Source organism: Thamnophis sirtalis, unplaced genomic scaffold, assembly GCF_051295495.1.
Source record: "Thamnophis sirtalis isolate CommonGarterSnake01/CBP01778 unplaced genomic scaffold, rThaSir2_p1.2 scaffold_22, whole genome shotgun sequence".
Lineage (NCBI taxonomy): Eukaryota > Metazoa > Chordata > Lepidosauria > Squamata > Natricidae > Thamnophis > Thamnophis sirtalis.
Genome location: NW_028261402.1, coordinates 90838 through 235016, shown reverse-complemented (window position 1 = coordinate 235016; position 144179 = coordinate 90838). Strand labels below are relative to the sequence as shown.

Genomic DNA, 144179 nt, shown 5'->3' with positions numbered 1-144179 from the left:
CATGAACTGGTTCCATGTTGCCCCACTTTTCCTCAGCTTCCATTCCCCCTCCCAAATTCCCACATTACATGCATAAAGTTTGCCCATTTGTCCTCTCATCCCTCCCCCACAGTCCTTTGATGGCAGGTGCCATGGTTTCAGTATAGATCAGTATGTCATCTAGGTAAACCAACACCATCTTGTATGTGCTCATGCAGCAGCTCATTTATCAGCTGCATGAATACAGCAGGGTCCACTTGCAGTCCAAAACTCTGAACAGGATTGGAGCAGCCACTCTGGGTCAGGCTGACTGGATGAACCCCCATTTTAACTTTTTGTCTATAAATGGCTGTAACTCCTGCAGTTCCCTAGGAGTCATTGAATATAGCTTGGGATTAGGCAGTTTGGCTCCCAGCAGGATTTCTATAGAGCAGTCAGTTGGCTGGTGGGGTGGGAGCTCATCTGAGCTCTTATCACTAAACACATTCTGCAAGTCCTGGTACTTCTATGGAATCTAAGGCCAGTCTTCTTTCACTCCTGCATTGCAGCCTCCATTGCCTGCCTTGGCTTCGGGTCCCATAAGTCCATTCCTAGTTTTCCTTTTGCCTCAGCTCACTGGATTTTAAGCAGCCCCCCTCCTCTACATAGGGTTCCATTTCCATAGCCATGCAAATCCCAGCACCAGGGATCTTTCTATGCTCGGTGCGATGATAAAAAAAAAGTCTCTGTGTGTACTCCCATCTGCATTTACATTGGTTTGGTGACAAACGCCGCCCTGATACCCCTATATAAAGGCTATACAGAGCCTTTCAGCTGAGAAAATGCCACTGGCACCTTCAGCAGTCTCATACCTAGCTTTTCAACCAGGGCAAGGTTGACCATGCATTTGGTGCACCCTTGAGTCCTGAGCCAGTAGGTTGGCTTTTTGTCCTGATGATTTGACTACCAGTTCAATTGGGACTGTCACCAGAGTAAGTGTCTGGGCCACTTACCAGGGCATTATCACCGGAGTCGGTATCCCTCTCCCCCAAGTCCTTGTACTGGGCTAGTTGAAGTTCTCTTGCCATCTTTGGGGGATGAGTGAACTCTACAACTTCCACTCCTTCCAGATCTGTCCCACAAGTTTGCAATGGCAGCTTAGCAGGCTTATCCTCCCCCTCCCCCTTTTCGGCAGGGCAATTGGATTTGCATTTGGTAATACAAATCCTTCCTGCACTTGAAACAGGCAGTGGAGCATCTCTGAGGGTTTGGGACGTTCAGCTGCACATTTGCTGCTTCTTTCTTCTCTGGGAACGATTTTTGCCACCTATTCCCTGGGTGATACTTTTTCAGCCTAGGTTGATCACCACCTCCTCTGCCAGAATATACCAGCCATGAAAGCTAGGGGAGGCACCCCTGGAGATGCAGATTAGACCTTGTTGCACAGCCCATCTATTTACTATAATTTGGCTCCTTACAATTTGACACTTTTATTGCTTGGCTGTGTTAGTCTAAGATCAGATAAGATTGCACAGCCCCCAGCTTGTTTTTACTTGCAAATACCTTAAAGCCTCTAAAGGGAAAAATATTAGCTGCGTCATAAACATAGCGTCTATGCAAGTTTCAAACGATTCACTTCAAATGATTTTCTCCACATTACAAAAGTTGTCTGACACGTATGATAGATTTGAAAAAAGCTGGACTATTTGTTGTTTTTAACATCAAAATATGAAGAAAAAAGTGAGAACATTGAATGTTTGAATGTTCCTGAAATACAAATGAATAATGTCAGAAATGAAGTTTCTCAATTTGCTGATACTCCAGGCATCTGGTTTAAAGATTCTCAACTTGCTGACACTCCGGGCATCTGGTTTACTTCGGAGGGAGAAAGAGATGCAACATTTGAAGGAGGGGCAGCCATACAGAAGATTTATTTCAGGCTTCCTGGGGGCGGAGCCTGTCGCCGAAGGAGCTCAACGGAGCCCCTCTCAGAGTTCTGGTCTGTATATCTAATTAAGATCAATAGATATCACCCCTTTCTGGCAGAAAGGGGCAGGCAGAAGCTCAGGTGCTAGGATTTATTCGTAGTTCACAGCCCTTTTTCTTTTTTTTGGGGCTGCGAACGGAGAAGAGATCCAGCGTAACTGAGCTCTTATCTCCAGCCAGTTCCTCGCAGCTGCCTTTTTGCGGCCCTAGACAGGCGATTCCCCCCCCCCTCAGGACAATGATAAATTGCTTAAAGCAACTTAAGGCTAACACGAGCGGGTCTTACTCCTGTGATGTTTTTTTTTAATAACTATCTAAACACCAGCCTTGTTTTTCCTTTGAAACTTCTTTGTTCAACCGGGTTACAAAATGGCGTTTTTACTGTGTTGGTGATTGATGACGTAATTAACCGGCTTTATCTCCCCGGAGACTGCTACTCATTAACAAGCAAAATCTACAAATAATTTATTGAGAACTGACCAAGTGAAGACACTGTTTATCTGTTTATTCTCAGCTTTTATCTATAATGCCTCCCAGGGCTAAGCAGGCAAAAAAATCCCCCCTGCATGTGCTTAAAGAACTTGTTAGTAAATCGCTGCCTTTGCCTCCTACACCCCCTACTGGAGATTCCTTGACACAGGAGCTTTTTTTTCAAATACTCAATGACTTTAAACAAGAAATCAAAGAATTTGTGCTGGATTTATGCGACAAAATACAGACTAAAATTGCCCAAATAAAGGTGGATATGTTTGAAGTTATGTCTACTTTGACAGATTATATCGAAGAAATGGAGACTAAACTGGAAACTTTGGAGGAGGCTAATTCTAATTTGACTTCCAACATCCAAGCATTACAACAAGAGATTAGAGATACTCAAACACAACTTATAATGATAAATTATAACAGAAAGGCGTCTGCAATAAGAGTCAGAGGACTGCCCGAAAAGAAAGGAGAGAACTTGAAACAGACGTTTGTAGAAGCTTTCAGCCAAGCGGTGGGAGGTCCGGGATTCAATTTTGATTGGAATATTCGAAAAATCTATTGCCAGAATTCGTGTGTAGCAGAACAACGACAGCTTCCAAGAGACATAATTATATACTTTTTCACAAGAGAATCCAGAAATGCGATCATCCAAAAGTTTCACAACAACAGGCTCCGAATCGATGGCCATGATTTGTTTGTCTTTAAAGAAATCACGCTCCAGATGCTGCAAGCAAGGAGAGGCTATACTTTTTTAACCCAAGAACTTAGAAATCGTCAAATACAGTATAAATGGGAAGCTCCAGTTGGAATCACAGTTACACTCGAAAATCAAAGATTTCGTATTAATTCTGTTTCGGAAGCTCGGGACTTTTATTATAAAACTCTGAAGGCGGGGCTTCTTGACTCACTCGGAAATGCGGAAGGACAAGGTGAAGGAAAGATAAGCAGCAATTCACTTGGTTACAAGAAGGAGGGAGTTGTTCTCCCCCTACTGGAGAGGCAGAAGAGCGGAAACTGAGGATTTAGTCATATTTTCAAAGCAGCGGGACACGTGGTCATAAGGCAGAGGGTTGCCTTCTCTTTCCGGAAGGGCAGAAGAGTAAAGAATATAGATCCAGCAATGTCTTTAAAATACTTTCTAAGCTTTTGGACTGATTAAAATTTTAGGATTTCTGTCTGGTATGAAATGGTAAAGCTGTGTACCGATGGGGAATGGAAAGAAGCATTGCTTATTTTGGACAGATATTATACGGGACTTTTATAAGACTTATTTGAATTTCAATCCAAACTGCGCATGAATTGTTTTCTGTGAGGAAAGCGGGGACTAAGATTTATTTGAATTGCGGTTTGGGATGAATGGAGTCGGGAGGAGTGGGGCAGAAGGGAAGGTGGAGCGGGATATTGATGAAGGGTTCTTGGGATTGAATGAAGTGGTATGGATTTTGGGCACACATTTTATGGATTTACATGCTTGAAGTATAACATAAAAAGCTCAGGATCTTAAAGTGAAGAGTGAGATCCTAATCTTATGGAATTTGGGCTTGGGAGGAATGGAGATGAGAAACGAAGGGTAGGAAGATGAGTAGCGAAAGTATGACTAGACTGCTCTGTATTTGAAGATAAATTGATTTTTGTATAAACTAATATTTGAATATAAGGTTAAGAAAGGCTATCTGGAGAGTCTACAGGAAGAAGGGGGTAAATATCAAAGAAGTAAGGGACGAGGACAAAATATAAATGGAATGATTTATACTGTTTAAATTTTTAAGAATGATGGGAGGCTGAGCATAATGCAAAAGATTTTTAATTTTTTTTTATTTATTTTTTCGTTTTTTTTTCTTTTTCGGAGTGTTCTTTTTATTTTATTTTCATTATTATTGTTAATAAGATATTTTAGAAGGTGAATGGTACTGAACTGTGCCGGGTGTGGGACCTGGGAAGTCGGAGGGGATTAGGGAGGGGGGTTCATTGGGGGTGGGTGGGTGGGTGGAGATATAGTTTCAATATATAGAATAAGAAGAATACACTTGTATACTGTTGATCCTTATCTTTTCTTCTTATTTTTCTCTTTTTTTTTCTTTTTTTTTTTTTTTAGGAATAGAGAAATGCACCAAAGTGAGAAGTAGAGGAAAGGAAGAGGGAGAAGTAAGGAGGGAGGAAGAGGGGAATGTAAGGAGGATGAGAGGGGAAGGAGGGTGAGGAAGGCGAGAAAGGAAGATAGGAGGGGAAAGGGAAGTAAGAGGGGTGATCGTTGGAGGGAGAAAGGAAAGTTGGAGGGGGAGAAGAAGGGGTGTATGAAAGTGATAGGTTGGGTTTATGATGAGTTGTGTTTAGGTTGGGGTTTTTCTTTTCTTATTATTATATTATTATTATTGCAAATATTCAGTATATAAGTGAATGTACAAAATTGAAAATGAAAATGAATAAAACATTTAAATACAAAAAAAGAAGAAGATTTATTTCAAAAGACAGAGTGCAGGAGGAATGAGAAGCATTAAAGAATTTATACTTTATGAAACATCATTTGCAGAATTTCCGATACCACCACTGAAAATTAAAGACAAGCTGAAAAGTGCAACAAGTGTAGGACAACACCTAGGACATTATATGAGAGGCATCCTAAGCAAAAAGGTGCAAAGATATTCCTGTTTGGACTTGCTTATAAAGACGTTTGTAGAATTTGATCCACGAATGGTAATAGGATTAAGGAGGTTTTGTTATTGGAGAGACACAGGCTGATAGATGGAGGAATACAATTCAAAATTAGCTAAACCTAATTATTCTTATTTGTAATAGACATAGCTGAATAATAATTGATATTGATAGTAATATATATAATGTGGAGTTGATATGATAAATAATAATTGGATATGAAAAGGGAACGTTGGAAATATTTTTGGACCATATACAAAGGTTATTAATCACAATAATTATCACTATTAAAAAATAAAATAAAACTATATACAGTTAAATGTTAACTAATATGGGGGAAATGTTACATATACGATATAATTACATAAAGAAGGGAGAATGATAATAAACTATATGCATGGAAGATGGAATTTTTGGTATTAAATATTATGGATGTTCAGCTAAAACAGGATATGAGGATTTGATGTTAATAGAGGATTTTACAAACAAGTAAATGAAATGCTAGCATGTGGTTATGGATTAAATCTTTGGCATAGTTAAGGATGAAGGATGTTTAAATAACTGTAGTCAACTAAAAGTGGAGGTATAATGATGTCAATATGGTAAACATTTGAGTTAAGATATTTGAATTAATATGAATTAATGGAAGAGATGCACCAAAACATGTTGTAACCAGCTGATATACTTTTTTATAATATATACCTGTGTTTTTTTTTCTTTTTTCTTCTTTTGTTTTTCCTTTTTTTTCCCTGCCTTGTTTTTTGTTCTTTTTGTCTTCTCTGTGTTTTGATTTTTTTCTTTTCCCACTGATGTGGGCATGTGTTGTTTAAGTAACAAAATTAAAAAATAATTGTTAAAAAAAGAAAGAAAGTTGCATATAAAAATTGCAGTGTTAGGCTATGACCACATATGTGTGGTGGGTGATTACAACGCTGTGGCAGATAGGACAATGGACTATAACCCAGGAAACATCCCAAAGGGGGGGAAATTAAGAGAAAGGAGGAGAGCTCTCCCCAAAACTTTTGAAGACATGAGGGAGGAATATGAATTAAAGGATGTATGGCGTGAACTCCACCCACAGAAACAACAATTTACTTTCTTTTCACATAGACATCAATCCTGTTCTAGGATCGACATGGCCTGGTTGACACCAGAAATTGGGGGTTTGATTAAGGAAGCAGCAATCGAGGTTAATACCTGGGCCGATCATAATCCACTCTTATTGGTGTGGAAAGGAGTAAGGCAGGGGAGGAAGAGAAAGTGGATGATGAATACAGAGATAGTGAAAGAACAAGAATTTCAACAAATGTTTAAAAGGGAAATGAGGTGTTTTTTTTTGAATAAAATAGGAAGGGAGTAACTCCACAAATACTTTGGGATACGGCCAAGGCTTATATGAGAGGCCTGGCTATTAAATATACAATAGGCACACAGAGGAAAAATTAGAAGAGAGGGCAAAATGGGTAGCCAAATTGGAGGTGGTAGAAAAAGCCTTGCAACAGGACCCACTAGATGATAGGAAAAAAGAAGAAATGGCTAGAATTAAGCACGGGATATCTCTTCTAGACCAGGAGGATGTTGCTCGGAAACTTAGGGGGATTAAGCAAAACTTTTTTGAGCATGCTAACAAACCGGGTCGTTGGCTCTCTTATAGACTTCGGAAAGAAAGAGAGAGCAGACGTATAGCTCAACTGCAGAATAATAAAGGGGATTTAGTAGAAACCAAGGGGGAGAAACAGGAAATTATTCAAGGTTTTTTTCAGCAACTATATAGTAGAGAAGAAATTTCTGAGGACCAAATTAAGGAATTTTTAGATAATGCAAATCTACCCAAGATCTCAAATGAAGCGAAAGGGGTACTAAACCAAAAGATAACAATAGATGAATTAGAAAAGGCAGTCAAAAAAATGGAAAACAACAAAACTCCTGGCATGGATGGTTTGCCAGTTGAAATCTATAAAACTTTTTGGAAATCTTAGGACAAGAGATGATAGTAATATTTAATGCTGTCTTGACGGATTCTATCACACCAAAATCGTGGGCTGAGGCGTATATAACCCTTTTGCCTAAAGCTGGAGCTGACCGTACCCAAATTAAAAACTATAGGCCCATTTCACTTTTGAATGTGGATTATAAAATCTTTGCAGCTATACTGGCAGATAGACTTAAATTCTTCCTTAGTAAATTTATGCACCCTGATCAGAATGGCTTCCTGCCGTCAAGGCATTTGAAAGATAATGTTAGAATTATTTTGGATGCCTTAGAATATTATGAAGCCCGGCTGGATAAACAAGTGGCCTTTATGTTTCTTGACGCACAAAAGGCTTTTGATCGGGTAAATTGGAAGTTTATGTTGTCACAATTAGAAAATATGAAGTTTGGAGAAAACTTCTTAAATGCAGTTCGGGCAATTTATGTATGACAAACTGCGACATTATTGGTAAATGGAGAAGAGGCGGGTGATATTGAGATTGGTAAAGGCACAAGACAAGGATGCCTGTTATCCCCCCTACTGTTTATCCTTACATTAGAACCCCTTCTTAGAATAGTGAGGAGTGATACACAAATTAAAGGGTTACGAGCTAAAGCTCAGGAATTTAAGGTCCAGGCTTTTGCCGACGACCTTGTTTGTATTCTGGAGGATCCTATGGCTTCTGGGATACAACTTTTACGTAAAATAGAGGAGTACGGTAGGATAGCGGGGCTACGTATAAATAAAGAGAAGACAAAACTGTTAATTAAGAATATGACTTTGAACCAGAAAAGGGAAGTACAAAGCCTGTTAGGGATTGCCCATAAAATACAATACTTGGGAATTTGGCTCACAGAGAGATGTTCCTCTATCAAGGTAGATAATTATATGAAATTGCTACAACAGGTATCTAAGGATATGACTAATTGGAGTGGTAAACAACTGTCTTTGATGGGCAGGATTGCGACAGTTAAGACACATGTATTACCGAAATTTTTGTTTCTGTTTCAAACGGCACCAACTAAATTGGACAAATTTTTTTTTAAATCTTTGGAGAAAATAGTGGCTCAATTTATATGGCAAGGCAAGAAAGCATGAATTAAAGCCCAAATGTTGGAAAAACGTAAAGAACTGGGAGGCTTTGGAGTACCCAACTGGGAAGCATATTATAATGCAGCAATTACGACATGGGTGAAGGATTGGGTGACGTTGAGTAGAAGGCGCCTATTGGCTATAGAGGGACACGACCTCCCCCAGGGATGGCATGCCTCCCTCTGGTAAGAAAGAGACACCCCCCATAGGTACTTCATGGGACATTATATTTGGAAGATTTTGATGGGGGTCTGGGAAAAGATGAGGAAAAAATACTATCTTAGGGTTCCATGCTGGTTGGCACCGTTAGAGGCCTTAGCACATCCCAGTGTATTTAATTGGACAAGAAACATAACATATAAAGACATTATGACAGAAGATGGCAACATGAAAACAAAGATAGAATTAGAGCAGCAGGGCAGGAATCTGGAATGGTGGGAATATTTACAGGTTAGAAACAGGTTTAAAAGCGATAAGGTACGGTTTGGGATCTACCCAAACCCTCAGGGGTTAGATAAGATTTTGTTTGGTGGAGATAAGAAAATGTTATCGAAAATTTATCAATTTTTGACCTGTCAAGATGCTAATGAAGAGATGGATAAAAGCCTTCTAATAGCATGGGAGAGAAACTTTGGCTATGAGATTGAAATGGGCAAATGGTGGGATCTATGGAGTAAAACTATTAAACTTACAATATCTACAGCATTTAAAGAAAACATATACAAGATGGTTTATAGATGGCACTTCTCCCCAGCGAGGTTAGCCAAAATGTTTCCTGGGTTATCTCCACTGTGTTGGAAATGCGGAAGAAGGGATGGCACATTCTACCATATTTGGTTGTCCTGTACTGAGGCCACGAAATACTGGAGAAGGATTCAAAAATGGTTACTGGGGCAAGCATGGAACGGAAACCCGAGAATTTTTTACTAAGCATAAAACCAGAAAACATGAGTAAATCAATATGGCATTTGAGCCTACATATAATTGTGGCCGCAAGAATAACTTATGCACAATTTTGGAAATCTACTACCATACCGTCGGAAGATGCCATTATTAAAAAGATCTATGAATGTGCAGAAATGGACAGAATGACAGGTTGGCTGAGGGACAAAGGAGAAACAGAACATTATCTTAGCTGGAACTTATGGTATATGTGGGTGACAAGGAGAACAGCAGGGACTTAAAACGGGGAAAGTTAAATAGCAGTTGTTAACAATGGGAACTAAAAGTGAACATGGGTATTGTAATAGATCCCTGAATTTTGTAACGAGAAGATGCGGCTTAGAGACCAAACAATGAGGAAGGGAAAAAAAAGTTGGGCTGTGAATGACTGTCACCGCGCGGGGGGGGGAGGGGGGTTGTATGTTTAAAATTGTATTTGTATGTTTTACTCTTTAAAAAAACATATAACCAATAAAGATTACTTTATTAAAAAAAAGGCTCTCCTCATTTACGACCTCATACAAGAGGGTAGAGCGGACCTGGTGTGCATTACGGAGACCTGGTTGGACCATGATAGGGGTGTTCCCCTTAGTAAATTATGCCCACCAGGCTTCCGGGCGTTTCACCAGCCGAGAGCCCGGGGGGGGGGTTATTAGGGACAGTCTCAGACCTCAGGAGGTCACTGTGCCTCAGATAGGCAGGTGTGAGTCCCTTTTCGTGAAATGGGGCCTTGGAGTTCAGATGGGCCTTTTTGTTATGTACCTGTCTCCCTGCTACATTTCATCGGCCCTGCTGGAGCTACTGGATGTCTTAGCTGGATTGGCGGTTGATTTCCCCAGGCTTATGATCCTGGGGGATTTCAATCTGCCTTCCATTGGCGAGACATCCGAGTCAGCTTGGGAGTTCATGGCTTCCATGATGGCTATGGACCTAACTCAGTTAATTCAAGACCCCACCCATAATGGGGGACACACGCTCGACCTGATTTTTGTCTCTGGGAAGTGGATGAATGATCTAGATTTAGGGGATATTTCTATCCAACTCTTGTCATGGTCAGTTCATTTCCTCATCAGACTTGACTTCCATACTGCTACCCCTCACCACAGGGAGACGGAACCGACTAGATGGTTCTGCCCCAGGCACCTGATGGACCCTGAAAGGTTCCTGATGGAGCTTGGGACTTTTCCTCAATCCCTTGCTCACAACTTGACCAAAGCCCTAGTGGAAGCCTGGGATAGGGCAGCCACTGGGGCCTTGGATCATGTTGTGCCTTTGCGGCCTCTGACCCTATGTGGATCCCAGGTAGCTCCCTGGTTTACCAAGGAGCTCCGGGAGATGAAATGCCGGAAAAGACGCCTAGAGAGTGGTTGGAGGGCCAGCCGGTCCGAATCTGATCGAACACTAGTAAGAATTCATATTAAATCCTACTTAGTGACGATAAAAGCGGCAAAACGGCAACATTTTTCCGCTCTTATCGCATCCGCAGATAACTGCCCAGCTGCCCTGTTTAGGGTGACCCCCTCCTTACTTAACCAAAGAACTGGGAAAGACCACTTGCAGGGTAGGGCTGAAGAATTTGTTCAGTATCTGGAGGATAAAATCGCTCAGATCCGGACAGGCTTGGACTCTGACTGCGTAGATTCGGGCGAGTCAACGGGGATGAATTTTGTGGAGACTATCTGGGATGAGTTTCACCCTGTGACCCCGAGGTCATGGACAGGATTATGGGGAGACTAAGTGCTGCCACTTGTGTGCTGGACCCGTGTCCCTCTTGTTTAGTCTTGGCTTCCCGGGAGGTGACACGAGGCTGGCTCCAGGCGATTACCAACGCTTCATTGAGAGAGGGGTTCTTTCCCATCGCCTTGAAAGAGACAGTGGTGAGGCCCCTCCTTAAGAAGCCTTCCCTGGACCCAGCTTCTTTAGCCAACTATCGTCCGGTCTCCAATTTTCGCTTTGTAGCAAAGGTTGTCGAGAGTGTGGTAGCATGTCAGCTTCCCCAGTACCTGGATGAAGCTGTCTACATGGATCCATTTCAGTTGGGTTTCAGGCCCGGATACAGCACGGAGACGGCATTGGTCGCATTGGTCGATGATCTCTGGCAGGCCCAGGACAGGGGGTGCTCCTCTGTCCTGGTCCTATTAGACCTCTTGGTGGCTTTCGATACCATTGACCATGGTATCCTACTGCGACAACTCGGGGGGTTAGGAGTGGGGGAACCTTTTTACGGTGGTTCTCCTCCTACCTGTTGGATTGGTCGCAGTTTGTGTTGATTGGAGGGCAGGGATTGACCCCGAGGTGCATCACTTGTGGGGTGCCCCATGAGTTGGTTCTCACACCCCTCCTGTTCAACATATATATGAAACCGCTGGGTGAGATCATCCGTGGGTTTGGGGTACAGTATCATCAATATGCTGATGATACCCAACTTTTCATCTCTACCCCAAACCACCCAAACGATGCCCTTGACATGATGTCCCGATGCCTGGAAGCTGTGCGGATCTGGATGGGGAGGAACAGGCTCAAGCTCAATCCCTCCAAGACTGAGTGGCTGTGGTTTCCGTCATCCCGATTTGTGCATCTTGTTCCATCTTTGATGATAGGGGGAGAAATTTTAGCCCCCTCAGAGAGGGCCCACAATCTGGGAGTCCTCCTGGATATGCGGCTTAGTTTAGAAGAACACTTGACGGCTGTGACCAGGGGAGCCTTTTACCAGGTTCGCCTGGTACATCAGTTGCGCCCATTCCTGGATCGGGATGCTCTGTGCACAGTCACTCATGTCCTCATCCTTTCTCGCCTGGACTACTGTAACGCTCTCTACATGGGGCTGCCTTGAAGAGCACCCGGAGGCTTCAACTGGTCCAGAATGCAGCTGCACGGGTTATCATGGGGGTATCTAGGTGCTCCCATGTTGCGCCCCTTTTAGGCGGCCTGCACTGGTTGCCAGTTGTCTTCTGGGTGTGATTCAAGGTACTAATTATGACCTTTAAAGCGCTCCATGGCTTAAGCCCAGGATACCTACGAGACCACCTACTGCCACTGGTAGCCTCCCACCCTCCAGTGAGATCCCACAGAGTTGGCCTCCTCAGGGTGCCGTCGGCCAGTGTCGGCTAGCGACCCCCAGGGGGAGAGCCTTCTCTGTGGGAGCACCTTCCCTCTGGAATGAGCTGCCCCCAGAGCTTCATATAATCTCCGACCTCTGGTCCTTCCGACGCGCCCTAAAAAGTTGGCTTTTCTAGCAAGCCGGCCTGGCCTGAACAAAATAAAATAAATGATTGATTATTGTTAATTTTAATCGAATTTTTAAAATGTTATTGTTAATCTTAATTGGGTTTGTTTTTTGGATACTCTTAACTATTTTTTTTAACTTTTGTAATATGTTTTTTTTTAAATGTTGTATGCTGCCCTGAGTCCTTTGGGAGAAGGGCAGCATATAAATCCAATAAACAAACAAACAAACACCTAATGTCAGACCTGCCCCAGTCTGATCCCTTAGGGAAGAAAAACCCTCAACTCCATTTGGTTGAAGTGAAAGTTACTTTTATTAAGAGATGCTGGCTGTAGTAAATTTAGGCGGAACCTGAGTTTCCCATGCAATACAAAACTATTTCCTTCATTCCTGTCCATCCACCATGTTCAGTCCAAATCCAGCAAATATGATGCCACTGAGATGTTTTGGGAACGCTGAGGTGTTTGACTGGTAAATTTCCATATTCAGGGCAAACAGTCATGAATATGCCTGTCATGAACTGGTGTCACATTGCTCTGCTTTTCCTCAGCTGTAATTTCCCCTCCTGAATTCACATACAACATGCATATAGGTTGCCCATTGGTCCTCCCCTCCCCTCTAGTCCTTTGATGGCGGGACACCACTGAGTCTCCGAGGCAAAGATGATGCAGCTGACAGATGTAGAAATTTTTTAAAGAGTTTGCTTTACATTGATGAGAAACATCTTTATTATTTTTTCATCTTTGTTGACAACATGCATTTAACATTTAGATCAGTAGAGAAGGAACTGAAATAATTCATGTTCTGGAGCAGCTTCCCTCTGACATACAGTGACCACAGCATGACAAACAGCATTAACAAACAGTGACCACAGAATGATTGACTTTTGTCTCAATTTGTGTCCTTACAAAGAGAATCATGTTGGGAGCGCATGAGCATGCCTAACGTCCCTGTCCTACTGTCCCCATCTATTTGAATTCATTTCTTTCATTTATATCCATGTTTATATTTATACCTGCTATCTTGTACATGTTTGACAAACTAATAAATACAAAAACAGTAAATGTGTAGGAACCCTAGGTTAAAATAAACATTTTAGTGAATCCCCAAGTAAAAAGAAGCTGGCACAACCTTTCCATTTTATGGTAAACACAACTTTCTCCAAATCAGAAGGTATATCTGAAGGTATACTTGCTATAAGTACTCCAAATGTGAAGTCTCCTTGCCTGTATTGTAAGTTTGAGGTTTTGTCACAGATTCCAATAGTTTTCAAGTCTAGTATTCTCCACTAGTCTTAATAGTACACTAAAAGAGGAAATTAGCATGTTTTCAACGTTTTATTAGCTTGATGATAAATCAATTAACACAACTGATATTACTGAGAATGGTGAACTGTAAATTAGGTAGACAAAGTCTGTAACTTGTGGCTGTTGATTGAAAATAATAACAAAGAGCCAGGCTGTTCAGCTTCAGTCCATTAGTCCAGAATTGTTGAAGCCATGTCAGCATTCTAAGTAATCCCCCCATAGAAATCTCGGCTATATCACTTCAGGGTTGACACCTACAGTATTCAGTTGAAGGTCCAAAAAGATCTGCTTGCAGAACAAATGAGAAAAAGGAAGCCAAAGGAACATAAATCAAAAAATAGCCCATCATTTTCAACAAGAGGAAAGGTCCAAGAAATACTCTTGTACAGCAGAAATTACCTACTTAGATATCAGTTAACTTCTTCTATTGATAAAGGTAAAGGTTCCCTCGGACATATGTGCTTGTCATTCCCAACTCTAGGGGGTGGTGCTCATCTCTGTTTCAAAGCTGAAGAGCCAGCACTGTCTGAAGACTTCTCCGTGGTCACGTGGACAGCATGATTAAACATCGAAGGCACACAAAACGCTGTTACCTTTCCACCAAAAGTGGTTCCTATTTTTTCTACTTGCATTTTTACATGCTTTGGCAGAGGCTGGGACAAGTAACAAGAGATCACTCTGTTACGTGTTGCTAGGGATTCGAACTGCTGACCTTTCTGATCGACAAGCTCAGCATCTTAGCCACTGAGCCACCACATCCCTCTTCTTCTATTGAAGACACATACTAATCTTCACTCTCAACTTTCTTTATCTGATGCCACATTGTAGGTCTGGGACCATTCTCCAAATTAGAATATGACTTCTTGTTATTTGAATTGTTTGTACTGAATTATTATACAATTGTATCACAGCGGCCAGTTGTTTTGCCGGATTTGGCATTGGTTACTAGTTGGGCCCCACCCAGGGGCCTAGGACATCATAACATATTTTCGTAATATGCGTGCAGATCCAAGCAGTGCGGCTTTTTATATTTGACTGATGGTGATTTTGTCAGTTTTTAACTGTTTTAGATGTAATTCCAGTGCTTTTGGAATAGCACCCAGTGTGCCAATTACCACTGGAATTACCACTGCTGGTTTGTGCCATAGTCGTTGAATTTCGATTTTTAAGTCCTGGTATTTTGCGATTTTTTCATGTTCCTTCTCGGCGACCCTGCTATCACCTGGTATTGTGATGTCTATGATTGTGACCTTATTTTTCTCAACCAGTGTGATGTCTGGTGTATTATGCGCCAGTATTTTGTCCGTTTGTATACGGAAATCCCACAAGATCTTGACCATCTGATTTTCGGTGACTTTTTCAGGCTGATGTTCCCACCAGTTTATTGCTGTTTTAATATAATTTTTGCACAAATTCCAATGGATCATTTGTGCTACTGAATTGTGCCACAATTTATAATCAGTCTGCATGATTTTTTTACAGCAGCTGAGTATGTGATCAACAGTTTCATCAGCTTCTTTGCAAAGTCTGCATTTGGCATCATCAGAGGATTTTTCAATTTTGGCCTTAATGGCATTTGTGCGGATAGCTTGTTCTTGCGCAGCCAGGATTAGTGACTCTGTTTCTTTCTTTAATGTACCTGTGGTTAACCATAACCAAGTTTGTTCACTGTCCACTTTATCTTTTATTTTTTCCAGAAATTGGCCATGCAGTGCTTTGTTCTGCCAACTCTCCATTCTTGATTTTATCACATCTTTTCTGTATTCTTGTTTCGTCTGTTGGGCCTTCAGTAGATTTTTGTTCTTTACTTCGATTAATAGATGTTCTTGACTGTCTTTTAAATAATCAGCCAGTGCATGTTTTTCTTCTTCAACTGTTTGCTTCACTTGTAATAATCCTCTGCCACCTGATTTTCGGGGCAGATATAATCTATCAGTATCACCATGTGGATGTAAACTGTAGTGCATTGTCATTAGTTTCCTGGTTTTTCGATCCAAAATGTCCAAATCACCTTGTGTCCAGTTAACTATACCAGCTGTGTATCTTATAACTGGTATTGCCCAGGTATTTATGGCCTTGATTGTTTTTCCACCATTCAATTTAGATTTCAAAATTTTCCTAACTCTGTTGGTGTACTCGCACCTGACAATAGTTTTCACTTCTCCATGCTTGATGTTATCCAACTGCAGAATGCCTAAGTATTTGTAGGCTTCATTTTCGTTGCATTTAATTAGTTGGCCATTGGGCATTTCAATTCCCTCACATGCAGTGATTTTGCCCCTTTTTATGGATACAGTGGCACATTTTTCCATGCCGAACTGCATTGAAATATCGGTGCTGAATACTCGGACTGTGTTTGTCAATGATTGGATTTCTATTTCTGACTTTCCATAGAGTTTCAAATCATCCATATATAGTAAATGCGAAATTTTTTCAGCTTCTTTGGCTGTTTGGTAGCCTAATTTCATTTTTTTAAAGATTACTGATAGTGGGATCATTGCGATGATAAAGAGAAGAGGTGAAAGTGAATCACCCTGGAAAATTCCTCGCTTGATATTAACCATTCCATAGATCTCATTCCCTACTGCCAACTCAGTTCTCCATTGTTTCATCGCCTTTTCAGTAAAGGATGTAATATTTTTGCTAATGCCAGTTGTTTCTAAGCATTTTATGATCCAACTATGTGGCAGTGAGTCAAATGCCTTTTTGTAATCAATCCAGACCATATTCAAGTTCGTTTTTCTCTTCTTACAATTTTCTAATATCATTTTATCAGTTAGAAGCTGATCTTTTGTGTCCCTGCTCCTTCTTTTGTTGCCTTTTTGCTCTACTGGCAAGATGTTGTTTGTTTCCAAATAATCCATCATGTTATCTGCAATAATGCCTGTGAGTAATTTGAAGGTTGTTGGCAAGCATGTTATTGGTCTGTAGTTTTCAGGTGTTGTTCCTTTAGTTTCATCTTTCTGAATCAAATATGTTTTTCCAGTTGTCAACCATTCATCAATTTGGCCCTTTTGTAAAATTTCATTCAGTTGCCTGGCCAATATTGCATGTAAACTGGTCAGATATTTGAGCCAGAAACCATTATAATTATTATTATTATTATTATTTAAAGATGTACCTCAGTCAACTGAACATTTAAAGATATATCACAAATATTATTGACTGGCAATGATGGTTGATACAAGTTGCTGCCAGCATCCTTGGTATTAACCAAGTACCTTCTTAAGATGTACAATGTTCCAAGTAACAAGTTTTTTGCAGGAAGCTGCAATTATTATTATTTCTTTTATTCATTAAACATGAAACTCAGTCAACTGAACATTTAAAGATGTCACAAATACCATTGACTGTCACTAATGGTTGATACGGGTTGCTGCCAGCATCCTAGATATCATCCAAGTATCTTCTTAAAATATATGATGTTCTGAGCAAGCAGTGCAGTTTTTTTGCAGTTCCGTTGGTCTTATTGCAGGAAGCTGCAATTTCTTGATGTGTTTTGTAAAATTCTTGGACATGGTACCAGGTGCCCGATGAAATGGGTATCACTGTTATATGTTTCATCCACAACCATGTAGTTTCAATGGCCAGGTTGCAATATTTCGTGATTTTTTCCAGTTCTTTTTCTTCGACAATAGCCTCTCCTGGTAAAGCAATATTAATAAACTGTACTCTTCGACCCTCAACAACTGTGATATCTGGCGTGTTGTGTTCCAAATGACAATCTGTCTGTATTCAAAAATCCCACAAGATCTTCACCGTCTCATTTTCAGTAACTTTTTCCACTGTATGTTCCCATGACTTTTTGGATACAGGTAGGGCATATTTTTTACACAATGACTAGTGGACTAATTTAGCAACTCAATCATGTCTAACTTTGTAATTAATTTGCAAGTTCTTGAGCAACAAGTATTAAACCTTCCATTCCTTTCTTGATGGTTCCTTTCTTAAGCCATGCCCATGTCAAGTTGTCATCACATTTTCCTTCAATGTTTTTCAAGAGCTGTCCATGCAAAGCTTTGGTTTTCCGTCCATTTAATCTATCACCCAGCTATTTTTCCTTATATTCTGCCTTTTGTTCCTGTTGTTTTTATAATGTTCTCCCTTTTCACAGCCTGCAGCAATCTTTCTGTACTTTGGTTCACATAATCTTTGTTTTTCTTCTTCTACAGTTCAATGGATTTGCAATAGCCCTCTGCCCCCTATTTTTCTTGGCAAGTACAACCAGTTGGTGTCACTTTGTGGATGTAAAGCATGGTATATATTCAAAAGTTTATGCAAAGTTTATGCAGTCCAGTTGATGATTCCAGCTGGGTAGTGTATCACTGGAACTGCCCATGTATTAATGGTTTTAATTATGTTTCCAGCATTCAGTTTTGATTTTAATATTTTGCGGACCTCCTGATGTATTCCTTTTGTGTTGACTCTGTGACTTTTCTATCCCATCATCATCATTATTATCTCTTTTATTCATTAAACATGAAACTCAGTCAATTGAAACACACATTTAAAAATGTGTTACAAATACCATTGACTGATACTAATTGTTGATACGGGTTGCTGCCAGCATTCTAGGTATCAATCAACTCTCTTCTTAAAATATATGTTCGGAGCAGTGCAGTTTTTTGCAGTTCAGCTGGTGTTATTGCAGGAAGCTGTAATTTCTTGATGTGTTTTGTAAAATTCTTGGACATGGTACCAAATGCCCTGATGACAATGGGTATCACTGTTACATGTTTCATCCATAATCACATTGTTTCAATGGCCAGGCCATGTTATTTCATGATTTTTTCCAGTTCCAGTATTAGTATTAGTAGTATTCATCGCACAGTTAGCCAGATGTTCAGACTGGGTTTGGCATTTTGTCTACCTATTGAGTCTTTACCAAGGATCTGGGATAGGCAGATCTGGATATTTGTTATACATGTTTGGTGTCACAGATGTCATCACAGAATGGAAGCTGTTCCAAGTAAAGCTGCTTTCTGCAATTGACGAATGTCAATGCCTATGGTGTTCAAGTAGTGCTCCAGTTGTTTTGGGATTGCGTCAAAGGTGCCTATTATTATTGGTACTATCCAGGGGTGTGATCATACCAGTTTGGCAACTGGTTCACTGAGCACATGCTGAGCACCTATGCACAGTTCACAGGAAAACAGCTGAGGCACAGCTATCCACTATCAGCTGGATTAAAAAAACAAGGAAATATAGATGAGTATAGCTTGGAGGCGGGCGGGCTCATCTAAAGGTCAGAGTGAACCAGTTCGCTCTCAGCTGATCTGCAGAGTTACCAGTACACCCAAACTGGGCCGAACCGGTAGAATCCCACCTCTGGTACTATCCTTGTTTGCCTTTGCCACAGTTCTTCTATTTCTATTTGTAGATCTTTGTATTTTGTTATCTTCTCCAGTTGTTTCTCTTCTATTCTGCCATCTCCAGGCACTGTCACTATAGAGACATTTTTGTCTTTCTTATCAACAATTGTTAAGTCTGGGATGTTATGTTGCAGGTGCCTATCTGTTAGAATTCTAAAGTCCCAGAGCAATTTAACTTCTTCATTTTCTATGACTTTCTCTATTTTATGGTCCCACCAGTTCTTGCTTGTGGGATCTCTCTTGCAGATCTTCCAGTGCACCCTTGCTACAACTTTGTCATGCTGCTGCTTGTAATTGGTCTGTGCATTCTTCTTGCAGAAGTTTACTGGGTGGCACTGTTTCCTCAGCTTCTTTGCATAGGCAGCACTTATTGTCTGTTGCTGTCTTCTTAATTCTGGCTTTGCATACCTTTGTCGTTAAAGCTTGGTCTTGTGCAGCCAGAATTAGTTCTTCAGTCTCTTTCTTTCCTTCTCTTAGCCATTGCCAAGTCTTGTTATTATCTACTTTCCCTGCTATTTTTTTTCATGTATTGGCCATGTAGTGCTTTGTCTTCCCATACTTCCATTCTGTTGTTCATTTGGTCTTTTTGTGTAGGTCTCTCTAGTAGTCAATATGTCTTCCTGGCATACTAACTTCAGTGCATCTTCATTGTCCTTCAAATATTTTTCCAAAGCCATTTTTTCTTCTTCAATCATGTGATGTACTTGCAACATTCATGTCCACCTATTTGCCTTGGGAGGTAGAGTCTGTCAATGTCGCTGTGAAGATGAAGGGCATGAGTCATTGTCATTATTTTTCTGGTCTCCCTGTCCATTGCTTTTAGTTCTGCTTGAGTCCAGTCCACTATTCCTGCTGTGTATCTTTTTAAAAAGTTTTTTTTTAACAAACATATCATATCATATTCCTGCTGTGTATCTAATGACCAGAATTTCCTAGATGCTGATTGCCTTGATGGTATTTCCTCCATTGAGTTTGGACTCAAGATCTTCTTCATTCTCTTGATTTATTCACCTCTAATCTTTTTCTTGACTTCAGTACCCCCATTGCCATACAAGAAGGGAATATAAAAAATATATAACATTAAAGAAAAAATGTTTTGCCATTTCAATCTGGTCAGAATTTGTGTTGGCTGCCAGCAATCATAACTCTGTATCAGGTGTCCTGAAGGAACGGAGATTTGCGTTTGACATATCAATGTTTGCTGAGGACTGGGAGACTTATTATTAGTGTTTGCTTCCACAGAGCCTGTAGAGACACTGCCCTAAGACAGACAGACAGACAGACACACACACACACACACACATACACACACACACTGGCCATCAGTCTCGGAAAAGGAGATACAATCCATCGTTAAAAGCTTAAAAAGCAATAAACCCCCAGGTGAGGATATTTTTTTTTTGGTTCAAAAGTTTTATTTCTTTTAAGACAAACATTTCATCATTCCTCAATCAGTAAGACATCGAAGTACAATTTTTTGTATGTCAAAATAATTCTAGTTTACCACCAAATTCTTGTCTAGCCTAATATATACTCCTCCCTCCCTCCACCCTCCCCCCCAACCCCCCTCCTCCTCCACCCCCCCGACTTCCCAGAACCCGTACACGGTATGGATTTCTAACAAACACAGTCTAAAATCTATTGAAAAAAAAAGAAATAAAGAAATTAATAACATTCTACATTGACCTTAGCTTCTTCTTGCTGAACTAACTTTAAACAATTTAAATCATTTTTGATCTTAAGCATAGGCTAACAGGAATTTCTTGGTCCCGTATTTATCTTGTATATAGTCAATCCATTTTTTCCAGTCTCGTTTATATCTCTCATTTGAGTGATCTTTAAGATATGCCGATATTTTAGCCATGTCGGCTAAGTTTGTAACTTTCAATGTCCATTCTTGAGTTGTAGGCAAGTCTTCCTTCTTCCAGTATTGCGCCACCAACAGTCTTGTTGCCGTTATTAGATGCAGAATCAAGTTAGTCTCTACCACTGTAAAGTCAGTACATATACCTAGTAAGAATAACTGAGGAGTAAACTTTATCCTTCTTTTAAAGATATTTTGCATAATCCACCATATTTTTATCCAAAATGCCTTAACCTTTTGGCAGGTCCACCATGTATGAAAATATGTAGCATCGAGAGAGCCACATCTCCAACATTTAGGCTGTAAGTTCGGATACATAGAAGCCAGCTTTTTAGGATCTAAATGCCATCTATAGAACATCTTATAAAAATTTTCTCTCAGGTTTTGAGCTTGTGTAAATTTCACATTTCTTACCCAGATTCTTTCCCATGTATCCAGCATTATTGGTTCTTCAATGTTTTGAGCCCACTTTATCATACAATCTTTAACTAATTCTGTTTCCAAATCCATCTGTATTAATACATTATATATCCTCTTTATATGCATTAAGCTTTGATCTCTTATTTGTTTAAACAGATTATCCTCAACTTGAATAAAACCAATTTTTTGATCTATTTTCCACCTAGCCTGTAATTGCCCATACTGGAACCATGTTTGAACTACCTTCTCCTCTTTTAATACCTCTAAAGATTTTAATTGTAGTACCCCCCTTTCCGAGATAAGAAGCTGTCTGTAGGTTATTCTATCCTGTTTTTGTGCTATATTCATATTTTCAATTGCGTGTCTAGGAATTGCCCACATGGGTATCTTGTCATTTAATTTATATTGGTATTTTTAAGCATTTCTTAAAATATGACTTTTAAAATTCTTGTCCAATTTTTTGTTGAATAACAGGTAAGCATGCCAACCATATACCAGATCGTGTCCCTCAATATTCAATATTCTATCATTAGTTAAATGAGTCCAATCACTAATTACAGATAGCGCCACTGCATCATAATATAGTTTTAGGTAGTTTCAAGCCTCCTCTCTCACGTACATCTTGCATTATTTTCATCTTTACCCTCGGCTTCTTTCCTGCCCATACAAATTTGTTGATACCCTTCTGCCATTCTAAAAGATTCGCATCTTTTTTAAGTATAGGTAACATTTGGAAAAGAAATAAAAATTTTGCTAAGATGTTCATTTTCACTGCCGCTATCCTACCCAACAAAGATAAGTGCAATTTCTCTCATTTTTTCATCTCTGTCTGTATACTATGCCAAAGTGGTTCATAATTATGCTTATATAGTTTCCCATTTGAAGTTAAAATGTTAACTCCAAGATATTTAACTTTTTTAACTACCTCACATCTTAGCATCACTCCTAGTTCTTCCTTTTGTTTAGTATTCATATTTATAGCTAATATTTTTGTTTTTCCTAAATTTATTTTAAAACCAGACACTTGACCATATTGATTAATCGTATTCATTAAGACCATACTGGATTCCTGCAGTTGTTCCAATATTATGACCAAATCATCCGCAAAAGCGCGCACTCTGTATTCTTGCTGCCTAATCTTGATCCTTTTTAGACCGTCCAAGCCCCGTATTTTATTCAACAATACTTCCAAAATTATAATAAACAATAATGGGGACAAAGGACAGCCCTGTCTTGTACCTTTTCCAATTTGAAAAGAGTCTGTTAAACTTCCATTGACTATGATTTGTGCTGTTTGCTGTTGGTATATTGCTTTAATTGACTGTAAAAAATTATCTCCTATCTGCATTTTTTTCAATATCTTCAACAGAAATTGCCAATTAACTCAATCAAAGGCCTTCTCAGCATCCAAGAATATAAACGCAGCAGGGATCTGGTTGTTCTTTCCCAAATATTCTAATGCATTAATAATTAATCTGACATTACTTTTCATCTGTCTCCCCTGTATAAAACCTGTTTGGTCAGTGTGTATCAATTGTTGAATAACCAGCATTAACCTATTTGCTAGTATTTTAGTAAAGATTTTATAATCTACATTAAGTAATGAAATAGGTCTATAATTTTTGGGTTGGGTAGTATCTTGATCTTCTTTGGGTATCAAAGATATAAACGCTGTCTTCCAAGATGGAGGCACTTTACCTTCCGTTTGAATTTTATTAAATAGTTCTCTAAGAGGTTCTACCATTTCTAACTGTAAATTTTTGTAGTAAACCGCTGTCAAACCGTCTGTACCTGGTGCTTTTCCTAACTTTAATTGGTTAATTACCTGCAAGATTTCCCCCGAGGTTATTGGTTGATTCAATTTTTGCCTGTGCTCTTCTCTAACTGAAGGTATTTTCTCTTTATCTAAATATTTGTCTATATCTAGACCATTAATTTTATCCCCTTTATACAGTTCAGTAAAAAATTCCCGAAATGCCTTTTGAATCTCTTCCTGTTGAAACACCTCCTTCCCTCTGTAAATCAGTTTAGATATATTTCGAGTTTTCCTTTTTTTCCTAATCTGATAAGCTAACCATCTGCCAGGTTTGTTTGCATTACAAAAAGTATTGTGTTTTGCATATGATAAATTAGTGGCTACCTGGTCAGAGATCAACATGTCAAATTGAGATTTTAATATGGTAATAGCTTCCTTAAACTTTGTATCGCCTGGGTTCATTGTTAACTCCAACTCTTTTCTCTTAATTTCCTCTTCTAATTCTGTTCGTTTTAACCCTTGTTTATATCTATGTGTTTTATTTATATTCATCAGCACTCCTCTCATATACGCTTTGCTTGCATCCCATACGAATTCCATAGATGTACCCTTATTCATATTCAAAACGAAATATTCAGATAACAATTTTTTACAATCATTAATATACTTTTCATATCTAAATAAGTTTTCATTCAATCTCCAAGACCTTCTTGCCTGCACTACCCTTCCCAACTCCATCCAAACTGGGTTATGGTCCGAAAGGGCCCTAGCCGCAATCTTTGTCTTCTTGACCCTAGAAAGTAAATAATTAGTGGTTAGTATAAAATCAATCCTTGAAAGGGATTGATGCCTATCAGAGAAGAAAGTGAAATCATGTCCCTCTGCATTTCTTTCTCGCCAAATATCTCTCAATTCAAAGTCCTCCATGATGTCAAAAAAAGGTTTGGGTAACTTTGCTCGCATCTTAGTATTTGGGCGAGAAGTCTTCTTATCTCTCTTAGTGTCTATCACACCATTCCAATCACCCAATAGTATACAGGAACTATAGTCCCACTGTACTAATTTAGCATGAAGATTTCTATAGAATCCATCTTGCTGTTGATTAGGGGCATAAATTCCCAAAAGTAATATCTTTTTCCCTTCTAGGATTAGGTCTAAAGCGATATATCTTCCGAAGGGATCTGCTTCAATTAATTCAGCTTTCATGTCTTTTCTTAAGTATACAACTATACCATTCTTCTTTTCCATAGCAGAAGCTACAAAATGTTGACCAAGTTTCGAGTTAATCAAATATTTTTGATCAGTTGATTTAATATGAGTTTCTTGCAAACAAATTATGTCATTCTTAAACTGTTTGAGATAGTGAAATATTTTCTTTCTCTTCTGTGGGGAATTCAATCCATTGACATTCCATGTTAAAATCTTAGTTTGTCATCTTTGGTTGGCTGAAGCATTTTTAGAGCTTCCTGCATGGCCTGTTTAATCCCCAGGTGAGGATTTTTTACCCACAGAATTATTCAAGAAATTTCCCAATTGGTGGGGTCCGGTATTGGCAGGTCTTTTTACACACATAAATAACACCTGTCATATACCAGATGGGTGGAAGATGGCAATAGTTGTTCCCATACATAAAAAAGCGAATAGAAAGGTTCCTAGTAATTATAGGCCCATTAGCCCGATTGACATTGCAGCGACATATATGGTAGGTACCTTTTGAACAGAATTGAAATCTGGGTAGAGGAAAACAATATCCTCACAGAAGAACAAGCAGGTTTTAGATAAAGCCAAACTACTATTGATAACTGCCTTGTCTTGATCCATCTAATTGCCAAATATGCATAAGAGGAGACCTGTTTGCTGCTTTCATAGACCTTACAGCAGCATTTGATATGGTAAACAGAGAAGTACTATGGAGTAAATGTACATCTCTTAAAATAGAACCTAGACTTCTGCCTTTGATTTTTTCCCCAAGGTTTTTATTTTTTTTATTGCAAATATTTACATATTTTATGAACAGTGTTGTTCGGATCTTTTCATTTACATCCTCTCATATACTTCATCCATTTTACATCATATCTGTTTCCAATTTCAGCCATATTATTCTCTTTCTATATTTTTTTATCTTAAACTTATTTTCTTCTTAGTACATAAACAATATCACTAATTACCCTTAATTTCTAATGTCTTACAATAACATCAACTCCATCACTAAATATGTTTCGCAAATTCCCTATCCCACTCTTTAACATTTCATCTTTGCCTCTTAATTTAAACTTCAAAATTAAACCAAATTGCCATTTCACATTTCATCTGTTGGTCTGTTTTGCTGTAAGCAACATACACCATCAAAATTAATTTTTAAAACATTTAACTTAATTAATTATCCACAATTAATTATTTTGGTATAATTCCCTTACATTGTAATTAACTATCCACCATTAATAATATTAACACATTTCCCTTTAATCTAGGAATATGTACCTTATTTCCCTTCCTCCTCTTTTACCATTTTCTCTTGGTCTCTCAAAGATTCCACTCCTAATTAACTCCTGGCTTTGATTAAAGCCCTTTACACAAGTACCTATTTGAGGGTGTGGTATGGGGTTAATGGGGCTCTGACTAACAGGATTTACACAAATAAAGGGGTAAGGCAAGGGTGTATCCTGGCCCCATTATTATTTAGTTTATATATCAACGACTTGCCAGGGTTAATGAAAGCTCCATGGTACACATGCCGATGACCCTAAATACTGCAACAGCTTGCTTTATGCTGATGATATGATTTTACTATCATATACACTAGAAGAGTTAAGTAACCTATTGAGAAGATTCATCTCTTACTGCCAGGATAACTCCCTAATCATCAGTAAATTGAAATAAAAAATAATGGTGTTTGGAAAACTCCATCAGAGACATAGATGGCAATTAGATGGTGAACCAATTGAACAGGTCAACACCTTTGTATATTTAGGGGTAACTTTTTCCAAGATTGAATTTTGGGCTTGCCATCATCAACGAAGTACATTTAGAGCAAAAGGCCATTTGAATTTGCTGCTTAAACTAAAGAAACATAGTTACCCAGGCTCCCTAACACCATTAATTAAGGTTTATAAAGCTAAGGTTACCCCTATGCTTATATGGAGAAGACGTTTGGAGTCTATACTCAACCATAGTCCTAGAACAAACACAGTCCCAGCACTTGAGATGTATTTTGTGTGTAGATCCAAGAACATTTGCTGCAGCAGTTAGAGCTGAATTGGGAATTCATACAATTCATGCACTATCCAAAATTAGAGCATATAACTACTGGTGCAAAATCAATGAAGTTGAGACTGATAGACTCTCTAATTATGTCTACCAGAGCAAATAAAATTACAATCAAAATCTTCTGGATCACCAAACTAAGCATTTTTGTAAGAAGCTGTGGCCTTCCTATCTCTTGCATAACAGGAGAACAACTCAAAAAAAGAGCTGCCCAAAGAATTAAGGCTATAGAAGCACAAAATGATAGAGCTTATCCTTAGTAAGATGGGTAACTTGAAATGGCTGAATAAATACAAACATACTTTTCAAGTAGGCAGCTATTTGAAGTTACAACTGCCGATACTTACACAAGTGAGATTCTAACAGCTTGACACAATGGTCAGATATGGGGGATTCCATTCTATACCCTACAATAAGCATCTCTGCATTTGAGGAGCGACAGATAGACACCTGGCTCACATCCTATTTGATTGTTGCTTGTATAAGGGAGTAACAGAGAGGTACCACTGTAGGGAGGGGGAATCGATTAGGTGTTCCGCCCCAGGTGCCTGATGGACCCTATGGGATTTCAGACGGCGCTTGGTGAGATACCTGACTCCCTGGCCCACAGTCCGGCAGAGTCCTTGGTCGCTGCTTGGAATACAGCGGCGGCTGAGGCTCTAAACCGGATTGCGCCTTTACGGCCTCTCTGCAGCAGTGGATCCAGGAGGGCTCCTTGTTTTACCTAGGAACTCCGGGAGATGAAGCGCCAAGAGACACCTGGAGCGACGCTGGAGGGCTAGTAACTCCGAATCCGACTGAACACAATTAAGAGCCTTTATTAGGACTTAGCTAGTGGCGATACGGGTGGCAAAATGTGCTCATTTTTCCGCTCTTATTGCATCCACAGAATCTCGCCCAGCCGCTCTGTTTAGGATAACCAACTCCCTCTTGAAAGGGAGGGATGCGGGTGAGCCCTTACAGGGTAGAGCGGAGGAATTTGTTCAGTTTCTGTCGGATAAAATCACTCGGATTCGGACGGACCTAGACTCCACTTGGACAGTACCAGCCAAGATGCCGGGGGAGGGTCTTGATCTGATTTCGTGGAGCGAGTTTCAACTTATCACTCCTGAGGAAGTGGACAAGGCCATGGGAGCAGTGAGTGCCTCCACCTGTTTACTGGATCAGTGTCCCTCCTGGCTGGTCTCGACCAGCAGGGTGGTGACACGTGGCTGGCTCCAGAGGATTGTTAACACCTCTCTCTGGGAGGGATCCTTCCCGCACCCTCTAAAGGATGCGGTTGCGAGACATCTCCTTAAGAAACCTTCCCTGGATCCAGCCATCTTAAACAACTATCGCCCAGTCTCCAACCTCCCGTTCGTAGGGAAGGTTGTTGAGAAAGTGGTGGCCTTTCAACTTCGACGGACCTTGGATGAAGCAGATTATCTGGATCCCTTTCAGTTGGGTTTCAGGCCTGGTTACGGCACCGAAACTGCTTTGGTCGCGCTGATCAATGATCTCTGGCGGGCCAGGGATAGAGGACATTCCTCTATCCTAGTGCTTCTTGACCTCTCAGCGGCCTTCGATACCATCGACCATGGTATCTTTCTGTGACGGTTACGGGAGGTGGGAGTGGGAGGCACTGTCTTATGGTGGTTCTCCTCCTACCTCTCGGACAGGTCGCAGTCAGTGTTGGTTGGAGGACAGAGATCGACCCCTAGGCCGCTCAAATATGGGGTGCCGCAGGGTTCAGTCCTGTCCCCCCTCCTATCTAATATCTACATGAAGCCGCTGGGTGAGATCATATGCTGGCACAGGATCAAATATCATCAATATGCGGACGATACTCAACTGTATCTGTCTGCCCCGTGCCAACTCAGCGAAGCAGTGGAAATGATGTCCCAGTGTCTGGAGGCTGTCAGGGTCTGGATGGGAGCGAACAAGCTTGCACTCAATCCAGACAAGACTGAGTGGCTATTGATGTTACCTCCAAGGATAGTCCAGACATCCCACCTCTTAGCCTGGGGGGTGAAATCATACACCCCTCAGAGAGGGCCCGCAATTTGGGTGTCCTCCTGGACCCGCAGTTGACATTAGAACACCATCTGTCAGCTGTGACCAGGGGGGCTTTTGCCCAGGTTCGCCTGGTGCACCAGTTGCGGCCCTACCTGAACTGGGAGGCTCTTCGAATGGTCACTCATGCCCTCGTCACCTCAAGGCTGGATTACTGTAATGTGCTCTACATGGGGCTGCCCCTGAAGAGTGTTTGAAGACTGCAGTTGGTCCAGAATGCAACCGCACGAGCGATACTGGGTGTACCTAGATTACACCCATGTTACACCCATCCTTCGCGAGCTGCACTGGCTCCCTATTGGTCTCCGAACGTGCTTCAAAGTGCTAGTCATTACTTTTAAAGCCCTACATGGTTTAGGACCTGGCTACCTGAGAGACTGCCTCCTGCCACATATCTCCCAACGACCAACAAGATCTCACAGGTTGGGCCTCTTCTGGGTGCTGTCGACCGGACAATGCCGGCTGGCGGCCCCCCGGGGAGGGCCTTCTCTGTAGCTGCGCCGGCCCTGTGGAACGATCTACCATAGAGATCCCTTACCACTCTCCCGGCCTTCCGAAAAGCCACCAAGATTTGTTCCGGCAGGCCTGGGGCTGTTGATCAATGTCCAGCCCCACTTAGACAGAATGGATGGTGTGCAATTTTAACAACTGTATTTTTACGTCTAATTTGCTTTTTATCTTGTCTGTAAGCCGCCCAGAGTCCCAAGGGAGTGGGCGGCATACAAATTTTATTAAATTTCAAAAACTTTAAATTTACCTTGGTCTATATATCAAAAGAATGACCCATTGGAATCCCCATATAAAAACAACTTACCTTTAACATTTAACACAGCACAGTACTTAAACAAAATGGTTCGGTCGAGATCTGCATATGTGGGACTGATTGGGGTAAATTACAGGGATCACACAGAAATATAATTATATCACATTTTATCTATATCTTAAATTATTGCATTCTATTCCAATTTTATTTTGGACTGTATTTTATTCCAATTCCATTTTAAATTGTATTTTATCAAATTCCATTTTATATTGCTTTTATCAAATTTTAGTAATAATTTGTTTCTGGAACTTTGCACTTTGATATGGCCCAAGAGCTACTCAATGAAGACTCAGTGTCTTGACTTCAGTGTGCTTGAGGTTGTCAGCTTGAAGGTACCCAGGTATTTGTAGTAGTCATTTATATCCAGATTCTTAATGTTATTTTCATGGGGCATCTTGATGTCTTCACTTTTTAATTATTTTTCCTTGTTTGATAGTGTAGTACATTTATCCAATCCAAACTCCATTGCAATATCTTGGCTACATATATGGACAATGTTGAACAACAGTTCTATTTCAGATGGAGTTTTTCCATATGGCCTCAGATAGTCCATATAAAGGAGGTGGGATTGTCTGGCAGATGTCTTTTTATGTTTGATAGCCATGGCCTCAGTTATTATGTATTGCTGACACAGAAAAAGGTTGAATGATGGGGGGCGTGGCCAGCATAGCGGCGGGACAACACTTTCCTTAGGGGCTCCTGAGGGATCGTTGATATCACAGCTGTCAGGGGGTTTCTTTTGACCGGAACCATTCTGTAGGGATGGTGAAGGAGTGAGGCACAGAATGGTGAGCTCGGGAAATTGCAAAATCCCTGGTGTAACTGGAAGAAGTCTCCCAACTCGACAACTGGGAGAATGGCCATTGTGAGCCATTAAGAAGCTGGGGCGCCCACAATGGAAGAGCTGAAACAAAGAAAGTGTGAATCATCTGGGTGAGAGCTTTGCATTATTTTAAAACGGAAAAAAATACATTTCTTTTCTAATCTCCTTGGATTAAATTAAAGAGGAGAAAACTGCATAAAGAGAGGAGGTGGGAGTGGGTGGGTGTATGCCACCCCACCTCCGGTAGTACAGTGGCAAAAAAAGCGGGTGGGCCCTGCAGAAGAAGAAAAAAGTTAAAAGAAAATTTGATTTGGAAATAAAAGGACAAGACTGGAAGCCTGATTATTATTTTTAAATTACTATTTCTGCAAAATTAAATTAAATGCAATTAAGAAGATAAGGTGATTAAATGAACTATTTTTATAATGTGGTTTTTCTTTCCCATTTGAGAGCTAATTACAGTGCCATTTAGAGGAGCAAGTGAGATTGACAATGAATTTAATGAATAATCTGAATTAAATAAATAAAAGTAATTGACCTTGACAATGCTGGCTGAACTGGTAAAGGTGTTTGGTCTAACATACTGAGAGACTTGTTTTTATGACCAGCTGGAACAATGAACTCTTTGAAGCTCATAAAAGAAGAAATAACAAGAAAGATCAGAGATATTTTTTTATTTCTACTTGTTTTAAGGTGGTGGGGATATTTCCCCTTCTATCACCTGTTCTTTTTTTGTTGTCTCCTTTGTACTGGGGTAAAATGGAGACAGACTGGATTTATAAAGTGTATGATTCTTGGATTTTTGGTTTTTTTTCCCCTTCTTCTCCACTCTCTTTTCTGAGATAGAAGTTTCTTCTTTTTGAATTTTTTTTGTCTGTTCCTCTTGGATTATTTGAGGGGTGTGTTCTCCTTTTTCTCTCTACATTTTTGTCATGTAATTAGTAATGGATGAAGGTGAGAAGAACCTGAAGAAGATGAATATTGCATTTGGATTTTTTTTTGTTACATTTTTATTTTTCTATTTTTTTATTTTTCCTTTTTGCAGGGATTCTCTTTTTCTTGTTGTTTGATTTTTGATATTGTCCTCCCAATGGGGAAGATTAAATATTTGGATTACAAATATAAATTGAGTGGATTATAAAGTGCAATATAATATCAGGACAACACAAGATAAAGAAAAAAGCAACACACACATCTTTTGACAAGAGTAAGGTTCTACATTTAGGCAAGAAAAACAAAATGCACAGGTGCAGTATAGGTGATATCTTCCTCAATAGTAGTAACTGTGGGAGGGATCTTGGAATCCTAGTGGACAACCATTTAAATATGAGCCAGCAGTGTGCAGCAGCTGCCAAAAAAGCCAACACAGTTCTAGGCTACATAAACAGAGGGATAGAATCAAGATCACGTGAAGTGTTAATACCACTTTATAATGCCTTGGTAATGCCACACTTGGAATACTGCATTCAGTTTTGGTCGCCACAATGTAGAAAAGATGTGGAGACTCTAGAAAGAGTGCAGAGAAGAGCAACAAAGATGATTAAGGGACTGGAAGCTAAAACATATGAAGAACGGTTGCAGGAACTGGGTATGTCTAGTTTAATGAAAAGAAGTATTAGGGGAGACATGATAGCAGTGTTCAAATATCTCAGGGGTTACCACAAAGAAGAGCGAGTAAAACTATTCTCCAAGGCACCTGAGGGTAGAACAAGAAGCAATGGGTGGAAACTAATCAAGGAGAGAAGCAACTTAGAATTGAGGAGAAATTTCCTGACAGTTAAAAAAATTAATCAGTGGAACAGCTTGCCTCCAGAAGTTGTGAATGCCCCAACACTGGAAGTCTTTAAGATGTTGGATAGACATTTGTCTGGAACGGTATAGGGTTTCCTGCCTAGGCAGGGGGTTGGACTATAAGACCCCTAAGGTCCCTTCCAATTCTGCTATTGTATTGTATCTGCTGTGACAGCTAGCCCAGTGACACAGAGAACATTGGATAACATGGCACTCCAAGAGAAAATTAATACTATGCAACAAGAGTTTTAAAAGATGATACAAGCGTTACATGAAGACTTGAAAGAAAAGATAGGCAATCTGAGCGAGAGAATGGGGAAAGTGGAAGAGGAGCTAAAAGATGTTAAAGGGATGATGGAAAAAAGTGAACAAAGAATACAAAAGGTGGAAGGAAAGGCAGAGTCAACAAAGAAAAGAGCGGAAGAGTTAGATTTTAGAATAAAGACAACAGGTAGAAATCAGGAAACACAGGAAAAAACAATTATTGAGATAGAGCAAATTATTATCTTAGATTTCAAAATATAGAAGAGAAAGGGGAAAACTTAGCTGAGATAATAGCAGAGTGGTTAGCGGAAGCAATGGAAGAACCTAGAGAAAAGATTTTACGTGAGCTTGATAAAATATTTAGCGTACACACCAGATATACAATGAGAAATAATTTACCCAGAGAGGTACATGTAAGATTTACCAAGAAAGCAATAAGAACAGAGATTCTGCAGAGAATAAGAAATAATCCAATAAAATACAAAGGGAGAAAGAATGGTATTAAAACAGTTTCCAAGAAGAGTCAGAGATTTGAATAAATAGTATCAATTCTTGACAAAATGCCTGATTAAAAAAGGAGTGGACTTTGGATGGTTAATACTGGAAGGAATATTGGTGAACTGGCAAGAACAAAGACATAGACTGGATTCAGTAGAGAAAGCGCAATTATTCTATGACCAATACTTGGGATTGCAAGAGGAGGAGAGATCGAGGGAGGAAAGAGAGATTAGAAATCAAGAGGAATCTATGGAAGATAAACAAACAAGAGAAAAGCTAAAAGAACAAGAGGAAAGAGCAATAATAGATTGGGCAAGAGCAAAGGAGGCTAAAGATTAAAGAGACCCAAGAATGACCAGGTCAGCAAAACCTATTAAATAAACCATGGAAGTAGAAATAAAAGTCATATAGATAAATATAAATGGATTAAATTCAGCAATAAAAAGAAAAAGAACATTTTCTATATTGGACAAAGTAAAAATAGACATAATATGTCTACAAGAAGTGCACATTCAAAAACAACACAAAAAATTGTTGGAACATTCAAAATTGGGAGAATTACATACTGCGTTGACACACAATAGTAAAAAAGGCTTAGCATTATATATCAAAAACACAATAGAATCTAAACAAATTTTTGCTGATGATGAAGGATCTGAATGGTGGAAGTAATATTGAACAATAAACAAATCCTTTTGGTGGCAATATATGCACCAAATAACAACCAGGAAAACTTTTATAGAAGATTACACAGGAAAATAATAGAGTTTGTGTATGGACTATATATATGATTGGTGATTTCAATGCAATAACAGATGCAGATCTGGACTATAAAACCACAAAGAAAAATAAGAAACCTAGGAAAACCCTTCCAAAAGGTTTTTATTTTTATTTTTATAATGGTTGAGGAATTAAGCCTTCAAGATGCTTGGAGAGGAAGATATTCGAAGGAAAACAGATACACATTTTACTCAGACAGACATATGTCATGGTCCAGAATAGATATGATGCGGATGACAACAGATATATTAGCAAATATCCAAGATAAAAAAATCGAAGCAAATACAAGGGCTGACCATAACCCAATTACAATGGTTTGGAAGAGACGGAATAAAAGACCAAGATGGACATTAAATCAAACAATATTTAATGAAAAAGAGTTTCAACAACATATGGAAAAGGAATTGGCCTTTTTCTTCTTGGCTATTTTACCAGAGAAATATAGTAAAGAGAATGCATATTATGTAATAACTGCAGCTAGAATTGTATTTGCATAAAACTGGAAGATGGAAAAAATCTCTTCAGAGGGAGAGGTAATCAAAAAAATATTAGACTGTGCGGAAATGAATAGATTAACATTGGCAATTAAGGGGAAGGAAGAATATAGCAGTAGCAGTAGACTTATATACCGCTTCATAGGCCTTCAGGCCTCTCTAAGCGGTTTACAGAGAGTCAGCATATTGCCCCCAACAATCTGGGTCCTCATTTTACCCACCTCGGAAGGATGGAAGGCTGAGTCAACCCTGAGCCGGTGAGATTTGAACCGCTGACCTGCTGATCTAGCAGTAGCCTACAGTGCTGCATTTAACCACTGCGCCACCTTGGAGTCGGAGTATTACAATATTTGGGGGAGTTTTTATCACTGGATAGAAAATAAATATAGACAAAGAGATATAGAAGTAAACAAACTGGGAAGGGAAGCAGATTTATAGGGGAGAAGCTGAACTGAAATATGATGACACAAAACTGTACTCAGATGATACACTGTTTGATTAATGATGTATGATTTGTTTAAATTAAAAAATTGTATAAATTGTATAAAAAAAGAAAAGGTGGTGATAGTGAATTTCCTTGAAATATTCATCTCTTGATATTAACCTTTCCCAGTCTCTTACCATTGACCTGCAACTGTGTCTTCTATTGTGCCATCAATCTTTGCACAAAGATTCTTGATGTTATTTCTAGGCCAGGGTGTCAAACTCAATTTCATTGAGGGCCACATCAGGGTTGTTGTGGAACTCGAGGGGGGGGGCAGAAAGGGCAAGGCTATGGTGGATGGGGCCATAGTGGAGTGGGCAATGGTGGAAATGGCCAGTTCAACATCATTCACGTTGCGATGTTGCAACATGCCTGTAGTAGCCTAGGCGGGCCTGGGGGGGGGCACAATGACTTTCCTTCCTTTCTTCCTTTTTCCTCCCTCTTCCATCTCCTTTCTTTCTTCTTACTTCCCCTTTTTCCTTCCTTGCTCTCTTCCCCTCTTTCCTTCTTTTTCTTTTTCTTTCCTCTTTCCTGTTGATTCTTGGATGCTCAAATATAAAAGGGAAAATGTTTCTATTGCCTCTTCGCCTTGTGATCAAATGTGACTTCTGCTAGTAGTTTGTAGCCACTTAAAAGACTGAAAACAAACCAGGCTCTGTTTATCCCATGCTTGCATTTAGTAGGGGCATCCACAGACAACACTACAGCAAAACTATCAAAATGGTGGTTGTGATAGTTTGATCAAAGCTCCTCTACTTTTTATGTACAATTGCTTTAGCATTTATGAACAGAGATAAGTTAGTTGCTTTTCTATAAATACATAATCCTTAAAAGGGCTCTCCTGTAGGGACCCTGCATGATCTAATTCAGAGGTCCCCAACCTTTTTGGCACCAGGGACTGGTTTCATGGAAGACAATTTTTCCATGGATTGGTGTGTGTGTGTGTGTGTGAGAGAGAGAGAGACAGACAGACAGAGACAGAGAGACAGATGGAGAGACACAGAGAGACAGAGACAAGTGGGAAGTTTGGGAAAGAGACACAGGCAGAAGTAGTAAATTAAATAGTGGGTGGGCTATGCATGGAATAAAATAAGTGTGGGATTGTTACATAAGGCCTGCCAACAGATGATTTTGCTCCAGTCCAGAGGAAAATCAAAATAAACACAGATAAGACTTCACTAGAAAGGGTTTTCTTTTATTTCAAGGGAAAATTAGAATAAAGCCATGGATAAGTCTTCACAGGAAAAGTCTTTTTTCTTCTGCTCTGGAAAAATATTAGAAGACAGAGAGAAATCTTGAGTGGAAGAGGCTCTTTGCTTCTGCTCTAGAAGAAACACCCAATCAAAGACCCGGGAGAAGCAGAAAGAGGGTGAATAGCCACCACCTGCACTTTTCAATGGTTCAGCGGTGTTTCCTTTCCAGATTACACCTGTGACTTGCTGCTTGAAAGAAAGTGGGAAGGAAGATGGAGAAGAAGAGACGATTCTAAGCCTACCAAGTCTGTTTACATTGTCTATTTTGCTTCGATAAAGAAGAGTACTGAAGCTACTGTGCTCTGCAATTCTTTGAAATGATATTACGAAAAGCTACTGTGCTCAAGTCTTTTATTGAAGCAAAATGATCCTTCAAATATATGTACAGTACCATAGTTAAACATTTTCCAGAAATCAAATGTAAAATTTCCAGTTACGTTTACTGATCTTGTCCAGCTAAATTTCCTATTTGCTCATAAAAATTATATGCTGCCTCTCCTGCTTTCAGTTAATAAATCACAATTTCATTTTCTCTTTCTGAAATATTTAGGAAGTGAACTTTTTAAAGGTCAAAGCTGACAGAATGCGGGGAAATACATATTATTCTGTGGCCATAGCAATGTTTCTCTGGCTTAACATTATGTTCTTTGGCAGGCATAATTGGGAGATGAATCTATTCCAATACAGTGGGCATAATTCAAAAATAGGATCACACTATTAAAGAATGTTACGTTAACTCCTACCAAGAAGGTTTTACAACTACAATCAAACCAGAATATTTTAGTCACTTCCCTAGCTATTCAACTCTTTAGGAACTTCAGGATAATTGAGCCTGATTAAGAAAAATAGATGGTTCCTTTGCTCATTTGCAAACATATTACTATTCTTAAGTTTAATTAATTCACATCAGTAAGCCTCATACATTTCAATTTATTTTATAGATTCAGAATCAGGAGGTGAAATAAAATATAAAACATAATTTTAGAAAAATATATACTGAAAATGGGAAACACTGAGCTAAAAAACATACAAAACTATCTGCTAGAAGAGCTGAGTCTCATCTGTCAATTCTATACTTCTGTAATGGAACTGAAAAGTTAATATGGTGCTTTGCCTCAGTAAATTCTAGGCAACAGTTGTGGAATTTGGAAGCATGAACAGACAGGCAAGGTAAAACCAAAAACAATTAATTGCATAATCTTAGACAAAAAAAACAATAGTTCTTAGTTAAAAGAATGTCTTAAAGAAAAATTATACAGAAAAAAGACAGTATCTTACATGCTTCCTGTTTCTGGAACCTGTCTTCTCTTCAGAGGAACCACAAATATTTTCTTCTGAATTGGATGGCATGATTACCTTCTTAGGATCTTGTTACTGAGGTTGTTCTTTGAAGATTTTTATATTTTTTGTTATATATAATACATACACATAGAGTATATATTATTCTAATAAAGTACTTTTATTGCTTACATTTTATTATCAACTCTCAGAAAAAATATGGTAGACAGTGTCATTTCTTTTAGCATATCTAGCTTGAATTTTGCTGAGAAATAGAAATTAATTGGATAGTTGACTAATGAGAAAATAGAAAATATGCAGTTACTTTGAAAATGAAAGTCTAAGACAGGGTTTCTCAACCTTGACAATTTTTAAGATTTGTAGATTTCCAGAATTATCCAGTCAACTAAGGCATAAATAAAAAGATTTTAAACAAACAGGGATCCTAATAGAGGGTCCATTAAATAATGTTTTTGATTATACAAAGCATTTTATTGAAGAGTAACCTATAACTTAGCATTGCCTGGGCATTTATTTATAGGGGGAAAATGTCCGGACCAGGGGTGAAATGCTACTGGTTTGGGCCTGTTTGCCCGAACCAGTAGTAAAAAATGCTATCGGTTCGGGTGAACCGGTAGTTCCGATGATCAGCTATGCAACAATCAGCTGTGCCGCACGATTTATATTCGCTAGAAAGTAGGAAATCCTGCTTTCTAGAGAATCTAAATCGTGCGGCAAAGCTGTTCCCCCCCTTGCTGTTCTACTTACCTTTGCAGACTCAGAAAAGGCTCCTTAATTCCTGCAGTGTGCATGTGCATGAAGTGCGCGTTTGGTGCACATGTACTGTATGCGTGAAGCAAACCAGTAGCGAAGCAAACAAGTACAGAGCATTTCACCCCTGCTCTGGACCAAACATAAATTCTAATGTTGGATTTTCCCTCTTAGCAGAGGGAGCCCCCTTGTGTAGTACCGTGAAGCTGTTACCATGGCAACTCCACTGCATTGTACAGTAGAAGACAGTACGGCAGAACAGGATATATATATAAATAAATAAAGGGTATGCTGATAAATAAATAAAGGGAGACTAGTATAGATCTATTTCAAGCTATTTAGCTCACTGCTGATAAATAATTTATTTATTTATCAGCACAAATACAACAAAATGTAACAAAAAGGCAACAGTAAAAATATTGGGTTTCTGCCTGGCTGGTCTCTTGTGACGAGCCGAAGGACAGAGAATGGATGTAGTGATCTTCCTCCCATATTTGGGCATACCAGGGGTTGTAAAAGAAATCTAATAGATACCTTTCACCCTGGCTTCGCTGATAATGGATAAGAGCCTGTGGCCTAATGGCTAAGAAGTCTGCCTAGTATGTAATATAGCCCAGGTTCAAATCCCAGTAAGGGTATGGCTAGCTGATGAGAGCTAAATAGCTTGAAATAGATCTATACTAGTCTCCCTTTATTTATTTATCAGCACAAATACAACATATATATATATATATATATATATATATATATATATATATATATATATATATATATATATATATATATATATATATATATATATATATATATATATATATATATATACACATACATACATATACATATACATATACACATATACACACATACACACACACACACACACACATATACATTCAGTTCTATAAAAATTTCAGTTATTTTTCTTACGTTACAGGTAGCAGCACAGCAACTTTCTGTAAAGTTAACACTGAGTAACATCACAATGTGTAGAAAGTCTAAGCCATCATTTTAATTGATTTAGAAAATTCTGAGTTTACTAAACTATTTAATTAAACATCATTCTGCCTCCCCCACAACCTGAGAACAAAACTCTTGTAATTAAAAAAAGGATTTTGTGCACCCGAGTCATTCCTATAAAGAACATGAATATTTCAGGAATGGATATACACATAGATGTTATTAATAATCATAAGTACTAACTCCCCAAACAGTAGCTGGTTCTGGGAAGTAATGAATGCTTTCTTGGGCATGTATGGCGAGAGGGAAGGGATTTTTCCTGGTGCCTTTAAGGATGTGCTGGTATGCATTTACTTGAAGAAAACTTCCATGAATGCAGTTCTTTTAAGGAATACTGTTGAGAAATAGTGTGGTTTCAGTGGAGAGCATTGGCTGCTTTTTATTCTTAGTCTTGTGTGACTTGGCCCAGGTCCTTCCAGGACTTTTCTAGCTACTCATTCTATCCCACACATTCATCCAACTGGAGAGATCATCTCAACCGAATATAAGAAAGGTTGACTATATCATCCATCCATCCAGTCAAATTCTTACAATCTAGACAACTGTCCCAAAAAAAATTGGGGCTGAAATACATTGGATCTTTCCCCATAAAAAGGATTATTAACCCAGTGACTATAGACCTTGAGCCAGTTAATCCAGTGACTATAGAATTTTGCCAAAAACGCGTGTACACCCGGTATTTCATTGCAGCCTACTGAAACCAGAGATTACATAGCAATAGCAATAGCAATAGCAGTAGACTTATATACCGCTTCATAGGCCTTCCAGGCCTCTCTAAGCGGTTTACAGAGAGTCAGCATATTGCCCCCAACAATCTGGGTCCTCATTTTACCCACCTCGGAAGGATGGAAGGCTGAGTCAACCCTGAGCCGGTGAGATTTGAACCGCTGACCTGCTGATCTAGCAGTAGCCTGCAGTGCTGCATTTAACCACTGCGCCACCTTGGCTCTTCCCTATGTCCTGAGTCACACACAACCACCTCTCGGCCCCATTATGATTGAGGGAGAGCAACACTTGGAAGTCAAATACATTTTAGACTCCCATATGCATCGGGGAGGGGAATCCAGTACTTGATAATATGGAAAGCCTTCCCACTCTCAGAGACTGAATGGGTTGATATTATTAAACATATGAAAGCCTCCAGAGTGCTTAAAAAAATCCATGAACATTACCCAGATAAACCTTACTGAATATCTGCTCATTTGAAAATTTCTGTTTCTCTCCCTCCCCCTTTTTTCTTTACAGGACCAATGTCTCTGCCAAGGGGGGCAGAATGTCAGGTCTGCCAAATTCAGTTTGGCATCTCACAAGCATCCTGTCATCAAAGACTAGAAGGAGGGAGGGAAGATAGATGGACAATAATGCTGTTTGTGTACCTGAAGGGAAATAGGGATGGGGGAATGACAGGTGATAAAAATCAGTCAAGCTCGGAACCAGTTTGTATACAAAGCCAGGCACCCTGAGAAAAAGTGTGGATTATCCCAAAACATCTCAGCATTCTCAAAACTCTTCGGCAAGTTCCGATTGGCTAAAAATGAACTGGGAAACCTTTCTTATATTTTGTGTGGGAAACCCAGATCTAGCCTGACTTTACTGCAGTCAACATTTTTTAGTAAAAGAACCTTTCGCTTCAACCAAATGGAGTCTTTCTTTGCTAAGGGATCATATTGGAACAGGTCTGACAGGGAGACTGAGTTTTAATCATTCCTTAGCATGAAAAACAGCTGGGTGACTTTGGGTCAGTCACTCTCTTTCATGCCAACTTGCTCCCCAGGGTTGTTGTTGTAGACAAAGGGCTGTTATTGTGTAGGAACAGTGTTGTTGTTGTGAAGGAGGAGGAAGGAATATTAGGTATGTTCGATATGTTTGATATCTTGAGGTATACAAAGGTGGGATAAATAATGAGGAAATATGCCTGAAAGGATTACCCAATGTGTCACAAGTTGGTTTACTATATAAACATCACATTTAGCTATAACGTTTAAAAAGTAATTCCCTCTATTGTAATTCATCCTATCATGGCACTCAGAAGTAAAATCTTATTCCTTGTTTAAAGAATATACACCTAAAGCATTACAATCAAGTATAGATAGTGGTTCTGTCTCCAAAGAAGAAGCTGACCTAGTCAAAATCATAATTAGTGAAATTTTAACAGCAAGCAAATGTTCTTAAAAGATATCAAGACTAAATAATAAAAATAAGAGAAACATTACATGTCAGAGTTTTTTAAAAGTGATTTTTCACTTGTCTAAGCTTGAAATTCTGCCAAGAAATACTGCAAGTATTGCAAATAAAAAAAAAGATTGAAATAATGTAACATTTGTGAATTTATTTATACGAATAAAAATATATAATTTTTAACACACAACTAATAAAGAATGGAATTTGATAAATATTGTAGCAACTATCAATCTTGTTTCTACAGAATGTTCAAAATGAAAAGAATAAATAAAAATCGAGCAAAACATGGTGAATCAATTCATAACAAAAAAGATGAATGAACTTGAAATTCTCTGTCATAATCATCTATATGGAACTGTCCTTCCAAAGCAGTATATAATCTGCTATAGAGATATAAAAAGTATTTAAATTAAATGCTGTACTTTATCTTGAGTTGTTTAATAGGAGAATCTTCCAAATGAGATTGTTCCAAATGATCAAATAAAAAACGTACAGCTATAACAAAAGAGAAATCCGTTATTACATTATGTTTAAATTAAAAATAGATTTAGCATTTAGTAAATGATATCGTCCTTCAATTTATATATTTTAAAAAACAATAAATAAGTTGCAAAGAGTCTGAATTAAGAGTCATATTAAACTTGGAATGAATTGTAATATTTCCATAAACTTGACTTTATGAACAATACAATCCACTGCTATACAGATATAATTGTACAAAAAAGAGGCAGAAGATGGCTTGGCCATTCTTCGTTTTTGGTTCTTTGTTTCTTTATTATCTTCCAATTTAAACAGAAAGAAAAGATACTCAAAGGGATCTAGAGAAGAATTGCACAGACCCAACAAATCTTTTTATAGTTTGTTCTGAAAAAAATACTTTCAAATATTTTCAGGGACAGAAAGGTTTCTGTGGAAAAAGATTATAATACATGTTTTTAATATATCTGGAATAGTGACATATTGGCAATATTTATACTAATCTATAAACTATCAAGCCAGTTGATTTTAATAATGACCCAGTAATGTGTTTTACTTACTTTTTTTCTCTGACTCTGACATAAACATAACTGCCATATCAAATCTTTTGGATTCTGATAATTTGTGCAGAATTTCAAGGATAAGTAAAGGCTCTTCTTTCCTTGTAAGATAAGACATTAATTCATACCTTTCATTATTTTCATTCATGCCATTAAAAAAGCACAACATTGACTAATATGAAAAATGCATATATGAAAATAATACATAGAGCTGCATATATATCAAATATATAATCGTTGCTAAACTGAAAATAAAGTCACGCCCTGAAAACCAAATGAACCTTCTGTACTTTTCTATTAGCTGATGGATTTCCCAAATTGCAATTGTTTAAATTAGAGAATGTCCTGATTTTGTCTTCAAACCGCAAATATGGCATTCTGTTGTATTTGTAACTACTATCTGGTTCAAGTGGTCACTAAACAACACTAAATAAATTAAAATTTCCTCTTAAAAAGTAACCACCCCTCTCCCAAAGATACTGGTAAAAATTCAAGAAGAAATATTTTCTTGGTTTAAATTTTTGGCATCATGTATTAAAAAGAATATTTAGGTTTGGTTGGCCTTGGTAAACTATTCACAGGTCTGCAAAAAAAAAATTTTCGAGAGCTGTTTTGGTTATTCCACATAAACTTTATGTTTTTTTGGTGCACTGAATCTGAAAATGACCTCCATTTTGTCATAGGACATCACGTTTCCTGACAATTTAGGTAACTATGTTAAATAAGGCAATACCTCAAAATAAATGGAAATAGACTTATAAAATTAAAGTTTTATTACAATATTTTCATGAAAATCCTTTTTTGAACTGAAATGAGCTCAGCTACACACACTAAACTCGATTCTTCTTCCTTGTGAGGCTCCTCTTGGTGCATTTAGGCTTGTGGGTAGCATCTGGAATGTCTCTCTGAAGCATCCAACAGTAGTCTGCCATCATTGTAATGCTACATTTTCCCTGGCATCTCCTTTCCATCTCTTTAATGTCTTGGTGGAAACGTTCACCTTGTTCCTCATTCACAGCTCCCAAATTTTCAGGAAAGTAGTCAAGGTGGGACTGGAGGAAATGCACTTTCAAACTCATCAGGCAATCTAAAGCTTGAAATGCTTTCAGCATTCTTCCGACAATCTTTTTGTAGTGAGGATCTTTGCTATTGCCTTAAAAATTCTGTACGACTTCTTTAAATGCAATCCATCCTTCTTTTTGAGGATCCATCATGGTATTGACAAACTCTTGATCAACTATAAGCCTTCTAATGTCTGGTCTCACGAACACACCTTTCTTCAATTTTGCCTCTGACAGGCATGGAAACTTGGGTGACCAAGTATTTGAAGCATTCTCCATCTCTTGGAAGTGATTTTACAAATTGCTTCATCAATCCCAATTTTATGTGGAGAGGTGGTAGAAGAACTTTATGGGAAGGTACCAAAGTTTCTCGGAGGACATTTTTTTCACCGACTGTTAGCACCCTCGGCTGCCAACTCTTCTTGGTCCAGTGATTTTGTCGGTCTCGACTGTCCCATAGACACAGAAAACAAGGGTATTTGGTATACCAAGCTTTTTGCCCGAGCAGCATGCACAAGACCTTCAAGTCCCCACACACTTGCCAACCATGGTCTTCATATTTAAGTTTACAAAGAACCAATTCCAAGTTCTTGTAGGTTTCCTTCAAGTGTACGGAATGACCTACAGGTATGGAAGCGTAAAAACCGTTGTGGAGTAAAACTGCTTTGAGACTTCTTTTTGAAGAATCTATAAAAAGACGCCATTGCTCTGAATCATATTGGATTTTAAATTGACCCATCAGACCTTCGACATCGATGCAATAAACCAACTTGTCTTCCTGGGCGAAGTAAGGAACGAACTCCTTTTCACAATGTCTGAACCATGAAGATGACACTCCTGGCAACAATAAATGCCTGCTTTTCAGCCTTGATCCAAGTAACTCAGCGGCATCTTTGGGAAGATTCAAGTCTCTTACCAAATCATTCATCTCCTCCTGAGAAAACAATTTTGTATCATCTTCAAAGTCAGAACTTGATTCGTCATCTGGTTTAGGTATGACTTCACCTTCATCGGAGCTAGGTATCTCTTCCAAGGTAGAAGGGGGCTTGGGTACTGATATATCTGTGCCCTGGGGGATGGGACAAATTGCTGAGTGAAGATTGGGGTATGAAATGAAATGCTTCCATTTGGAATTAAAAATTTTCACATCGCATGAACAAAAGTAACAGTGATTCTTTTGCTCTCGCCATACCATAGGAATCCCATAACGGAAAGATTTTTTCTTACTCTTGAACCAGTTTCGGAGGTCCTCAACACACCGTTTGCACACTTTATGAGGCGCCCAAACTTTATCTTCCCTACCTCCCAGCTGCGTTGCAACAGACTGCCTGCGCTCCTGGAGTCAGTAGCCAGACTGGCAGTTGAATTCCCCAAACTTATAGTATTGGGGGATTTCAACCTGCCATCTCTTGGCGAACACTCTGATGGGGCGCAGGAGTTCATGGCTTCCATGACAACCATGGACTTGACCCAGGTAATTCTGGGCCCAACTGATACAGCGGGACACACGCTCGACCTCGTGTTTCTCTCGGGGCAGTGGAGACGTGATCTGAAATTAGAGGGCATTGAGATCTCGCCCCTGTCATGGTCAGATCACTTCTTACTGAGGCTGGACTTTCGGAAACCACTCCCCCACTGCAGGGAGGCGGAGCCGATTAAGTGGTTCCGCCCCAGGCGCCTGATGGACCCTTTGGGTTTTCAAACGGAGCTTGGGGATATACCTGACTCCCTTGCCCGCAGTCCGACAGAGTCCTTGGTCGCTGCCTGGAATATAGCGGCGGCTGGGGCTCTTGACCGGATTGCGCCTTTGTGGCCTCTCCATGGAAGTGGATCCAGGAGGGCTCCTTGGTTTACCGAGGAACTCCGGGAGATGAAGCACCAAAAGAGACGCCTAGAGAGATGCTGGAGGGCTAGTAACTCCGAATCTGACCGAGCACTGCTAAGAGCCTATATTAGGACTTATCTCGTGGCAATACGGGCGGCAAAATGTGCACATTTTCCCGCTCTTATTGCATCCGCAGAATCTCACCCGGCTGCCCTGTTTAGGATTACCTGCTCCCTTCTGAAGGGGAGGGATGCGGAGGAACCTTTGCAGGGAACAGCTGAGGAATTTGTTCAGTTTCTGTCGGACAAAGTCGCTCAGATACGGACGGACCTGGACTCCACTTGGGCAGTTCCTGCCGAGGTGCCGGGGGTGGGCCTTGATCGGATTTCTTGGATTGAGTTCCAACCTGTTACTCCTGAGGAAGTGGACAAGGCCATGGGAGCTGTAAGTGCCTCCACCTGATTACTGGACCCGTGTCCCTCTTGGCTGGTTTCTGCCAACAAGGAGGTTACACGAGGCTGGTTCCAGAGAATTATTAACACCTCTCTACAGGAGGGATCTTTCCCGCAGCCCCTAAAGGATGCGGTGGTGAGACCCCTTCTTAAGAAACCTTCTCTGGATCCAGCTATTCTTAATAACTATCGTCCAGTCTCCAACCTACCCTCTATTGCGAAGGTTGTTGAGAAGGTGGTGGCCTTTCAACTCCGACGGTCCTTGGATGAAGCTGACTATCTTGAGCCCTTCCAATCGGGTTTCAGGCCTGGTTATTCCACCAAAACTGCTTTGGTCGCGTTGACCGATGATCTCTGGCGGGCCAGGGATAGAGGATTTTCCTCTATCCTAGTGCTTCTTGACCTCTCAGCGGCCTTCGATACCATCGACCATGGTATCCTCTGCGAAGACTGGGGGAGGTGGGAGTGAGAGGCACCGTTTTACGGTGGTTCTCCTCTTACCTCTCTGACAGGTCGCAGTCGGTGTTGGTGGGAGGGCAGAGGTCAACCCCTAGGCCCCTCAAATATGGGGTGCTGCAGGACTCGGTCCTGTCCCCCCTCCTATTTAACATCTACATGAAGCCGCTGGGTCAGATCATTCGCCGGCACAGGATTAAGTACCACCAATACGCGGACAATACTCAATTGTATCTGTCCACCCCGTGCCAACTCAGTGAAGCAGTGGAAGTGATGTGCCAGTGCCTGGAGGCTGTTAGGGTCTGGATGGGAGTAAACAAGCTGGCACTCAATCCAGACAAGACCGAGTGGCTTTTGATGTTTCCTCCCAAGGATAGTCTGGATTTTCCATCTATCAGCCTGGGGGGTGAAAGCTTACACCCCTCAATGAGGGCTCGCAACTTGGGTGTCCTCCTGGATCCGCAGCTGACTTTAGAACATCATTTGTCTGCTATGACCAGGGGGGCCTTTGCCCAAGTTCGCCTGGTGCACCAGTTGCGACCCTATCTGGACCGGGAGGCACTTCAAATGGTCACTCATGCCCTTGTCACCTCAAGGCTTGATTACTGCAACACACTCTACATGGGGCTGCCCTTGAAGAGTGTTCGGAGACTGCAGTTTGTCCAGAATGCAGCCGTGCGAGCGATATCGTTATACCTATCCTCCGCGAGCTGCACTGGCTCCCTATTAATCTCCGGACGCGGTACAAAGTGCTGGTGATTACCTTTAAAGCCCTACATGGCACTAGACCTGGATATCTGAGAGACCGTCTCCTGCTACACACCTTCCAACGTCCAATAAGAACCCACAGGCTAGGCCTCTTCCGGGTACCATCGGCTGGATAATGCCGACTGGCGACTACTCGGGGGAGAGCCTTTTCTGTAGCTGCTACGGCTCTGTGGAACGAGCTACCAGCAGAGATCCGGACCCTTCCCACCCTCATGGCCTTCCAAAAAGCCACTAAGACCTGGCTGTTTCGACAGGCCTGGGGTTGCTGATTTCCAAATCAGGTGCAACTCCCAGTTAACCGAATGTATGTTGTGTTTTTTAAATTGTTTGTATTGTTTGTATTCTCCCCCTGTGTGTTATTTTACTTCATTTCGTATTTGTAAGCCGCCCGGAGTCCTCCGGGATTGGGCGGCATATAAACCCATTAAATTGCGAATTGCGAATTGCGAATTATCTTGATCTCCAATTTTTAGTCCAAAGTATGCAAAGTATACTTTTTTCACAAAGTGTGTAATATTCTACTGTTGCTTCAACACTGTATATTCACCACAGATGAAACAGGAACTGTCTGGCAAATTAATACACTTTCGCAGAGCCATAACATAACAGTTGAAGAATGACGAGCTAACATGAATTGCGATGAAAAAGTGTGAACAGCCTAGAACCAAGAACCTGATGATGATTCGTGCACAAGTGTGGCACAAGCAGGAGAGAGCAGCTCTGTGTCTGTACACGAGACGTCACAGTGCTGGCCACATCCCCTGCACTGTCCGGAGATGCTGCTATCTGCCCTGTGTCTCCCTCCCACTGGATTCTTCAGGAAAGATTAACCTCTTCTACCATTAGAAGCACAGACTTAAAACTTGCTTAGCTTATGTATATCTTGCTGACCATCAGATTTACAGTGCTATATTTTTTTTACATAACTCGGACAAACCCTTTAAGGTTTTTTGGCATTTTATATCTTAAGTGCACTTATGTGAATTAATTAATAGTAATTTGGACTTTAAATTTGGTTAAAAACCCATACTATAAAAAAAATACCAAAAATTAAAAAAAGTTGATAAATTTGAAGACAATTTTGCATGTTGTGGCAAATCATGACGTCTAGGAGTTTTTTCAATATTTTATTTGTTTTCAGCACACCAAAATACATGCAAATTAGATGAAAATAATCAAACAGCTTTTTAGTCGCAGACTAAATTATTAATTATTAATCAAGGTCATAGGGTGTATCTGCTGAATTTTCCAATATGCACAGAGAATTTGATGGAAGACCTTTACAACATCTTTCAAGAGGTAGTCACTGATCCCTTCCAGAACAATATTTGGGTAGAATTTTGAGCTTTCTATAAATTCAGAATATTCTAAAACGTAGCACAAAAATATTGAAAATCTGGGAAAAAAGAATGCTTTCATTTTTTAATTTAACATTTTATTCAGAAGCTCAGAGTATTTCTAGGATACAATTTTGTCAGATATGTATGAAAATTGCCATGGCAACTGTACTTATGGATCACCTCTGAATTTCTATTCAAAAATGGTAAGTAACACTGAAATGTTTCAACCATGAGAACTACTTTTGGTGTTCTTACTCCTGGTTTTTAAAACATCTTAAATTATATAATAATTTATTGTACCTGCTTCTTATCCAAATAGTATGAATTTTAATATTAACATATTATTAGTATCAGATTAAACAAATTTATCTAAAGAAATATGCAGCAGAAAATATTAAAACTAGTAATCGAGCTAAAGGCACAATCCAATAAAAATACAATAGTAAATTAATCTGAGAAAATAGCTTTAAACTTACTTAGTATGAAAATCCTGTAGAATTTTCAAGATTTGGCAAAAAACCTCTGGATCCAATGATTTTTGGAAGAGGTTAGGATAAAGGCAAGGATCTATTTGCTTTGGAAGAACAAAGGAAAAACAGACTAATAATAGGAATATATTTATAAATCAGACCCTATATTTACTATTAATAGATTTCTTATTCTTACATAAAGCTTATTAAAATAAAATTCAAACATAATTTATTGCAACAATTAGTATTCAAATCATAGCACGTTACTATTAATTATCTTGGGAGCTTCTCTGTTTCTCAATAAGATTAATAATGGCAATCACCTTTCACAGTAAAACACAATGAATGCCTTTGAATGACAAGTGTTATCCCCACCTCACTCCTACAATTAACAGACAAAAATGCTGACCATTTTCTGAAGCACATTTCATAGTTCACATGGTGGTGAAATAAAGATCTGTCCATAAACTGGATATGTGATACCTGGATTCAAATTCATACTCAATGTAAAGGAATTAATTTCAATCTTGAAGAAGATACCAAAAGTCATTGAAGATGGACTTGAAGTAAAGATTACACAGTTCATAAATTGAAAAAAACTGTTAGAAATAAATTCAAAACAACCTTTATTTTCTTTAGTGTAAGATAGAACAGAAAACAATTTGAATAGGTCTTCGTATACGCTTCAAGGTGCTAGTCATTACTTATAAAGCCCTTCATGGTATTGGACCTGGGTACTTGAGAGACCGCCTGCTGCCAATTACCTCCAGACCGATTAGATCCCACAGATTAGGCCTCCTCCGAATTCCATCTACTGGCCAATGCCGATTGGCTACCACCCGGAGGAGGGCCTTCTCTGTGGCTGCTCCGGCCCTCTGGAACGAGCTCCCCGTGGAGATTCGGACCCTCACCACCCTCCAGGCTTTCCGCAAAGCCCTTAAAACCTGGCTGTTCCGACAGGCCTGGGGCTGATGAGTTCCCGTCCCCGCTCGAATTGTGTGGCTGTTGATTTTTTTAAAATTGTTGTGTTGTTTGTCCGTTGTCTTTTTTCCCTGTTTGTATCCCCCCCCCCCTTTACTTGGTTTGTGAGCCGCCCTGAGTCCCTCTGGGAATAGGGCGGCATAGAAATGCAATCAAATCAAATCAAATCAAAATCAAATAGGTTTTCAAGATTCTATTACAGCCAGGTTTACTTGAAGAAAAAGTTAAAGTTAACTAAAGTTTAGTTAAAGCTGAAATATTCAGCTTTATTTTTTTCTTTCCCTCAGCCCGAGTTCATTAACAAATGAAGCTTGCTTTGAGTATATATGTGTGAAACTTAATTATCTCTTAGATCCATTGAAGTAATTTTAATACAGACCACCCAGCCAAGCCAAAGAAATAGATGAACTCTTTGCTAATCAATTAACAAATGTATGAAGGAAACATACCACAGTAGCATGTGGGAGACTTTAACCACCCTGATATCAACTGGGAGATCGAACAGATTCCTAACCAACTTAGCTGACATCTTTGTGATCTAAAAGGTAGAGGAAGAAACTAGAGGAAAAACTATACTAGACCTAATTCTTACTAGCACAGAACAAATGATAGAGGGAGTTGAAGTTGTCAGAAATTTGGGCGAGTGATCACATCATACTGGAATTCAATTAAATGCAAATACAAGCAATAGAAAATAATCCAACCAGTGTCTTAAACTTTAAAAAAACTGATTTTCACAAACTCAGAGACAGCCTAAGCAAAACGTCATGGATAAAAATCCTAAAAGGGAAAACAACTCAAGGAGCATGGAAAACACTGAAATATATGTTCATTAAAGCCCAGTCTACAACAATACCACTGAAAAAGAAAAACAAGAGATCCAAGAAGAAACCAGCATTGTTGCACAAAGATCTCTCTGATAAACAGAAAAACAAAAAAGGGTAAGTACAAAAAACTGGAAAGAGGAAATAAGGCAGAATATCAGCAGACAGTCTAAATCTGAAAAGATGAAGTTAGGAAAGCAAAGGCTTGGAATGAACAAAGACTTGCAACAAAAGTCAAAGATAATAATAAAAAAAGTTTCTTTCAACATATTAAATAACAAGGAAAAAAGTCAAGGAAACAGTTGGTCCATTAAAGAGAGAAGATGGCAAGGAAGTAACAGGCAGTAGAAAGAAAGCAGAGCTGCTTAACTCATTCTTTGCATCAGTCTTCACACAAAAAGAAACTATAGTCCAACCTACCAAAAACATAACTGTAAAAGACAGACTAGAAATAAAAATTAAAATAAACAAGAAAATAGTTAGAGAACACCCATCTGATCTTAATGAAATATAAATCACTAGGACCTGATGGATTACATCCCAGAAATATGAAGGAGATGGCAGATGTTATCTCAGAACCACTGTTATATTTTTAAAAAATCTTGGAGCACCAGGAAACTACCAGAGGATTGGAAAATAATTATTGATGTGGTTCCCATCTTCAAAAAAGAGGAAAATAAAACAGGCACAGGATACTACACACCAACCTAACATCAATACCAAGAAAGATACTGGGGGGAAAAAAACCAATTAACAGATATGTGAACATCTAGAAACAAATAAAGTTGTAACAACTAGCCAGCACAGGTTTTTAAAAAAACAGATCATGCCAAAGCAATCTTATTTCATTCTTTGATAAAGTGATTAAATTAATAGACTAGCAAAATGCTGTGGACATAATATATTTAGACTTCAGCAAGGCATTTGACAAAGTAGACCACAAGCTACTTCTTGGTAAACTAGAAAAATGTGGAATAAACAACATCACCACCAGATGGATTTGTAACTGGCTGACAAATTGTACTCAATGAGTAGTCCTTAATGGTACTACATCTACATGGAGGGAAGTAAGCATGGGGTACTACAACGTTCACTCTTAGGCCCAGTACTCCGCAATAGCTTCATAAATGACTTAGATGAGGGAGTAGAAGGGGAACTCATCAAATTTGCAGAAGACACTAAGCTGGCAGGAATAGCCAACACCCCAGAAGACAAGTTCAGGATGATCTTGACAAACTTGAACAATGCGCCCTATCCAACAAAATGAAATTTAATGTTGAGAAAAGCAACGTTTTACACATGGGCAGGACCAAAGACAAAAGTACAGAGTAGGTGAAACCTGGCTCAAAAACTGTAAGTCTGAGAGGGAACACGGAGTCCTTGTGGACGATCACTTAAACATGAGTCTGCAGTAATGTATGGCAGCAGCCAAAAAAGCTAATACAATCCGTGTGTCAACTTGTAAAGTGTTACCATGACTATTATCAAGTTGACATTGGAGGGAGAATTCCATGCATACCTTCGGCTAGAGTCAGATCCCATATTTCTACAGCCAGCATGTGGGGTGCAAAGTTCACAGCCTGCTGCAGCATCTTGTTGGTGGATATGATTTATGACACAGATTGAGGGGAGACACAGGGGTAAAGTGCAAAGTCCATTAACCAGATATCAGTTTTGGCTCTGCAGAAGAACATGCCAAAATGTTGATCCTAATAAATAAATGGATTTCTTCTGAACTTTGTCTCGAGGCTCGTAAATTAATTAAGTCATCTTTTGGAAACTTCACAGAGAGCTGAAACTGACTTTTAAAATCTATCAAGATTTCCGGGTTTCCTGAATCCCGGGCTCTCCAATCACTTCCTGATATTTGGGGTGCTTGGAGGAAAAATCAGGCAACCATGAGAGAAGGCGGATTATCGGAAGAAAGCCTGATTTCAGCTGGAGGAGAACATCAAACATCAAAGTTCCAGACATCCAAGCTGCGATGCCTTTCCCAGCGGCAGAAGCAAGAAAGGATGAGTACTGCTGGAAATTAGCCCCTGAGGCAGCTGTAGTTGAGTTCCCTTACCCCAATTCCCAGATAAAGGGAAGGGTCTCGAGCAAGCTGGCAAGGATGGACTGGATGTGGGACTGGGCACAAGCCAGGCTCCCAAAGCCCCAGATGGAATCACTGGGGAGTGCAATAGAGCAACTGAGGGAGGATTTTAACTGGACCACCCTTCATATGAGGGGCCATCATGCAACCCAAAAGAGAGGGGAGGGACATCTGATCCTGTTGAACGGAGGAGACGCAGACTGGAGTGCAGCCCCCCTCCTCCACCCAATAGAAGGAGAAGGAGCCCGAAACTGCAACCAGTGCCTCTCCCACTCAGCAAGCAGGTTGCCCAGGGCAGGCAACCCCCTCCCTCTCTCCGAATTAGAAGTGAGGAAGATGGCCAGCCACATCAGGCACAAGCATACAGATGCCAACAAGAGGTTGGAGGAGTAGTGCTGAATGACCCGCCCCAATTCAGGGAAAAGTTTGACAAGGACTCAGATCAGCTAGCTCTATTCCTTGATTCAGCTGATACCCACCTAGAACGCTATGGGCACCTCTACCCATCCCCCAGAGCCATGGTGAATACCATCGCAGAGGGGCTAGAGGGAGAAGCAAGGGAATGGTTAGCAGTCCTCCACAAGAGGAGAGCCCCCCAACTGCAAGACATAGATGACTTCCTGCAACTGCTAGAGGCCAGATTTGAGGCGGCGGAGGAGGACCCATATGCGGAAGAGGAACTCAGCAACCTAAAGCAGTGGGGCCACCCCATCAAAGAGCACATCTGTGAATTTAGGAGGGTCATTGGAAGGCTACCCCTTTACCAGAGCGGCTGCTGGTGCATTTTTTCAGAACAAGCCAGGACAAGTAAATTGCTCAGGTAACGCATATCACGACATCCCAAATCGACTCTCTGAGTGGTTCCGAGTAGCAACAATGGGCTGCGCGCCAATGACATGAGAACGCAACATGGGAAAATGTCAAAAAAATGCTGGCTAAAGCAGCACAAACCTATAAGAAAGAGGCAGATAAACACCGGGCTCCGCAACGGACATTCCAGGTGGGAGAGAAAGTTTACCTCTCCACAAAATATTTGAGATTAAAACTCCCTAGCAAGAAACTGGGACCAAAGTTTATGGGACCATTACCCATAGTAAAGATCATCAACCCAGTTACAGTGCAATTGAAACTGCCTCGATTGCTGGGGAAGATACACCCAGCATTCCATAGTACCCTCTTAAAACCCGTGATTGGACACACTCTGACACCTGGGAGCTCCGGGGCCCTGTGGTCAAAGGGGGCCAAACCCATTATGAGGTTCAATGAGTCCTTGATTTGAGGTGGCACAGGAGACAACTCCAATACTTAATCAAGTGGAAGGGCTCCCCCTTATCAGCGGCATCTTGGATAAAAAGTAGGAATATCCAGGCTGATCGCCTTGTAGCAAAATTCCATGCAGAAAATCCAGGTAAGCCTGGCGGAGGAACGAAGTGAAGGGAGCCGAATGTCAACTTGTAAAGCATTACCATGACTATTATCAAGTTAACATTAGAGGGGGCTTCCGGGGGAGGGGCCTGCCATCGCCGGTGGCTCAACGGAGCTGCCCTCAGAGTTCTGGTCTGTATATCTACAAGATCTATAGATATCTCTCCTTTCAGGCAAGAAAGGAGCAGGGAGGAACTCAGTCGTTAGAATCCTCTTTGTAGTTCACAGCTTTTTGTTTTTCGCTGTGAACGGAGAAGAGGTTCAACAAAAGCTGTTTTTTTTTTTACTCCAGCCAGATCTTCTCAGCTGTTTTTTTTCAGCTCAAGGCAGGTCGCCCCCCCCCCCAGGACAAAACTAAGCTATTTAAAATCAATCCGAGCAGCGACCATTCCTGAGAACCCTTTTTTATTATTATTATTCAAAATACCAGCTTCAATTTTATAAAAAACTCTTGTCTAACTGCTTTTCAAAATGGCGATTTTATAGCTTCCGCATTTGATATATGATATATTTAATTAGCCCTGTTTTCCTGAAGACTTCTCTTTACTAATTGCCAAAAGTTTATTGAAAGTATTTTATCTTAAATCAAGGTGAGCAGAGACTTTGTTTGTTTCCTTTTTATAATGGCTCCCAAATCAAAGCAGTCTAAACGTATTTTTAACAATACATCCCAAGCAATTGCTACAAAGCCGCAGCTTTTGCCTTCTACGCCCTCTACTGGAGATTTGTTAACGAAAGAATTTCTTTTTGAAACTCTTAAAGAATTTAGAGAGGAAATGAAGCAACTTATCTCGGAATTTTGTGATAAGCTTGATGCCAGATTGCTCAAACAAAGGAGGATATGATCGGGGTCATAACTGTAATGACAGATTATATTGCAGGAATGGAAGATAAACTGGAGCTTTTGGAAGAAGCTAATTCTAATCTGACATCTAAAATTGAAATGTTGCAACAGGAAGTTGAAAACGCAGAAAGACAACTTGTTATGACAAATTATAAAAAGACTGCGTTTGCAATAAGAGTTAGGGGATTGCGTGAAAATGAACAGGAGAATTTGAAACAGACCTTTTTTGAGGCTTTCAGTCGTTTGGTGGGAAGTCCGGGACTCAACTTTGATTGGCAGATCCAAAAAATTTACCGCCATAATTCGTGGGCAGCAAAACAGAGACAGCTTCCGAGAGATATAATTATATATTTTGCTACAAGAGAATCCAGAAACGCGATACTACAAGAGTTTTACAATAACAGGCTGCGAATTGATGGACAGGACTTGATCGTTTTCAAAGAAATACCACCCCAAATGTTAAGAGCCAGGAGAGACTATGCTTTTCTAACTAAAGAACTCAGAAATAATCAGATACAGTACAGATGGGAGGTGCCATTTGGTATTACAGTTACACTTGATGACCAAAAACATCGCCTCAATTCTGTTTGGGAAGCCCGAGACTTTTACTATAAGATCCTAAAGGCGGGACTTCCTGAATTACCCGGACTTGGACAAAGACAAGGAGAAGTAGAAGAGAAACAACAAAACACACAACTACAAGGCGGGAGGTATCGTTTTCCCCCTCCGGAAGGGCAGAAGAGCAGAGAACAAGGATTTAGTTATGCTTCCAAAACATTTGCTTAATTTTAATTTGAATAATACTTTGTGACTTCTGTCTTGTATAAAATGGTATAGTGGTATACCGATGAAGAGACATTAAGGCTGAAAGAAATGACGCTGATTTCCTCGGAAAATATATTGTATGAGACTTAAAAAAAGACTTGATGGATAACTCTGAACTTTTATATAAATTGTTTATGATTTATTTTCTAGGGTGAGGAGGGTGAAGTTGTGGTTTAGGTTGAATAGAGTTGGGACGCCTGGTGTAGATGGGAGGGTAGTGAAGGTTCAATTAGAGCTTATTTTGAGCCAGAAAGTAAGTTGATTTTTATATAAACTGTTATTGGAATATAATGTCTGGAAGGATATACCCAGGGAGTGTGCAGGAAGGCGGAGCAAATATGAGAGGAGTAGGGATGAAAATAAAATACATATATGGACACGGGTGAGGTAGGATGAGAAGAGTTGGAAAAGGAAACCGAGAGAAGTATTTGAGATTTGTTTAAACTGCTTTTTAGAGAAGGAGGTAAAAGGGACAAATTAAAGGTTTGGAAATAGACAGATATTTAGACAAAGAGATAAGGTCCCTAGCTAGAGTAGAATTCTATTTGATTAACTTATTTGGTTTCAATATAGTTTGAAATCCTGCAAGTAATAAATTAATTGAGATTAGGAATGATGTACATTGTTTAAGTTTTAATAATGATGGGAAGCTGAGTTCAATGTAGAGAGTTTAATGATTTTTTCCTTTTTTTCTTTTTTCTTTTTTTATTCCTTTTTTTTTCCCTTTATCTTTTATCTTTTAATTTTTAATCTATTTGGTTTCAATATACTCTAGACTGTGTTTGATAAAAAACTATGCCGGGCATGGGATCTGGGAAGTCGGAAGGGGGCTTGGGAGGGGGGTTTACTGGGGGGAGGGGGGAGGGGGGAAATATAGTTTCAATTTCCAAAACAATAAGAATGCACTTGTATACTGCTGCTCTTTTTTCTTTTTTTTCTCTTTTCCTTTTATTTTCCTTTTTTTTCTTTTCTTTCAATTTTAGTATAAAATACAAATCGAATAGATTAATGAATAGTAGAAATACACCGAAGCGAGGAGTAGAGGGAAAGAAGAGGGAGGAGTAGAGAGGGAGTGAGAGGGGAATGTAAGGAGGGTGAGATGGAGGGAAGGGGAGAAAGGAATGTCTGAGGGGGAGGGGAAGTAGAAGAGGGGGATGCTGGAGGGGAGAAATGAAAGCTGGAGGGGGAGAAGAAAGGGTGTGTGGAGGATGAAGTGTTATGTTGGTTTTCTATAGTGGAATAGAAGATGAGTTGTGTTTATTATTTTTTTAATTGCACAGTATATAAGTGATTGTATAAAATGAAAATGAAAATGAAATAAAACAGTTAATAATCAAGTTAACATTAGAGGGAGAATTCCACGCATACCTTCGGCCAGAGTTGGATCTCATATTTCTACAGCCGGCCTGTGGGGTGCAAAATTCACAGCCTGCTGCAGCACCTCGTTGGTGGATATGATTTATGACACAGACTGAGGGGAGGGGAGGGGAGACACTGGGGTAAAGTGCAAAGACCATTAACCAGATATCAGTTTCGGTCACGGAGAAGAATATGTCAAAATGTTGATCCTAATAAATGACTGGATTTCTTTTGAACTTTGCCTCAAGGCTCGTAAATTAATTAGGTAATCTTTTGGAAACTTCACATCTTGGTTGTATAAAGAGGCATATAATCAAAATCACATGAAGTATTAGTACCACTTTATAAAGCTTTAACAAGACCACACCTAGAATACAGCATCCAGTTTTGGTCACCACATTATAAAAAAGATGTTGAGACTTTGGAAAAAGTGCAAAAAAGAGCAACCAAGATGATTAAAGGCTTGAGACTAAAACATGAAGAATGGTTGCAGAATTTGGGTTTGGCTAGTCTAGAGAAAAGAAGGACTGGGGGGACATGATAGCAGTACTCCAGAATTTGAGAGGCTGCCACAAAGAGGAAGAGGTCAATTTATTATTGAAAGCACCAGAGGGCAGGACAAGAAACAATGGGTGAAAACTTATAAAGGAGAAAAGCAACCTGGAAATAAAGAGAAATTTCCTAATAGTGAGGACAAAGTGGAAAAGCTTGCCGTCAGAAGTTGTAAGTGCTTCATCACTGGATGTTTTTAAGAAGAGACTGGACAGCCACTTGTCTGAAATGGTACAGGATTTCATGCTTAAGCAGGGAACTGGACTAGAAGACTTTCAAAGTCCATTCCAGCTCTATTCTGATTTTCATTCTAAAATTTTCAAGTTTCAGTTTCAAATGTGAACACAACAGCTTTGTAGGTTGATAAAATCAATTTAACTGAGGTATTATTGTCAGCCCTGAAAATCCCCAGAAAACAATCTCCAAAACAAGTCCGCTGGGCGTTGTAGTTCAGGAGATTTAAATTCGAACTGAGGTATATCCCTGCAGGAAAGAACCTACTAGATGCCTTGTCAAGAAAGCCACAGTTTGACAGCCGGAGGGAAGAGGTGATTCACACCATCATTCCTCCTAAACAACTAGCAGCACAAGTCAGCACCAGAGGCCAGAACAAACAGCCACGTGGTCCCAACCAGGACAAACTGACAGCCACACTCACCGACTACAAAGACGTCTTAACTATGAGAAATGGACTTGCCTGAAAAGAATCCACAATATACGTTCCTCTAACACTAGAAGTGTTACAGCGCAGTCATGATGTGAAGTTAGGAGGCTACTTTGGATTCCTAAAGACTCTCCACCTTGCCAGGCATCAATTCTGGTGGCCAAAAATGAAGGCAGAAGTGGAGGACTATGTAAAGAGTTGTGCCACATGTGCAGCCATGAAAATAAGACCGGGCAAGCCCACTGGGCTACTGCAACAGATAGTCAACCCCAGCCGACCTTGGGAAGAGATTGCAATGGATTTCATCGTTGAGCTCCAGAAAGTGGTGGGAACACAGTAATTTGGACAGTCATTGATTTGTTTTCTTCGCTTGCTCAGCTAACAAGCTAGCAAAGATGTTTGTCAAGCACATCTATCGCCTGCATGATATATCCCGGAGAATCATCTCTGACTGAGGAGTCCAGTTTACCGCCAAGTTCTGGAGGGAGTTCCTGAGGTCCATTGGGTCTATGCAAGGACTTAGCTCAGCTTTCGATCTGAGCACGAGCAGGGCAGCAGAATGTACAAACGCAATGGTCGAACAATACATCGGTTGTTATGTGGATTACCAATAGGACAACTGGTCCGATTTGCTACCATTTGTCAAAGTAGCGTACAACAACGCTGTCCATAGCAGGACTGGATTAATCCCTTTCCAAGTTACCAGCGGCATGGAATTTGTTCGTATGCCTGAGCTGCCCAGAGAGCTTCCCTCCTCAATGTCATTGATTGAATGGATGGACTCTCTCAAAAAGGGGTGGGAAAATACCAAAAAAGTCCTGGTAGATGCGTTGGAAGAATATAAGAAACAAGCAGACAAGCACTGCTTGCTCCAACCCCCCCTTGCATCTGGGGGATAAAGTTTTTCTATCGACCAAATAAATACGGTTGAGGATGCCTAGCAAGAAATTAGAATTGAAATTTTTAGGTTCCTCCCCAGTAGTCAAAATAATTAACCCAGTTACAGTTCAGCTCAGCCTGCCTAGAATTCTAGGGAAGATACACCCTGTTTTCCATTGTGAAACCTGTGATTGGGTCTAGTTTGTAATAATGCAAGGAGTAACGCATTACGAAGTGAAAAAAATATTAGACTCTATACATGATATAGAGGTCGATTACAATATTTAGTATATTGGAAGGGGTACCCTTTGTCAGAAGCTACGTGAGTAAAAAGTTGGAATGTGAAAGCTGACAGATTAGTGAAGCAGTTTCATGAAAAATTTCCATATGAGCCAAAGGGTCCCCCCCTGGGGAGTGGAAGAGGTGGTTAGTTAGGTAATGTTAACCCCCTGCATTATTCTCTTTACAGGACACATGTGTCTTCTGAAGGGAGGCTGCCTATCACATCTGGAAGCCATCTTTTCCTTTTTGGATTTCAGGCCTGCCACACTTTCTACTGTGGAAAATGGGAGGGGGGATTATACAGAGTTGGGTGATATGTAGCCATAACATTATTCTTTCTCAGAAAGTCAAGATCGCTTTTGTCCGTGCACCTGGACGGATGTGGATGGGAGGAATCTGTCTTTGTGGCAATGAAGGATTGGACCATGTGATAGACTTGTGGGTGTTGGGGCAGGGTCTTGAACTTTCAATTGGGTGGGAAAACCTGGAAGTTTTCCCAAATGTGCCAACATGACATTTTTAATAAAGTGGAACTTTGAGGAAACACAAGCCTTTCTTTCATTGGGTGTGTTTTTTGGAACCCTGACACTGTAACTATCTCTGCCACCTCTGAGCTAAAATTTGGCATTTACTTACTGGTATAATAAACTTGCTCTGTTATAAATCATTCAATATGAAACATTCTACTTTCTAAAAGTAGAATCCCAGTAATTTTGTAATTCAAGAATACAAAAATATAAGATAAATCAAATAGAATATGTATTTTTTTTCAAAGAAAGATGCCAGTATACTTGCACTATTAAGCTATACTTAATAATATCATTTTCTGAACCCCTTCAAGTCAGTTTTGACTTCTGCAAACTGCTCTGACAAATCCCTGCAACTTTCCTGGCAAGATTTCAGAAGTGGTTTGCCATTCCTTATTTCCTGTGGCTGAGAGAGTGTGATTGGCCCAAGGTCATCCAGCTGGCTTTGTCACTAAGGCAGGATTCAGACTCCCAGTTTCTAGTTGATGCCTTAACCACCAAACCAAACTGGTTTTTGAAATCAAATTTGTTAAATGCCAAAAATTTGGAATAAACTAGTGACCACAGAAAGAATGAGTCATCTTACCTTCAAATATGTATACAATTGATCGGGGTAACTTTTTAATTTTCGGAAATCTGATTCAAGTTGGAAAGAATTCATAGGGACTGGAGGCACAGAAAATTCAGACACAGAAGAAATAATGTATTTTTTTGTCTTAGCTTGCTTTTTTAAAGCACAAGGCTGAAGTGATGGTTTTTCCTTCACCGTATTTGTGGTAATGGATCTAAAAATATTAAGGCAGAGAATTTTTGTTAATGGTTAAATATTTTGCCTTAGGAAATATATACAATTACCTGTTTAGAGTACATGGTACCATGTCAAAAGTAGCATTAGAACCTCTGAAAGAATGAAAACGTTAAATTGTCATTTGTGTATTAAATTATGCAAATTTTCTTATGTAATTAAGCTTAAATGTGGTTGACTCAGCCTTCCATCCTTCTGAGGACCCAGATCGTTGGGGGCAATAGGCTAACTCTGTAAACTGCTTAGAGGGCTGTAAAAGCACTGTGAAGCGGTATATAAGTCTGAGTGCTATTGCTAAAACTGTAGATATGTAAATAAGCAGTTGAAACGCTGAACTAGATTCTTAAGCTGATGTTTAATTTTAAAGGGTTACAAAAAGTAGTGCTTTTGGCACAAATTCATGCATAGGATATTTCTTTTAGAAAGCCTTTCAACAAAAAAATTGATAATATTCTGTTCTAAAAAATATAAACCTACTCGGTCAACAAAGCATCACCAATTTCTTCTATTTTCAGCAGCTTTGTTTTGGGAGTCCCAGATGAAGAGAAATCTTCATTTTGATTCTTAATAGATATTAATTCCTGTGTTTCACTTGGGTTATCAAAAACAGATTGAATAGGTTCAGATTCTCTGGTGGGCATCAAATGTGCACATAACACATCATTATTGATTTCCTCAATGTTTATTCTTCTTAAAGGTTTCTAAATAAATAAAAACAACCCAGCAATGAATTAACATAGAAACACACATTTACATATAATGAGCAACATTTCTAAAGAATAACTATATCTTAATGAAAACACAGAATATTTTGTCTGTCTCCTCCACAGAAATAATCTAAGGGAAATGTTGCATCCTATCTATCAATCTTATCACAAAGGTAGAAAGAAGAAAATAACTGAAATTTCACTCCTTTAAATAATTATACTTTTTATGCCTGATTTTTCAGTGACTTGAATATAATATTAAAATGAAAGTTTATCATTATTTGAATGTGAAAAGGGAGAATGAGATAAAGAACAGCAGGAGAGAATAAACTAGAATTCCACATTTTTGTGTTGGCCAATTCCTGAATTGAGGGGTGCTTGATGCACTCTGAGCTTGGTTATGTTCTTGCAGCTGTTTCATTTTGGGTAATTAAATGTCTGCAAGAAAACAACCAAGCTCAGAGAGCACCAAGGACCCCTCATTTCAATCCTAACAAATATTCTTTATTAATTCCTGACTTATCAACATTTGAAGACTAGCAACTATGGTTTTAAAATCAGCTACAACCCATTTGCTTTGTTCCTGACAGCCAAGTGTAATCTGTTACCAACAATACCCAATATACTGAGTCCAAGAACTTGATATTGGTATTTTTACTGTGGACTTTATGACTTAATACTGTGGTGCATTTTTAATTTTTCTTTTCACTTTCTACACATTTGTGTAATATCTTACCTGATGAAGAGCTTCTAGGTAATTCAAAAATGTTCATGCTCTTTTGACTAACTTTGTTTAGTTCTAATACATGTTTTGCCCACCTATGGATTTTAATGATGCCATCCTCATTTCAAACTCAAGAGAATTATAACTGATTATAATTATAACTGGCCAGGATTTGCAATTAACTTAAATAAATTCTGGGTTAGATTCAATAGCATTGGTTGGCTTTTCCAGCAAGCCGGCCTGGCCTGAACAAAATAAAATAAATGATTGATTATTGTTAATTTTAATCGAATTTTAAATGTTATTGTTAACCTTAATTGGGTTTATTTTTTGGATACTCTATCTAATTTTTTTTTAACTTTTGTGATATGTTTTTTTTTTAATGTTGTACGTCCTTGGGAGAAGGGCGGCATATAAATCAAACAAACAAACAGGGTGCTTTGAACTGGATAAGTGAACCTGAATCCTGGATAATTTATTCAGTTTTATTATCAATTCTGTTGTTATCTACTAAACCCACCATTCCCTCATTATTATATACAAGTATTTGATTACTGGTAAATGCATAAGAGAGACAGGATTGGAGTCAGAAACGAGTAACTTCAACTATTATGCCAAATTGCTTAGCCTTACAGAAATACTACACACAAAAAAACCATCCTCACAATTTATCCTTTCTTGCATCCTTCCTCATTAATACTTAAGCCCCTCCTCCCACCTTTTAACGTCACATTTTAAACTATTTTTGTTCTATTTAAAATATTTATATTTAAACAAATAAACCAATACTACTTACAGCTGATCTCAGATGCAAGGGTTTATCAATCGGTTTTACCAGATTTTGTATTTCTGATTCATTCTGTGGTAGTCCAAAATATTCAGTGTCTGACAAAAAGCCTTTTGCGATTAACTCCTTAAAGGAAAGATTAGTAAAATAAATATCCATGGAAATCTAAAGAAGTTAATACCCACAAAATATCCAGATTAAAAGCAATTAATTGCTGTTGCAAGATGGTATTAAAATACACAAGCATAAGCACACATACATTTTTAAGCTTTGTTATTTCATTCATTGCTTGCTTATTTCCAGGTTCCAGCTTCAGGACACTTTTGAAATCTAGGAAAGGCAAATAATAATAATAATAATAATAATAATAATAATAATAATAATAATAATAATAACAACAACAACAACAACAACAACAACAATAATAATAATTTAGCTTTCAATACATTTTTATGAAAGACACAAGTAAGTGTGTTTCTTCCAAAATACATATTTATTTACAATGGTACAGTTACATCTCTAAAGGGTAAGCACTTGGCAGTTTCACTAACTTCAACAGGACTTCCAAAACATTTGAAATGCCCAATGGCCAACTAATTAAATGCAACGAAAATGAAGCCTACAAATACTTAGGCATTCTGCAGTTGGATAACATCAAGCATGGAGAAGTAAAAACTATTGTCAGGCAAGAGTACACCAACAGTGTTAGGAAAATTTTGAAATCTAAATTGAAAGGTGGAAATACAATCAAGGCCATAAATACCTGGGCAATACCAGTTATAAGATACACAGCTGCTATAGTTAACTGGACACAAGCTGATTTGGACATTTTGGACCGAAAAACCAGGAAACTAATGACAAGGCACTACAGTTTACATCCACGTGGTGATACTGATAGATTATATCTGCCCCGAAAATCAGGTGGCAGAGGATTATTACAAGTGAAGCAAACAGTTGAAGAAGAAAAACATGCACTGGCTGATTATTTAAAAGAAAGTCAAGAACATCTATTAATCGAAGTAAAGAACAAAAAACTACTGAAGGTCCAACAGACAAAACAAGAATACAGAAAACATGTGATAAAATCAAGAATGGAAAGTTGGCAGAACAAAGCACTGCATGGCCAATTTCTGGAAAAAATAAAAGATAAAGTGGACAGTGAACAAACTTGGTTATGGTTAACCACAGGTACATTAAAGAAAGAAACAGAGTCACTAATCTTGGCTGCGCAAGAACAAGCTATCCGCACAAATGCCATTAAGGCCAAAATCGAAAAATCCTCTGATGATGCCAAATGCAGACTTTGCAAAGAAGCTGATGAAACTGTTGATCACATACTCAGCTGCTGTAAAAAAATCGTGCAGACTGATTATAAATTGTGGCACAATTCAGTAGCACAAATGATCCATTGGAATTTGTGCAAAAATTATAATATTAAAACAGCAACAAACTGGTGGGAACATCAGCCTGAAAAAGTCACCGAAAATCAGATGGTCAAGATCTTGTGGGTTTTCCGTATACAAACGGACAAAATACTGGCGCATAATACACCAGACATCACACTGGTTGAGAAAAATAAGGTCACAATCATAGACATCGCAATACCAGGTGATAGCAGGGTCGCCGAGAAGGAACATGAAAAAATCGCAAAATATCAGGACTTAAAAATCGAAATTCAACGACTATGGCACAAACCAGCAGTGGTAATTCCAGTGGTAATTGGCACACTGGGTGCTATTCCAAAAGCACTGGAATTACATTTGAAACAGTTAAAAATTGACAAAATCACCATCAGTCAAATGCACAAGCCGCACTGCTTGGATCTGCACGCATATTACGAAAATACGTTACGACGTCCTAGGCCCCTGGGTGGGGCCCGACTAGTAACCAATGCCAAATCCGGCGAAACAACTGGCCGCTGTGATACAATTGTGTAATAATAATAATTTAGCTTTCAATACATTTTTATGAAAGACACAAGTAAGTGTGTTTCTTCCAATATACACATTTATTTACAATGGTACAGTTACATCTCTAAAGGGTAAGCAATTGGCAGTTTCACTAACTTCAACAGGACTTCCAAAACATTTCTCTGATTAAAACCAATAGGATTTTTGTAATAGTAACATTATCTGTTCTTTAATTCTTAAGTTACTAAAAAGCAACTAGAGAAAATTTGGTTCATAAAAGCTAAAATATTATGCTACTGTACATCACAGCATTTTGAATTCCTGAAAGCTATTGTTGGATTGGAGCTGCTTCCTTCAAAGAGTGGATAGAGAAAAGGACAACATTAAACAGGGACACAATCGTACCTTGCATAGCTTCTTTTAGTTTTCCAAGGGCAGCTCTAGCTGTGCCTCTTCTGGCAAATGCTTTAGAATATGAAGAATCAAATAACACAGCTCGAGTGCAATCTTCCTCTGCTTCTTCATATCTTATTGATAAAGAGTTGTTTGTTTAAAAAAATAGTTATTATAGCATAATTTAATACAGTTTTGGGCTCTTAAAGCATATAGTAATTCTCACCTATTCCAATGAAGGTTTTCATATTTTATGTGAGGTATGAAAGAGAAATATATATTAGAATGCATGTAAAATCACTTCAACAAATTAATTAGGGCAGGACTAATATGTTTTTATTATTTAGAAACAAAAATCTTGTAGAAACTAGAATGGTAAGATACTCTATTTAAAGCTAACAGCAATAATTCCTTGCAGGATCTTGCTTGGATCCAAAGAACCTCAATTTTCACTAACTGTAGTTTGTAAATATTAATAAAAAATAAAGGTAAAAGGCAAATAAATATATAATTGCGACTGAATTAACTCCACCAAGAAAACGTAAATTTGATGAGTTATATACAGCTAAAATACACGTGAGAAATATTAGTCTAGATTAAAACTACTAATGTAAGCCATTCTACCAATAAAGAATATTTGTAGCTCAGGGTTGAAATGGGGGATCCTTGTTGCTCTGAACTTACTTGTTTTCTTGCAGACGTTTCATTGCCCTAAGTAACATCATTAGTGCTAGTAAGGAGTACTATTTGATGTCAGTTTATATTCTGGAGACTTGCCTGTCTGTGTAGGTCAGGGTGGTCTTAGAGATTCCTTGATTGGACTGTTTGGCAGTTTCTTGACTGGGGTACTGCTTACTTGATTGTTGGTCTAAAGTTAACCTTGAAGTTATTCTATGCTGATCTGAGTGCCGATTACTGGTGGAGAAGTGCTGGAGTCTTTTTTTACTCTTTTGGGCTTTAGTATAAAGTATAGATGTTAATGTTTATGTGTCTAATGATGGCTGATTGTCAGAGAAAATCAACTGGAAAAATGTGACAATCTTAGACCAGGTCAAGTTCAAAAATGCCAGGGAATTTCTAGAAGCCTGGCAGTCTGAGAAATCTCCTTACTAGCACTGATGATGTTACCTAATTAGGGTAATGAAACGTCTGCAAGAAAAAAAAACAAGCTCAGAGAGCACCAAGGACTCCTCGTAAGCCATTCCCAACAACCAATAAAATGAACAGTTGGTTTAATAAAAATCATTATGCATTTTAAAGTGAATTTTATAAAAATGGTAAATTAACGCAACTCACTTTTGAACTTTTAGATAGGCCATAGCTCTATTTGCTGGAAGAAGTGCATTGGTGCCATCTGCTGCTATTCCACGTGTGTAACAATCTATTGCTAGTTCATATTTACCTTCTTTGAAATATCTGTTACCCTATCATATTTGGAAAAAGAAATGTGGTAATCTAAATATATGCATATATGCAAATAACACTTTTCTCAATAATTTTATTTGCAAGAGTAGAGCAGGAAGAGTTGACCATGGGGAAAATTTTTAAACAACTATATAGAATTCTGTATGCTTGGTATCAGGCAGTACGCAACATAATGTCTCCAGCTGTTTTGGACTACATTGCCTTATACCACAATTAGCATTACTGTTGAAATTATAAGTTTAACTGAGATGTCATAAGCTAATTGTAAGCAATGTGTCATCTGAAATTACTGATGTGCAAAGCAAGCACAGAAAAAAATCAGTTTAACAATACTGGGCTAATGTAGTAATCAATTATGAGAATGTAATCCATGAATAGTATGGTCATTCTGTCACTGGCCAAGAAATGATTTGTTAGACCAAAAACATTCCAATTTAAATATATAAAAAATTTTCTTGCATTGCTGCTTACCAAATCTTTTTCTGCCATAGCTTTTTGCTTTAATTGTTCCTCCTCCAATTGTTTCAGTTCATCTTCTGCAATTTCCACTTTCCTAAAAGTATCTGTTTCTTCAGCCTGACAGTTTTCTTTTGACAAGAGAGCCTAATATAAAAACATAAACAATATTTCAAATATTTAGCTACACAAAATCATGGTCATTAGCAAATTGATTAAATTGATGTTCTTCACCTGTTCAATTTTCCAAAGTTCATTCTTCGCTTCAAAGTTGTTTGGATCTAATTCCAAAACCTTTTCATAATCTGTATGAAGAAATAAAGGTAGAGTTTTCAAAAACTATAATTTTATAAGCAATTCTTTAAAGAAAGAAAAATATAAGGTTCTGCTATAAAATGACATGGTTCATGGAAGCTTTGCAAAAACTGTGAGCTAGATAAACTAGATCAGTGGTCCCCAACCACCGGTCCGCGGACCGGTGCCGGGCCGCGGAGTACCTGGCACCGGGCCGCGCAGCGGCCGGGGGCCATGATCGCTGCAGCAGCCGGGGGCCATGCAACGGCCGACTCTTCACTCATGCAGCGCCGTCGCCGGAGGGGGGGGAGCTGCGCGGAAGCACAGGAGCAAGTGAGGCGAGGAGGAAGAATCCCCCGCTACTACACCACCTCCACCCCCTCCCCGAGTCAGCCGTCCCCTCAGTGAACGCCTCCGCCTCTTTCTCCTTTCTCGCCTCAGTCGGCTCGCCTGGAAGCGAGGCGAGGAGGGGGCGGACCATGCGCTGGAAGCGGAGCCCTTGGAGGCCGCTCTCTTCTTTTTCCCGCCCGGCCTTGGCTTGTGAGAAGGAACGGCGGGAGAGGTAGAGAGAGAGAGAGAGAGAGAACGTCGGGCAGCCGAGGGCGGGGGGGTCTTTTGAGGGGAGATGGGGGGTGCGCGATTTTGGCGCGCGTGCGCCCTCCGCGGGCGTGGGTGGGGGGCTGAGAGGAGTCTAACGGTAGCGCAGGAAAGGGGAGGGTATGAGCGCTGCCTGAGGTGGTGAGGGGCAGTCGCCAGATTCAGGCCGCCGCTGCCGCTATTGCAGCGCACAGTGGAAAAGCGGCGGTCTTGCCCACCCCTTCCCTGCCTCCCGCCCGCTCCAGTTGCCGCAGCCAGGGGTGGGGGCTCGGTGCCTGAAGTCTCTTGCCTCTCTTCCAAAATTTCGCCAACGGGCATCGGTGAAGTGCGCTCTTTCTCTTCCTCACAAAACACATTTCCTTTCCCCCCACGCGTAGTTATTGGCGATATGGACTCTTGGAGGCTGCGCTCCCGGGTCACGTTTCTCCTTTTATATATGGTAGTGAAGATACCTAATACTCCCACCCCCTATTTCCCCCACGACAACCTTGTGAGGTGGGGGGGCTTAGATAGAGTGAATGGGCTTAATACTGTATTCTTTTTACATTGCTATCCTCTGGCTTATTTAATTTTGCCCTTGCTCTTTTTATCTTTGACCTTGATTAATTCAGCTGTTTATTCCTTAAAATCTACATACAAAATGGAAGGTGGGATATGATTCAGGTGTTGAACTGGGAAGGTGGATTTAAAAAGTATGTTTGTATTCCCCCATTTTCGCCCCCCCACCCCTCCGTGTGCTCAGCGGGCCACGGTAAAATTATCAAAGGCTGACTGGTCCGCGGCGATAAAAAGGTTGGGGACCACTGAACTAGATCATTCCTGAAATACACACTATTTGTCTAGAGTGTTATAGTTATATTCTACAATATTAGAAACTTGCATGTACTTGTTTTCATTTCATTTCATTTTGATTGAACATGGCCACAGTTCATTTTATGTTATCCATTTATTAACATAACCTATCGTCTACCTAAAGATGGGATAAAACTAAAAAATAACGTATATAGAAATCTTAAGATCTTCTACAAATGTCAAATAAATCATTTTATGCTATATTTAATTTTTTTAAACCAGATATTTCCCATATCATCTCCTACAAAGGTCAGATAAATCATATTATGTCAGTGTTTAAAATTTTAAAATCAGAAATTTCCCATAACACAAGAAAAACTCTTAAGCAACCTATAAGAATAATTGGCCAAATTCTTCTATGCTGAGACTGGAGAAACAGCAGTGTATGGAAAGTAATAGTGATCATTTGAAAAATATACTATATAAATCAAAGGTTTTGCATAACACAACAAAAAAAAGGAATGCATTATACAATACATGACGTGTACCTTCTTTGGCACCCTTAAACTTTCCCAAGACAAAACGAGCTGCCCCTCTTCTGTTATAAGCCTTTATGTAATTTTTGTTTAAGGCAAGGGCTAAATTGCAATCAGATTCAGCCACAGAAAACCTGAAATGATATTGTATGGCTATTAAAATACTTATTCATTAAAACATATTAATAAAAGGAAAAGCCCAGATATAGATTCTGATCTACTATTTATCTTACATTTCTTTCAATAGTTCAATAAGATATCTTCCTCTAATTTTTCTGAATACCGAGGGCTGAGAAATCTCGTACAAAGTTATCTAGCAAGTTACCATAGGGAAGAATTTGGACCTGGGCCTTTTAGATCCATGATCTAACTATTTCATCATATTATTTCTCAAAGTCATCAATGAACAATTGGAGAAAAGTGTAAAAAAGCTACCATTCTTAACTTCATAAGCTATCAAGTCTGTTGAAGACACAGTCTACTACTGTACATTGGAAGGACTGTGGGGGGGAAATTCTCACATTGGCAGTCCAATTTTGAGAAGGAGAACACCAGCCAACCACCGTTATGGTACTGGTGTTTCAATTTAATTTGTAATCAATTCCTTTAATAGTGAACTAGGTTATAGACACAATTTGAAATAAAACAAGGTTCCTAAGTAATTAAATAGAAAACAGGATGCTTACATGAACAAATTTAGACTAAATTTGTAACATAATATCTAAGTGTGTCCAGGAAAAATACCCTGCTAGGAAAAAAAACCCGTAAATATTAACCCTTTTTAAGGTTCCAAAAATATTAATTTAGAATCAGTGACTCTATGGCTCTATAAAGGCTAATTTTCCCTATAGTCTTGCTCTGGCCATATTCTTTACCACTATGTATATCTAAGCAAATTTGGTGAATTTCACATGGTCTGTATTTATGAATAACCAATTTAAACTTCCCTGAACTTTAAAAATTGGAATTACAAATTGGAAATAGTGATATTCTAGGCAGGCTGTAATGCTGGGACAAGTGAAAGTAAAGAAAGATGACTAGCAGCAAGATGAATTGACTCAATTGGCTTGAAGCGCTGTCTGTGGCCCAAAGGTAAACTGTAGCTCCAATTTCCAATTTATTACTACTTTTCATTTCAATCTCATACTGATCATTACATAACCCGTGGAATTCTAAATCTCAAAGTTAGTTTGAAAAATACTTTACCAAAAAGCAATGCCAGTTACAGAAGTGACACTATTCTTATGGACAATATTTCAGTGTATAAGTAGTCATCAACTTACAACAACAACTGGGACCAGAATTCTGGTTCTAAGCCATTGCCATTGTAAGTCAAGGCCCAACTTTTTTGAACATTTTTATGGCAATTGTTAAGCAAACCTTGTAGTTCTAAATCTGAATCCATTTTCCCAAATGAGCATATTTTTTTGCCATTTAATGACATCCTAAATTGAGGACTACCTGTAATATACTAAAGATTGTGAAGTATTTAAAAAGATCAATTAACAGACAAAATTAACACAGGATTAGCAAAAGATCCTTGTTTTTCAAAACCTAAATAGCATGGGGGAAAACCTAGAAAATAGCAGAAAACAAAGAAGTTGTCTGAAATTTGGTTCCCTTCTTTTATCTAGCAATGTTCCAAGTAACAATGTCACAAAAGTAACCACGAGTGAAGAATGCTTTCCTAGAGCTAACTCTCCAGATTTTGTCTGTTTGATAGAAAGGTTTTCTTGCCCAGCACCCACATTAAATGACAACAAAAAGCAAGCACAAATTGTTCAAAATGTATGCAAGAATTAAATGCATGGGGCCTATCATTATCACTTGGTCTTCCTCACTTCACACAATTGTTTTACTACTAAAATGAGAGTTTTAAAATGCATTTTCCTGAGCATTGTTAAGGTGAAATTTGATGTGCAATAAAAAAGGAATTAGAAATGAGGTAATTCTTCTTGAAGCACATTTTTTAAAAAATGTATTAGTTTTGTTTTCTTTGCTTGTAGTACATTCTGCAATCTTCAGATAGCTTTATTTTGCACTGCCCTCCAAAAGGAATAGTGTTGCTTTTTGTTATAATATTTGTGTATGTATGTGTATATGTATTATTTTCTTTTGACCCCCAAAATAAGCACTTGGCCTTATTTTTGGGGAGGTCTTATTTTTGAGGTGCAGGTGGCGGTGAGTGTGGTCATCTCATGGCTGCTGCTGTGTTGCAATATTTTCAGGGAGGGCTTATTTTCAGGGGAGGGTTTATTTTAGCGCATGTGCTCAAAAGCTCGTTTTGGTTTATTATCTATATATATAATTACAAGGTTAAAACTAGCAAGATTTTTTTTTGCCGGGTAATGATGTGGTAAACATACCCCAATAAAATATATATAAAAAAATTCAGTATCCTCTGCAATTAATTATATTTGAACTGAAATATGATGGAAGTAAACAAACTCTTACTTCTTTAAACGAAAAAAGGCTGATGCCCTGTTTGTAGGCAATGCTGGATTGTAAGGATCTGCATTCATTCCTTTTGTGTAGCATTCTATTGCAGCATCATAGTTTCTTTGTTTAAAGTAAGTATTGCCCTGTTAAAACAAATGTGATAAACACTAAGATGAATATAGTACAAACCTTTATTCTCTTTTTCTCATGTCTTTGAAACAATACTTGCCCAGTTTTAGAAACCAACAAAATTATATTCAAGTGCTAGATAAATGAAATCCTTAAATTTGATATAATAGGGAAGTCCTATTCAAACACAATACTCTGGGCTTTTCGAAATCTTCCTGTTAAATAAATGCTATATTTCCCATATCATCTTAGCCATTGAAATGGCAATTTGTACTTATAAATCTAATTTTATGACATTTCATCTGAACCTCTTTAAGAATTCTTATCTTTAATTAGTAGTATCCAAATAGTGTAAATTGAATGACTGAAATAAATGAATAAAAAACAAAACAATATTTTATAAAAGAGAGAATAACACTCAAAAAAATTGGTCTATTACTTTCTCACTGTAGCCTAACTCTTGGGACTGTTGTAGAGATAAAATAAAGAGAGCTAGATAACAAAATTGAAAAAGAAAGAAGGCCAATCTATTTCACAATCTATCAACTCCCAATTCTTACTTTTTAAAAAAATTAAGATACGTAAGAATTCATATTAGTTTTCAGGCTTTATTCTAGCACAGACATGTCAAACACAAGGCTCGCAGGCCAGATCCGGCCCACAAAGTGGTTAGATCTGGTCATCGGGGCCGCCTTGGAAACAGCGGACCAGCCTGCAGCGCCTTGGCCCAGCCCAGTCTGACTGGGCGCTAATCCGGTGGTGTCCATCTGGGCCACAATGTGGTCAGCCTTATATCTGTGAGGCTGTCCTGAAGCTAGTGAGGAGCCACTCCCGCCCTTCTCCCTGGGCACACACACAGGAGGCAGCGAACGCACAGGGCCTGGCGTCCCTGGGGACCATCTTGTCCCGCAAGCTGACTGCATTTGGAGGGTTTCCCTTTCACCCAGGATGCCAGCACTCGCCTCCTGTGTGCACAATCAGGAGGCAGGGCAGAGACATTGCGGAAGCTCCTTGCTGGGTCCAGGGTGATCGCACAGGTCAGATTTAAGGCTGACCACATATTGGCCCAGATGGATGCCATAAGCCTCCATACCCTGCTCACCGGCTTGGCCTCCCAACCTGCGAAGCTTCCCTTTTGCTGGGACTACCCCTGCCACTGCATGGGAAAGCCACAGGTCCAGGCAGCATGGCTGCCTCCAGCACTGTCAATCTCTCCCCCTACCCAGGAAGGAAGGAAGAAAAGAAAGGAGGGAGATGGTAATGCACAAATTCAATCTTCCACAGCTGTATGGATCACAATATTCAGGCAGATTAGTCAGCAAGGAGGGAGGAGTGGATGACAGGGACGAGGGGCTTGTCTTTAACCCGGGTGTCTGCAACCTGTGGCTCCAGAGCCGCATACGGCTCTTTGGGCCCTATGCTGTGGCTCCCTGTCAGGTGATTCCCACCACTGGCTGGCGCCGTCCCTCCCCTTCGTCTCCCAATCACTCCTTGCGGAAAGCCTGGAGGGTGGTGAGGGTCCGGATCTCCACAGGGAGATCTTTCCAGAGGGCCGGAGCAGCCACAGAGAAGGCCCTCCCCCGGGGATTTGCCAGTCGGCACTGGCTGACGGATGGAATTCGGAGGAGGCCTAATCTGTGGGATCTGACCGGTTGTAGGGAGGAAATTGGCAGGAGGCGGTCTCTCAAATACCCAGGTCCGATACCATGTAGGGCTTTAAAAGTAACGACTAGCACCTTGAAGCGTGTCTGGAGTCCAACAGGCAGCCAGTGCAGCTCGCGGAGGATAGGTGTAACGTAACCAAGGTGCACCCACTATCGCTCGCGTGGCTGCATTCTGGACAAGCTGAAGTCTCCAAATACTCTTCAAGGGCAGCCCCATGTAGAGTGCATTACAGTAGTCCAGTCTTGAGGTCACAAGGGCGTGGGGGACTTTCGCCGCCTGAAGGACACTTTTCAAAGAAAGCTGGCAGCGGCACCACTCCACTAGAGGAGTAAAGTTCAGGGCAACAGGAAAAGGTGGCTGGCCCCACTGAATCTCACATGCCCACCCCAGGGATCAGGCTCTGAGAAAGCCAGAGCCCCCTTACCAATGACGCTCATCCATCAGCTAGTCTCCCCACTCTCTGTATCTCTCTCTCTCTCTTGTCTCTCTCTCTGTATATCTCTCTCTCTCTCTGTATCTCTGTATCTCTCTCTCTATCTGTATCTCTGTATCTCTTTCTGTCTCTTCTCTCTCTCTTTGGGGCTGTTTGCTACTCTTTTTCTTTCTTCTTGGCAACTTTTTGGAAATCCGGGCTGGCTGAGAAACGAGTGTGAGCCACTGCGGAGGCTTCCTTTTGGGCAGCCCTCCCCCTCCTTCTCTTGCAACCACAGCTGGCGAGAGAGACAGAGAGAGGGGGGGATACAGAGAGAGAGGATGGATAGAAGAGAGAGACAGAGAGACAGACATAGACACAGGGGGGAGATAGAAGGGGAGAGAGACAGAAAGAAATAAAGACACAGAGAAAAGGAGGAGAGAGTCAAGAGAGGGGGGAGACAGAAAGAGATACAGAGAGGGGGAGAGAAACAGATAGAGGGAAAGGGGGGGAGAGGGGGAGAAAGAGAAAGGGAGAGAAGTCAAAAGGGTTTTGTGGTTCCAGGTGTTTTTTAATAATTGGGTCTCTACCCTAATGACTGGCTGGGTGGGCTTGGCTAGGGAGGGTCATCTGACTGGGTGGGAGGGAGTGACATTGAGTTGACCATGCCCACTTAGGTTTTGTGGCTCCCGGTGTTTTCTTTTCTGTAGGAAATGTGTCCAAATGGCTCTTTGAGTGTTTAAGGTTGCAGACCCCTTCTTTAACCTACTGAGAAATGCAGAAGGGAGGGAGGGAAGGAAGGGACAGACGGATGGGACGAGGAGGAGGAGGGGAAGAAGGAAGGAAGGAGGGAGATTATGAGAGGGAGGGAAGGTCTGAGGTAAGTCCTGTCTTAGCATTTGGCCACAAGCAGCCCTGCTGCCCTTTCGCCATCCACTTTCCCCCTCCTCTCCTGGTGGTCTCCCATCCTAGAGCTGGGATGCTTTATTTACAAAGCCGGGTCTCCTTGAAAAGAGAGGGAGTGGGCCACCCTCTGATCCACACACTTTGCCCTCCTGTACACGATGAGCAACCTTGTTAATGAAAGTGATCAGAGCAGCAGCAGCCTCAAAGAGGTAAGCACAGCCAGGTGCCCCCTTGGGATTCTGGTGCCCTGGGAGCTCAAGAGCTAAGCTGGCCCTCCACTGCCTAGGGCTCCGGGCAGTCTGCATCCAGGCGTTCTCTGTGTGGCCCGAGAAAGGTTTTGACACCTTTCCCTGGTCTCACCTTTCTCCGCTGGAGACAATGGATCCTCCCAGCCTCACCCAGGCCACCACAGGTGCCTGCGAAATGAATGATGTTGAGCTGACCACGCCCACCCCAGATACCCCCACCTGGTCCCCTGAGGTCAACCACAACCCTGATGCAGCCCTCAATGAAATAGTTTGACACCTCTGTTCTAGCAGGTGGATCAGATGGCAATAAAGACATATCAATCATTTAATAATTATCCAAGAAGGATTTTTTTTCAGTTTCAAGAACATAAATTTCAGGATCTACAAAATCCATGGTAGAAGAAAAATAGAAAGAAGACATATATATAAAGGGGTACTAGCTTAATACCCATGCTCCGCTACAAAAGTATATGATCGGGCTTGATAAATCGACACACAGCTTGAAAATTATTGAGTAGTTACCATTAATCTATCCTCTCCCCTTCTCTCCCTCAGGCTTGCCCCATAGAAGCCCCACCTATCTTATCCCCTTCTCTCCCTCAGGCTCTTCTCCAAACTCCCAGCCAGCAGGCTGGATGAGTCACGCGCTGGCCATGCCCACATCCAAGTTTTCAAGTTGTGAGGGGGAGTAGAAAGTCTAACTCCTTAGCATCAGAGCATGTTAATAATAATATATGAAATACTAATGCTGTGATGATCATTTTGAAAAATCCTTTGTTACTGAATACCTAGAAGCCAAGAGGAATATACGTGCCAAATTTCAAGTTTGTAGGCTTTATGGTTCTGGAGATTTCGTGATTCCTGCATGAGTATTTTTGCATTTATATATATAGATTAAATCATGGTCACAATTGCATTGTAATATATTCTAAAGACAAATTTTCTTCAAAGCGTTCTGTAATTTGATTTAGAACACTACATATTGACAATTTTTAAATCTTATGGAAAAAATCATAAGATGCATAGGCAATCAAATTACTATGTGAACAAAAATCTTATGAAAAACTGAAGAACAGCAAGACATATTTTTGGTTTTACTAAAATCCAGACTTGGTTTCAAAATTCATATAACTAAATTTGAAACTTAGTTTGGTCTAGTGGTTAAGGCACCAGGCTAGAAAGCAGGAGACTATGAGTTCAAGTTCCACCTTAGCCATGAAAGCCAAGTAAGTGGCCAGTCATTCTCTCTCTATCCCAATCCACCTCACATGGTTGTTGAAAAATAGGAAGATAAGTTGAGTATGCCTTGAATTATTTGTACAAATAATAAAGGCATAATATAAAGAAAAGAAATCCTTCTCAACTAGAGTTTGAGAATACAAGTTTTTATATAGGTTAATTTATCCTGTTCCTTAAGTGAGGCATTAGAAGAAAAAATGTGGGTCTACTAAAACATGACAAATAACCTTTTCTTTCTCAGTAAGAGCTTTTTCTGTATCAATGCGAATTCCATCTTCCTCACAATCTGACACTGAGTCATGAGTGGTATCTTCCTTATCAAATTCTTCAAGTATCTTATCCTGAAAAGACAAATGTAAATCTTATGAAGGCAAAACAAATTTAAAGAATGAGTATATAATGCAGCAAGGAAGCAATCTGAGTAAATATACGATACATAAAGAGAACCCTGCAGATATATAAAGTCTATAACAGGGGTAGTCAACCTTTTTATACCTACCGACCACTTTTGTATCTTGTTAGTAGTAAAATTTTCTAACCGCCCACCAGTTCCACAGTAATGGTGATTTATAAAGTAGGAAAGTAACTTTACTTTATTAAATTTATAAAGCAGGGTTACAGCAAACCCCTACCGCCCACCATGAAAGCTGGAATGCCCACTATGGGTGGTAGGGACCAGGTTGACTACCACTGGTCTATAAAGTCGCTTGATAGTGGGAAGGGCAGCATATAAATTTAATAATAATACCAATACTATATAGAAATATTTTTATCAATGGCAGAATCATAGCCTTTCCAACTATTTCCAACTATTCCATCAAACTCCTATCTAATAAAGGAAACAAATTTCTTCATAATTTCTAGAAGTGTAAATAATCATCTTCTTCCTACGTCTGGCATTTTTTACATTAAAAGTGTAAGAGTGTATGTGTATGTAATATTATTATCATATTTATATAATGTCTTTTCATGAAAGCATTAAGGTTATGTGCAATAGATAAATAAATAAAATCAACCCCCCAACTTTAAAGTGTTTAAGCATTACAACAAAATTAATGCATGCTACACAACATTGTCAACTATACTTTTTTTTATAAAATAAGCATTTTTTAAAATTTTGGATACCAGTTTTAAGCGAGTACTACAACACAAGACTGGTATCGTTAGTACTGTTACCAACATTATTTACAACATAAAAACTAGTAATTTATAGTTGTGTATATAAATGTCACAAACTCTTGCCTAGCATTTTGATAAACATATTTAATAAAAAATATTCTCATACCACATCCAGCTTTGCCCAAGCCTCATAATCATAAGATTTTATCTTGTTCTTTTTGTTTTCCTCACTTGTTTGTTTTGAGACTGTTTTAACTTTGCTCTTTTTTTTTTTGTAAGCTTCATTCCGAATTGGGGGTAAATCCTAATAACAGAAAATATAGCAGTATACTTTCAGAAAGCTTTTGACAATTAATATATGACATCCATTTATAAGACAGGAATGCAGCAGTGTAAAATCAATGTTAGCTTTATCTATAAGACAAGGATCCAAAACATTAGCCACTAGAAAATGGTTGTCTAAGGGGAAAACCATAAAAACATTTCAACAGAAAATCCGAAACCAATTATTTAATACAAAATAGTAGAACTTGAATAAACTGGTATAGCATCAAGATCACGTGAAGTATTAAGGTAAAGGTTCCCCTCACACATATGTGCTAGTTGTTCCCGACTCTAGGGGGGGCAATGCTCATCTCCGTTTCAAAGCTGAAGAGCCAGCGCTGTCTGAAGATGTCTCCGTGGTCATGTGGCCGGCATGACTAATTCAATTCCCTGTAATTTTAACTCCTGATTTGTTTTAAGTTTTCCTTGCCCATACAATAACTCCTTATATGTCACTATTGTGTTCAAATCTATTACATTGGGGTAGATAATTGCTTCCATGGTTGATATCCATCTTGGATTTTTTGTGTAGAAGTTACTTCTTACCAGATGCCTCTGGAAATATTTATGGACTTTACTCTTTCCCTCCCAGATAAAAGTATGCCAGCTCAGCTGTAAATCATGGCCATCTATTGTCAATATTCTTTTATTTTGGAGTACTATCCATTCTTTGAGCCATGTTACCACTGCTGCCTGGTAGTAAAGTTCCCAATCTGGGAGGCCAAATCCTCCTTTGATTCTAGAGTCTTGCAGTAATTTTAATTTTATCCTAGCTTTTTCCCCCAGCCAAATAAATTTTAAAATTATGTTATTTAATTCCACAAAAAAGTTTTTCCCTAATTTTACTGGTAGTTTGGAATAGAATTTTTTTTGGTAGGATATTCATTTTTATGGTTGCAATTCTTTCAATCAATGATAATTGTAATTTAGCCCAATTTTCCAAGTCCTTTTGTATTTGTTGTAGTAATTTTGAATAATTATCTTATTTTATAGTAGAACATATAGCCGTTAGCCAGATTCCAAGATATTTTACCTTTTTAACTATTTGCATTTCCAATACTCTCTTTAATTCCTCATTTTGCCTTTGTGTAAGATTTTTAGTAATTATCTTTGTTTTATTTTTATTTATTTTTAAGCCTGCAACTTTACCAAATTCCTCTACTTTTTGAATTAATATTTTCCCTGTTTCAAGGGGGTCTTCTATTATAAAAACTACATCATTCGCGAATGACTGTGTTTTGTATTCTTTCTTTTAAATTTTTAACTCTTTTATTTCCTCTTTTTTCCTAATCCATGTTAGTAAAACCTCCAATGAGAGGATAAATAGAAGAGGAGATAGTGGGCATCCTTGTCTGACCTCTTTATTTATAGTGACTTTTTCTGTTAGATCTCCATTCACCATTATTTTAGCTATCCGGTTTGAATATATTGCCTTAATCATTCTAATAAATTTTTCTCCAAATTTCATAATAGCTAATTGTGTAATAAGAAACTCCCAATTTAAATTATCAAAAGCTTTTTGCGCGTCTACCAATACTAATGCTAATTGTTTCTCTGGATGTGCTTCATAGTATTCTAATACGTTCATTACAATTCTTGTATTATTTCTTAATTGTCTTTTGGGTAGGAATCTGTTTTGACCCGAATGAATAATTTTATTTAATATTTTTTAAGTCTTTCCACAATAATCATCATAAATATTTTATAGTCAACATTTAGCAGTGAGTTTGGCCTATAGTTTTGGATCAATTGATTGTCTGTTTCTTCTTTTGGAATTAAGGTTATAAATGCCTCAGTCCATGAACTTGGCATTTTTGCTTGTTCTAATACTTCATGATTTCCTCAAAAGTTTCTTGAAATTTTTTATATATCTCTGCAGGAATCCCATCTGGTCCTGGTGATTTATTGTTTTTGTTTTTTTTATTGCCTCCATCTCTGTTAGTTATTTTCTCATTTAGCATTTCTCTTGCCTCCTCTGAAATACTTGGTAGGTTTCTCTCTTGCAAATAATTTTGGAGTTCTTTTTCTGAGATGTTTTCCTGATTATATAGAGTTTGAAAAAAGCTTTGGGTTATACTTTTTTTTTCTTCTGTTTTATGGAACAAATTCAGATGTTTGTCTTGTAGTTACTGTATTAGCTTTTTGGTTTTTTCTTTCTTCAATTTGTGAGCCAGCCATCTACCAGGTTTATTTGCTGTTTTGAAATAGTTTTGTTTCGCCATTTTTATATTACGTATCATTTATTCTTGAAATGTTAGATTAATTTTGTTTCACCAAATCTCTCTCTTCTTTGATTTTAGTATTTTGTGGTTCTTTCTGCAACACAGTCTCTAACTCTTTAAGCTTCTCCTGTAATAATGTTTGCTGTTTCCTTTTTTCCTTATTTCTCCTTGCTGCATATGCTATTGTTATACCCCGCACATAGGCTTTTGTGGTATCCCATAGGTTTTGTAGTGGTGCTTGGCCTTTATTGTTTTCCTTGAAGAAAATATCTAATTTCTTATCCATCATTTGTATATATGATTTTTCTTCTACAATTTTCTGATTTAGTGTATATCTTAATTTTTACTTCTGACATTTCCATTTTACCATTAGTGGATTGTAGTCTGCCCATGTATTTGGCGAAATCTCCATATCTTCTATGTTATTGATCAATTCTGGGTTCATCCATGCCATAGCTATTTGCAACCACGAATTGTGCTGATGGGAAAAGAAGGTGTACTGTCTTTTCTTTGGATTTATCTGTCTCCATGCATCCCTTAAATTTAATTCTTGCACCATTTCAAAGAAGGTACTTGGTAGTTGTCATCTTTTCTTTTTATTCTTCTTTGTATTCCTATAATCTATTTTGTGGTCTGTCGCCGCATTGAAATCTCCTATTATACAGACATTTTCTCAATCTGATTCAATTATTTTGTGTAATTTATTATAGAATTTTTGGGGGGTTTATATTTGGAGCATAAATTGTCACCAGCAGAATTTTTTTTATTTATTTCCGTCATTGAAAATCTACCTTCTTTATCATTAAATATTTTTCTCGAATTTAACCAATCTTTTATGTATACAGCAATCCCTCTTTTCTTATTTTGTGCTAATGCCAGATGCAGCTTTTCTAATTTGGGGCATTCTAGAATATTACCATATTTTTCTTTGATATGAACCTCCTGTAGGCAGATAATATCCATATTCTGACTTTTGAGTCTTGTTAATGTTTGTTTTTGCTCGGCCGGTGAGTTGATCCCATTGATATTCAAGGATATCATCTTTATTTCGTCTTCCATCTTATTTGTATGTTGGTTTTGGTCCTTTCCTTGTTCTTGTCTTGGTTTCTGTTCTTGTCCTGTCGTTGTTTCCCTTCGGTCCCTTATATTCTGCTCTGTAAGTTTTTCCTCTGACGTCTGTTCTTCCTGTCTCTTATTTTCTGCTTCCTCTATGCTATCTTATTTGTCTTATTATTTGTCTTATTTGTAGTGATCATAAAATTCCTTTGCCTTTTCCAGCAAGTCAATACTGATTTTTTTTTTCGCTGCCAGGTTATTAGCATCCCTTCACAGATAAGCCATCTAAACATCACTCTGTATTTGAGCAGTTGGGTCGATAGGAAATGGTAGTTTCTTCTCTGTTCCCTTAGCCATTTTGGTATCTGCTTTAGTATTATGATTTCTTTTTCATTATAGACCAGAGGTTCTTCTCTTGTTTTGCTGTAGACTTCATCTCTTATCTTTTTTCTTGTAAATCTTGCATGTATCTCTTTTGGAAGTTTGTGTCTGCGTGCATAGTTTGTGTAGACCCTATACACTTCGTCCAAGTCGTTTTCCACTTCCTGCTTGCTTTTTTTGCAGACGTTCAGCCAGGAGTTCGGCCATTAATTCTGGAAGATCTTCCTCCTTAGTTTCCACTATATTTTGGAATCTAAGATAAGACATTGATCTCTCCATCTCTAAACTTATAATGGCATCTTCCATTTCTTTGTTTACCACCGTTATTTTACTTTCTGTTTTATCTAATTTCTTTTCAGTTTGTCTCATTCTAGTTTCCACTATTTTATTTTTTGTTTATTTTGTGTTATCTTTTCCTGCATTGTACCAATTTTATCATCTAGTTTGCATATCTCTCCTTTTACCTCCCCACATCACTCTTAAGTTCTTCAAGACTTTTTGTCATTACCTCCTGCATCTTCATCATTGTCTCCTGAATTGATATTAGGGTTCATTGCACAGTCTGTAGATTTATAGTGGAGCCTGATTTCTCACCTCCTAGCATGCTTTCCACTGAATGTGGTCCTGATGGGGATGTCCCCCCCCCAATTTTGGTAACTGTGGTGGTTGTACTTGTCATTTTAATATTTTTTAAAAAGTTTTTCCACAGTACCATATATCCCCGTTTTTTCCCCTTTATCTATCTTTTTTTTTGCCTCTACCTCACTTCTTCAAAATCCTTCTACCTGCTTCACTAACTATTATTAGTGACCACAATATAGAACACCCTATATAATACAATCAATACCCTATTTATACAATTGATCAATACAATTAATAATCTAATAATAATCTAATGATGGTCTAACAGTTCTGACTACTCATAAACTGTGATACTAATTTTAACATTGTTAATTATAAGGAATATAAAAGTTATAGATATTGCATTTACCATGAGTAATTCTTATAAGATAATACTTATATCACAGGTTTAATACCTTAAGTCTACTTGTAAAAATATAAATATAAATAAATATATACAATGTTTTTTTACTTGATTATTAAATTGATTACATTATAAAAATATTTATGATATATAAATGTACTATATAAATATATATAAATATACTATATAGGTCTATATAAGTTTGCCTTCACATACACATATGTCCACTGGGTATCATCTATAAGTATCTATGAGAATATATATGTCAGACAGTATAAAATATAAAGGTCTTTAAGGTATTCTATATAAAGTTCCAAGTCTAGTTTTAAATGAACAGCTATACAGTAAATAATATTTATACAGAATTTTATATAATTGTATCAGGTTACTTAGATTGCACAGATTTCCAGACACTTAGAAGTTCTTTTTCCTTGTTCTTACTGTTGCATCAGCTTCTCTTCCCTTAATGTCAAGGATATTGCCTTCCATCTATTTAGCAGTCATTATCACAGTTCTCTCACTTCCCCTGCCAGATTAAATCTCCATTGTCTTCTTCCCAAGCAGAAGCTTCTTATAGTTGGTTCTTTCCTTTTCTGCAATTCGCAATGTTTAGTCCCAGTCTAATCACAATCTCAGCTCGGGTTCCTTCTGCCTATGGTAATTCTCCAGCAAGCTCAAGCCACAGTACATTTCCTCCATTCCTTCTCTGAATGTTAATTCTGTCTTCTCAAGGCTCTGCTCCCACCGCTAAAGTGCCACCTTTTTTCCCCGCCTTGGAGACTCATTCACCCTCCAAGCTATAGGTTCATGCTTCCTGAGAGTCACACCAGAACTTCATTCCAATTCCTCGAACTCCACCAATACTTTCAGCTGTTTCCTTCTTCTCACTTCCTTCTCCATTTAAAGGGCTGTCACACCTCGAGATCTGGCCATAAAGGCCAGTCTCTCCCGTGCCAGATTTGAGAGGTTTCTCCTACTATAACAGGGGATCACACCTCTCCCTATTTTCCTCCGAGCTTCTCCTCTCTGTCACTGGTCCCTCCGAGACTCAGCTCTGCCTTTGCAAGCCTCCTGGCACGGAAAATCTGGCAGAAAGAACAGAGCCCTGTTCTTCTGCTCCGCGCGGGCGTGACTCCACCCCAGAAGTCCCATCACTGGATGTTTTTAAGAAGAGTCTAGACAGTCACTTATCTGAAATATAGGTTCTCCTGCTTGAGCAGAAAACCTCGAAGATCTCTTCCAGCTCATTCATTTTAATTCTAACTAACAGGGTTGGGAACACACACACACAGCCCTTGGAAGAATGAAATATTTGGGGGGATATTAAAAAGGCAGAATAGAATATTTCCCCTAAAGGAGAAATGGAAAAATATCTTAAGGGAAGAAGAAACCAGCTGGTTTCCCTGCCCCAAGCAGAAATTGAAGAGGCCAGCTTATAGAAATGCAGATTTGGTAATCAATTCAGAAAGACTGGGTCAGGCAGAAACTTCAGATAAGCAACACAATAATTTGCATTTCTCCATTTGCCTATAGAGCCAGCCATCACCTCTAAATGACCCCATAGGAATCCAGAAGGTATAAAACCCACACTCTAAACTCCATTTTGTCAGCAGTCCCAGAATCACACAGAGTTGGTGGTTCTGCTTCATCAATAAGGAGAACTTTTCTTTCCAATTAGCCTCCATTTTATTCCCGGCTTGGAACTGCACCTAAATATTTCTTCCAACAAGGGCAATTCCACTTCCTCGAGTTGAACACTAACAATCTGTCCTAACAGAAAAGGTTTTGCTTCTCACATGATTTTAACAGTGACAGATTGAAATAGTTTACACTAGCTAAAAGATTTGTGGAGACAAACATTTGAATTTAAGATATCCCATTCCACCCTCCCAAGTATTGTTTGATTTTCTTCACTGTAGAACAGTGAGGAAGAATTGTAGCAATTTCTAAAGCATTTTAAAAGGAATACATTTTTATTTTGATGTTCTACTTAGACCTATAGCAAGAAAGTCCATCTGTCCATTACTCCTAGGTCTCTGGCACAGAAGCAATATAATTGACCTTAAGTTAACTATATAGGTGATTTATTTGTAATTCTATTTGTAATTAGATGATCTAGTTAACAGACTGTATTTCAAGGTGTCTTTATTCATTCCATTATCAAATCACCAATCTTACTTTTTCGGCAGTGCCACTCTGATGCCTTAGATCATGATCTTTTTCTTTAATATCCTTCTCCCATGATTCCAAATCTTTCACAAAATCTTGAAGTTCCTCAGCATTTTGTCGTATTTGCAACTGTAACTCAATTGCTTTATTTGGTGAACTCATCTGATGAAAGAATGCATTGGAAAACAGAAAGATCTGTAAGAATCACAAACAAATTTTACCTTAAAGAAATAGAAAAATAAACATCTTTTTTGGCATAGCATTATGCAAATTACATGTACTTGCTGTGGAAAAATCAGCTTACCTGTGATTATTACAATACTAGGTGTAAAATAACACAAGCACTGAAATCATCCAGGTTCAAAGCCTCTTTGAAGGACAGCCACCACATTGCATTTCCCTTTTGGATAAATTAAATCTGCTCTAAGCGAATATCTTAGCATCTTATGAAGAACCCTGGTACTAGAAAGTGATGTCCTGCCAACCAACTGGGCCTAGTCAAAGTTCCTCTGACAACTGTACTACCATAGCTAATCAGGTTTCCAGTTCAGCCACTTAAGGGAATCAAACCAGAAGCACGAATTCTGCCCATGTAAGCACTCTTGAACTTTTTAAAAAACTGATATAGAACTAATCTTTTTAATTTTTCACTCAAATGAGAAATCATTAGAACAAATCATGGGTGCAACTTACTTTTATATACAAGTCACATTGATATAAGCATGCCTTATTTCTGTACATATTCATATTTTGTAGCCTCATAAAAGCCCATCATTTTGGCGGGACTTCCCATTGTTTAAAGGACACGTTAAAAAAAGAGATCTATGTATGGTGGGTATGAAGGGCCGCGGGGGAGGGGGAGCGAACGAAGTGGGGAAGCAACCCTGATGCATTACAGTATTCCCACAGTGCAAAAGAATCCTCCTGTGTGCGGCCTGTGAATGCTAAACGTCACACTCCAAAAAGAAGGAAGGAGTTAATTTCTCCAACTGCGCCGGAAAGGCAAACAAAGCTCCATGTTCCCAGTTTTTCATAAGCACCCAAGAAACAAGCCATTAACCCAACCTCTATGAGCTTTCTTTACTTTTCTCCTCCCAGCCCTGCCTGGCAACAGTAGCGGAGCGGCCCCAACCTCTGCGACTGCAAACTCCTCTCGCTCTTCTGCTGCTCCGAAGCCCGTCTCGCTCTCCTTTTACACAACACCCAGTGCGCCAAGCGAAGGGAGGTGCGTCGCCGTGAAAGCCGCTCTAGCAGAAAAGACTTCCAACTTCTATAGTCCAAGTTAGGTAGAAAGAGAAAATGAGAAAGAGCGTCGACAGCTCTCCTCGCCCACCTCTCCGCACGCGCGTTTTGGTGCACGAGTGTCGTGTGGTTTACTTCTCCCTAGGCAGAATGCGCATCACTGCCACGCTTCCAGTACCCCGCTTCATATGGACCCCATCTCACTTTAGCTTACCTGCGATGAATCGCCCCAGACAGGCAGCAGGAAACACGCATAGCGAACCTCTATGGTTTCAGCGGAAGATGGCCTTTGCCTGGATTCGAGGGACGGTTACGGTGGCCTGGGAGGCCATGTGAACAGACGTCTCCGTTTGCTCCGTTGCCCGTGCTTGTATGAACGATGACATCTGAACAGACTTCGCAACCGGAGAGTCGCGGCTGTGGCGAAGAGCAGGAGGAGGACTTCGGCTACAATCGGTTTCCCGAGCGAACTCTTGGCCAGGGGAAGAAGCCCGCGTTGAAGGGAAAAATAATCTCCACCTTGTTTGGTTCCCAGTATAGGTGTCAGTCGATGCTGAAGGTTGCCTTAGACAGTAAGTCCTCCCTCTGCTCCCTGTGAGAATGTATTTTTCTAATGAGAAAGGATGAGGTACCGACTTCTGCCTCAGAGAAATAGCTCTAGGTATTTAGTGTGCGCTCTCCTCAAACAAATGAGCCTTAGCATATTTCCTTAAAGTTTACTGCGTGGTAAATTGTAATTCTGACCTTGAAAATATATTGCCCCATCTAAAGTAACTCCAGTATAGTGATCCACCCAAATGCTATGAAACTATATCTGTACAGTTATAGAAATATGTATGCACCTACACACATTTTCTCATTTGACAGAATTCTTCAAAAGGCAAAATGGGGGCGGAAAAAAATGGGAAAAGGTGGAAAGATCCAAAATTTTAGAGTATGTAATTCAACCATGAGATCTTGCAGAGTTCAAAAATGGAAGTTGATAATGCAGAATTGTAGTATGTGGTTTTGATATTATTTATTATAGTTGTATAATATTATTTGTATTTGTATTTCCACATTGTAAATCTTCCCGAAGTGACTTAGAAGGTTAAACCTACCAACTAACAACAAAGAGAATGCTTGTTCCTCTCCAACTGTGGTCATTGTTAATGCAGAGGAGATCTGGCCCAGGAGAGAGCAAAAATAAAATATCATTGGAGTATTTAATTCTTGATTAGTAACCACTATTGGGATCTGCAACTCAGTCAATAAGCGTCATGGTCACTAAATGGAAAATCATATGACTGTGATGAGCTTACATCTTCACTTCTCTTTCAGTCATTAACTGAATTGTCATGCTCATTAAATGAAACGTGCCAACAAAAAAACAAAAAAAAGACCTATTGATTTCCTTGACTATAGAGATTCTCAATCATCCAGGTCATGATTGTCCCAAAGGTACTTCTTCAAAATGCAACTGGACTTCAGTTAGAATTGAATTCTTTATTGGCCAAGTATGATTGGACACACAGGGAATTTCTCTTTGGTGCATATGCTCTCAGTACACATAAAGAAAAATAAAATACAATACATTCTGAAGAAGCTTCTTGGATGAGAAACGAAACATGTTCAAAGGGAGGGGAAAAACCCAAGAAAATCCAGCTGACTTTTGAAAGAGCACCTTTGGAATGTGTTGTTCTCCTTCTTTCCCTGCATGGAGGATGTCACAATCAGAAAAGTGGATGCTCTGGTATCGTGGTATTATAGTAGAATCTAGGTGTTGGACCATCTATCTTGCCGTCCTATATTAAAAGATTATTTTTTTCAAAGTTTTTATCAAAGCAGAATATTCATTTGCAATTTGCAAGAGCATTAGTTCCTATGCTCTTTGGCTGTGGAAGTCATATGCACACTTGAACATTATTAAACTCCCTTTAATTAATGAGATTTGATATTTAAGTAAACACTTAAGATTTTGCCAGTAGTATTTCTTGCAATCAATCATCTTTGTGTTTTGATTATGATATCTATAAATGGTTTTTGGATGTATGATGTTTCATAAGTTTAATGATATTGTAAACACTTTCTGTGGTAATTTAGAGATGAGTTCTGCATTTTTTTCCCTGAACAACAGATTTGTTTAGAAATGAGGTTTTTTTTGCCAATGTTTATTCTAGGTCCACAAGCTAAATTGCTACTTGAAGCTATGAAGAATTCTGGCTGGTGAGATAATTTATTTCCAATTATTATTATATAAATGTTCTGTATTATATTTGTTATATGTGTGACTCTTCAATTGTTTTAGTGCTGTTACCAATACTCGACACATTTCATGTGAAAATTGTGATAAACACGTTGGTGGAGGATTTGATTCTTCAGTATCACAGGTAAACTACTACTATTTTTCTGCCTAATGTTTGCACCTTTTTATGCTCTGCTAACAAAATAACTTTAAAAAATAGTTATGTAGTCAGTGTTAAATAGCAAAGTTTAGAATTTTTGTCAATCTCAACTTAATATTTTGCTATTAAACCAGAGGTGGTATTCAGCTGGTTCATACTGGTTCATGCGAACTGTTAGGGGAAATTTGGCCTGGGTCGCTGAACCTATAGCAACTTCTGGCTGTCCCCCCATCCAGTCATCACTCGCTCGCCCTGCCCACTCACCGCTCGCCCCATCCACCCGATGCTCGCTCACCCCACTTGTTTGGCTCCTCTCTGCAGCTTGTTTGCCTGAAGCGCTGCGCCTCAACTGAGTGGCCCTGAGCTGTCTGCCAGGTAAGCCTGTGAGTCACAGCCTAGCTAACTGCTCCTTCCATCCCCATCATCCCAGCCTTCCTCCCCTACTCCCTTCCCCGTGGCCCTGCCATACTTCCCTGCCTTCCACATGGTCTTCCCAGCAGTCCCTGTCACCAGGCCCGCTTGCGAAGGCCTTCCCTACTCCCTTCCCTATGGCTGGCCCTGATATGCTTGCCTGCCTTCCACGTGACTTTCCTGGCATCCCCACGAGTAGCTTGCGAAGGCAGGCAAGCAGGCCTGGCCACAGGGACCGCCAGAAAGTCAACATAGAAGGCAGGCAAGCATGTTGGGGCCGTCCAGCCATGGGGAAAGAAGCTAGCAGCCTACTCCCTTCCCTGCGGCCCTGCCATGCTTGCCTGCCTTCCACACGACCTTCCCAGCAGTCCCCCATGCTTGCTTGCCTTTCAAGGTCAGGTCACGCATTCAGCCCATGAAGGGAGATGCTCCATCTCTGGGCCAGGGGAATATCCGCCCACCCTCCTGGAGATGGCTGCCACCGCTCACTTTCTTCCTTCTGCTGCCACCTCTTGGGCTGTGACTGCTGCTCTGCTGCGGTGTGTGTGCAGCAGCCCAGGGACATCTGCCCGCCCTCCTGGAGCACTTCTACCACTGCCACTTGCTTTCTTTCTTCTTTCCCTGCCACTGGGTCCAAACTGCTGCTCCGCTGCGGTGTGCATGGGCAGCTCCAGAACATCCTCCCACCCTCCCAGAGCACTGCCGTCGCTGCTTACTTTCTTCCTTATGCCGCCGCCGCTGCTGCTCTGGAGCTCGCCAGATCAGTTCATCCAAGCCATGCTTTGCTCCCTGGGAAGGACTCCGTCATGAAGAGCTATATGCCCAGACCAGATGTGTGTGCATGTAAGAGACAGAGAGAGAGTCTGTGTGTGTGTGTGTGAGAGAGAGAGAGAGAGAGAGAGAGAGAGAGATATGGAGATGTGGCTTCTTGGGAGTGCATTTTGGAGAAGTATCAAGAGAAATGCTAAAAGCGCAATCAGTTTGGGATTAAATTCCAAATGAAATTGGATCTTCAGGGTAAAGAGACATGAAGAACTTTCAACTGCAGGTTTCTAAAAATCTTATTAAAATGAATGGCTAGAGGCAGTTCTTTAATCCTTAGCTATTTAGCTCAGGAATAACAGAGTTGAAAGGGACTTTGGAGTTCTAGTCCAACCCCCTGCTCAGGCAGGAAAATTGAGGATGCCAAAATCTGAGTAGAGGTTCTGGAAAAGGTGTCAGAATAACAGAATAACACTTAGAAGAGACCTTGGGTGGGTGAGGAGAATCCTATACTATTTCAGAGAAAAGGCCCGTCCAGTTTTTTCTTAAAAACTTCCAGTGATTGAGCACCCAAAACTTCTGGAGACAAGCAATTCCACTGGTTTATTGTTCTCACTGTTAGGAAGTTTCTCCTTAATTTTAGGTTGCTTCTCTCTTTGTTCAGTTTCCATCCATTGCTTCTTGTTTTGCCTTGTGGTGCTTTGGAAAATACATTGCTTCCCCCCTCTTTCTGACAGCCCCATAAAAGCCTATTGCCTATCACACTCTTGGGCAAAGCATGCGAGCCATTTTCTTCTTTCAGTGGTCCATGAAAGTACATCTACTTTCATATTATGTACGTAATTAAGTTGAAAAAAGATGAACAACATTTTTACAGAACTATATATATATTGAGGCTGGGTGTGACAAGGAATGGCTGGGAGGGGAAGAGCCCTTGACATGAGGGACATTGAGTTGGCCATGCCCACCAAGCCACGCCCACCAAGCAAGCCATGCCCATAGAACCAGTAGTAAAATATTTTGAATCCTACCTCTATTAACCCAGTGGTGAAATTCAAAATTTTTCCCTGCTGGTTCTGTGGGTGTGGCTTGGTGGAGGGGTTCTGTGACTGAGTGGGTGTGACCAACTCGACATCACTCATGCCCACACCCACTCAGTCATATGGATCCTTCCATCAAGCCATGCCCACAGAACTTGGTAGGAATTTTTTTTCAGTTCTTTTTTTAATTAATTTTTTATTTATTTTTAATTTTCAAAACAAAGCACAAAAAATCCTCCTTCTTTACATACTGTAGAAAGTGTATCAGTTGGTTTCTGTGCATCTCTTCCACAGTCATCAACCATAATTCATATTAACTCAAGTATTTTAACTCAGATATTTATACATATCACCATCATCATATCTCCATTTTAATTTGACTATAATTGTTTAAACGTCCTTCATCATAAAATATACCAAGATTTAAAACATAACCACATACTGGCATTTCATTTGCTATTTCTAATATCCTCCAATAACACTGAATCCTTATGGCCTATTCTGGCTAAACATCCATAATATTTAGTAACAAAAATTTCTAATCCTCCTTCCCAAATCACAATTTACATCCAATTTCCTTATGTCATACATATATGTTGTCATTATCCCTTCTTTATTTGACTGTATCCTTTATCATAACATTTTCCCCCTAATAATCAAAACTGAACTAAATTTAATTTAATTCTTTTTTATTAACCTTTATATATAACCAAAAAAATTATAATCTTCTTTTCATAGGTACCATTCAATATTCATATCCAATTATTACTTATCATAGCAATACATGTGTATACATTATTATCATTATCAATTATTTATTTTAACTATATCTATTGTCACTAAATTTCACTAAGTTTAACTAGTTTTACATTATACATTTTCATGTATCAACTTGTATCTTTCCAGTAGCAAAACAATCTCATGTCTTCTGCCATTTGTGGTATCAGTCCTCTAATCATCTCCTTAATCAGATTTGTATGGACTCCTCTTTGCAACTCATTGCTTATAAATTGTAATTTCGATGCCCTTCTTCTGTTTCCTTGATCAGCTTATCTTTAATTGTCAGTGGTGTTATCAACCATGTTACTAATAAAATTTCTCTCTTTAAATCCATAAATTCTTTTGTTTTTTGTTCTTCTGTATCTTGCTATCTGGGGTAGAGTTCCCCTCCATTTAATTCTTCTTTCCATTCCACTCTTTCCATTTCCGGACCCAAACCAATCACCATAGATATCAGCGGATTTGATTTCTTTTCTTTTTTTATTAAAAGTTTTTTTAATTTTTAATTTAAAACAAGTACAACATCTTTCTTTACATGCTATAGAAAGTGTATCAGTCGATCACAAATAAACTTTCATGCATCTCCTCCACAATCAACAAACATAACTCATGTTAACTCGAGCATTTTAACTCAAATATTCATACATATCACCATCATCATATATCCATTTTCATTTGACTGTAGATTGTAGATTGTAGATAAATTTATTTATAGGCCGCCCTTTTCCCTGAGGGGACTCAGGGCGGCTTACAACGTATAGGGAGGGGAATACACACAATGACATATGAAGACAGTACATAATTAAAAATAGAAGCAACATTCATTCATCATTCGGGAGGGGACGGATTATAATCTTTAACCCCAGGCCTGGCGGGATAGCCAGATCTTGAGGGCTGTGCGGAAGGTCTGAAGGGTGGTGAGGGTACGAATCTCCACGGGGAGATCGTTCCAAAGGGTCGGAGCTACTACTGAAAAGGCTCTCCTCCGCGTAGTTGCCAGTCGACACTGACTGGCAGATGGAATTCGGAGGAGGCCTGATCTGTGTGATCTAATAGGTCGTAAGGAGGTAATTGGCAGGAGGCGGTCTCTCAAGTATCCAGATCCACTACCATGGAGGGCTTTATGGGTGGTAAGTAGCACCTTGAAGCGCACCCGGAGATCAACAGGTAGCCAGCGCAGCTCGCGGAGGATAGGTGTTATGTGGGCGAACCGAGGTGCACCCACAATCACTCGCGCGGCCGCATTCTGTACTAGCTGAAGTCGCCGGATGCTCTTCAAGGGCAGCCCCATATAGAGCACGTTGCAGTATTCCAGCCTAGAGGTCACAAGGGCACGAGTGACTGTTGTGAGAGCCTCCCGGTTCAGGTAGGGTCGCAACTGGCGTACCAGGCGAACCTGGGCAAATGCCCCCCTGGTCACAGCCGACAGATGATGATCGAAGGTCAGCTGCGGATCCAGGAGGACTCCCAAGTTGCGAACACTGTCTGAGGGGTATAATATTTGGCCCCCCAGCCTGAGTGATGGAACACTAGCCAAATTATTGGGAGGGAAACACAACAGCCACTCGGTCTTTTCCGGGTTGAGTACAAGCTTGTTAGCCCTCATCCAGTCCCTAACGGCTTCAAGGCCACGGCTCATCACGTCCACCGCTTCATTGAGTTGGCACGGGGCGGACAGATACAACTGGGTATCGTCCGCGTATTGGTGATATCTTATCCCGTGCCTCCGAATGATCTCGCCCAGCGGTTTCATGTAGATGTTAAATAGTAGGGGGGACAGGACCGACCCCTGCGGCACCCCATATGTTAGGGGCCTAGGTGTCGATCTCTGCCCCCCAATCAACACCGACTGCGACCTGTCCGAGAGGTAGGAGGAGAACCACTGCAAAACAGTGCCTCCCACCCCCACCTCCCGCAGTCGTCGCAGAAGGATACCATGGTCGATGGTATCGAAAGCCGCCGAGAGGTCAAGGAGAACCAAGATGGAGGCATGGCCTCCATCCCTGGCTCTCCAGAGATCATCGGTCAATGCGACCGAAGCGGTTTCTGTGCTGTAACCAGGCCTGAAGCCGGACTGGAATGGGTCAAGGTAACTGGCTTCCTCCAAGGACTGCTGGAGCTGGGAGGCCACCACCTTCTCAACAACCTTCGCAACAAAGGGGAGGTTGGAGACTGGACGATAATTGTTAAGAACGTCTGGATCCAAGGATGGTTTCTTCAGGAGGGGTCTCACCACCGCCGTTTTAAGTGCGGAGGGGAAGATCCCCTCCCGAAGGGAGGCGGTAACAACCGCCTGGATCCAGCCCCGTGTCACCTCTCCGCTGTTGGCAACCAGCCAGGAGGGACACGGGTCCAGTACACAGGTGGAGGCACTCACAGCTCTCATGGCCTTGTCCACGTCCCCGGGGGCAACATCCTGAAACTCAACCCAGCGATGGTCTGCCAAATTGTCCTCCTGTGCCTCGGCTGGATCTGCAAAGGTGGGGTCCAAATCCGACCGAAACCGAGCAACTTTGTCCGCTAAGAACTGGACATAGTCTTCAGCCCTACCCTGCAAGGGGTCCCCCGTATCCCTCCTATTTAGGAGGGAACGGGTTATCCTAAACAGGGCGGCTGGGCGAGACTCAGCAGACGCAACCAAGGTGGCAATATACGATCTTTTTGCTGTCCTAAGTGCCCTGATGTACTCCTTGGTGCAAGTTGTTAAGAGTGCTCGGCTCGATTCGGATTTATCGGACCTCCATAGGTGCTCTAGGTGTCTCCTCCGGCGCTTCCTCTCCCGGAGCTCCTCGGTAAACCAAGGGGGCCTCCGGGATCCGCCACCTCGGAGCGGCCGTAGTGGCGCAATCCGGTCAAGGGACTCTGATGCTGCTGAGTGCCAGGCAGCAACCAGAGTCTCCACCGGACTGTGGGCGAGAGTATCAGGAATAACCCCAAGCTCCGTCTGGAACCTCAAGGGGTCCATAAGTCGCCTGGGGCGGAACCACCTGGTCGGTTCCTCCTCCCTACAGTGGGGGTTTGGTCTCCGGAAGTCAAGCCTCAGTAGGCAGTGGTCTGACCACGACAGGGGTATGATCTCATTACCCCTCAGACCAAGATCACAAGTCCACTGCTCCGAGAGGAATACGAGGTCAAGCATGTGACCCGCTGAGTGGGTTGGGCCCCGAATTACCTGGGTCAAGCCCATGGCTGTCATGGAAGCCATGAACTCCTGTGCCCCGTCAGAGTGTTCACCGAGCGAAGGCAAATTGAAATCCCCCAGCACCATAAGCCTGGGGAACTCAATTGCCAGCTCGGCTACCGACTCGAGGAGCGAGGGGAGGGCTGCTGCAACGCTGTTGGGAGGCAGGTTCGTTAACAGCAAACCCACTTGACCCATGAGGTCCAACTTCACCAGCAGGGACTCACACCCGACAAGCTCCGGAGCAGGGATCCTACGAGGTGCTAACGACTCCCGGATAACAATAGCCACACCCCCACCCCTTCTCTGGGCTCTCGGCTGATGAAGCACCTGAAATCCTTCTGGGCACATCTCTACGAGGGGGACTCCTCCATGCGGGCCCAGCCAGGTTTCAGTAATACATGCCAGGTCTGCCCTCTCGTCTAAAATTAAGTCCCGGACGAGGGGAGCCTTGTGAACTACAGACCTGGCATTTAGCGACAGCAGCCTGAGACCAGGGTCCTGATTCCTCGCGCCATCTGGCCTTGGAGTGGGACTCATAGGGCCGGAAGGAGGGATCTCTATGACGTAGCGATCCCTCCTTCCCCAGTAATGGCCAGCCCTAAAGTCCCCGCCATATCTGCCCCTCCCTGTTACGACCGTGATGCTCTGGCCCACTCCCGTGACCGTGGCTCCCTCAACCATCCCTGTGGCTCCCACATCCCCCGACAGGCCCTCCGAATCAAACATACTCATTTATCCACTCAAGCAGTCCCCACGTAATATTTAAAAACACATAAAAATACAATGGTAATAGAGTAATAAAAAGTGGGCTCATTCATTCAACACAGGCAAACCTCATACACTCATCATACCATGTAAAAATTGCGCGGATGTGCGAGTTGGTGAAGGCTTATATGAAGGATCTTAAAATCTTGGCCTTCTCGTTTACAAAGTCTAATGGGAGTCCAGTAAGAAAATGTATATGGTCCAGAAATGTATATGGTCCAGAAAGAAATACCAATAATGGCCACTGGAGGGAGTCCAAGTTCTCAACACACTGCCTCTCTGACGTAATAGTGCCAGGTGATAATAATGGTACTTGATGGTCCAGAAGAAAAATACCAATAATGGCCACTAGAGGGGGTCCAAGTTCCCAGCACACTGCCTCTCTGGCGTAATAGTGCCTGATGGTAATAATGGTGCCTAATATAGGCAGCTCAGAAAGATAGCAGTAGTGCTGGTCGACACAGCACTCCTAAGGCGGTGGTAGTGGCAGTGGTAGTGGTAACAGCTGGTGGTACTGGCTGCCACAGGGAGCCCATAATTGAGTTCCTGAAGCTTTACTTCTAGTCCCAGCAGGCAGATGGTCAAGCCGTTTAAAGCCCCGCAGAAACAGCGGCGAGGTCGAAGAGAAACGCCACTTCAAAATGCAGGGGGGGGGGGAGGATATCAGCAAAGCTATGGTGGAGACAGGAAACCAGCTCCTCTGCCTCCCAGTCCCAGTCCGGTCTAAGCATTTCTTCTGGGCCTCCCAACCCCTCTTCAGGGCATAAACCAACCCCACGATGTTGCTTAGTCAAAGAGAAGGTTCGGCACCTTTCCAAACAGCGGGGCCGAAGCCTCCGCCTCTCGCACAGAGCCGTCGCCGCCGCTTCCCAGCTGTTCAAAAGGGCCGATGCGAAAGACCACGCCAGGGAGGATAACGTCGTTCCGAAGCTGTTCCCGGAGCCGCTCAGAGGCGGCCCCCTCCTTAAACAACCACCTCCCTGGAAGGGCTGAAGGCTGGCGCCCAAAAGGAACCCCTCAGTTACCATATTAGGGGTCCTGGGCGCCGCGGTTAGTATTTTCTTGTCCTCAGGCATTCAAAGCGGCGGGATTCGGCAGCCATTCTGTTTTCAAGCATATATTAGGACTGTAATTATTATTTAAAAATATTAATAATAATAATAATCTTAAACAATACATGCCCACACCAGTGGGAAAAGGAAAAAAAACAAAAAAAGACAAAAAAGACAAAAAGAACAAAAGGCAAGGCAGGGAAGAAAAAAAAACCAAAAAAAAAAAAAAGAACACAGGTATATATTATAAAAAAAGTATATCAGCTGGTTACAACATGTTTTGGTGCATCTCTTCCATTAATTCATATTAATTCAAATATCTTAACTCAAATGTTTACCATATTGACATCATTATACCTCCACTTTTAGTTGACTACAGTTATTTAAACATCCTTCAACCTTAACTATGCCAAGGATTTAATCCATAACCACATGCTGACATTTCATTTACTTATTTGTAAAATCCTCTATTAACATCAAATCCTCATATCCTGTATTAGCTGAACATCCATAATATTTAATACCAAGAATTCCATCTTCCATGCAATGTAGTGTATTATCATTCTTCCTTCTTTAAGTAATTATATAGTATATCGTAACATTTTCCCCCTATTAGTTAACATTTAACTATATATACTTTATTTTATTTTTTAATAGTGACAATTATTGTGATTAATAACCTTTGTATATGGTCCAAAAATATTTCTAACCTTCCCTTCTCATATCCAATTATTATTCATCATATCAACTCCACATTATATACATTACTATCAATATCAATTATTATTCAGCTATATCTATTACAAATAAAAGTAATTAGATTTAGCTAATTTTAAATTGTATTCTTCCATCTATCAGCCTATGTCTCTCCAATAACAAAACCTTCTCAATCCTATTGCCATTCGTTGAATAGATTTACCAAATGTTTTTATAAGCAAGTCCAAACAGGGATATCTTTGCACCTTTTTGCTCAGGATGTCTCTGATGAGATAATAATGTTGTCCCAGGCTTGTTAAACTTTTCAGATTGACTTTAATTCTCAAGGGTGGAATTAAAAAATCTGCCAATGATATTTCATAAAGTGTAGATTCTTTAATACTTCTCATTCCTCCTGCGCTCTGTCTCTTAAGATGAATCTTCTGTATAGCTGCCCCCCTTTCCAGCATTGCATTTCTTTCTTCCTCCGAGATAAACCAGATGTCATTTCTCACATTCTTCATTTGTATTTCAGGAACATTCAAACATTCAACATTCTCACTTTTTTCTTCATATTTTAATGTCAAATAATCCATTTTTTTAAAAAATCTTTCATATGAATCAAACAACTTTTGAAATGCAGAAAAAAATATTTGAAACGAGCCTTTGGAAGTATAAATCGACGCCATGTTGTGACGCAGTTAGAGGCTCTAAAATATTTGCAAGTAAAAACACGCTGGGAGCTGTGCGATCTTATCTGATCTTAGACCAACACAGCCAAGCAATAAAAGTGTCAGATCGTAAAAAGCCAATTTGTAGTAGATTAGTTTTACAACCCACTTAGAAAGAGTCAGGGGGGAATGTTGAAGAATTCTTTGAAGCATTTAAGAAATAGGGTAACCACCGGCCATAAATCCATTAAAGAAAAACCAATTCGCCGCTAGATTCTTCTGTTCTTTGGTTTCAATTAGTTTAAATTTTAGTGCGGACCGACTCTCTTTGAGTAATAAAATCAGCTTACCAGTTGAATCCACTTCCACCATTTTTAGGGGCAACCTGCAGTTTCGGTTAGCATACAGCTAATCCAGAAGGAGTTGGCAGGAGGGGTTAATTCCAAGCCCCCTCAGAGACTTGCGAACGTCTCCGAGGTCACTGGATCTCCCCTCACCTTTCACTGTCTCTTCAGGACAGCTAGGGTCCGACAACCCGTCCAAAATTCCTTCGGAATAGGGGAATTTCAGGAATAGCCTGAAACTCCGTCTTCTCACTGCTAAGCCCCGCCTTCTTCCCAGCGGATTTGATTTCTTTATGGTCATTTTTCTCTTCGGTTTTTAGGACTCTAACCTCCACTTTTTCCACTTGATAAACATCTCCAACTTCGTCATATTTTGCTGTTAGATGCTCGAGATTTTCCAACTTCTTCTCCGTCCTCTCAAATGTGTTTGATAATTTCTGAATTTTTAACAATATCATTTGCAAACTTAAAATTTCTTTCTGCTGTTGAAATTGTGCCATTATCTTCAGCTGACAAACACTGCAGCTCTGGCTTGGAAGGTTTTTACAAGATTAAGCATAAATTCACAATAAGGTCTCATTTTCACTTTTCTCTGGTAAAATATATACTTCAAAGTAACATCTGTATGCTTTTCTTCTTATCACTCTCTATAAACAAACAGTGAGACCTTGAAGTGCCAAGCCAGAATAATCAGTGATGAAAGTAAAAGTGTTTTGTTTCCAATACACAAACCTCCAGCTTCCAAGTAGCAGTGTTGTCTTTCCCTCTGTTACAATCTTCTTTGTTTTCTTTTGTATTGTTTTAATATTCCAAGTTTAAAAAAGGTCAAATTCTTGAATGAAATAGAGAAGAAAAAGGGAAAAACACACACAGTAATGAAGAAGGATTATTTTAGTCCATAGGTTGCAAAAAATAATTTTAAAAAAAGATAGAAGAGGAAAACTTAATCCATTCGTTTCAAAAGGCTTACATAAATTCCATCCATGAAAATAGCATTTAAAAGGTAAGATAACACACTGTCCAAAACCATTCAAAGCTTAATTCCGCTGCTTATTTCTTCTGTTCTCAAATTTAAAGTTTTGTAAGCAGTCTCTTTTTAAAACGGTAAAAATTCCTTACCAGCTGAAAACACTTTCTCTTTCCATATCCTTCCGTTTTGGAGCCGCCCAAACTTCATCAGCCTAAGCCAGCTAGAAGAACTTCTCCTAGATCGATCAGGGACTTTGCGATGTCCCTGAGATCAGCAGGACGTATTCTTCCCATTCACAATCTCTGCAGGATGGTTTAGGTCCGTTTGGACCACCCAGCGGCAAAAGTATCAGTGGCAATCTCAGAACATTGAGATTGCATGTCGTCTCGTCGCAATGTTGGCTCTTCCTCTCCAGAAATTATTTTCATTTCTATTCTGCCTAATCCTGGCCTAATCTGTTAAAGGCATCCCTCTCTCTCTTCGTCACACGATGCATACTTACTTTCTTGCCATGGCTGGCTGCAAGGGAAGGCAACCAGGGCTGAACCGTCACCACTGGGCTCCCCGCCAGCCCTTATCTCGCCCCACTTGTCACAAGGTGCTTGCAGCAGCAGCCTCTTTTTTTCAGTGCGACTGGACGCATCTTGTGCCGAAAAAGAGATGGCCGTTGGGCAGGCTTCTTCAGTGAAAATTACCAGAGTAGCTTCTTGAACGCACTGCCACCACCCTTTTCAATGCGCCAGTCACACACACGGACCCTGTTGCCTGCTGTGCTGCTCCGCTCAGACTTGCCCAGAGGAGTCCCTCCGGTGCAGAAGCAGCAGCAGGCAACGGTGTGCACATGTGCAGCTGGCGCATGGAACAGGTTGGTGGTGCAACGTGTTCAAGAAGCAGAGTGACTCCAGTAATATTCACTGCAAGAAGCTTGCCCAGGCGCCGTCTCTTTTTCGGCACAAGAAGCGTCCAGCTGCACCCAAAAAAAAAGAGGAGGCGGCTGCAAGCATCTCCCGACAAGGGGGGTGAGATGGAGGCTGGCAGGGAGCCCAGCGGTGACAGCTCAGCCCTGGCTTGCTTTCCCTGGCATACAGCTGCGGGAGGGACATATCATCTGGCGAAGAGAGAGCGGGCGGGTGGCGGCTCCAGAGCATGGCCAGAGCTGAGAAATGGCACATTCTGTGACCTGGTTGAGGCGGGTGGCGAGCAGGTGCCCTCTGGGGCAAGGCCAGAGCCCAGGAATGGTACATTTCCTGACCTGGTCAAAGCGGGAGCCGGCTCTGGGGCTCAGGGAATGGCACGTCTCTGAGCCCTGGGCCTGACTCAAGGCAAAAGATGAGTGTGGGGCATGCATTCCTTACCTTTGGTGAGCTGAGTGAGCAAGGTGATTGGCTGGGCTGCATGGTGAAGGCAACAAAAATAGGGCAGGGATGGATGGGTGGAGTGAGCAGCTGGAAGGGGTGAGCGAGTGGCCGGAAGGGGTGAGAGACGACTGGGCGGATATGGGCGGGGCAACCAGGGGTGATTTTTACTGGTTTGGCAAACTGATTTAAATCATCTCTACCGGTTCGTGTGAACCAGTCCGAACCAGTCGAATTTCATTCATGTATTAAACCCTCTACTTTTTTTTTCTATTGGATTAAAATACTCAATACATTTTTTTCCTCAGTTTTTTGTAAGCTAGCTTCATTATATTGAAATAGATGGTGCTATTTCGAAATAACTATAGCAGGAAATCAAATAAATTAGGAACAGCCCCAGAGCTCAGTAACAAAGCAACTATTTTTCATTAGTGGTCAAAGCAATTTGGCGGTAAAAATGGAATTCATGGTGGGTTGGACTCAGATCTCTTATGGGCACAAAGGGACTCAAAACTGATAATACATCAGGCTCAGCCTGGTGATTTCCTCCTGATATTGTAATGCTATCAGCTGATTTTTAATTTTAGTTTGTATTTTAATATGTATATTTAGTCTCTGGGAGGTTCCTCATGCCCAGAAAAGGAAAGAGAGGGGGAAACCAGATAACTAGTTCCCTCAAGTTCTCTGGCATCTAATGAATGGTTGAATAATGATGTGTATAGAACAGTATGTAACAGTAGCTGTGAAAGCTCTAAAAATAAAATGCATTGTTAAAATTTTGGGTTAACTTTGTTTGCAGATTGTACTTTGCCAAAACAACATACATAGTCAATCTCAAATGAACAGAGTGGTTTCACATGAACTTATCCATGCATTTGATCACTGCCGTGCTCATGTGGATTGGTTTAACAATATAAAGCACTTAGCCTGTTCAGAGGTAAGTTGAAAAACTTAATTTTATAAATATATTTTAATAAGGATATCAGAAACACACATAGCATAAACCTCATATCAACAGTTTCACTTACAGTAAAGTCTTATGCTTATTTACCCAGAAAGTAAATCCTGATGGTTTAAGTGAAACATATTTCTGAATGAATTAGTAGAATTAAGTGATCCTACTATCATATTTTATGTTTCTTTGCTTAATTCCTGTTGTGAATATTAGTCTGTTTTGTAGATAGGTGTAAAAACATTCATAAACTGTAGGTATCTCAGTCTGTACCCACGTGAGATGTGGTTGTTGTCCATTTGCCCATGGAGATTTTCCAGTCCCTCCCTCTAATCTGGAGAAAGAGAATTTAATTAAATGTTAGTTACATTACTTTGTAATGTAATGTATAGATTGTAACGTTATTCAAACATTATTTTATTTTTCGTTCCTTTTGATTATTGATAGAAAAATAGTACATGGATCTTGTGAGGACCGTATTTCTCTTGTATGCTGGGATTCTGGAAGACGATAATAAGGGAAGCACATCCTGGAAATTAGATAATAGCAGTAGCTGCTATTCTAAAGCAGGAGATAAGAGGGCCAGGTCTAAATACCCAGGGAACTTCTGGGAAAGATTGTTTGCAGCAAATTTTTAGTCTATATATGTGTGAGTATGTGTTTGTGTCTATGTACTCTTATAGCAGATCCAGGGCTTTGTAAAGAGGGTGGGATAGAGAGAGTTAAGAGAGGAATATAGTAATGTGAATAGTTTTTTAAATGAGTAGTGTGTTCTTATCTTCAGTGGATATAGCAACATATTCCCTCCATCCTTTCATCTAGAGCAGCCTAGAAATGTCACGGGGAAATAGCTTGTGAAACTGCAGCATGTTTTGCATTTTTCAAACAATGATTTAAGCCGTTGTTTGACCACAGCAGTATTCCTCTAACTCTCACTGCAAGCAAGCGTTTAAAACCAAACACATAAAACAATCTATAATATCTCCACTAAGTTATTTAAATTAACCGTATTTTTCAGAATATAAGACGCACCCTTTTTCCTCAAAAAAGGCTGAAAATCTGGGTGCGTCTTATACACCGAATACAGCATTTTTTGCCTCCCGAAGCCCCGCCCCTTCACCAAAATGGCCGTGCATAGCCTTATGGAGGCTTTCACAGAGCTCCTGGGGCTGGAGAGGGCAGAAATGAACGAAAAATGGGCTGTTTTTTGTCCCCCTGCTCCCAGCAGCACACTATAAGCCTCCATAAGGCTATGCACACAATGTTTTTGACAAAAAACAGGCCCGTTTTTGTGAAAAACGGGCCGTTTTTGGGAGGTTTGCAGAGTGCAAAAACTTTTTTCCCATTTGGAAAGCTCTTTAACTGATTGATGAGAATTACATTGATCAAGTGCTGTGCCAGCAGAAACACCTATCTCTCTACTCTATTTCTTTCTCTCTCTCTCTCTCTCTCTATTTCTCTCTATCCCTCTACCTACCAACCTACCTACTCTCTCTCGCCCTACCTATCTACTGTATTTCTTTCTCTTTATCACTTTCTATTTCTCTCTCTTTATCCCTCTACCTACCTACCTACCTACCTACACACACACACACACACACACACTTGATCTCTCTCTATTTCTCTCTCTCTCTCTCTATCCCTTTATCTACCTATCTACCTAACTACTCACTCTCTCCCTACCTACCTACTGTATTTCTCTCTCTCTCCCTCTCTATCCCTCTATCTACCTACCTACTTTTTTTAAAATTTGCTTCTTCAAAACCTTGGTGCGTCTTATACTCTGAAAAATACAGTAGTATAACAATAAATGATTTTGCAAACAATCGAAAACATCTTAACCAGCGATTTATCTTTAAGGTGAAGAACAATTGTTCTTTCCCCTTTTTTCTTGGTTCCAGGGAATAAGCATCCTGCCTCACACAATTTAGAAAGAGCTTTACAGTTTGTAAACACAAGGAAAATAATCCTGATCTATGGCAGTTATATTATCTTTTCCCACTGATATCTCCTTTGGGTTGAACTTGGTACCTTATGACTTCATGGATGTAGCCAGCACTGTCATAATTTGCAATTGCCTCCTCAGATTTTTAAAAACTTTTCTTTCTAATATAATTCTTGTACTAGTGTTGTCTCATTCAAGAACTAAGCAGAGCCCACTTATATAGCTTCAAAACTCAGAAAGAATAGATTAGGTACTGCCACCTACTGAGATAATCAGAGTTTACTGATAGATAGATGTCCATCAGATCTTAAGAGGTACTATTTAAGCTAGTTTGGGTAGTATTATTTAGAGGTTGGAGAAAATAAAGTCATTGTTGAATCGGAATATCAACTCCTATCGTCTCCATGGATATGTTCATCTCGTTTATTGGCAGTAGTATGGGAATAGTTTGGTACAGTTTTGGGGTGCTTCTTATAAACACATTTTGCCTAGCCTACAGTCTTGGAGTTTTCCTGGTCTATCCCAACCAAGTATTAATAAAATCATCTCTTTTTTAGTTTTCTGGCATCAACCAAGTTCAGCTAGGGTTCATGTCTTATTTGAGGTAGTTTCTTCTGTAATTTGAGACTTAGCTGCTACCTAGCTCAGTATTTCTCAACTGGGGAATTCTTGACATTGAAGTCCACACATCTTCTGCCTTCTGCCACATCTTCTGAAAACTACTGCCTGGTTGAATGAGTAAGGTCATGTTCTATATTTCTAAAATGAGATCAAGGTGATAGTCTTCCAGCAATTATGTTTTAATAGCATCCCTGGAGAATGGCTATATGAACAACCAAGAGAATTCACTTATTCTTAACCATTTGATTGTTGAAGCTCTTTTTAGCAATTACACAACAAATTGGAAATGAAGGACAGTTTTGCAGCCATTTGGACAAAAAGCTTTAAAATGGGATACTATGCTAACTTTTCTGTAAATATTCTACTCAATTTGTGCACCTTTTATAGATTCGGGCATCTAATCTCAGTGGAGATTGTTCTCTCATAAATGAGATGATGAGATTTAGGTTTGGGCTGAAGCAGCATCAGCAGGTAAGTTAATAATAATCTGTAAAAGAAGACATTTTGATTGATGTCTTTATTTGAGGTAGTTTCTTCTCTAATTTGAGACTTAGCAAACTTCAACAATTTATTACAAAGGAATATAGTGTCAATAGACACGAAAAAGATACGATCAGGGTTTTTTCTCATTATGCTATGTGTGTATGCATGTATGTGAAGGGGGGGAATTAAAAATAATGCCTCAATTTCCATAATTTTAACTGAAATAGGGATGTTAAAATAGATGGAACAGAAAAATAATCCTAAAAATAAGTTGTTTTGTTACCTGAATTTATTTCCCCATAAAATCACATTCTCTGAATACATTTCTCAGTGATGAACAAGCTTCTTAAAGAATGAAAGAACTTCACATTTTGGTCTTCCATCAGGTCCCCACAGTTGGGATAAGATAGTGAATTCACCTTCACAATTGTGTCTAGGGTGACTTATGTGATGTGAAGCTTAGCATTGTCTCGTTGAGTCCGAAGTTCCTTCTTATGCTTCCATATTTTGCTCAATTGTTTTTTTTTAAGTGGCACAGGTAGAGGAAATGGAAAGGATTATCAAGGCCTGGTTGAAGAGACAAAATGTGAAGCATTTTTGTGACAGCATTTAGTGAAGCATTTAATAAAGCAATGAATGATGGTGATTATATGGAAATGTAAATACAATAATACAATTAAAAGATAGCTTTCAATGATTTTGGGTTTTATTTATTAATATATTCCTGTTTAACATTATGGAAGTGAGAGCAATACTTTTCATGCATCCTTTATTTTAAAGAAGAGGGATTAAGGATGAGAAATCTACTGTTTAGTGGCCAGATCAATTCTTTCATAATTTAGCCAATCTTGAATTATATTTTTCAGTGTTGATATGTACATTCCAAATTATGGAACATTATTTTTGTGGTTAGAAAGGCTAAGATTACTTGTCCCAAAGGTGCTTTTTCAAGAGACAACTGGACTTTCTGGGTTTTTTTTGAAGACGTTTCACTTCTCATCTCATCCAAGAAGCAAAACATCTTCAAAGAAAAAACAGAAAGTCCAGTTGCCTCTCGAAAAAGCACTTTTGGGCCAACCATAACCTGAATGACTGAGAATCTCCATAGACACTTAAAATTACTTGTTTATTTTATTGGATAAAATAATTGTTCATAGTTGTTTGGTAGTAATCTATAATTCAGGACTATTTTATATACATTTATGAGGTAACAAACATTTATGAGGTAATAAATATATTAAGTTATTTCTGGCTATTCCTTTGAAACTTACTGTTATTCTTAAAATCATATAATCAGGTAATCTGTATTTCAAGTAATGGAAGTCCTAGATATAATGAAAGTCTGAATTTATTCATTGGTCTAAAATTACTGCAAAAACATTAAAAATACTTATGGTGTTTGTTTAATGACACAGCTGATAAAGTATCCTCATGAATTATTTATTAACTGTTGAATTGTACACTATGATATCTTCCAACTGATACATTTAATGTGGGGGGGGGGGGATTTTTGAGTTAGATAGCAATACATTGAAAGATATCCATAGAACTTATAATTATTATTTATTTATTTAGGTAATAATAGTTATATTACCTAATATTATATAAATCTAATTGTTTGTTTAATGAAAGCTTTAGTTGATTAGATGTACCTTGGCCTTTTTTATCACCTGTTTCAGACTTGTGTAAAGATGAAAGCTGTTCGCTCCATGTTGGCTGTTAGAAATATCACTAAAGAGACGGCAGAGAAAACAGTAGATGAAGTCTTTGAATCCTGCTTCAATGATCATGAGCCATTTGACAGAGTACCTCACAGCAAATTGGATGCAAAATATGCATACAGAGGTTTTCAAAACCGTCACCGTTACTATCAAAATTTATAAATGAAAACTGTTTGTATCCAGACTATCTACCACATTAGAGGATAATTGAAGTCCTTGGAGAGACTATATCCAATTTGTTTAATTTCCATTCTGTGTTTCATTTACCCAATTGAGTTATTATATTTTTTTCAACAAGCAAAATTGATGTTTGTGAACATAGGCATCAAGGGAGGACAAATTAAGAAAGTAGCATATCACTGCAAGATCAGTAACTTTTATTTATTTGCTTTTGCATTGAGAGGAATAAAAGGGAAGAAGCTTGTCACAGAATTGAGCTTTGTTCACTTTGGCTTTCAGATGTCTATGTATCTTTTAATTAGTATTGCAATTTTTTTCATCCTTGTTTGAATAAAGGTCATATTTAATTGTACGCACTTTATTCCAAGTGGTTGGACAGTGTGATTTTGTCATTTAACATATCATCAAACTCAGAGCTGTATAGTAAGTCAACATATAAACAAACTCTTAAACCAAATCATAACATTCTTGTTTTGCAGCACGCATCCCAAATAGAGTGTGCCACGACTAATGCCATGAATTTTTATTCATTCTGCCCTAGTTTGATTGATGTTTCACTCAAACATCAATGTAACATTTATTTGATTTTTTAAAAAAACACTGATCTCTTTGTCCAAATTGAAGCAACATCCCAAACTGAATTGTAGCCAATCTGAACCCTCCAATAATATTTTTCTTTTTCACTAGAATTGGATAAAAATTTCAGGAAATTTAGGACACCACAAAGAAATAGAGGAAGTCAAAGACTGGTGAATGGGTTTTAAATAATAGTCCTTTAATTTAAAAAAAGACTTTAAGTCAGAAAATATACTCAGTAAATTCAGTGATTTCTCCATCCTTTTTTCTTTGAATTGTTTGGGGGAGGGATAGTTTTTTCTTTGTTTGGTTTGTGGACAAATTGGAATTGCTTCATTTCTCTTTCAGTAAATTGTTCTGATCCATTCTGGATTTGGGATTCACACCAAGTTTTATCCATTCCTGCATCTATATGTGTGCGTGCTCATATTAAAATAATTCTTTATTCCAGTAAATAATTATGTACTAAAGAAGAAGTGTTCAAATCTATATGCCTGACAGATATTAATTTTTGCATTAAAAATCCAAGAACTTGTTAAGTTAGACTGGCTTCTGCCTTTTGAAAATGCAGCACCTATCTTTGAAATGGGACATTACAGTGGCTCCCCCCCCCCATAAAAAAAACCCAGCAAGAAGAATTTAAAAAGTAAAAATAGCTAACATACAACTATATCAAAACCACTGTTAAAAACCTCAAGCACAAAAGCATTATCATGATCAGGATATAAATACAATCTACATCCAGTTTAGTATACCCTATTTTTCACTTACCTTCTTCCTCCCTAAAAGAGGGTGGAAATTTGGGTGCATCTTATACTCCCTATGTAGCTTTTTGGAAGGTTTTTTTCAGCCTTAATGAGGTGCTAACGAGTGAAACCTCTTCACATTTAGCACCTCCTTAGGGTTGAAAAAAAAACTTGAATATTTTTCCTTCCAGCTGGGAGAGGCCAAGGAAGTAAGATTTGAAGACTGCCTTAAGAGGTACTTCTTTCATCCAGTTTCTATTTTGGGGAGATAATCCTCTCAAGGGCAAGGCAGAAAGCTCCTGTGGCTATGTGATTTCTATTCTTTTGAGGATAACCCCTTTAGGGGCAAGGCTGGGATTTTTTCCTATGGCTATCTTGAGTTTTCTCAATGGTTTCCTTCAGGCAAGCACTGGGCTGGTTTGTTGATTCAGCTTTGTTACATTTACCAGCTTTTAAGTGCTTTTGGCTGAATGCCCAGATCTAATTAAGATCCCCCCCCCCCACTGGGGAAAGAAAAAAAGTGGCAAAAAGCCATTTTATTACACTATTGTGTTTGCTTGCTTTTCTGGTGCTATGGGAATAAAAATGAATACCTGGTGGGCAGATTATTATTTTCCTACTCAAAAATGAAGGTGTGTCTTATACTCTGAAAAATACAGTAACCATTGAAGAGGCTCCCTCCAATTAAACTGCTAAATGCAGTAGTTCTGTCAACATTCTGAGTAATGCACCCATTGAATGTATAACTCCAAGGCAAGTAGATTCCTCAAAGGATATGTTTATTAGATACATCATATCAGCACAGCCTGTGAAAACCAACTCTGACAATTTCTGCAGTTTTCACCTAATTAAAAGGATCAAACTCCCCCCTCCCAAGTGTCACGGTCACATTGTCCATCGAAGATGGAAGGAAGACTTTTGAACCAAAGCTCAGATTCGAAAAACAAACGTATATTAGTAGTGTCCTGAGTCGGGAATGCTAAAAAAACAACCCATTTTGTGATCTGATGTTTCCCTGGGGAGTTACACCCAAGTATATCTTAGAATTTGCAGAAAAACTCAATTCAACCAGAACGTGTTACTTTTGAACCAAAGCTCAGATTCCAAAAACAAACGTATATTAGTAGTGTCCTGAGTCGGGAATGCTAAAAAACCAACCCATTTTGTGATCTGATGTTTCCCTGGGGAGTTACACCCAAGTATATCTTAGAATTTGCAGAAAAACTCAATTCAACCAGAACGTGTTACTTTTGAACCAAAGCTCAGATTCGAAAAACAAACATATATTAGTAGTGTCCTGAGTCGGGAATGCTAAAAAACCACTTCATTTTGTGATCTGATGTTTCCCTGGGGAGTTACACCCAAGTATATCTTAGAATTTGCAGAAAAACTCAATTGAACCAGAACGTGTTACTTTTGAACCAAAGCTCAGATTCGAAAAACAAACATATATTAGTAGTGTCCTGAGTCGGGAATGCTAAAAAACCAACCCATTTTGTGGTCGGATGTTTCCCTGGGGAGTTACACCCAAGTATATCTTAGAATTTGCAAAAAAACTCAATTCAACCAGAACGTGTTACTTTTGAACCAAAGCTCAGATTCGAAAAACAAACGTATATTAGTAGTGTCCTGAGTCGGGAATGCTAAAAAACCAACCCATTTTGTGATCTGATGTTTCCCTGGGGAGTTACACCCAAGTATATCTTAGAATTTGCAGAAAAACTCAATTCAACCAGAACGTGTTACTTTTGAACCAAAGCTCAGATTCGAAAAACAAACTTATATTAGTAGTGTCCTGAGTCGGGAATGCTAAAAAACCAACCCATTTTGTGGACGGATGTTTCCCTGGGGAGTTACACCCAAGTACATCTTAGAATTTGCAGAAAAACTCAATTGAACCAGAACGTGTTACTTTTGAACCAAAGCTCAGATTCAAAAAACAAACGTATATTAGTAGTGTCCTGTGTCGGGAATGCTAAAAAACCAACCCATTATGTGATCTGATGTTTCCCTGGGGAGTTACACCCAAGTATATCTTAGAATTTGCAGAAAAACTCAATTCAACCAGAACGTGTTACTTTTGAACCAAAGCTCAGATTCGAAAAACAAACTTATATTAGTAGTGTCCTGAGTCGGGAATGCTAAAAAACCAACCCATTTTGTGGACGGATGTTTCCCTGGGGAGTTACACCAAAGTATATCTTAGAATTTGCAGAAAAACTCAATTGAACCAGAACGTGTTACTTTTGAACCAAAGCTCAGATTCGAAAAACAAACACATATTAGTAGTGTCCTGAGTCAGGAATGCTAAAAAACCAACCCATTTTGTGATCTGATGTTTCCCTGGGGAGTTACACCCAAGTATATCTTAGAATTTACAGAAAAACTCAATTCAACCAGAACGTGTTACTTTTGAACCAAAGCTCAGATTCGAAAAACAAACGTATATTAGTAGTGTCCTGAGTCGGGAATGCTAAAAAACCAACCCATTTTGTGATCTGATGTTTCCCTGGGGAGTTACACCCAAGTATATCTTAGAATTTGCAGAAAAACTCAATTCAACCAGAACGTGTTACTTTTGAACCAAAGCTCAGATTCGAAAAACAAACGTATATTAGTAGTGTCCTGAGTCGGGAATGCTAAAAAACCAACCCATTTTGTGATCTGATGTTTCCCTGGGGAGTTACACCCAAGTATATCTTAGAATTTGCAGAAAAACTCAATTCAACCAGAACGTGTTACTTTTGAACCAAAGCTCAGATTCGAAAAACAAACGTATATTAGTAGTGTCCTGAGTCGGGAATGCTAAAAAACCAACCCATTTTGTGATCTGATGTTTCCCTGGGGAGTTACACCCAAGTATATCTTAGAATTTGCAGAAAAACTCAATTCAACCAGAACGTGTTACTTTTGAACCAAAGCTCAGATTCGAAAAACAAACGTATATTAGTAGTGTCCTGAGTCGGGAATGCTAAAAAACCAACCCATTTTGTGATCTGATGTTTCCCTGGGGAGTTACACCCAAGTATATCTTAGAATTTACAGAAAAACTCAATTCAACGACAACGTGTTACTTTTGAACCAAAGCTCAGATTCCAAAAACAAACGTATATTAGTAGTGTCCTGAGTCGGGAATGCTAAAAAACCAACCCATTTTGTGATCTGATGTTTCCCTGGGGAGTTACACCCAAGTATATCTTATAATTTGCAGAAATACTCAATTCAACCAGAACGTGTTACTTTTGAACCAAAGCTCAGATTCGAAAAACAAACGTATATTAGTAGTGTCCTGAGTCGGGAATGCTAAAAAACCAACCCATTTTGTGATCTGATGTTTCCCTGGGGAGTTACACCCAAGTATATCTTAGAATTTGCAGAAAAACTCAATTCAACCAGAACGTGTTACTTTTGAACCAAAGCTCAGATTCCAAAAACAAACGTATATTAGTAGTGTCCTGAGTCGGGAATGCTAAAAAACCAACCCATTTTGTGATCTGATGTTTCCCTGGGGAGTTACACCCAAGTATATCTTAGAATTTGCAGAAAAACTCAATTCAACCAGAACGTGTTACTTTTGAACCAAAGCTCAGATTCGAAAAACAAACGTATATTAGTAGTGTCCTGAGTCGGGAATGCTAAAAAACCACTTCATTTTGTGATCTGATGTTTCCCTGGGGAGTTACACCCAAGTATATCTTAGATTTTGCAGAAAAACTCAATTGAACCAGAACGTGTTACTTTTGAACCAAAGCTCAGATTCGAAAAACAAACATATATTAGTAGTGTCCTGAGTCGGGAATGCTAAAAAACCAACCCATTTTGTGGTCGGATGTTTCCCTGGGGAGTTACACCCAAGTATATCTTAGAATTTGCAGAAAAACTCAATTCAACAAGAACGTGTTACTTTTGAACCAAAGCTCAGATTCGAAAAACAAACGTATATTAGTAGTGTCCTGAGTCGGGAATGCTAAAAAACCAACCCATTTTGTGATCTGATGTTTCCCTGGGGAGTTACACCCAAGTATATCTTAGAATTTGCAGAAAAACTCAATTCAACCAGAACGTGTTACTTTTGAACCAAAGCTCAGATTCGAAAAACAAACGTATATTAGTAGTGTCCTGAGTCGGGAATGCTAAAAAAACAACCCATTTTGTGATCCGATGTTTCCCTGGGGAGTTACACCCAAGTATATCTTAGAATTTGGAGAAAAACTCAATTCAACCAGAACGTGTTACTTTTGAACCAAAGCTCAGATTCGAAAAACAAACGTATATTAGTAGTGTCCTGTGTCGGGAATGCTAAAAAACCAACCCATTTTGTGATCTGATGTTTCCCTGGGGAGTTACACCCAAGTATATCTTAGAATTTGCAGAAAAACTCAATTCAACCAGAACGTGTTACTTTTGAACTAAAGCTCAGATTCGAAAAACAAACGTATATTAGTAGTGTCCTGAGTCGGGAATGCTAAAAAACCAACCCATTTTGTGATCTGATGTTTCCCTGGGGAGTTACACCCAAGTATATCTTAGAATTTGCAGAAAAACTCAATTCAACCAGAACGTGTTACTTTTGAACCAAAGCTCAGATTCGAAAAACAAACGTATATTAGTAGTGTCCTGAGTCGGGAATGCTAAAAAAACAACCCATTTTGTGATCTGATGTTTCCCTGGGGAGTTACACCCAAGTATATCTTAGAATTTGCAGAAAAACTCAATTCAACCAGAACGTGTTACTTTTGAACCAAAGCTCAGATTCCAAAAACAAACGTATATTAGTAGTGTCCTGAGTCGGGAATGCTAAAAAACCAACCCATTTTGTGATCTGATGTTTCCCTGGGGAGTTACACCCAAGTATATCTTAGAATTTGCAGAAAAACTCAATTCAACCAGAACGTGTTACTTTTGAACCAAAGCTCAGATTCGAAAAACAAACGTATATTAGTAGTGTCCTGAGTCGGGAATGCTAAAAAACCAACCCATTTTGTGATCTGATGTTTCCCTGGGGAGTTACACCCAAGTATAAGAATTTACAGAAAAACTCAATTCAACGACAACGTGTTACTTTTGAACCAAAGCTCAGATTCGAAAAACAAACATATATTAGTAGTGTCCTGAGTCGGGAATGCTAAAAAACCAACCCATTTTGTGGTCGGATGTTTCCCTGGGGAGTTACACCCAAGTATATCTTAGAATTTGCAGAAAAACTCAATTCAACCAGAACGTGTTACTTTTGAACCAAAGCTCAGATTCCAAAAACAAACGTATATTAGTAGTGTCCTGAGTCGGGAATGCTAAAAAACCAACCCATTTTGTGATCTGATGTTTCCCTGGGGAGTTACACCCAAGTATATCTTAGAATTTGCAGAAAAACTCAATTCAACCAGAACGTGTTACTTTTGAACCAAAGCTCAGATTCGAAAAACAAACGTATATTAGTAGTGTCCTGAGTCGGGAATGCTAAAAAACCACTTCATTTTGTGATCTGATGTTTCCCTGGGGAGTTACACCCAAGTATATCTTAGAATTTGCAGAAAAACTCAATTGAACCAGAACGTGTTACTTTTGAACCAAAGCTCAGATTCGAAAAACAAACATATATTAGTAGTGTCCTGAGTCGGGAATGCTAAAAAACCAACCCATTTTGTGGTCGGATGTTTCCCTGGGGAGTTACACCCAAGTATATCTTAGAATTTGCAGAAAAACTCAATTCAACAAGAACGTGTTACTTTTGAACCAAAGCTCAGATTCGAAAAACAAACGTATATTAGTAGTGTCCTGAGTCGGGAATGCTAAAAAACCAACCCATTTTGTGATCTGATGTTTCCCTGGGGAGTTACACCCAAGTATATCTTAGAATTTGCAGAAAAACTCAATTCAACCAGAACGTGTTACTTTTGAACCAAAGCTCAGATTCGAAAAACAAACGTATATTAGTAGTGTCCTGAGTCGGGAATGCTAAAAAAACAACCCATTTTGTGATCCGATGTTTCCCTGGGGAGTTACACCCAAGTATATCTTAGAATTTGGAGAAAAACTCAATTCAACCAGAACGTGTTACTTTTGAACCAAAGCTCAGATTCGAAAAACAAACTTATATTAGTAGTGTCCTGTGTCGGGAATGCTAAAAAACCAACCCATTTTGTGATCTGATGTTTCCCTGGGGAGTTACACCCAAGTATATCTTAGAATTTGCAGAAAAACTCAATTCAACCAGAACGTGTTACTTTTGAACTAAAGCTCAGATTCGAAAAACAAACGTATATTAGTAGTGTCCTGAGTCGGGAATGCTAAAAAACCAACCCATTTTGTGATCTGATGTTTCCCTGGGGAGTTACACCCAAGTATATCTTAGAATTTGCAGAAAAACTCAATTCAACCAGAACGTGTTACTTTTGAACCAAAGCTCAGATTCGAAAAACAAATGTATATTAGTAGTGTCCTGAGTTGGGAATGCTAAAAAAACAACCCATTTTGTGATCTGATGTTTCCCTGGGGAGTTACACCCAAGTATATCTTAGAATTTGCAGAAAAACTCAATTCAACCAGAACGTGTTACTTTTGAACCAAAGCTCAGATTCCAAAAACAAACGTATATTAGTAGTGTCCTGAGTCGGGAATGCTAAAAAACCAACCCATTTTGTGATCTGATGTTTCCCTGGGGAGTTACACCCAAGTATATCTTAGAATTTGCAGAAAAACTCAATTCAACCAGAACGTGTTACTTTTGAACCAAAGCTCAGATTCGAAAAACAAACGTATATTAGTAGTGTCCTGAGTCGGGAATGCTAAAAAACCAACCCATTTTGTGATCTGATGTTTCCCTGGGGAGTTACACCCAAGTATAAGAATTTACAGAAAAACTCAATTCAACGACAACGTGTTACTTTTGAACCAAAGCTCAGATTCGAAAAACAAACATATATTAGTAGTGTCCTGAGTCGGGAATGCTAAAAAACCAACCCATTTTGTGGTCGGATGTTTCCCTGGGGAGTTACACCCAAGTATATCTTAGAATTTGCAGAAAAACTCAATTCAACCAGAACGTGTTACTTTTGAACCAAAGCTCAGATTCGAAAAACAAACGTATATTAGTAGTGTCCTGAGTCGGGAATGCTAAAAAACCAACCCATTTTGTGATCTGATGTTTCCCTGGGGAGTTACACCCAAGTATATCTTAGAATTTGCAGAAAAACTCAATTCAACCAGAACGTGTTACTTTTGAACCAAAGCTCAGATTCGAAAAACAAACGTATATTAGTAGTGTCCTGAGTTGGGAATGCTAAAAAACCAACCCATTTTGTGGTCGGATGTTTCCCTGGGGAGTTACACCCAAGTATATCTTAGAATTTGCAGAAAAACTCAATTCAACCAGAACGTGTTACTTTTGAACCAAAGCTCAGATTCGAAAAACAAACATATATTAGTAGTGTCCTGAGTCGGGAATGCTAAAAAACCAACCCATTTTGTGATCTGATGTTTCCCTGGGGAGTTACACCCAAGTATATCTTAGAATTTACAGAAAAACTCAATTCAACCAGAACGTGTTACTTTTGAACCAAAGCTCAGATTCGAAAAACAAACGTATATTAGTAGTGTCCTGAGTCGGGAATGCTAAAAAACCAACCCATTTTGTGATCTGATGTTTCCCTGGGGAGTTACACCCAAGTATATCTTAGAATTTGCAGAAAAACTCAATTCAACCAGAACGTGTTACTTTTGAACCAAAGCTCAGATTCGAAAAACAAACGTATATTAGTAGTGTCCTGAGTCGGGAATGCTAAAAAACCAACCCATTTTGTGATCTGATGTTTCCCTGGGGAGTTACACCCAAGTATATCTTAGAATTTGCAGAAAAACTCAATTGAACCAGAACGTGTTACTTTTGAACCAAAGCTCAGATTCGAAAAACAAACGTATATTAGTAGTGTCCTGAGTCGGGAATGCTAAAAAACCAACCCATTTTGTGATCTGATGTTTCCCTGGGGAGTTACACCCAAGTATATCTTAGAATTTACAGAAAAACTCAATTCAACGACAACGTGTTACTTTTGAACCAAAGCTCAGATTCGAAAAACAAACGTATATTAGTAGTGTCCTGAGTCGGGAATGCTAAAAAACCAACCCATTTTGTGATCTGATGTTTCCCTGGGGAGTTACACCCAAGTATATCTTAGAATTTGCAGAAATACTCAATTCAACCAGAACGTGTTACTTTTGAACCAAAGCTCAGATTCGAAAAACAAACGTATATTAGTAGTGTCCTGAGTCGGGAATGCTAAAAAACCAACCCATTTTGTGATCTGATGTTTCCCTGGGGAGTTACACCCAAGTATATCTTAGAATTTGCAGAAAAACTCAATTCAACCAGAACGTGTTACTTTTGAACCAAAGCTCAGATTCGAAAAACAAACGTATATTAGTAGTGTCCTGAGTCGGGAATGCTAAAAAACCAACCCATTTTGTGATCTGATGTTTCCCTGGGGAGTTACACCCAAGTATATCTTAGAATTTGCAGAAAAACTCAATTCAACCAGAACGTGTTACTTTTGAACCAAAGCTCAGATTCGAAAAACAAACGTATATTAGTAGTGTCCTGAGTCGGGAATGCTAAAAAACCAACCCATTTTGTGATCTGATGTTTCCCTGGGGAGTTACACCCAAGTATATCTTAGAATTTACAGAAAAACTCAATTCAACGACAACGTGTTACTTTTGAACCAAAGCTCAGATTCCAAAAACAAACGTATATTAGTAGTGTCCTGAGTCGGGAATGCTAAAAAACCAACCCATTTTGTGATCTGATGTTTCCCTGGGGAGTTACACCCAAGTATATCTTAGAATTTGCAGAAATACTCAATTCAACCAGAACGTGTTACTTTTGAACCAAAGCTCAGATTCGAAAAACAAACGTATATTAGTAGTGTCCTGAGTCGGGAATGCTAAAAAACCAACCCATTTTGTGATCTGATGTTTCCCTGGGGAGTTACACCCAAGTATATCTTTGAATTTGCAGAAAAACTCAATTCAACCAGAACGTGTTACTTTTGAACCAAAGCTCAGATTCCAAAAACAAACGTATATTAGTAGTGTCCTGAGTCGGGAATGCTAAAAAACCAACCCATTTTGTGATCTGATGTTTCCCTGGGGAGTTACACCCAAGTATATCTTAGAATTTGCAGAAAAACTCAATTCAACCAGAACGTGTTACTTTTGAACCAAAGCTCAGATTCGAAAAACAAACATATATTAGTAGTGTCCTGAGTCGGGAATGCTAAAAAACCAACCCATTTTGTGATCTGATGTTTCCCTGGGGAGTTACACCAAAGTATATCTTAGAATTTGCAGAAAAACTCAATTGAACCAGAACGTGTTACTTTTGAACCAAAGCTCAGATTCAAAAAACAAACGTATATTAGTAGTGTCCTGTGTCGGGAATGCTAAAAAACCAACCCATTTTGTGATCTGATGTTTCCCTGGGGAGTTACACCCAAGTATATCTTAGAATTTGCAGAAAAACTCAATTCAACCAGAACGTGTTACTTTTGAACCAAAGCTCAGATTCGAAAAACAAACGTATATTAGTAGTGTCCTGAGTCGGGAATGCTAAAAAACCAACCCATTTTGTGATCTGATGTTTCCCTGGGGAGTTACACCCAAGTATATCTTAGAATTTGCAGAAAAACTCAATTGAACCAGAACGTGTTACTTTTGAACCAAAGCTCAGATTCAAAAAACAAACGTATATTAGTAGTGTCCTGTGTCGGGAATGCTAAAAAACCAACCCATTATGTGATCTGATGTTTCCCTGGGGAGTTACACCCAAGTATATCTTAGAATTTGCAGAAAAACTCAATTCAACCAGAACGTGTTACTTTTGAACTAAAGCTCAGATTCGAAAAACAAACGTATATTAGTAGTGTCCTGAGTCGGGAATGCTAAAAAACCAACCCATTTTGTGATCTGATGTTTCCCTGGGGAGTTACACCCAAGTATATCTTAGAATTTGCAGAAAAACTCAATTCAACCAGAACATGTTACTTTTGAACCAAAGCTCAGATTCCAAAAACAAACGTATATTAGTAGTGTCCTGAGTCGGGAATGCTAAAAAACCAACCCATTTTGTGATCTGATGTTTCCCTGGGGAGTTACACCCAAGTATATCTTAGAATTTGCAGAAAAACTCAATTCAACCAGAACGTGTTACTTTTGAACCAAAGCTCAGATTCGAAAAACAAACGTATATTAGTAGTGTCCTGAGTCGGGAATGCTAAAAAACCAACCCATTTTGTGATCTGATGTTTCCCTGGGGAGTTACACCCAAGTATAAGAATTTACAGAAAAACTCAATTCAACGACAACGTGTTACTTTTGAACCAAAGCTCAGATTCAAAAAACAAACATATATTAGTAGTGTCCTGAGTCGGGAATGCTAAAAAACCAACCCATTTTGTGGTCGGATGTTTCCCTGGGGAGTTACACCCAAGTATATCTTAGAATTTGCAGAAAAACTCAATTCAACCAGAACGTGTTACTTTTGAACCAAAGCTCAGATTCGAAAAACAAACGTATATTAGTAGTGTCCTGAGTCGGGAATGCTAAAAAACCAACCCATTTTGTGATCTGATGTTTCCCTGGGGAGTTACACCCAAGTATATCTTAGAATTTGCAGAAAAACTCAATTCAACCAGAACGTGTTACTTTTGAACCAAAGCTCAGATTCGAAAAACAAACGTATATTAGTAGTGTCCTGAGTCGGGAATGCTAAAAAACCAACCCATATTGTGATCTGATGTTTCCCTGGGGAGTTACACCCAAGTATAAGAATTTACAGAAAAACTCAATTCAACGACAACGTGTTACTTTTGAACCAAAGCTCAGATTCAAAAAACAAACATATATTAGTAGTGTCCTGAGTCGGGAATGCTAAAAAACCAACCCATTTTGTGGTCGGATGTTTCCCTGGGGAGTTACACCCAAGTATATCTTAGAATTTGCAGAAAAACTCAATTCAACCAGAACGTGTTACTTTTGAACCAAAGCTCAGATTCGAAAAACAAACGTATATTAGTAGTGTCCTGAGTCGGGAATGCTAAAAAACCAACCCATTTTGTGATCTGATGTTTCCCTGGGGAGTTACACCCAAGTATATCTTAGAATTTGCAGAAAAACTCAATTCAACCAGAACGTGTTACTTTTGAACCAAAGCTCAGATTCGAAAAACAAACGTATATTAGTAGTGTCCTGAGTTGGGAATGCTAAAAAACCAACCCATTTTGTGGTCGGATGTTTCCCTGGGGAGTTACACCCAAGTATATCTTAGAATTTGCAGAAAAACTCAATTCAACCAGAACGTGTTACTTTTGAACCAAAGCTCAGATTCCAAAAACAAACGTATATTAGTAGTGTCCTGAGTCGGGAATGCTAAAAAACCAACCCATTTTGTGATCTGATGTTTCCCTGGGGAGTTACACCCAAGTATATCTTAGAATTTGCAGAAAAACTCAATTCAACCAGAACGTGTTACTTTTGAACCAAAGCTCAGATTCGAAAAACAAACATATATTAGTAGTGTCCTGAGTCGGGAATGCTAAAAAACCAACCCATTTTGTGATCTGATGTTTCCCTGGGGAGTTACACCAAAGTATATCTTAGAATTTGCAGAAAAACTCAATTGAACCAGAACGTGTTACTTTTGAACCAAAGCTCAGATTCAAAAAACAAACGTATATTAGTAGTGTCCTGTGTCGGGAATGCTAAAAAACCAACCCATTTTGTGATCTGATGTTTCCCTGGGGAGTTACACCCAAGTATATCTTAGAATTTGCAGAAAAACTCAATTCAACCAGAACGTGTTACTTTTGAACCAAAGCTCAGATTCGAAAAACAAACGTATATTAGTAGTGTCCTGAGTCGGGAATGCTAAAAAACCAACCCATTTTGTGATCTGATGTTTCCCTGGGGAGTTACACCAAAGTATATCTTAGAATTTGCAGAAAAACTCAATTGAACCAGAACGTGTTACTTTTGAACCAAAGCTCAGATTCGAAAAACAAACGTATATTAGTAGTGTCCTGAGTCGGGAATGCTAAAAAAACAACCCATTTTGTGATCCGATGTTTCCCTGGGGAGTTACACCCAAGTATATCTTAGAATTTGGAGAAAAACTCAATTCAACCAGAACGTGTTACTTTTGAACCAAAGCTCAGATTCGAAAAACAAACGTATATTAGTAGTGTCCTGTGTCGGGAATGCTAAAAAACCAACCCATTTTGTGATCTGATGTTTCCCTGGGGAGTTACACCCAAGTATATCTTAGAATTTGCAGAAAAACTCAATTCAACCAGAACGTGTTACTTTTGAACTAAAGCTCAGATTCGAAAAACAAACGTATATTAGTAGTGTCCTGAGTCGGGAATGCTAAAAAACCAACCCATTTTGTGATCTGATGTTTCCCTGGGGAGTTACACCCAAGTATATCTTAGAATTTGCAGAAAAACTCAATTCAACCAGAACGTGTTACTTTTGAACCAAAGCTCAGATTCGAAAAACAAACGTATATTAGTAGTGTCCTGAGTCGGGAATGCTAAAAAAACAACCCATTTTGTGATCTGATGTTTCCCTGGGGAGTTACACCCAAGTATATCTTAGAATTTGCAGAAAAACTCAATTCAACCAGAACGTGTTACTTTTGAACCAAAGCTCAGATTCCAAAAACAAACGTATATTAGTAGTGTCCTGAGTCGGGAATGCTAAAAAACCAACCCATTTTGTGATCTGATGTTTCCCTGGGGAGTTACACCCAAGTATATCTTAGAATTTGCAGAAAAACTCAATTCAACCAGAACGTGTTACTTTTGAACCAAAGCTCAGATTCGAAAAACAAACGTATATTAGTAGTGTCCTGAGTCGGGAATGCTAAAAAACCAACCCATTTTGTGATCTGATGTTTCCCTGGGGAGTTACACCCAAGTATAAGAATTTACAGAAAAACTCAATTCAACGACAACGTGTTACTTTTGAACCAAAGCTCAGATTCGAAAAACAAACATATATTAGTAGTGTCCTGAGTCGGGAATGCTAAAAAACCAACCCATTTTGTGGTCGGATGTTTCCCTGGGGAGTTACACCCAAGTATATCTTAGAATTTGCAGAAAAACTCAATTCAACCAGAACGTGTTACTTTTGAACCAAAGCTCAGATTCCAAAAACAAACGTATATTAGTAGTGTCCTGAGTCGGGAATGCTAAAAAACCAACCCATTTTGTGATCTGATGTTTCCCTGGGGAGTTACACCCAAGTATATCTTAGAATTTGCAGAAAAACTCAATTCAACCAGAACGTGTTACTTTTGAACCAAAGCTCAGATTCGAAAAACAAACGTATATTAGTAGTGTCCTGAGTCGGGAATGCTAAAAAACCACTTCATTTTGTGATCTGATGTTTCCCTGGGGAGTTACACCCAAGTATATCTTAGAATTTGCAGAAAAACTCAATTGAACCAGAACGTGTTACTTTTGAACCAAAGCTCAGATTCGAAAAACAAACATATATTAGTAGTGTCCTGAGTCGGGAATGCTAAAAAACCAACCCATTTTGTGGTCGGATGTTTCCCTGGGGAGTTACACCCAAGTATATCTTAGAATTTGCAGAAAAACTCAATTCAACAAGAACGTGTTACTTTTGAACCAAAGCTCAGATTCGAAAAACAAACGTATATTAGTAGTGTCCTGAGTCGGGAATGCTAAAAAACCAACCCATTTTGTGATCTGATGTTTCCCTGGGGAGTTACACCCAAGTATATCTTATAATTTGCAGAAAAACTCAATTCAACCAGAACGTGTTACTTTTGAACCAAAGCTCAGATTCGAAAAACAAACGTATATTAGTAGTGTCCTGAGTCGGGAATGCTAAAAAAACAACCCATTTTGTGATCCGATGTTTCCCTGGGGAGTTACACCCAAGTATATCTTAGAATTTGGAGAAAAACTCAATTCAACCAGAACGTGTTACTTTTGAACCAAAGCTCAGATTCGAAAAACAAACTTATATTAGTAGTGTCCTGTGTCGGGAATGCTAAAAAACCAACCCATTTTGTGATCTGATGTTTCCCTGGGGAGTTACACCCAAGTATATCTTAGAATTTGCAGAAAAACTCAATTCAACCAGAACGTGTTACTTTTGAACTAAAGCTCAGATTCGAAAAACAAACGTATATTAGTAGTGTCCTGAGTCGGGAATGCTAAAAAACCAACCCATTTTGTGATCTGATGTTTCCCTGGGGAGTTACACCCAAGTATATCTTAGAATTTGCAGAAAAACTCAATTCAACCAGAACGTGTTACTTTTGAACCAAAGCTCAGATTCGAAAAACAAACGTATATTAGTAGTGTCCTGAGTTGGGAATGCTAAAAAAACAACCCATTTTGTGATCTGATGTTTCCCTGGGGAGTTACACCCAAGTATATCTTAGAATTTGCAGAAAAACTCAATTCAACCAGAACGTGTTACTTTTGAACCAAAGCTCAGATTCCAAAAACAAACGTATATTAGTAGTGTCCTGAGTCGGGAATGCTAAAAAACCAACCCATTTTGTGATCTGATGTTTCCCTGGGGAGTTACACCCAAGTATATCTTAGAATTTGCAGAAAAACTCAATTCAACCAGAACGTGTTACTTTTGAACCAAAGCTCAGATTCGAAAAACAAACGTATATTAGTAGTGTCCTGAGTCGGGAATGCTAAAAAACCAACCCATTTTGTGATCTGATGTTTCCCTGGGGAGTTACACCCAAGTATAAGAATTTACAGAAAAACTCAATTCAACGACAACGTGTTACTTTTGAACCAAAGCTCAGATTCGAAAAACAAACATATATTAGTAGTGTCCTGAGTCGGGAATGCTAAAAAACCAACCCATTTTGTGGTCGGATGTTTCCCTGGGGAGTTACACCCAAGTATATCTTAGAATTTGCAGAAAAACTCAATTCAACCAGAACGTGTTACTTTTGAACCAAAGCTCAGATTCGAAAAACAAACGTATATTAGTAGTGTCCTGAGTCGGGAATGCTAAAAAACCAACCCATTTTGTGATCTGATGTTTCCCTGGGGAGTTACACCCAAGTATATCTTAGAATTTGCAGAAAAACTCAATTCAACCAGAACGTGTTACTTTTGAACCAAAGCTCAGATTCGAAAAACAAACGTATATTAGTAGTGTCCTGAGTTGGGAATGCTAAAAAACCAACCCATTTTGTGGTCGGATGTTTCCCTGGGGAGTTACACCCAAGTATATCTTAGAATTTGCAGAAAAACTCAATTCAACCAGAACGTGTTACTTTTGAACCAAAGCTCAGATTCGAAAAACAAACATATATTAGTAGTGTCCTGAGTCGGGAATGCTAAAAAACCAACCCATTTTGTGATCTGATGTTTCCCTGGGGAGTTACACCCAAGTATATCTTAGAATTTACAGAAAAACTCAATTCAACCAGAACGTGTTACTTTTGAACCAAAGCTCAGATTCGAAAAACAAACGTATATTAGTAGTGTCCTGAGTCGGGAATGCTAAAAAACCAACCCATTTTGTGATCTGATGTTTCCCTGGGGAGTTACACCCAAGTATATCTTAGAATTTGCAGAAAAACTCAATTCAACCAGAACGTGTTACTTTTGAACCAAAGCTCAGATTCGAAAAACAAACGTATATTAGTAGTGTCCTGAGTCGGGAATGCTAAAAAACCAACCCATTTTGTGATCTGATGTTTCCCTGGGGAGTTACACCCAAGTATATCTTAGAATTTGCAGAAAAACTCAATTGAACCAGAACGTGTTACTTTTGAACCAAAGCTCAGATTCGAAAAACAAACGTATATTAGTAGTGTCCTGAGTCGGGAATGCTAAAAAACCAACCCATTTTGTGATCTGATGTTTCCCTGGGGAGTTACACCCAAGTATATCTTAGAATTTACAGAAAAACTCAATTCAACGACAACGTGTTACTTTTGAACCAAAGCTCAGATTCGAAAAACAAACGTATATTAGTAGTGTCCTGAGTCGGGAATGCTAAAAAACCAACCCATTTTGTGATCTGATGTTTCCCTGGGGAGTTACACCCAAGTATATCTTAGAATTTGCAGAAATACTCAATTCAACCAGAACGTGTTACTTTTGAACCAAAGCTCAGATTCGAAAAACAAACGTATATTAGTAGTGTCCTGAGTCGGGAATGCTAAAAAACCAACCCATTTTGTGATCTGATGTTTCCCTGGGGAGTTACACCCAAGTATATCTTAGAATTTGCAGAAAAACTCAATTCAACCAGAACGTGTTACTTTTGAACCAAAGCTCAGATTCGAAAAACAAACGTATATTAGTAGTGTCCTGAGTCGGGAATGCTAAAAAACCAACCCATTTTGTGATCTGATGTTTCCCTGGGGAGTTACACCCAAGTATATCTTAGAATTTGCAGAAAAACTCAATTCAACCAGAACGTGTTACTTTTGAACCAAAGCTCAGATTCGAAAAACAAACGTATATTAGTAGTGTCCTGAGTCGGGAATGCTAAAAAACCAACCCATTTTGTGATCTGATGTTTCCCTGGGGAGTTACACCCAAGTATATCTTAGAATTTACAGAAAAACTCAATTCAACGACAACGTGTTACTTTTGAACCAAAGCTCAGATTCCAAAAACAAACGTATATTAGTAGTGTCCTGAGTCGGGAATGCTAAAAAACCAACCCATTTTGTGATCTGATGTTTCCCTGGGGAGTTACACCCAAGTATATCTTAGAATTTGCAGAAATACTCAATTCAACCAGAACGTGTTACTTTTGAACCAAAGCTCAGATTCGAAAAACAAACGTATATTAGTAGTGTCCTGAGTCGGGAATGCTAAAAAACCAACCCATTTTGTGATCTGATGTTTCCCTGGGGAGTTACACCCAAGTATATCTTAGAATTTGCAGAAAAACTCAATTCAACCAGAACGTGTTACTTTTGAACCAAAGCTCAGATTCCAAAAACAAACGTATATTAGTAGTGTCCTGAGTCGGGAATGCTAAAAAACCAACCCATTTTGTGATCTGATGTTTCCCTGGGGAGTTACACCCAAGTATATCTTAGAATTTGCAGAAAAACTCAATTCAACCAGAACGTGTTACTTTTGAACCAAAGCTCAGATTCGAAAAACAAACGTATATTAGTAGTGTCCTGAGTCGGGAATGCTAAAAAACCACTTCATTTTGTGATCTGATGTTTCCCTGGGGAGTTACACCCAAGTATATCTTAGAATTTGCAGAAAAACTCAATTGAACCAGAACGTGTTACTTTTGAACCAAAGCTCAGATTCGAAAAACAAACATATATTAGTAGTGTCCTGAGTCGGGAATGCTAAAAAACCAACCCATTTTGTGGTCGGATGTTTCCCTGGGGAGTTACACCCAAGTATATCTTAGAATTTGCAGAAAAACTCAATTCAACAAGAACGTGTTACTTTTGAACCAAAGCTCAGATTCGAAAAACAAACGTATATTAGTAGTGTCCTGAGTCGGGAATGCTAAAAAACCAACCCATTTTGTGATCCGATGTTTCCCTGGGGAGTTACACCCAAGTATATCTTAGAATTTGGAGAAAAACTCAATTCAACCAGAACGTGTTACTTTTGAACCAAAGCTCAGATTCGAAAAACAAACGTATATTAGTAGTGTCCTGTGTCGGGAATGCTAAAAAACCAACCCATTTTGTGATCTGATGTTTCCCTGGGGAGTTACACCCAAGTATATCTTAGAATTTGCAGAAAAACTCAATTCAACCAGAACGTGTTACTTTTGAACTAAAGCTCAGATTCGAAAAACAAACGTATATTAGTAGTGTCCTGAGTCGGGAATGCTAAAAAACCAACCCATTTTGTGATCTGATGTTTCCCTGGGGAGTTACACCCAAGTATATCTTAGAATTTGCAGAAAAACTCAATTCAACCAGAACGTGTTACTTTTGAACCAAAGCTCAGATTCGAAAAACAAACGTATATTAGTAGTGTCCTGAGTCGGGAATGCTAAAAAAACAACCCATTTTGTGATCTGATGTTTCCCTGGGGAGTTACACCCAAGTATATCTTAGAATTTGCAGAAAAACTCAATTCAACCAGAACGTGTTACTTTTGAACCAAAGCTCAGATTCCAAAAACAAACGTATATTAGTAGTGTCCTGAGTCGGGAATGCTAAAAAACCAACCCATTTTGTGATCTGATGTTTCCCTGGGGAGTTACACCCAAGTATATCTTAGAATTTGCAGAAAAACTCAATTCAACCAGAACGTGTTACTTTTGAACCAAAGCTCAGATTCGAAAAACAAACGTATATTAGTAGTGTCCTGAGTCGGGAATGCTAAAAAACCAACCCATTTTGTGATCTGATGTTTCCCTGGGGAGTTACACCCAAGTATAAGAATTTACAGAAAAACTCAATTCAACGACAACGTGTTACTTTTGAACCAAAGCTCAGATTCGAAAAACAAACATATATTAGTAGTGTCCTGAGTTGGGAATGCTAAAAAACCAACCCATTTTGTGGTCGGATGTTTCCCTGGGGAGTTACACCCAAGTATATCTTAGAATTTGCAGAAAAACTCAATTGAACCAGAACGTGTTACTTTTGAACCAAAGCTCAGATTCGAAAAACAAACATATATTAGTAGTGTCCTGAGTCGGGAATGCTAAAAAACCAACCCATTTTGTGGTCGGATGTTTCCCTGGGGAGTTACACCCAAGTATATCTTAGAATTTGCAGAAAAACTCAATTCAACCAGAACGTGTTACTTTTGAACCAAAGCTCAGATTCGAAAAACAAACGTATATTAGTAGTGTCCTGAGTTGGGAATGCTAAAAAACCAACCCATTTTGTGGTCGGATGTTTCCCTGGGGAGTTACACCCAAGTATATCTTAGAATTTGCAGAAAAACTCAATTCAACCAGAACGTGTTACTTTTGAACCAAAGCTCAGATTCGAAAAACAAACATATATTAGTAGTGTCCTGAGTCGGGAATGCTAAAAAACCAACCCATTTTGTGATCTGATGTTTCCCTGGGGAGTTACACCCAAGTATATCTTAGAATTTACAGAAAAACTCAATTCAACCAGAACGTGTTACTTTTGAACCAAAGCTCAGATTCGAAAAACAAACGTATATTAGTAGTGTCCTGAGTCGGGAATGCTAAAAAACCAACCCATTTTGTGATCTGATGTTTCCCTGGGGAGTTACACCCAAGTATATCTTAGAATTTGCAGAAAAACTCAATTCAACCAGAACGTGTTACTTTTGAACCAAAGCTCAGATTCGAAAAACAAACGTATATTAGTAGTGTCCTGAGTCGGGAATGCTAAAAAACCAACCCATTTTGTGATCTGATGTTTCCCTGGGGAGTTACACCCAAGTATATCTTAGAATTTGCAGAAAAACTCAATTCAACCAGAACGTGTTACTTTTGAACCAAAGCTCAGATTCGAAAAACAAACGTATATTAGTAGTGTCCTGAGTCGGGAATGCTAAAAAACCAACCCATTTTGTGATCTGATGTTTCCCTGGGGAGTTACACCCAAGTATATCTTAGAATTTGCAGAAAAACTCAATTCAACCAGAACGTGTTACTTTTGAACCAAAGCTCAGATTCGAAAAACAAATGTATATTAGTAGTGTCCTGAGTCGGGAATGCTAAAAAACCAACCCATTTTGTGATCTGATGTTTCCCTGGGGAGTTACACCCAAGTATATCTTAGAATTTGCAGAAAAACTCAATTCAACCAGAACGTGTTACTTTTGAACCAAAGCTCAGATTCCAAAAACAAACGTATATTAGTAGTGTCCTGAGTCGGGAATGCTAAAAAACCAACCCATTTTGTGATCTGATGTTTCCCTGGGGAGTTACACCCAAGTATATCTTAGAATTTGCAGAAAAACTCAATTCAACCAGAACGTGTTACTTTTGAACCAAAGCTCAGATTCGAAAAACAAACGTATATTAGTAGTGTCCTGAGTCGGGAATGCTAAAAAACCACTTCATTTTGTGATCTGATGTTTCCCTGGGGAGTTACACCCAAGTATATCTTAGAATTTGCAGAAAAACTCAATTGAACCAGAACGTGTTACTTTTGAACCAAAGCTCAGATTCGAAAAACAAACATATATTAGTAGTGTCCTGAGTCGGGAATGCTAAAAAACCAACCCATTTTGTGGTCGGATGTTTCCCTGGGGAGTTACACCCAAGTATATCTTAGAATTTGCAGAAAAACTCAATTCAACAAGAACGTGTTACTTTTGAACCAAAGCTCAGATTCGAAAAACAAACGTATATTAGTAGTGTCCTGAGTCGGGAATGCTAAAAAACCAACCCATTTTGTGATCTGATGTTTCCCTGGGGAGTTACACCCAAGTATATCTTAGAATTTGCAGAAAAACTCAATTCAACCAGAACGTGTTACTTTTGAACCAAAGCTCAGATTCGAAAAACAAACGTATATTAGTAGTGTCCTGAGTCGGGAATGCTAAAAAAACAACCCATTTTGTGATCCGATGTTTCCCTGGGGAGTTACACCCAAGTATATCTTAGAATTTGGAGAAAAACTCAATTCAACCAGAACGTGTTACTTTTGAACCAAAGCTCAGATTCGAAAAACAAACGTATATTAGTAGTGTCCTGTGTCGGGAATGCTAAAAAACCAACCCATTTTGTGATCTGATGTTTCCCTGGGGAGTTACACCCAAGTATATCTTAGAATTTGCAGAAAAACTCAATTCAACCAGAACGTGTTACTTTTGAACTAAAGCTCAGATTCGAAAAACAAACGTATATTAGTAGTGTCCTGAGTCGGGAATGCTAAAAAACCAACCCATTTTGTGATCTGATGTTTCCCTGGGGAGTTACACCCAAGTATATCTTAGAATTTGCAGAAAAACTCAATTCAACCAGAACGTGTTACTTTTGAACCAAAGCTCAGATTCGAAAAACAAACGTATATTAGTAGTGTCCTGAGTCGGGAATGCTAAAAAAACAACCCATTTTGTGATCTGATGTTTCCCTGGGGAGTTACACCCAAGTATATCTTAGAATTTGCAGAAAAACTCAATTCAACCAGAACGTGTTACTTTTGAACCAAAGCTCAGATTCCAAAAACAAACGTATATTAGTAGTGTCCTGAGTCGGGAATGCTAAAAAACCAACCCATTTTGTGATCTGATGTTTCCCTGGGGAGTTACACCCAAGTATATCTTAGAATTTGCAGAAAAACTCAATTCAACCAGAACGTGTTACTTTTGAACCAAAGCTCAGATTCGAAAAACAAACGTATATTAGTAGTGTCCTGAGTCGGGAATGCTAAAAAACCAACCCATTTTGTGATCTGATGTTTCCCTGGGGAGTTACACCCAAGTATAAGAATTTACAGAAAAACTCAATTCAACGACAACGTGTTACTTTTGAACCAAAGCTCAGATTCGAAAAACAAACATATATTAGTAGTGTCCTGAGTCGGGAATGCTAAAAAACCAACCCATTTTGTGGTCGGATGTTTCCCTGGGGAGTTACACCCAAGTATATCTTAGAATTTGCAGAAAAACTCAATTCAACCAGAACGTGTTACTTTTGAACCAAAGCTCAGATTCCAAAAACAAACGTATATTAGTAGTGTCCTGAGTCGGGAATGCTAAAAAACCAACCCATTTTGTGATCTGATGTTTCCCTGGGGAGTTACACCCAAGTATATCTTAGAATTTGCAGAAAAACTCAATTCAACCAGAACGTGTTACTTTTGAACCAAAGCTCAGATTCGAAAAACAAACGTATATTAGTAGTGTCCTGAGTCGGGAATGCTAAAAAACCACTTCATTTTGTGATCTGATGTTTCCCTGGGGAGTTACACCCAAGTATATCTTAGAATTTGCAGAAAAACTCAATTGAACCAGAACGTGTTACTTTTGAACCAAAGCTCAGATTCGAAAAACAAACATATATTAGTAGTGTCCTGAGTCGGGAATGCTAAAAAACCAACCCATTTTGTGGTCGGATGTTTCCCTGGGGAGTTACACCCAAGTATATCTTAGAATTTGCAGAAAAACTCAATTCAACAAGAACGTGTTACTTTTGAACCAAAGCTCAGATTCGAAAAACAAACGTATATTAGTAGTGTCCTGAGTCGGGAATGCTAAAAAACCAACCCATTTTGTGATCTGATGTTTCCCTGGGGAGTTACACCCAAGTATATCTTAGAATTTGCAGAAAAACTCAATTCAACCAGAACGTGTTACTTTTGAACCAAAGCTCAGATTCGAAAAACAAACGTATATTAGTAGTGTCCTGAGTCGGGAATGCTAAAAAAACAACCCATTTTGTGATCCGATGTTTCCCTGGGGAGTTACACCCAAGTATATCTTAGAATTTGGAGAAAAACTCAGTTCAACCAGAACGTGTTACTTTTGAACCAAAGCTCAGATTCGAAAAACAAACTTATATTAGTAGTGTCCTGTGTCGGGAATGCTAAAAAACCAACCCATTTTGTGATCTGATGTTTCCCTGGGGAGTTACACCCAAGTATATCTTAGAATTTGCAGAAAAACTCAATTCAACCAGAACGTGTTACTTTTGAACTAAAGCTCAGATTCGAAAAACAAACGTATATTAGTAGTGTCCTGAGTCGGGAATGCTAAAAAACCAACCCATTTTGTGATCTGATGTTTCCCTGGGGAGTTACACCCAAGTATATCTTAGAATTTGCAGAAAAACTCAATTCAACCAGAACGTGTTACTTTTGAACCAAAGCTCAGATTCGAAAAACAAACGTATATTAGTAGTGTCCTGAGTTGGGAATGCTAAAAAAACAACCCATTTTGTGATCTGATGTTTCCCTGGGGAGTTACACCCAAGTATATCTTAGAATTTGCAGAAAAACTCAATTCAACCAGAACGTGTTACTTTTGAACCAAAGCTCAGATTCCAAAAACAAACGTATATTAGTAGTGTCCTGAGTCGGGAATGCTAAAAAACCAACCCATTTTGTGATCTGATGTTTCCCTGGGGAGTTACACCCAAGTATATCTTAGAATTTGCAGAAAAACTCAATTCAACCAGAACGTGTTACTTTTGAACCAAAGCTCAGATTCGAAAAACAAACGTATATTAGTAGTGTCCTGAGTCGGGAATGCTAAAAAACCAACCCATTTTGTGATCTGATGTTTCCCTGGGGAGTTACACCCAAGTATAAGAATTTACAGAAAAACTCAATTCAACGACAACGTGTTACTTTTGAACCAAAGCTCAGATTCGAAAAACAAACATATATTAGTAGTGTCCTGAGTCGGGAATGCTAAAAAACCAACCCATTTTGTGGTCGGATGTTTCCCTGGGGAGTTACACCCAAGTATATCTTAGAATTTGCAGAAAAACTCAATTCAACCAGAACGTGTTACTTTTGAACCAAAGCTCAGATTCGAAAAACAAACGTATATTAGTAGTGTCCTGAGTCGGGAATGCTAAAAAACCAACCCATTTTGTGATCTGATGTTTCCCTGGGGAGTTACACCCAAGTATATCTTAGAATTTGCAGAAAAACTCAATTCAACCAGAACGTGTTACTTTTGAACCAAAGCTCAGATTCGAAAAACAAACGTATATTAGTAGTGTCCTGAGTTGGGAATGCTAAAAAACCAACCCATTTTGTGGTCGGATGTTTCCCTGGGGAGTTACACCCAAGTATATCTTAGAATTTGCAAAAAAACTCAATTCAACCAGAACGTGTTACTTTTGAACCAAAGCTCAGATTCGAAAAACAAACATATATTAGTAGTGTCCTGAGTCGGGAATGCTAAAAAACCAACCCATTTTGTGATCTGATGTTTCCCTGGGGAGTTACACCCAAGTATATCTTAGAATTTACAGAAAAACTCAATTCAACGACAACGTGTTACTTTTGAACCAAAGCTCAGATTCGAAAAACAAACGTATATTAGTAGTGTCCTGAGTCGGGAATGCTAAAAAACCAACCCATTTTGTGATCTGATGTTTCCCTGGGGAGTTACACCCAAGTATATCTTAGAATTTGCAGAAAAACTCAATTCAACCAGAACGTGTTACTTTTGAACCAAAGCTCAGATTCGAAAAACAAACGTATATTAGTAGTGTCCTGAGTCGGGAATGCTAAAAAACCAACCCATTTTGTGATCTGATGTTTCCCTGGGGAGTTACACCCAAGTATATCTTAGAATTTGCAGAAAAACTCAATTGAACCAGAACGTGTTACTTTTGAACCAAAGCTCAGATTCGAAAAACAAACGTATATTAGTAGTGTCCTGAGTCGGGAATGCTAAAAAACCAACCCATTTTGTGATCTGATGTTTCCCTGGGGAGTTACACCCAAGTATATCTTAGAATTTACAGAAAAACTCAATTCAACGACAACGTGTTACTTTTGAACCAAAGCTCAGATTCGAAAAACAAACGTATATTAGTAGTGTCCTGAGTCGGGAATGCTAAAAAACCAACCCATTTTGTGATCTGATGTTTCCCTGGGGAGTTACACCCAAGTATATCTTAGAATTTGCAGAAATACTCAATTCAACCAGAACGTGTTACTTTTGAACCAAAGCTCAGATTCGAAAAACAAACGTATATTAGTAGTGTCCTGAGTCGGGAATGCTAAAAAACCAACCCATTTTGTGATCTGATGTTTCCCTGGGGAGTTACACCCAAGTATATCTTAGAATTTGCAGAAAAACTCAATTCAACCAGAACGTGTTACTTTTGAACCAAAGCTCAGATTCGAAAAACAAACGTATATTAGTAGTGTCCTGAGTCGGGAATGCTAAAAAACCAACCCATTTTGTGATCTGATGTTTCCCTGGGGAGTTACACCCAAGTATATCTTAGAATTTGCAGAAAAACTCAATTCAACCAGAACGTGTTACTTTTGAACCAAAGCTCAGATTCGAAAAACAAACGTATATTAGTAGTGTCCTGAGTCAGGAATGCTAAAAAACCAACCCATTTTGTGATCTGATGTTTCCCTGGGGAGTTACACCCAAGTATATCTTAGAATTTACAGAAAAACTCAATTCAACGACAACGTGTTACTTTTGAACCAAAGCTCAGATTCCAAAAACAAACGTATATTAGTAGTGTCCTGAGTCGGGAATGCTAAAAAACCAACCCATTTTGTGATCTGATGTTTCCCTGGGGAGTTACACCCAAGTATATCTTAGAATTTGCAGAAATACTCAATTCAACCAGAACGTGTTACTTTTGAACCAAAGCTCAGATTCGAAAAACAAACGTATATTAGTAGTGTCCTGAGTCGGGAATGCTAAAAAACCAACCCATTTTGTGATCTGATGTTTCCCTGGGGAGTTACACCCAAGTATATCTTAGAATTTGCAGAAAAACTCAATTCAACCAGAACGTGTTACTTTTGAACCAAAGCTCAGATTCCAAAAACAAACGTATATTAGTAGTGTCCTGAGTCGGGAATGCTAAAAAACCAACCCATTTTGTGATCTGATGTTTCCCTGGGGAGTTACACCCAAGTATATCTTAGAATTTGCAGAAAAACTCAATTCAACCAGAACGTGTTACTTTTGAACCAAAGCTCAGATTCGAAAAACAAACGTATATTAGTAGTGTCCTGAGTCGGGAATGCTAAAAAACCACTTCATTTTGTGATCTGATGTTTCCCTGGGGAGTTACACCCAAGTATATCTTAGAATTTGCAGAAAAACTCAATTGAACCAGAACGTGTTACTTTTGAACCAAAGCTCAGATTCGAAAAACAAACATATATTAGTAGTGTCCTGAGTCGGGAATGCTAAAAAACCAACCCATTTTGTGGTCGGATGTTTCCCTGGGGAGTTACACCCAAGTATATCTTAGAATTTGCAGAAAAACTCAATTCAACAAGAACGTGTTACTTTTGAACCAAAGCTCAGATTCGAAAAACAAACGTATATTAGTAGTGTCCTGAGTCGGGAATGCTAAAAAACCAACCCATTTTGTGATCCGATGTTTCCCTGGGGAGTTACACCCAAGTATAAGAATTTACAGAAAAACTCAATTCAACGACAACGTGTTACTTTTGAACCAAAGCTCAGATTCGAAAAACAAACATATATTAGTAGTGTCCTTAGTTGGGAATGCTAAAAAACCAACCCATTTTGTGGTCGGATGTTTCCCTGGGGAGTTACACCCAAGTATATCTTAGAATTTGCAGAAAAACTCAATTGAACCAGAACGTGTTACTTTTGAACCAAAGCTCAGATTCGAAAAACAAACATATATTAGTAGTGTCCTGAGTCGGGAATGCTAAAAAACCAACCCATTTTGTGGTCGGATGTTTCCCTGGGGAGTTACACCCAAGTATATCTTAGAATTTGCAGAAAAACTCAATTCAACCAGAACGTGTTACTTTTGAACCAAAGCTCAGATTCGAAAAACAAACGTATATTAGTAGTGTCCTGAGTTGGGAATGCTAAAAAACCAACCCATTTTGTGGTCGGATGTTTCCCTGGGGAGTTACACCCAAGTATATCTTAGAATTTGCAGAAAAACTCAATTCAACCAGAACGTGTTACTTTTGAACCAAAGCTCAGATTCGAAAAACAAACATATATTAGTAGTGTCCTGAGTCGGGAATGCTAAAAAACCAACCCATTTTGTGATCTGATGTTTCCCTGGGGAGTTACACCCAAGTATATCTTAGAATTTACAGAAAAACTCAATTCAACCAGAACGTGTTACTTTTGAACCAAAGCTCAGATTCGAAAAACAAACGTATATTAGTAGTGTCCTGAGTCGGGAATGCTAAAAAACCAACCCATTTTGTGATCTGATGTTTCCCTGGGGAGTTACACCCAAGTATATCTTAGAATTTGCAGAAAAACTCAATTCAACCAGAACGTGTTACTTTTGAACCAAAGCTCAGATTCGAAAAACAAACGTATATTAGTAGTGTCCTGAGTCGGGAATGCTAAAAAACCAACCCATTTTGTGATCTGATGTTTCCCTGGGGAGTTACACCCAAGTATATCTTAGAATTTGCAGAAAAACTCAATTCAACCAGAACGTGTTACTTTTGAACCAAAGCTCAGATTCGAAAAACAAACGTATATTAGTAGTGTCCTGAGTCGGGAATGCTAAAAAACCAACCCATTTTGTGATCTGATGTTTCCCTGGGGAGTTACACCCAAGTATATCTTAGAATTTGCAGAAAAACTCAATTCAACCAGAACGTGTTACTTTTGAACCAAAGCTCAGATTCGAAAAACAAATGTATATTAGTAGTGTCCTGAGTCGGGAATGCTAAAAAACCAACCCATTTTGTGATCTGATGTTTCCCTGGGGAGTTACACCCAAGTATATCTTAGAATTTACAGAAAAACTCAATTCAACGACAACATGTTACTTTTGAACCAAAGCTCAGATTCCAAAAACAAACGTATATTAGTAGTGTCCTGAGTCGGGAATGCTAAAAAACCAACCCATTTTGTGATCTGATGTTTCCCTGGGGAGTTACACCCAAGTATATCTTAGAATTTGCAGAAATACTCAATTCAACCAGAACGTGTTACTTTTGAACCAAAGCTCAGATTCGAAAAACAAACGTATATTAGTAGTGTCCTGAGTCGGGAATGCTAAAAAACCAACCCATTTTGTGATCTGATGTTTCCCTGGGGAGTTACACCCAAGTATATCTTAGAATTTGCAGAAAAACTCAATTCAACCAGAACGTGTTACTTTTGAACCAAAGCTCAGATTCCAAAAACAAACGTATATTAGTAGTGTCCTGAGTCGGGAATGCTAAAAAACCAACCCATTTTGTGATCTGATGTTTCCCTGGGGAGTTACACCCAAGTATATCTTAGAATTTGCAGAAAAACTCAATTCAACAAGAACGTGTTACTTTTGAACCAAAGCTCAGATTCGAAAAACAAACATATATTAGTAGTGTCCTGAGTCGGGAATGCTAAAAAACCACTTCATTTTGTGATCTGATGTTTCCCTGGGGAGTTACACCCAAGTATATCTTAGAATTTGCAGAAAAACTCAATTGAACCAGAACGTGTTACTTTTGAACCAAAGCTCAGATTCGAAAAACAAACATATATTAGTAGTGTCCTGAGTCGGGAATGCTAAAAAACCAACCCATTTTGTGGTCGGATGTTTCCCTGGGGAGTTACACCCAAGTATATCTTAGAATTTGCAGAAAAACTCAATTCAACCAGAACGTGTTACTTTTGAACCAAAGCTCAGATTCCAAATACAAACGTATATTAGTAGTGTCCTGAGTCGGGAATGCTAAAAAACCAACCCATTTTGTGATCTGATGTTTCCCTGGGGAGTTACACCCAAGTATATCTTAGAATTTGCAGAAAAACTCAATTCAACCAGAACGTGTTACTTTTGAACCAAAGCTCAGATTCCAAAAACAAACGTATATTAGTAGTGTCCTGAGTCGGGAATGCTAAAAAACCAACCCATTTTGTGATCTGATGTTTCCCTGGGGAGTTACACCCAAGTATATCTTAGAATTTGCAGAAAAACTCAATTCAACCAGAACGTGTTACTTTTGAACCAAAGCTCAGATTCGAAAAACAAACGTATATTAGTAGTGTCCTGAGTCGGGAATGCTAAAAAACCAACCCATTTTGTGATCTGATGTTTCCCTGGGGAGTTACACCCAAGTATATCTTAGAATTTGCAGAAAAACTCAATTCAACCAGAACGTGTTACTTTTGAACCAAAGCTCAGATTCGAAAAACAAACGTATATTAGTAGTGTCCTGAGTCGGGAATGCTAAAAAACCAACCCATTTTGTGATCTGATGTTTCCCTGGGGAGTTACACCCAAGTATATCTTAGAATTTGCAGAAAAACTCAATTCAACCAGAACGTGTTACTTTTGAACCAAAGCTCAGATTCGAAAAACAAACGTATATTAGTAGTGTCCTGAGTCGGGAATGCTAAAAAACCAACCCATTTTTTGATCTGATGTTTCCCTGGGGAGTTACACCCAAGTATATCTTAGAATTTGCAGAAAAACTCAATTCAACCAGAACGTGTTACTTTTGAACCAAATTTCAGATTCGAAAAACAAACGTATATTAGTAGTGTCCTGAGTCGGGAATGCTAAAAAACCAACCCATTTTGTGATCTGATGTTTCCCTGGGGAGTTACACCCAAGTATATCTTAGAATTTACAGAAAAACTCAATTCAACGACAACGTGTTACTTTTGAACCAAAGCTCAGATTCCAAAAACAAACGTATATTAGTAGTGTCCTGAGTCGGGAATGCTAAAAAACCAACCCATTTTGTGATCTGATGTTTCCCTGGGGAGTTACACCCAAGTATATCTTAGAATTTGCAGAAAAACTCAATTCAACCAGAACGTGTTACTTTTGAACCAAAGCTCAGATTCCAAAAACAAACGTATATTAGTAGTGTCCTGAGTCGGGAATGCTAAAAAACCAACCCATTTTGTGATCTGATGTTTCCCTGGGGAGTTACACCCAAGTATATCTTAGAATTTGCAGAAAAACTCAATTCAACCAGAACGTGTTACTTTTGAACCAAAGCTCAGATTCCAAAAACAAACGTATATTAGTAGTGTCCTGAGTCGGGAATGCTAAAAAACCAACCCATTTTGTGATCTGATGTTTCCCTGGGGAGTTACACCCAAGTATATCTTAGAATTTGCAGAAAAACTCAATTCAACCAGAACGTGTTACTTTTGAACCAAAGCTCAGATTCGAAAAACAAACATATATTAGTAGTGTCCTGAGTCGGGAATGCTAAAAAACCACTTCATTTTGTGATCTGATGTTTCCCTGGGGAGTTACACCCAAGTATATCTTAGAATTTGCAGAAAAACTCAATTCAACCAGAACGTGTTACTTTTGAACCAAAGCTCAGATTCGAAAAACAAACGTATATTAGTAGTGTCCTGAGTCGGGAATGCTAAAAAACCAACCCATTTTGTGATCTGATGTTTCCCTGGGGAGTTACACCCAAGTATATCTTAGAATTTGCAGAAAAACTCAATTCAACCAGAACGTGTTACTTTTGAACCAAAGCTCAGATTCGAAAAACAAATGTATATTAGTAGTGTCCTGAGTCGGGAATGCTAAAAAACCAACCCATTTTGTGATCTGATGTTTCCCTGGGGAGTTACACCCAAGTATATCTTAGAATTTACAGAAAAACTCAATTCAACGACAACGTGTTACTTTTGAACCAAAGCTCAGATTCCAAAAACAAACGTATATTAGTAGTGTCCTGAGTCGGGAATGCTAAAAAACCAACCCATTTTGTGATCTGATGTTTCCCTGGGGAGTTACACCCAAGTATATCTTAGAATTTGCAGAAATACTCAATTCAACCAGAACGTGTTACTTTTGAACCAAAGCTCAGATTCGAAAAACAAACGTATATTAGTAGTGTCCTGAGTCGGGAATGCTAAAAAACCAACCCATTTTGTGATCTGATGTTTCCCTGGGGAGTTACACCCAAGTATATCTTAGAATTTGCAGAAAAACTCAATTCAACCAGAACGTGTTACTTTTGAACCAAAGCTCAGATTCCAAAAACAAACGTATATTAGTAGTGTCCTGAGTCGGGAATGCTAAAAAACCAACCCATTTTGTGATCTGATGTTTCCCTGGGGAGTTACACCCAAGTATATCTTAGAATTTGCAGAAAAACTCAATTCAACAAGAACGTGTTACTTTTGAACCAAAGCTCAGATTCGAAAAACAAACATATATTAGTAGTGTCCTGAGTCGGGAATGCTAAAAAACCACTTCATTTTGTGATCTGATGTTTCCCTGGGGAGTTACACCCAAGTATATCTTAGAATTTGCAGAAAAACTCAATTGAACCAGAACGTGTTACTTTTGAACCAAAGCTCAGATTCGAAAAACAAACATATATTAGTAGTGTCCTGAGTCGGGAATGCTAAAAAACCAACCCATTTTGTGGTCGGATGTTTCCCTGGGGAGTTACACCCAAGTATATCTTAGAATTTGCAGAAAAACTCAATTCAACCATTACGTGTTACTTTTGAACCAAAGCTCAGATTCCAAAAACAAACGTATATTAGTAGTGTCCTGAGTCGGGAATGCTAAAAAACCAACCCATTTTGTGATCTGATGTTTCCCTGGGGAGTTACACCCAAGTATATCTTAGAATTTGCAGAAAAACTCAATTCAACCAGAACGTGTTACTTTTGAACCAAAGCTCAGATTCGAAAAACAAACGTATATTAGTAGTGTCCTGAGTCGGGAATGCTAAAAAACCAACCCATTTTGTGATCTGATGTTTCCCTGGGGAGTTACACCCAAGTATATCTTAGAATTTGCAGAAAAACTCAATTCAACCAGAACGTGTTACTTTTGAACCAAAGCTCAGATTCGAAAAACAAACGTATATTAGTAGTGTCCTGAGTCGGGAATGCTAAAAAACCAACCCATTTTGTGATCTGATGTTTCCCTGGGGAGTTACACCCAAGTATATCTTAGAATTTGCAGAAAAACTCAATTCAACCAGAACGTGTTACTTTTGAACCAAAGCTCAGATTCGAAAAACAAACGTATATTAGTAGTGTCCTGAGTCGGGAATGCTAAAAAACCAACCCATTTTTTGATCTGATGTTTCCCTGGGGAGTTACACCCAAGTATATCTTAGAATTTGCAGAAAAACTCAATTCAACCAGAACGTGTTACTTTTGAACCAAATTTCAGATTCGAAAAACAAACGTATATTAGTAGTGTCCTGAGTCGGGAATGCTAAAAAACCAACCCATTTTGTGATCTGATGTTTCCCTGGGGAGTTACACCCAAGTATATCTTAGAATTTACAGAAAAACTCAATTCAACGACAACGTGTTACTTTTGAACCAAAGCTCAGATTCCAAAAACAAACATATATTAGTAGTGTCCTGAGTCGGGAATGCTAAAAAACCAACCCATTTTGTGATCTGATGTTTCCCTGGGGAGTTACACCCAAGTATATCTTAGAATTTGCAGAAAAACTCAATTCAACCAGAACGTGTTACTTTTGAACCAAAGCTCAGATTCCAAAAACAAACGTATATTAGTAGTGTCCTGAGTCGGGAATGCTAAAAAACCAACCCATTTTGTGATCTGATGTTTCCCTGGGGAGTTACACCCAAGTATATCTTAGAATTTGCAGAAAAACTCAATTCAACCAGAACGTGTTACTTTTGAACCAAAGCTCAGATTCCAAAAACAAACGTATATTAGTAGTGTCCTGAGTCGGGAATGCTAAAAAACCAACCCATTTTGTGATCTGATGTTTCCCTGGGGAGTTACACCCAAGTATATCTTAGAATTTGCAGAAAAACTCAATTCAACCAGAACGTGTTACTTTTGAACCAAAGCTCAGATTCGAAAAACAAACATATATTAGTAGTGTCCTGAGTCGGGAATGCTAAAAAACCACTTCATTTTGTGATCTGATGTTTCCCTGGGGAGTTACACCCAAGTATATCTTAGAATTTGCAGAAAAACTCAATTGAACCAGAACGTGTTACTTTTGAACCAAAGCTCAGATTCGAAAAACAAACATATATTAGTAGTGTCCTGAGTCGGGAATGCTAAAAAACCAACCCATTTTGTGGTCGGATGTTTCCCTGGGGAGTTACACCCAAGTATATCTTAGAATTTGCAGAAAAACTCAATTCAACCAGAACGTGTTACTTTTGAACCAAAGCTCAGATTCCAAAAACAAACGTATATTAGTAGTGTCCTGAGTCGGGAATGCTAAAAAACCAACCCATTTTGTGATCTGATGTTTCCCTGGGGAGTTACACCCAAGTATATCTTAGAATTTGCAGAAAAACTCAATTCAACCAGAACGTGTTACTTTTGAACCAAAGCTCAGATTCGAAAAACAAACGTATATTAGTAGTGTCCTGAGTCGGGAATGCTAAAAAACCAACCCATTTTGTGATCTGATGTTTCCCTGGGGAGTTACACCCAAGTATATCTTAGAATTTGCAGAAAAACTCAATTCAACCAGAATGTGTTACTTTTGAACCAAAGCTCAGATTCGAAAAACAAACGTATATTAGTAGTGTCCTGAGTCGGGAATGCTAAAAAACCAACCCATTTTGTGATCTGATGTTTCCCTGGGGAGTTACACCCAAGTATATCTTAGAATTTGCAGAAAAACTCAATTCAACCAGAACGTGTTACTTTTGAACCAAAGCTCAGATTCGAAAAACAAACGTATATTAGTAGTGTCCTGAGTCGGGAATGCTAAAAAACCAACCCATTTTGTGATCTGATGTTTCCCTGGGGAGTTACACCCAAGTATATCTTAGAATTTGCAGAAAAACTCAATTCAACCAGAACGTGTTACTTTTGAACCAAAGCTCAGATTCGAAAAACAAACGTATATTAGTAGTGTCCTGAGTCGGGAATGCTAAAAAACCAACCCATTTTGTGATCTGATGTTTCCCTGGGGAGTTACACCCAAGTATATCTTAGAATTTGCAGAAAAACTCAATTCAACCAGAACGTGTTACTTTTGAACCAAAGCTCAAATTCGAAAAACAAACATATATTAGTAGTGTCCTGAGTCGGGAATGCTAAAAAACCACTTCATTTTGTGATCTGATGTTTCCCTGGGGAGTTACACCCAAGTATATCTTAGAATTTGCAGAAAAACTCAATTGAACCAGAACGTGTTACTTTTGAACCAAAGCTCAGATTCGAAAAACAAACATATATTAGTAGTGTCCTGAGTCGGGAATGCTAAAAAACCAACCCATTTTGTGGTCGGATGTTTCCCTGGGGAGTTACACCCAAGTATATCTTAGAATTTGCAGAAAAACTCAATTCAACCAGAACGTGTTACTTTTGAACCAAAGCTCAGATTCGAAAAACAAACGTATATTAGTAGTGTCCTGTGTCGGGAATGCTAAAAAACCAACCCATTATGTGATCTGATGTTTCCCTGGGGAGTTACACCCAAGTATATCTTAGAATTTGCAGAAAAACTCAATTCAACCAGAACGTGTTACTTTTGAACCAAAGCTCAGATTCGAAAAACAAACGTATATTAGTAGTGTCCTGAGTCGGGAATGCTAAAAAACCAACCCATTTTGTGATCTGATGTTTCCCTGGGGAGTTACACCCAAGTATATCTTAGAATTTGCAGAAAAACTCAATTCAACCAGAACGTGTTACTTTTGAACCAAAGCTCAGATTCGAAAAACAAACGTATATTAGTAGTGTCCTGAGTCGGGAATGCTAAAAAACCAACCCATTTTGTGATCTGATGTTTCCCTGGGGAGTTACACCCAAGTATATCTTAGAATTTGCAGAAAAACTCAATTCAACCAGAACGTGTTACTTTTGAACCAAAGCTCAAATTCGAAAAACAAACATATATTAGTAGTGTCCTGAGTCGGGAATGCTAAAAAACCACTTCATTTTGTGATCTGATGTTTCCCTGGGGAGTTACACCCAAGTATATCTTAGAATTTGCAGAAAAACTCAATTGAACCAGAACGTGTTACTTTTGAACCAAAGCTCAGATTCGAAAAACAAACATATATTAGTAGTGTCCTGAGTCGGGAATGCTAAAAAACCAACCCATTTTGTGGTCGGATGTTTCCCTGGGGAGTTACACCCAAGTATATCTTAGAATTTGCAGAAAAACTCAATTCAACCAGAACGTGTTACTTTTGAACCAAAGCTCAGATTCGAAAAACAAACGTATATTAGTAGTGTCCTGAGTCGGGAATGCTAAAAAACCAACCCATGTTGTGATCTGATGTTTCCCTGGGGAGTTACACCCAAGTATATCTTAGAATTTGCAGAAAAACTCAATTCAACCAGAACGTGTTACTTTTGAACCAAAGCTCAGATTCGAAAAACAAACTTATATTAGTAGTGTCCTGAGTCGGGAATGCTAAAAAACCAACCCATTTTGTGGACGGATGTTTCCCTGGGGATTTACACCCAAGTATATCTTAGAATTTGCAGAAAAACTCAATTGAACCAGAACGTGTTACTTTTGAACCAAAGCTCAGATTCAAAAAACAAACGTATATTAGTAGTGTCCTGTGTCGGGAATGCTAAAAAACCAACCCATTATGTGATCTGATGTTTCCCTGGGGAGTTACACCCAAGTATATCTTAGAATTTGCAGAAAAACTCAATTCAACCAGAACGTGTTACTTTTGAACCAAAGCTCAGATTCGAAAAACAAACTTATATTAGTAGTGTCCTGAGTCGGGAATGCTAAAAAACCAACCCATTTTGTGGACGGATGTTTCCCTGGGGAGTTACACCAAAGTATATCTTAGAATTTGCAGAAAAACTCAATTGAACCAGAACGTGTTACTTTTGAACCAAAGCTCAGATTCGAAAAACAAACACATATTAGTAGTGTCCTGAGTCAGGAATGCTAAAAAACCACTCCATTTTGTGATCTGATGTTTCCCTGGGGAGTTACACCCAAGTATGTCTTAGAATTTGCAGAAAAACTCAATTCAACCAGAACGTGTTACTTTTGAACCAAAGCTCAGATTCGAAAAACAAACGTATATTAGTAGTGTCCTGTGTCGGGAACGCTAAAAAACCAACCCATTTTGTGATCTGATGTTTCCCTGGGGAGTTACACCCAAGTATATCTTAGAATTTGCAGAAAAACTCAATTGAACCAGAACGTGTTACTTTTGAACCAAAGCTCAGATTCAAAAAACAAACGTATATTAGTAGTGTCCTGTGTCGGGAATGCTAAAAAACCAACCCATTATGTGATCTGATGTTTCCCTGGGGAGTTACACCCAAGTATATCTTAGAATTTGCAGAAAAACTCAATTCAACCAGAACGTGTTACTTTTGAACCAAAGCTCAGATTCGAAAAACAAACTTATATTAGTAGTGTCCTGAGTCGGGAATGCTAAAAAACCAACCCATTTTGTGGACGGATGTTTCCCTGGGGAGTTACACCAAAGTATATCTTAGAATTTGCAGAAAAACTCAATTGAACCAGAACGTGTTACTTTTGAACCAAAGCTCAGATTCGAAAAACAAACACATATTAGTAGTGTCCTGAGTCAGGAATGCTAAAAAACCACTCCATTTTGTGATCTGATGTTTCCCTGGGGAGTTACACCCAAGTATATCTTAGAATTTGCAGAAAAACTCAATTCAACCAGAACGTGTTACTTTTGAACCAAAGCTCAGATTCGAAAAACAAACGTATATTAGTAGTGTCCTGTGTCGGGAATGCTAAAAAACCAACCCATTTTGTGATCTGATGTTTCCCTGGGGAGTTACACCCAAGTATATCTTAGAATTTGCAGAAAAACTCAATTGAACCAGAACGTGTTACTTTTGAACCAAAGCTCAGATTCAAAAAACAAACGTATATTAGTAGTGTCCTGTGTCGGGAATGCTAAAAAACCAACCCATTATGTGATCTGATGTTTCCCTGGGGAGTTACACCCAAGTATATCTTAGAATTTGCAGAAAAACTCAATTCAACCAGAACGTGTTACTTTTGAACCAAAGCTCAGATTCGAAAAACAAACTTATATTAGTAGTGTCCTGAGTCGGGAATGCTAAAAAACCAACCCATTTTGTGGACGGATGTTTCCCTGGGGAGTTACACCAAAGTATATCTTAGAATTTGCAGAAAAACTCAATTGAACCAGAACGTGTTACTTTTGAACCAAAGCTCAGATTCGAAAAACAAACACATATTAGTAGTGTCCTGAGTCAGGAATGCTAAAAAACCACTCCATTTTGTGATCTGATGTTTCCCTGGGGAGTTACACCCAAGTATATCTTAGAATTTGCAGAAAAACTCAATTGAACCAGAACGTGTTACTTTTGAACCAAAGCTCAGATTCAAAAAACAAACGTATATTAGTAGTGTCCTGTGTCGGGAATGCTAAAAAACCAACCCATTATGTGATCTGATGTTTCCCTGGGGAGTTACACCCAAGTATATCTTAGAATTTGCAGAAAAACTCAATTCAACCAGAACGTGTTACTTTTGAACCAAAGCTCAGATTCGAAAAACAAACACATATTAGT

The 144179-nt window shown here is 39.1% G+C and overlaps 2 protein-coding genes across 11 annotated transcripts; one reads left to right on the top strand and one right to left on the bottom strand.

Moving 5' to 3' along the window:
• Nucleotides 1–40934: 40934 nt before the first annotated feature.
• LOC106554984 (RNA polymerase II-associated protein 3) lies at nucleotides 40935–85735 on the bottom strand. 10 transcript variants are annotated; one of them, XM_087703120.1, is made up of 17 exons: nucleotides 85649–85735; nucleotides 84202–84354; nucleotides 77222–77359; nucleotides 76164–76277; nucleotides 71353–71480; nucleotides 68911–69032; nucleotides 66914–66984; nucleotides 66695–66826; nucleotides 66095–66222; nucleotides 64811–64932; nucleotides 62755–62825; nucleotides 62505–62621; nucleotides 60755–60978; nucleotides 60059–60257; nucleotides 48222–48319; nucleotides 41844–41944; nucleotides 40935–41301 (listed from the first exon to the last, which is right to left on the bottom strand). In XM_087703120.1, exons 2-17 carry the CDS (start codon nucleotides 84352–84354, stop codon nucleotides 41216–41218), a joined length of 2004 nt encoding a protein of 667 aa, XP_087559246.1. In that variant the 5' UTR covers nucleotides 85649–85735; the 3' UTR covers nucleotides 40935–41215. The 10 variants fall into 10 exon arrangements, with proteins under 10 accessions (XP_087559246.1, XP_087559243.1, XP_087559240.1 ...); XM_087703117.1 differs by having other exon boundaries at nucleotides 84202–84387; nucleotides 85649–85727; XM_087703114.1 differs by lacking the exon at nucleotides 85649–85735 and adding an exon at nucleotides 85258–85543 and having other exon boundaries at nucleotides 84202–84387.
• Nucleotides 85736–85813: 78 nt separating this feature from the next.
• LOC106554985 (mitochondrial inner membrane protease ATP23 homolog) lies at nucleotides 85814–106111 on the top strand. Its single transcript, XM_014073746.2, has 6 exons — nucleotides 85814–86006; nucleotides 87594–87639; nucleotides 87722–87803; nucleotides 100648–100785; nucleotides 103754–103837; nucleotides 105529–106111. The coding sequence occupies exons 1-6, from the start codon at nucleotides 85814–85816 to the stop codon at nucleotides 105730–105732; spliced, it is 747 nt and encodes a 248-aa protein (XP_013929221.2). The 3' UTR covers nucleotides 105733–106111.
• Nucleotides 106112–144179: the final 38068 nt, after the last annotated feature.

What these genes read in the sequence shown, in the direction of transcription:
- LOC106554984 (XM_087703112.1), bottom strand. Translation starts at nt 84,954, where the DNA reads ATGAGGCTACAAAATATGAATATGTACAGAAATAAGGCATGCTTATAT. An exon ending in AAATAACAAAGCTTAAAAAT is followed by an intron (nt 62,622 to 62,754) that starts GTATGTGTGCTT and finishes CTTTCCTTTAAG; the next exon opens with GAGTTAATCGCAAAAGGCTT. An exon ending in CTACAGGATTTTCATACTAA is followed by an intron (nt 41,945 to 48,221) that starts GTAAGTTTAAAG and finishes TTATCTTACAAG; the next exon opens with GAAAGAAGAGCCTTTACTTA.
- LOC106554985 (XM_014073746.2), top strand. Translation starts at nt 85,814, where the DNA reads ATGACATCTGAACAGACTTCGCAACCGGAGAGTCGCGGCTGTGGCGAA. An exon ending in GCTATGAAGAATTCTGGCTG is followed by an intron (nt 87,640 to 87,721) that starts GTGAGATAATTT and finishes CAATTGTTTTAG; the next exon opens with TGCTGTTACCAATACTCGAC. An exon ending in TTGATTCTTCAGTATCACAG is followed by an intron (nt 87,804 to 100,647) that starts GTAAACTACTAC and finishes CTTTGTTTGCAG; the next exon opens with ATTGTACTTTGCCAAAACAA.